Here is a 144,179-nt window from a genome sequence, read left to right on the forward strand (position 1 = left end):
AGCGCGTTCGCCAAAAGAAGGCGAAACAAGACCGTGTGGAAGGCACAATGCGTCTACACGGAAGGCAGTCAAGTACGCAGCCGAAGGCGGCGAACGACTACCTTCTTCACTAGAAGGCAAAGATAGAAGGTTCTAGTCGGAAGGCGTCCCAACGGAAGGCGCGTTTACGCTTTTAAATTTGTATGGAGAAGGCGTCATTACGCCGTGTGCGTATTCGAGCCTTAATAGTTGTTTATTGCAAATGCTTTTAGTCGGCGTGCAGCCAAACCGAACTAAGCGTCGAAAAACATTTACCGCCGCGATTGCTGTGTAGTCAAGCTGCTACATAGAATTTTTGTTATAATATAGTTATCAAATGCTCAAACGATTTCGTTACTTCATAATAGATAAATTATTACTTCTCATATCCACTGGGTGTCAACAATTCAATCTGAGAAAACGGCGCTTAGTTCAGTCTAATTGCACGCCGACCATATATCAATATCATACAAATCAATTGAAGAAAAATCATTGATTCTATGTTTGCTATCCTCATAACATCATGCTGTCAAAATGAACTTGGTTTTTCTGCTGGTTCAATCTCAGTACAGCCATACCCGAATGATGGAGAAAGATAGCAAGAAAAAAATGGGAGTGAGAGTTGACGCTAACAGAATCATCGAAACATCGCAAACTCTTTTGTAATGAACCATGCATCGTAGTTGGCTGATTCTGGTGTTGCATCATTTTGGCGTAATGTCAGTAGTATGATATTGACTTTCCGCAGCTCTGGCCGTAGCTTTTGAAGGATTGCCACGCTAGTGTTCCGTATGTCTTAAGTATGTGGTGCTGTTCATATATGTGCGGTTTCAGCCTAATGAACTTATGTCACTTTCGTTGTTTTTGATCCTGTGGTGGATCAAAAACAACGAAAGTGACATAAGTTCGTAAGGCTGAAACCGCACATATACACTGTAAAAAAATTCATGTCGAAGTGAAGTTTGCTGTTTGCTGTTTGATTTGCTGTTGAATTCGCACTACTTGCTTAACATTGCAAAGTGAAAAGAAAATCTTTCGAAACATGTTAATGCAAAGAACGATGAAATCAACACAAATCACTTGATTTTCTGTTGTTATGTTCATCTTTTCTGATATGCTTATGTTTGAGATACGGAATGTTGGTCATCTGGATATTATCAGCTACTCGCAATAAATTCAAAAGGTTTCTGTTTACTTTAGATTTTTCAATTTTATTTTATTCTAGGTTTCCAATTTGATTACAAAATGACCTTTGTCAATATGTCGGTGCAATCGTTTTAAGAATCTGTAAAAGAGTTGTTTTATTATTATTTTAATATCAAAGATTCAATAAAACTTACTTTCAAACAAATTTTTAATCTCTGGGAAAATGTGCTGCTTGCGCCTTTCGCCACCGTCACTAGTTTTGTTTCGTTTTATGTTTTTGACGTTTGTCAATTAGATTTGCAGCTGTAATTCAATTGATTTAAACAGTGGTGCAAATACAAGAGATATTCATTATAATATGATGGTGATTTCCATTGAACATTTTTCAACGCAAGATCATTTCATTGGAATGTTTCAATCATTGTGAAATCAACAATAAATCACTTTAATTTGCAGTGTGACGTGACGAATCGAGTCAAGTGCAGAAACACTCGAAGTAATCGTGGCATTGATTTACAGTGTATGAACTGCGATTCGTTCTCTGCGTGCTACCTGTTTTAATTATTTATTATCCCCTCACATGAGCGTTACTAACGTTATAAAACTAAATCTGCCTTACTGTCAGTTTATGTGTTTCCTCCTCACATTTTCCTTCATTTCTTGTCCGTTTTGTTCCTGTTTTTTTTTGCTACTCGTCATTTGCTCGCTGCCTGCACTCTTCGCACTATGCGATCGACATTGAGTGACTTCGTTCGAAACGGTTCCGTGTGTGGCGTAGTATTATAATTCCCCAATCAAAGTTAAAAACGAGGAGAATCCAATTTTTTATCTTTCCTTGCCTGTGACGGGTTGTGTTCTACAGATTTAGACTGGATTTAGTGAAAAAATGGAAATCGCAGCCCAACCAGGCTGAACTTTCGACTCTACGATTGAATAATTTCACGGAGTGGTGATTTGTTTTTGTTCCTGCAGTGCGATAAATCGAACAGAATAACACACAATGGCGACTTGAGTTGCTGCTACGGGCACGGAGTGTATTGACAATTATTTATTTTGCGCAACGATAGCAGTCCGCAGCACGGGCTAATTAATTTCTGTCAGCGATATTCGGAAGGAGGAAAATTTTCAGTAGTGATTCGAAGTGCAGTGGATTTCGACGGAGCCGTATAGTAATTGGATTAGCAGCTTTAAGTGATTGTGTTTTTTTTTACTTCACCATTTGCAAACGCTCAGCTGGTTTTCCACAGCAGCAGAAACTATTGCACATAGGATTCTTTATTCCACGAACGCTAGAATCGGCACTCGTTTGAGTGAAGCATTGTAGCTGTCGAGCTTAGCACGGTTCCAGAAAAGGTAAGAGAAATGGGGATAAATGTAAGCGATATAGAATTACCTACAGGCTGAATCACGGCAAACCATTCAGCTGATAGCATGATGTTACGAGGTAAATGTTTTCAAGGACATTTGGCATTGATTAAAAAAAGGCTCTAATCTCAATTGAAGTGTTGTTTTCATTTTTACAGTACAAATCGAACATGCAACAGAGTTTTCAATGTTGACCTTAATAGTAAAAATACGGTAATGACTAACCTTCTAGTTTATGGATTTCAGAGTTGAAATACTCATTTTCACTGTTTTTATTACTAAAGCCTGTATTACACTCTGACCAATGGTCAAATATTTGACCTGACATAATGGTCAAATTTATTTGACATCATGGTTGTTGTTTGCCCCATGCTAAAATTGGAGACTGACAAACAATTATCTGTGACCAAATTTTTATCTGTCAAAAAGTGGTTCCCATCAGAATGTCATTATCTTTTTGTTTAGTATATATATCTAGATTGTTCGCGCAGAAGTCAATTTTAGAGTTGCAAAACAAATACAAAAATAAAAGCGAGAAATACTGTATAAGAAAAATCATTACCTTATAAATTATTGATTACACAAACAAGACATTTATAATAAAATAGTGTAGGAACATGACAAAAAATGTCTTAAACCCATCCATTTATAGTGTTCATGGAAGTTAATTCAGTGTTTTTGCATTGTGGTCGGCAAAATCGGTTTAATTATCAAACTACCTTAACTTTTGATTCCAGACTAGAACGAAAACCCCGAAAACCTGGAATTTTAAGGGATGCCAGGGAATTTATTCTTTGATCAGAGAGAATCAAGTAAACTGAAAAATAAGCAGGGTAAATGTTTGACCAGAACTTTTTTAAACAGTCCATTTACGGGTTTATTGCAGCATGAAGGCTACTACTTTCTGGTTTCATATCTGATCGAATGTTATTTTGTTTCATTGGGAGTTCAAAGTTTCCTTCCTCTATATTGCGCATTTTGCGTAAGTGCTAATTTAAAATGCTTACAAATATCAGGGAATTTAATCTCTTATTTCAAGAAATGGCAGGAAGAATAAGGAATTTAATTTGGAAAACTTTTTCGCCACCCTGAGAACGAACTTTACCGCCACCCTGAGAACGAACTTTACCGCCCTGTATCGTCCATTTGACCGGAACAGACTGGACCTGAAACCAAACGAAACGTTCCAACGTCGATCATAGAACTTTGAAAAGTCGAGCAAAAAGCTCAATTTTAGGAGGTAGAAACATTCCCGCTTTATTGATGAGAAATTTAATTCTTTTTTATTTCTCACGTTAATTCACAAAATAAAAATGCGTATGCTTGAACAGTTTGACTACTAGACATAGTTTATTTTGATGTAAAATTAAATTTGATGCATTCGAATTATTCAATACTGGCTTTTATAAATCGTAAACTAATTTTGTTAACATCATAATTAAAAAAAGCACTCGAAATCGCCCCAATTAGTGTTGACGATTAGCCTTAAAAACCATCTCGATAGATTTATTCATTTCACCGACACGATAGTTATACACACAGAGACCTCAACCTGTAGCCATGTGTTTGTAGATCGGCGTCGTGAGAACGAATTAAGAACGAAGCTCAATCCATCCGTCCAAATAGGATTGATTAAAACAATGTCTTGAATCAACAAATCTTATTGGAGAGGGTAGATTACGTTTGTATTAATGAAAAAAACGAGAAAACTTGGCTTGTTTACAGAAATATGGAGTAAGAGGTGTCTTCGTATGTTGCAATACTTTTTTTGTTTTTCTTGCTTTCCACACTGCAATTGATGAGCAATTTTCAGTAGAGTACTCAGTTCCTTTTGCAAAAATTGGAAGTAAATAGCTTGTTTGTGAAGAAAAGCTGAATTTTACGCACAAATGTATAAAACATCAAAATCCACAAAAGTATACACAAAACTTCCATCTCTTGACAAAAAAAAATCACTCATTAAAAAGGACAGATAATTGACATAACTCTCTGATTATATTATTTTTCGGTCGTTGAAAGCAAATTTGCACGACTTTCCGCAAAATCCGCGCCATGGAGCAGTAAAAACGGGCCAAATCCTCGAGAAACGCAAAATCTGCAACAAGGTTAAAAACCCTGCTATTTTTAACAGCTGTTTATTAAGTAGACATATCTTTGGTTTCAAGTAAATCCTCGAAGTTTCCCCTGAAGATGTCACTGCTTCGTGACGATACGTAGGATAATACAAAATGTCGTCTCTGCAAACTCTACCCTATCCTGTTAATCAGCTGTAAAATTGCAATGGATTCGAGAGTGAATAAAGATCTTGTATCTTACTGGAACGAGCAACATACAGATCAGAAAAAAGCTGTCAAATCCGAATTTGAGCAGATTATTTGTGTATAGGACCAGCAAACGATTACACAGTGGGTTCCAAACAGAAACCGGGTAGAACAGAGTTTGCACCCGGCAGCGATGATCAAAGCAGTTAACGAACGTTTTCAGCAATATCCAGCCCGGTCGGCAAGAAGAATTACTCGTGAAATAACCATGAGTCATGACACTATGCATAAAATCATCAAAAAGCTAATCAAGACGCACGCTGCTCACAACATGTTTTTTTTTTTCAGATGAAAAATTATTTCGGCGGCTGTTTTGAACAAGCAAAATAATCGTGTATAAGAAGCATGTCTTCGTGATATTCCAGCCGATAAAACAGGAATGGAACAATTCCAGAATGCTTCAGCTGTGCCGGTTTAGGGTGCAATATCCGACAGAGAATGATTGCCGCTGCTATTTATCGACATAGTCGTTAAAATCAACAAGGAATACTATCTGCAACACGTCATCAATGGGCGTTTGCTGTCTTGTGTAAAAGATTATTTGAAAAAAAAAGTTTCTGCTTTCAACAGGATCCAACGCCAGCGCATAACACTTTTCGACCGGCCCATATAATTGCGTAGGTAGAAGGTGTAAATCCACCGAATTTACAAATTCTTCTGGCGTACCACAGGGTGGTAACCTAGGCCCATTATTGTTCGCAATATTTTTCAACGATGCGGCAATTGTTCTCAATCGCGGCGGTAAATTGTTTTTTGTCGATGATTTAAAAATATTTTTGGTTATCCGCCGACTCAAGGACTGCAGAAAATTGCAGAACCTGTTAAATCTGTTTTACGATTGGTGTATGAAAAATCGATTGATGCTAAGTATTGATAAATGCCTCGTTATTAGTTACCACCGCACTCAGAACGTAGTCCTATATGACTATTATATAGCTGGAACTAAGTTAACCAGAGTCAATCAAATTAAGGATTTGAGAGTGATACTGGATGAGAAGCTATCGTTTGAGCCTCATTTATTTTTGACAATTGATAATACAAGCCGACAGCTGGAATTCATTTTTAAAATTGCTCGTGAGTTCGATGATCCGTTATGCTTTTAAGCATTATATTGTTCGCTAGTCCGCTTGAAGTTAGAATTTGCCAGTGTCGTCTGGAATCCTTATCAGGCTAGTTGGATTGATATACTGGAAAGCATTCAGCGAAAGTTCGTCCGCTATGCGCTACGACATCTCCCATGGAACGATCCGCAAAATCTGCCGCCTTATGAAGATTGCTGTCGCCTACTAGGAATTAAAACGCTAGCCCAACGTAGATGTAAAACACAAGCTGTATTTATTGCGAAGTTGATTACTGCTAAAGCCGATGCGCCCGAATTATTATCGCAAATTCAATTCTCTGCACCTTCAAGAGTCCTGCCATCGAGAACTATGCTGCAAATTGAATATCAGTCAACGCAATATGCCGCTCATGCTCCAGCTTCATCTATGGCACGTCAGTTTTATCAATACAGTGATCTAGTTGATTTTAGTATACCTTCCTCTGTGTTTCGCCGTAGAATCTTAGTAAGTGATATGATACTGACTGTTATTATTGTACTTGCCAAAAGTTAATGGAGTTTTTACGCGCATTTGAGGAAGGCTAACTTGTGACCACCTCCAATGAGCTTTTCCCCATCCACGTCACATTTCATGTAACCTCTGATGGGGACCGCATCAGAGGTCCCCGTGGCTCTGTGGTTAGCGGTCAGAATGGATGTTCTATTAGTGATCAGAATCACAAGTGTGTTGCGAAATGCCTAAACGATTCGGACAGGAATGTGGCCCAAAAATTGAATCTGTTCAAGTCTTTCGTTCAGCGAGCCAAGGTCCGGGAGGGGCTGTTGTACGAAGCCAACGGGGTCACTTTCGAACTAAAGGACATGAAACCCCCCAACGCATCGGAACTGAAGCCCATCGAAAAATACTGGGCTATTAGGAAGCAGGGCAGTACGAAAGCATCTCAAGGAGGTCGAATTTGAGGAAGACGGGAGCCAGATGTTATACAAAACCTTATGAGTGGAGTTAAGCGTAAGGTGCGAGCGTACGGTTATGGCATTGAAGTTAAATGGAATAAATATGCCAAAAGCTTACTAATGGGTTATATTTAATTGTCTGAAAATTTGAAAGGATCGGACAACTAGGTAATTTGCTGCAGCGTTTTTTTCGTGACGCAACATACTTCTGCCATCTCAGTATGTTGTTACTGTTTATTATAAACTTATCAACCTCTCTGAAATTTTTTAGCATACCTTTGTTGGTTGGAGTCTTTGTATCTTTGTTTTTTAGTGTTCTGCCTCCTTTTCAAACAAATCACAAGCTGTTCTCACGTGATAATAGCTCTGATATCTAAAAGGCAATTGCATGAAAAGTTCAGATTCGGATGACTTAGAGAATCTAACATTTTTTTATTGTTAGTATTGTTCTATCTGTATCAACCTGTGTATCTATCTGATTTTCTAGGGTTAAAAAATCACAACTTTGAGCGCTCTGAGGCACCCCTAAATCATGACCGATTAAACTAAAATTTCGCACAGGTTTTTTTTGGGCCAATAATTAAAATGTACTTGGTCGGTTCATGTCCGTAGAGCGTCACCGGGAGGATCCTATAGAGCGCAAATTTCGTACGGATCTGAAGGCTACGGGACCTAGGCTGGCTACGCAATCCGTAATAAGCTCTATACGCCGCCGCAATCCGCCTCTTCACCTCGTTGTCACATGTCACGAGAGTACCAAGATAAACAAATTCGTCGACCACTTCGAAAGTATCCCCATCCATCTCCACCGCAGCACCAACACCCGCAGAACTACCACGCTCTCTGCCAGCCACCATGTACTTCGCTTAGGCAGTGTTAATGGTGAGTCTAATTCTCGCAGCTTCCCTTCTGAGAGCCATTAATTCAATGAGCCAATTATACCAATGTCGTCCGCGAAGCCCAGAAGCATGTGAGACATAGTGATGATGGTGCCGCTCCTCTGCGCACCTGCCCTTCGTATTGCACCTTCCAAAGCTATGTTGAACCGCAAGTTCGAGAGCCCGTCACCTTGCTTCAGACCATCTAACGTCACAAACGCGTCCGAAAATTCGCCCGCTGTTCTGATGCATGATGTGAAACCGTCAAGCGTCGCACGTAACAGTTTAACTAGTTTTGTTGGGAAACCATGTTCTAGCATTATTTGCCAAAGCTCGTTGCGTTTCACTGTGTCGCACGCCGCCTTAAAGTCAACAAACAGATGATGCGTCTGCAAGTTGTGTTCTCGAAACTTGTCGAGAATCTGTCTCAAGGTAAACATCTGGTCCGCTGTAGATCGCCCCACTCGAAAACCGCATTGGTATTCTCCAACAAAGGCTTCCTGCAACGGCCTCAGTCGCTGGAACAGGATACGGAAGAGAATTTTGTAAGCAGAATTGAGGAGGGTTATGCCTCGATAATTACTACAGTCGAGCCTATGTCCCTTTTTGTAGATAGGGCATATGAGTCCTTTCAACCAGTCCGTAGGTAGTTGTTCCTCAGACCATACTCTTAGGATAATCTGGTGAATTGCACAACACAGCCGCTCGCTTCCGACTTTGAAAAGTTCGGCCGGTAAGCCGTCCTTCCCAGCGGCTTTGTGGTTCTTTAGCTGTTTGCAAGCATTCTTCACCTCGTCCAATGTTGGTGGCTCCACAGCTTGTCCGTCTCTCCCACCTTCCTCACCGTTCAACACCACTTCAAAATGTTGCTTCCAACTCCTGGCCATCTGCGATTCATCGGTAATCAGGTTCCCCTCCCTGTCATTGCACATGGCAGGTACTGGCATGGTCCGGTTCCTTTGATCGTTCTAACGTATGAGGAAAAAAAATCCGAACAAACTTTCAATTCCAAATTAAAACCTTGCGCAACTTATTTTTCTATACTTGTTTGTTTATTCAAGTAATGTAACTCATTAACAAACCTCATAAGAAAAACTCAGCTCCACATCGCGCTGATTTCCTGATCCTCTGGGGTACTTGCTTTATAGCTTCCTGAATTCCGGATGTTTCAATTGTTTTGAGCTCTTCTTGATTTTTCTTTCAAACAATAGACGTTTTTTGCTCTGTAACCTTTATGGTAGACCATTCGCTTAAAATTTGCTCAGAAAGTTTCAACAGACTGTTGCTGTGGCACATTTTAAGAATTGTATCCTTTCGGAATAAACCCGATATTGCCTTGCCGCAAATCCGCTAAAGTTGCATTAGCATAGTTTGACAATACAAGGTCTGGCCAAAACACTACTTTATCATTTTTATGGTACTTATATTTAAAGTTTTTAACCCATTTCATGCAGATACTTGTTCACCGTTTTTGAATCAATCGGATATTTATTGCCCAGCTCACGATATGATTACGCCGACGGACCAGGCGTTTCCGACCTCAACTTCGCTCGAACTTTACTCTCTTGCAAAGTGCATTTTTGTCCACAACCAGATTTTCTTTTGAAGGTGTTTCCATTCTCGAAGAGTTTGTCAATAATGTATATAAATGTTTTTTTCTATATCCAAGATCTTTAGAATAGTGGAACACTTCACTCTTAGATTTTTCTTTATTTCGCTCACAAAAATTGCAAATAAATTTACGACAATCTTCTTCCGACCACGCTTTTTTCCCAACTAAGCGTCACTTGACAGAATCGACTAGTCGTGTTACCAGTTATATAAAAGTGGATTTTCATTTTGTGGAAAAGGATTTTTCGCACTTCGGAATCGTAGACCAATTTAAAAGTTGTTCGGACGTTATAGAAACTCCTCGTGTCGTGCCTGGTGAAGCAACTCTCCGCCTCCGCGAGGACGCGATCGTAGTGCTCACGTTTCTTACGGCGATGAAGTCTCTTTTCGGCAGCTCTTGCCTCCCGGTATTTCTCCCGCATGTGACGCGGGAACCCCGTGCACTTGTTCCAAATTTCCGAGGTATTGCTCCACTTGGATTACACTGGTCGACAAAACGAAAAAAAAACTGCACTCCAAAAGCTCAAACCGGAAAAAGTGAAAGATTACAGCTCTTCAACCATTCCCATGAATTTTGGTACCAAAGCGCGTCAATTTACGTGAGAGTTCGCATAGTAATTGCTCGCCGGGTTCGTCGCTGTAACGGTGTGTTTACGAGAAAACTCATATAAGTCTCTGAAAAAAATTAGTGGTTAGGGACACCAATATTCACAGGAATGGTTGAACAGCTAATTTCTTTCATTTTTTCTCGGTTCGAGCTTTTGGAGTGCACCTGTGTTGAACATTGTTACATGCTATGGTCCTTTTCGAACCGACCGAGTTTGACCGGGGACATCATTTTTGTGGAGATGTTTTCCTGCAATTGTACCCTTCCAGCTTCAGCGGCCATCTGGAAATTCTGGAAATTTCCTGAAGCCTCCTGACCTTCAGGAATAGGTTTTGAACTTTTGTAGGATCCAGTTGAAACGAGGTGAATAAATTCAAACTGAACTTCGTCGATTACTACGCTTTTGCCTAAGCGAACTCTATCCTTCCGGTTTCTACAGTAAGCAGGTAAATGGTGCTCGATGCATTTTCACACGTTCCTTCAAGCGCAATATTGAACAGGACGCAGAAAAGAACGTCGCTTTGTCGAAGCCCCATATGTGTTTTAAGTCAATCCGATAACGCACTCAATACCTTCACACAACATTGTGCATAGAGTAGATAACCTCCCTTTAGCTTAATACGGCTCAAAATCGATGGGCTAGGTACTTAAAACTCATGATACTTCTGGAGGAACTGTCGTAACGTTGCGTAAAGATTCCGTCTGATGTCGATCGTTTACAAAACCGGTTTAATAACTTATCTGCCGTACTACGCATATTTGTCCCATGTTCCAAATCATGCAAACGAGAAAAACGATGTTAAAGTTTGACATTGCTTTTACGCAGTGCGCCAATGTGACGAATGCAGTCATGGGTTTTTAAGCAGTTTTACCTTGCAAAAGACTGTTTTCAATAAATCTAGTTGAATGTTTTGCGGTTTAACACTCTTTTCCATAAAAATACCCACTGAGACAATAATGCCGAGAAATTTGCCGCATATCAGTCCCGCCTCGTGCATTCGATGTTTCCCAATACAAAGCTCGTTTTGGGGATACAAGGCTGTTTTATTCTTTCACGAAAATGATCACGCTAATCGTGTTGTCGAGAAGGAAGTTTAGTTAATTGAATAAGTATTAGATGACTTACAATTACAAAGAGGAATTGTTTTTTCAGATTGCCCATATTTGAACGTTGTTAGGCTTTCACCATTTTAGCTACGCACAAAAGACAGTTCTTATAACTTTCAATTAGCATGAATCTCATGCGTTTATCTTCTGATGCTCGAAAAGGAAAGGCATTCAGATTACAAACCAGCACACAAGGTTTAGGTATTCCGAACAAAGATATGAACGTACCGCATTTAAAAAATCAAGCAAAGTGATTTTCGGCACCGAATTTCTGACACCCGTAATATAGCCAAACGTTGTAAGGAGAAGTTTTTATTGCTCTGTAGCACTTCTCAAGTTGTAAATATGGGAATAAGTGATTAGTGGGATCGATTAGAATAGAAAAAATCTAGTGGGACAAATATGTGTAGAAAATCATCGATGGGACAAACTGATTTGGTATGGTTTTTCAAGACTCTCGGAACAAACAATGTTATTTTTGAAAGTTTTCCAAAAATATACATAAAAATAGACTCATTGGTGATAAAAAACGAAAATCGACCAAAAGTAACATGGGACAACTATGCGTAGAACGGCAGTTATCACAAATCCATTATTTGCTAGCTATGATAAATGGCGGTAGATAATCTGGGAAAGCACTTTGCAGGTCCCATTGATGATTGAGTTGTCGGTATCGCGCGCTACGAATCGCTACATGAAGTAGCTAAGTTGATAAGTTTCACTCCGATATCATTCTTCGAAGCTGCCTTGTTGTTCTTAAGCTGTTTGATGTCATCTTTAACTTCGCATACCCTAGGAGTTGCCCAGTTCCCCTCGAACGTCGTATAAATGTAACCAAGCATGCTGCCGTCTCTATTTTATATTTCTGTGCTAATCAAATGGTCATCGTAGTGGTGCATCCACCTTTTTTTATTAATTACGAATTTTATATTGATCGAGCGTGTAGCTCAAAATTTACAAATAAAACCATCCAATAAATTTATTGCTGAACATTGATGAATAATTGGACTAAATATGATACCGATTAGAGGTGGTAAATAGCAGTTGGTCTGTGCCTTGCCAACAGAAAATTACCGAGTGCATAAATCAACACATTCTGTCAATCGATTCAGAATTTTCATTCTCTCTTTCGGTGAATAAACCATACTTAATTTTTCGAACAATCTGAGATGCATCCTTTTTTCATTCGTAACTACACCTAGTATGATCATGATTTCAAAAAGTGCACCGAGCGTATATACTGATGAAATTGCCTCCCCAGAACGCGTCAAAACATTCATCTATCTGGCTGTTGTTGTTTGTGGAACATGAAAACTACATTCACCCCTTGCCGAGCCGAATAATGACGTCGATTATGGTATCGGTCGAGGCCCCGCAGAAAAGAAAACAGCGAACAATTCTCCGCTCTCCAGTTTGTGCTAGGGTGGAGCAATTTTTTTTTTGTCGAAAAGATAGGCACCGAAAAAATATGGTTCCCAATAAAATAATTCATCAACATGTAAAATTCTGTTATAGTGTTGAAGCAGCTACCCTGCGGGTAGCATCTCCGTATGCTTCCCCCCACCCATACCGGAAGCTGCGTGAAACAATAAATATTTACACCCCATTGTAGTAAAGCAGTTAGCAAGTGGTTGTATACTACGCGAAGGAGAGCGCTACACTGCCTCAAGGCTGAACTATATGACGCGAAGAAGCTGGCAAATGATAGGAGGCTGCTGCTGATAGAGTTACCCCTCAGGTTTAACTCAGTAGGGCTTTCGAGCGGTCGGGTCGTAACAATCGTACAACGCAACACGCTGTGATTGATCTCGAGCTGATGCCGGCTGAGGGTCGTTAAATGTGCTGACTCGCAAACTTCACAACTTGCTTGTTCGGCAAAATTGTGTGCCTGAAAATGCTGTTGCCGCTAACATGTTTCCACTAATACAGCCGCCCGATACAGCCGAAAATGATGCCGGTGCGAATAAATGAAATTCGTTTTACGGATTATCGACCGGACCGCTACGGCGTTATTTGGTTAGCCTTATGCGAGAAGGATTGCTGTTGAGTTTCGAAAGTATGCTGTCAGTAGATGTTTGATTAAAAGATGGGGGCGCCCGATACATTAGATGGTGACATTGCGAAGCAATGGGATCGTTGACCTTTCCGTGCGGGCGATACCGGAAAGGAAAAATTTTTTTCTTCATCTAAGGAAGGCATACTTTTGTCTTTGCCTATTACTATCATAACAATCGGTAACTTTAGGAGAAAAATCAAACTCATCAAGTTTATTTTGAAAGCATGCGTATATTTCAAAATAATTACAAAATTTTATGGCTGCCAGAATCGAGAATAATTTAAGGTATTTAAGGTTTTGTACGCATTTGTGTCGCAGCATAACTCTTGAATGCCTAAACTGATTTCCACCAAACTTGATATACGAGTTTCTTTTACGAAGGTCATAGAAGTATTGGAAAAGAGTCATAATTTTTCGTGCACTATGGTAATATACTGTTGAATCCGTTGACTTTCAGGTTCTCGGTTGTTTCTGGAGGCCGGATGTTGATATCCAAAACATGATGTTCGACATCATTTATAAATCCAATATAGCGAAAGCTGGTAACCCTGGAACCAGGCCGTGGTTTGAAACCAAAAACTGGTGTCCAATAGCATTTTGAAACTCAATATGGAGACTTCCGGTATCTAGAACCCTGCGAAAACCGGATTGAACGCAATATGGGTATTTTTGAAGTTGAGACATTTTAAGACCGGATTGCAATGTTCGATGCCATTTTCAAATTCAGGATGACGATTTCCATTTTCCCAGTTGCCGATTTTCATTTGGAAACCTAAGTAAAACCTAAAACTTGTGAAGGGATGTCCATCGCTATTGAAATCCAAGATGGACTTTTCCGGAATTGAGATGACGTCCAGGAACCAAATATCGATGTCGGGTGCCATTTTGGATCCAGTATAACTTTTTAATTCGTGAGTCCATTTCCACCAAGTTTGGCATACTATTCCTTGCACAAAAGAGGTGGTCGTAGGAATATTTTAAAAAGGGAGGGATAGTTTTTTTTCCTTATTGGGGACATTATACCACTGCGACTTAGATCTATTGTGGTGTGTCCTCTTTTGCTTTAAGCCTTCTCTTGTATAGATATAGACAACTATTATATGTTTTAATAGTCATTATCGTGATTGAAGGCATTGTCCCAATGTGGTATTATGTAACGAATAAAATTTAAAACATTGTTCGGAGAGCTAGCCCATATTTCCCAAGGTTCTAGAAGTCCCTAATCAAGAAATTTGCGCCGTTTGGCGAATATTGCTGGGCATTCACACAGCAAATGATGAGCACTTTCACTCTCTGTGCAACAGAAGCGACAATTGTCGTTTTCAAGCCTTGCTATTAGCTTGAGATGATATTTACTTGGACAGTGATCAGTCCAGTATAAGTACTAAGATCCTTCTTTGAAAGGTTCAACAATTTTTGTGCAATCGAAGCGTTGGTCTTGATGTATCGTTTTGCGTGACGAGCTATTGTAGTGCTATCCCAGTTCAGCAGCACCTGACCTTTTTCCCATTCTGATAGCTCCATCTTTATTGTGCTAAAGGAAACCCCACAGAATCATTTCCTTCGATGCCACAGTGTCCAGGAACCCAGTGAAGGTTTACCTTGTTACGTGTAGCTAGTTGCTGAAGCATTTTAATACATTCCCAAACTAATTTGAAAGTGCAAGTAACAGATTTCAAAACATTCAAGGCTGCTTGACTACCAGCAAATATATTAAATACCAATATACTGCCCATAATCGCATATTTGTAACATTTGCAAAATTGGTTGTTCGAGCAATTCGCACTTTTATATTTTGACCTTAAATGCATTGTTACTAATATATTCTCGCAAATAGACACTTTAACTAAACTTAGTATCATGAAGAAAGCACTACTTTACACTATGTATACATTGAATATTACTTTTGAAGTCAAATTGGTTGAAATTTTTGCAATGATACATTTATGCCGTCACTTTCAAGCTACTTTTGGAATATATCACATGGAAAAAGAAGTTTTGCATGTATTCAACAAGCATGAGCTGAACATCAGAAACGGATCACCGGTGGTTGGTTACCGGACCAGAATAACTTCCGAGTTCCAAAGGATGCAGATGTGGATTTGGATGGAAACTTTTTCGACAAAAAAGTTGAAAAAGTTAAGTAGTGTGACAATTATGCGGTTATTTACGCTATGTGACAAAACAACTTGGTATTTTTTACGACTTTTTTCACACAAACATAAGCATATTTTTCCAGATGTAAAAAGTACATACTATTCTAAGCATTTCCCAATAAAAAGCACGAAATCCATAAAATGTCGAATGTTACAATTATGCGATCACAGGCAGTATAGTTCACATACGTGAAATTATGAAGACAAATTGAAAATGACAGAAGCGTTAGTCACCTTTTCGACCGCTAGGTGCGCCACTTCTGATTTTGTTCTACACGACATGCGAAATAGAGTAACTTTTGACAATAATATTACCCTAATGGGTACACTGAAAAAAATTCACATTTTATTGTGAAGTGAACTCGGCCGAATATTTTATAATAATAAAGTTCACCTATGCATAAGGCAATCCATGGGTGGTGTTCCACGGTTTGTACGTTTGTCGACCTCCGACAATATTTTGAGTTGTAAAATGGCGACTTCCGGTGACTGGGAAACTGCCAAAAATGACCAAATACCACCTAATATGGGTGTTTTTTTTAACCAGAATGACGCTCAGAGGCCAGAAATTGTCTCGAAATGCCAGTTTGAAATCCAAGATGGCGACTTCCGGTTTTTGAAAAATCAGACAAAATTTTGAATTGTAAGATGGCGACTTCCAGTGATTGGAAAAAAGAGGAAAATGACCAAATACCACCAATATGGATGTTTCTTTAACTAGAATGACGCTCAGAGGCCAGAAATTGTCTCTGAATACCATTTTGAAATCCAAGATGGCGACTTCCGGTTTCAGAGAAACAGCGAGATATGACCAAATACCATCCAATATGGGTATTTCCGAAATCGTGATGATGCACTGAAACCACAAATCGACCTCAGACAACATTTTCAGTAGTAAAATGGCGACTTTTGGTGACTGGAAAACTGCCGAAAATGACCCAAATACAACCAAATATGGGTGTTTCTTTAACCAGAATGATGCTCAGAGGCCAGAAATTGTCTCCAAATACCATTTTGAAATCCAATATGGCGACTTCCGGTTCCTAAACAACAGTGGCAAAAGACCAAATAACACTCATTATGGGTATTTCCGGGATTGTTATGATGCACTGAAGCTACAAATCGACCTCAGATAACATTATGAATTGTAAAATGACGACTTCCGGTGAATGGGAAACTGCCGAAAATAACCAAATAACACCCAATATGGGTATTTCTTCAACCGGCCGATTTCCATCCAATTGAGATGTTTCGATACCAGAATGATACACAGGAGCTAGAATCGACCACAGACAACATTTTGAATTCTAAGATGGTGACTTCCGGTTTCTGTAGAACAGCCGAAAATGACTAAATAACACCTATTATTGGTGTTTCTTTAACCAGAATGACGCTCAGGGGCCAGAAATTGTCTCCAAAAAAAAAATAGCCTAAAGGGACCAAATACCACCCAATATGAGTGTTTCTTTAACCAGAATGATGCATGGAGCTAAAAATTGACCTCAGACACCATTTTGAATTGTAGGATGGCAACTTCTGGGAAACAGCCGAATACTACTGCATATGAATATTTCCGTAATCGAAATAATGTAAACAAGCCAAGCATTGACCCTGGACACCATATTGAATTCGAAGATGACCACTTTCAGTTTCTGGAAAACAACGAAAATAACTGAATACCACCCAATATGAGTGTTTTCGGAATAGAGTTGATGTACTAAAAGCAAAAGTCGAGGAAGTTGTCATTCCGATAAAACCAATAATTTCAAACGATATAAACAAATCGCAAGAAATCAATGAATTTGGAATGTTGAAAATTATTGAATTAAACACAAAAATAGGCGGGACGAAGTTTGCCGGGTCAGCTAGTAAATACATAAATATGCTGTTAAAGCAAAGCTGCAAGTGATGAATACGAAGATTAGAACTCGAGAGCAAAAAATTCGGAGGGATAAAAAAACAAAAAAATACTTTCAAAACGAAGAAAACTAAACATTAAATAATAGTTTTTGCATAACAGTTGTTATCACTAATTATGTTTGTTTTGTTGAATATCATTTATATATAATATAATAAAGCTTTTAAATCAATTACAACATGATATGTATCCATACTTAAATTGTTAAATTGATAGAACATTCAAGTGTTATCTAAGCTAAAAGTTGCACAACAACCATATACGACTATTGACAACCATTGTGCGGTTTCTCCTTTTATCTCTTTCACGAGGTAATTGAAATATTCATTTAATTGTACACTTTGTGGCCTGATTATTGAGCTTGAGCTTGACGGCCGCACATTTCGTAGTTGCTTCCCGTGATGGATCTGAGCTAGTGAAGTTACACAGGGAACCACGTATATAGTAACTTGGGATTAGTTTACCATTTACACGTCGTGGCCTGATTATTTGAATATTTCTTCTTCGTGCCTCGATAAGCTACATCTATTATATTATCAATATTTAACTCCCGGAATGGCGTTAGTTTTACATACAAACAATATACGCACGAAATCTGCAACATATTTTTTTCTGTGAAAGTATGAAATTGAGTCAACTAAATCTAAAATTGAGTAAATTCAGTTTCGTGTGTGAGAATGTCACACGCTCACAGAAATTCAACAACAATGCACAGTGGTACAGTAAGGCAATGTAGGCGGACACGAGTTTTTCGATGCGATTTTGTGGTTTTAGAGTAAAATTTTTTTCTAAGTACTTGTTTCTTATATTTAGTCTATTTTTTATGTGCAAATGAAAATTAGGGTGGTCCTGAAATCGACTAAATGAAAAAACTAACTTTTTATTTGCATAAATAAATGTATACATTCATCGGCACAATTGTAGATCAACTAATTTTAAGCAACTTTCGGTATTTCTTCACAATATTTATACAATATTTGTTCTATCAAATGATACCAAAAAATATTATTTATGATTGCCCTAAACGGAGACATCAATATATCAAAAGGGCCTATTTTTAAAATAGAAATAGTGAAAACTCTTCATCTGTATAATATATCGACAATGTTTTTTCGACTTTGTTTTTAAATTTGAATTGAAAAAATAGAGCGAAAAGACTGTTTTTGGAAACCAAATTTCATGTCTACAAAGAAGTTTTTTTACAAAGTTACTTAGAATTAGTTGGTCTACAAGTTTGCCAAAGAATGTTTTATTTCGTTGATTTTAGGACCACCCGAATTTTCAATCGCACATGAATAGAGGACTATGTATAAGAAACAACTTTTTACAAAAACTATGGCTTTAAACCGCAAACCAAAACCGCAACGAAAAGCCTATGTCCGCCTAAATTGCCTTACTGTACCACTGTGCAATGATTTTAGTTACCTTTTTCACCACAAGAGAGGGTGTTCCCTGTCTGTCTTCACGGGAATATATGGGAAATTCGAGAGTGAACTATATTGTTATTTTAAGATATTTGCTACCAGAAAAAATGCATATATTAGCATATCTATATTTCGTTTTTAGGCAGATCGAAGCACATTCCAAAATAGCAAAGATTTCAGCTTGGAAAACCGTAGGCCATTTGCCCATCGCCACTGAACAACTTACTCCAAGGCCTGATATGCCAGCCCCTACTTGATTTCCCATTTTCAGCCGTCAGTGTAAAAAATTATAGAGCCATCTCGAGTGTTGGGCCCTCAGCATTCCCATTCATTACGACTTGGTTCGAAAACATTAAATAAATGGATGAAATCATACTTGTTTCCATCAAATCTTCATTTTTTAGTATTAGAGGATTTATATAAAACTCCTTTAAAATGCGTAGGTGACCATTTAGGTCTCCTTCAAAAAGATCTTTTGTGCGACAGAGTCTAATTGCACTTTCAACCGCATCTAGTTGAATGATTTGGGATAAGGGCAAAAGGTTGAGAAGAGCATCCAGGGCTTTGGAAGGAGTGGTACTCATTGCCCCTGTAATAACAGTAGTAGCAAATCTATGCAGTTTTTCGAACTTGAGTTGAGTTGTTTTTTCTTTGGTTTTTGGCCACCATATCAATGCTGCATATGTTATTCTCGATTTTACTATAGCCGACTGAATCCAATTTATAATTCTAGGCTTAAGCCCCCATTTTTTCCTTAATGTCCTTTTGCAAGCCCAAAAAGCACAAGTAGCCTTGTTAAGGAGTTGTGTTACGTGTGCATTCCAGAGAAGCTTACTATCCAGGATAACTCCAAGATAGTTAACTTCCATGGAGACTATCTACGGAACACTGTTTAAATAAACAATGTTGAGATTAGTTTTTCTTCTTTTTGTAAATGGTACAAGTGTAGTCTTGGAAGGATTTATGCTTAGATAATGTCATCGAATTTACCACGGACTATGATAACCACGTCATCTGCAAAACCGATCACTTCAAACCCAAGTGACTCTAAGTTTTCCAAAAGATCGTTTACTACTAAGGACCATAGTAGTGGGGAAAGAACTCCCCCTTGCGGACAGCCTTTTACAGCTCCTACTTTGAGCGACGAATCTCCAAGATGCGCAGATATTTCCCGTTTTGAAAGCATTTCTACAATCCATTCAATAAGACAACTTTCAAAACTGTGTGCTTTCATTGCATTTATCATAGACATATAACTTGCATTGTCAAAAGCTCCTTCTATGTTCAGAAACACTGCCAATAACATTTCTTTAGCCTCGAAAGATTTTCCAATTTTTGTTACAACTGAGTGAAGAGCATTCACTGTTGATTTTCCACTTTGAGACGCAAATTGCATTTTACTCAGCGGGTGTCTGCAAAGTAGTGTGTCCTTAATGTGTTCATCAATAAGTTTTTCCATTATTTTTAGAAAGATAGAGACCAAACTTATTGGTCTGAAAGATTTTGATGACGACTTGTCTTTTTTATTTGCCTTAGCAATAAACACCACTCTAGTTTGCCGCCAAGCTATAGGAATATACCCTAGCAAAAGGCTTGCTATATATATATATATATATATATATATATATATATATATATATATATATATATATATATATATATATATATATATATATATATATATATATATGTATATATATATATATATATATATATATATATATATATATATATATATATATATATATATATATATATATATATATATATATATATATATATATATATATATATATATATATATATATATATATATATATATATATATTTATATATATATATATATATATATATATATATATATATATATATATATATTCTTGTTAAAGCAGGTACTAATTTACCTTTGCATTTTTGCAGAAGTATTGGATAAATTCCGTCAACTCCTGGAGACTTAAATGGTGCAAATGAGTCAATGGCTCAGGCTACTCTAGAAACTGTGAAAATTTTGTTGCTTAGACTTTCAGCCTCATTTTTGGATAATTTTGGTCCAATAAGTGTGCCATTTAGTCTAGTTTCAGCAATTTTTGATACTAGAATTGCAATCCAATATTGAAGTGTTTGTTATTGCGTTGGAAATAGGAAAAGAACCAGGAAAGTGAACTTGCATCATCACGTTCAAAGTTTCCTCTGTCTCTGAAGTAAAAGTTCCATCATTTTTCTTGAGGGATCCGAGGCCATTAGAATGAGTTTTGGAGAGAACTTTCTGGAGCCTACTGATGACTGGTATGCTATCGATTTGTTCGCAATTGAACCTCCTGTCTTTCCGTTTGGATCTTCTTATCTCTTTATTATATTCAGTTAAGACCTCTCTGTATTCAGACCAGTTTGATGTTGCTTTAGCACGCTTAAACAGTTTCCTTCGAAGATGTTGATGGACCTTGCCTATTATGTTTCCAGATGTCATTTCAAGCTCATGACGACTATTAATAAAACTCGGAATTATATCACTCTCACCAACAAGGGCCGAGCTGTAAGACTCCCAATTTCACGAGGATTCCTATAGGTTTCGTTCAGTAAACTATTTGCTGCGTACTCGAATAAAATATGTCTGTGATCATATAGAGAAATTTCCTCTGAGACATGCCAATTTTCAATATTTTCAGAGTTTGCAGAACTGCAAAATGTGAGGTCAAGAACTTCTTCTCTTATTGAGTTAATGAAAGTTGGAGAATTTTCCCGGTTGCAGATATCAATATCATGTTGTGCAGTAAATTCAAGAAGTGACTCACCTCTCCTGTTCACATCAGAACTGCTCCAAACTGTGTGATGGGCATTTGCATCACATCCGATAAGAAAATTCCTGTTATGATTTTTGCAATACGAGATGAAGGCTGCAACCTTCAACGGTAAGGGAGTGAAGAAAGAAGTGATGTGGTAGCTAAGACTTTTTGTGAATCAATTCGATGATTGTCAGGTTCTTGGTCTCTGGAACATGATGTTCAACACTATATTTATTCAGAATGAGGAAAAGCTGACACATCATTTGTAAATATTTTTTTTTTTTTAATTGTTTTTATTCAAGTGAATCGACATTTTTCGATTGGAGGCCGAAAGTTGATATTTAGAGACTGGAACATGATGTTCAGCACTACATTTATTCAAGATGAAGAAAAGCTAACACATATTTGTAAATTTTTGTAATTTTTTTTGCGAAAAGTTTTTCTTAAGTGAATCGACATTTTCCGATTTTCTGCATCAAACATTATTGACCGTTGTTTCTATCGATGGCTATTGACTGTTTTGCTATTAGATATTTTGTTAATATCATTGGTGAGTGATTTGCTTTTTCAGCGATTTTTAGTCTTTCATGGGCGATTCTCGCTGAAACCAGGCCACTAGTGACACGAGGTCTTTGAAAATTGATTTTTTTATTTTAGTTCGATTAAACGCAGTGAAAAATTAATAACTGCACATAAATTTGTTCCATTTGGTGGACCCCTTGTTCGCCAAGGGGTGAACAAATTTTTAGAAAAGTGAAAATCGAATATTTTTATCGAGCTATAATTCAAATATTTGTCCCAAAACCCTCTACAAACAGCATTTCATTATACAGAAAACATCTAGGGCTTTCATGTGGAGTATTCAAAAGTTTGACCACCATCTTGGATTCGCCGCCATTTTGAATTTTATCATGAAAACGCATTTTTGAACAGGTTGGCAACCACCGATTTCAATTCTGAGACAACCATTGGAAAGCTGAGAAATGATGGAAAGCTGAGAACAGATGAAGATGAAATAGATAATTAACAATAAACATTGCTGTCATGCGTTCATTTTACTCACGTCGAATTACTGATGGATGCACCTATCAACAACTAAATATACCTGAGAAGTCTCACTAGTTTTGAAAGTATTGCGAGTTATCTGTTTCATAAATTCCCAAATCATCGTTCAAATTGGTGCGTTTTTGTATAGAAAACCCTAGAAACATACATACATAAAACATCACTCTACTCATTCATTTATGAATTGTCAGGTATCAAAGTTTAACTAGCTTAAATTACAAGGTCTAAGCTTTAAAAAAAGTATTTGATGATGTGTACCGGTTTGCCTCTTTCTCCCCTATATGCAATTGAATATGCGAAAAAGTTTAACGAAAAAACGCTCTAACCTAGTATAGAACGATTGTAGCTTCATGCTGTCTTCGAAAGAAACCTGTATTTTTATGTTGATCATATTTGCCTAGAACATCATGTGCATGGAAAAAAAATATTTCAAAAGTTATACTAGAAAAACTAAATTTGAGGGGGTTGGCAGAGGAAATGCTTCGTATCTAAATAAATAGACGTCATAGAAATTGGATGTCCTCTGCAAAGTTTCATATTTTGAAGAGTTCTACAACTTTGCTGAAGAAACTATTTATGTATCTTCGCTGTATCAAAAGTTAGATTTTTTATTTTTATGATAGTAGGCCATGATCAAAAAATTTTCTTATCAACATTTCCGTTATATTTTTGTGAACAATTCAATAGAACATTGTCTTTGGCTTACATCAACCGTTTAAGCACAAATGAATTAAGTTCGCCTTTTCCGACCACTGTGCGTTGATCAACGTTCACCCTTTTTATAGTTAGGGCATACAACTCCTTCCTTCTTTAGTAGCCTTTTTCCCTCACAAATCCTAGAAATTGTCCGGTGGAGTGCTGTTGCTAGTGCCTTTTTGCTATGTTTATAGAGCTGTAGTTTGTCCTCACCTGCGGCTCGATTGTACTTTAGTGATCCAATTTTTCGTTTGATCTCCAGGATATTGGGAAGTAGGGCTTAATTGAGGTGGCCCGGAATACGCTTCACAAGCAAAAAGAACTCACGGAATAAAGTCAAAGCCTAGTTGAGGCCAGTAACAGGCCAAACTAATACTATATATTTTTTATAACTAAAAAACCAAAGGGACGCGGAAGGCAAGGAAATGCCACAATTTAAAAATTTGTCAGTGAAGGTTAACAAAAATATAATGATTTGCAAGAAAAAGTTGATTGGCCCAACCTCAACACAAACAGTAACTCCGTGCCAAACGGCCGCATAATGCATGCTCCAAAGCAACCTTTCCGTATTGTCAAAACGATAACGAAGCACCATATAGACGTGTAATCATCATATTCACAATCTATACAAGACAAACTTATTTATACTTTATAACGACAAACGAACGTCTTATCACCTGCTTGCTTCCATAATATTTGAACAAAATTTTGGTACATCTGCAGATTATTTCTGCTTGATCAATCGTCAAAAACGTCAACCGGTTAACTAACGTTTTCCACTGTTTACAGATTTCTGCGCGATCGTGGCCGAGCAAATCAACGAATGTTTGGAAACCAACCGACCCGAGGATCATCATCATCATCGGCTTCAGCTGGCACACCGACGAAGATATCGCCGCAGTCGCTGAAATGCTAAGCTCGTATTTGCTCCTATTAGTTAGTTGTGATAAGCAATGAGGAATAGTGACTCACAGTGGCGGCAAGAAGAAATCGGACGCTAAAATTGTTTCGCTTCACCGTAGCTGGTGATTGAACTTCAATGAAAATTTATCAACTGAGTGAAATTAATGGTTCGCGTTTAACACCACTATAGAAGTGCTTGCGTTTGCGGGCGTGTATGTGCATAAATTGTATGCACCTTGAAACTAGTGTTGCCAAAGTTAGGTTTTTAAAAGGAGGTCCAAAATCACACTCGCGCACGATGGCTCCTTCTGTTCTAGCTTGGCTGCTGACTAGGACCATAACAACAAACTACTATCTAGTCATACTGATATCATCGGTTTTCCTGCTGGAAATTTGCGATGCGGATATTTTGGTGTATCAAAATGATCAGGTATTGAACTGCGTTTCTATTGTCAAAATGTTCGTAACTCGTGCTATTATTTTTTCAAGCTTTTGGAAGAGTTTCGTGACTTTCCGGCCACCTTCGGTGGTGAAATTCCAGAGAGTGGACTCAAGGTGAGGGCCGTCCAGGCGGAACCTGTGGACGGATGTACCCCGCTAGCAGGGCCACCGGAAAATGTCAGCTCGATGATTGCTAGCGGTGCTGGGTCGAGCCGCTTTGCCGTTATCATTGCGAGGTGACAAACTCTAATCAAGTTTTGTGTGGAACTTTCACTATAACTCTCGCGGCTTGTGTTTTAGATATAATTGCTCGTTCGAGGATAAAATTCGCAATGCACAGATTGCCGGCTTCGCCGCAGTCATCGTTCACAATGTCGGCAGTAACGATCTTGGTGAGTAGCTGATTATTGCTGTATTTTATTACTAGTTCATGTGTATTTACTTTTTTATTCACTGTGGGTTCACTTCCACTACAAAGTAGGTACATAAAGTCGTTTAAATGGTCCGCGAGTGTACAGTTAGTCAGTTTAATTTGGTGTTAAATAAAAAATACGTTCGTCGTAGTGGTTTTGTTTCATCAAGTGCCGTGTTCAAAGATCCATTGAAAATCTTGTAAATTTGTGTAAGAACTACGTATCAATAATCACTTAATCAAAAAGCTACAGATTCACGTTGACCAATGCTTGTTTGTAAGGCAGTACATGACATAATAAAATTATTGTATAACAATAATTCGCGACTAGGTTTTTTCTGTGAAGTTATTCTGTACAAACCAATCAGCGATAAAGCGGCATATGCTTATCTCCTTTCCGTAGTAGGGTGTGTGTCACCTATAATAAGCGATATATTTTTTCTGATACTACTCCCACAGAACGTATGTCGGCTAACCATGCCGAAGATATTGTCATTCCATCGGTTTTCATCGGCGAAAGCAACGGTTTGTTCATCGTCGAAAACTTCATGTACCCACTGAACTACGCTCTCATCATAACCGACGACGTTCCGTTTAACATCAACAACAATCTGATAATTCCGTTCGCCATCGTTGTAGGAATGTGTTTCATTATTATGGTAAGAACAACGTAGAATACTTTTAAACTTTTTTCTCTTTACTAATAATTTCTCACTTTCGATGGTGCAGATTTGCTTCATGATCATACGGTGCATACGAGAACGTCGCAGAATGCTGCGTCATCGCTTGCCAAGCAGCGTGCTGAAGAAAATTCCGATCGTAAAGTTTGCCAAGGGAATGCAATACGAGACGTGCGCTATTTGCTTGGATGATTATATCGATAACGAACGGTTACGAGTGTTACCGTGCCATCATGGTAAGTTATTTTTCCGTCCTTGCTTTTGAAGCATATATTTTGACACCGCATTCATTCCAGCATATCACGTCAAATGTATCGATCCATGGCTAACTAAAAATCGTCGGGTATGTCCAATCTGCAAGAGAAAGGTTTTTGCTCGCGGAGAACGTCGACCTCCTCGTCGGCGCTCCTCCTCCGATAGCATGTCCTCGTCAGATGCCGATGAGAATACTCCGCTACTGAATGCAACTGACGCTAATCAGGCTAACAATACGACATCACCTGCTTCACCGTCAGTGGCTGATGGCGAACCCAACGCAAATGTCAGACCAGTGAGGTCAGAACGACGCTCGAATGATGCTCACGTGGTCAACATGACTTCCGATGACGATGAATTATTAGACGATAGCAATGTCCATGCAGTAACCAGCTCGACACCCAGACAGCTGTTGGGAACTCCTCAACGACGATTCAATTTCTTTGACCGAGTCGTGCAATCTCAGATGTCTGCAGCCAGCCAAGGACGGGATGCCACTACCAGCGGTGTTGAAGGAGCCGATTCACCATACAGTCCAATCGGAGAGGAAAATATGCCCAGTAGTACCTGGAATCGGTTTGTTAGGTCAGTAAGGTAATCTTTTACTTCAGAAATGTATCTTCCATGTTGTTTATTTATGTCTAGGAAATTGCGTTTCTTCCACCGCAACGAACCGTCTCCTGAGCTGCAATCGGACGACGACATCGAACCAGCCACTGGGGAAACTAGCATCGCCAACGGTACTGTCAGTGGTCGAATTTCCATCAACTCGGCAGTCGCCGCCAGCAATAACATCCTAAATGGTAATCTCAGCGGTTCGTTCCACGGAGAAGAAACGACCGACGATGAGATCGTGGGTGCTAGCTACCGCGACGAGGCCAAGCGGCGGCAAATCCGTTCAGCTCCGAATCTACCCTCAACGAGCGGAATGGCGACCGGCGCATCCGCTAGCGGTGGTCGGCTTGGCGTGGCCGCCCTGCCGAATGTTAATTTCAATCCTAGCCAGTCCGGTCGGGCCGATCCAGGAAGAAGAACGGGTGGCCCGACGGGAGGACACTACCCGGTGTAAATAGAGCCCCCTTAGAATACTGTATGTAGTTTATGACAGGTAAGTCAAATCCATAATCGTGGTTTTTTGCAAAGAAGAAAAAAAAGAGTTTGATAATAAAAACGCAGCGAATAAAAGTGATACAATATAGCGCGAAACACATGAGGGAAAATAGCTTCCATACACCACCGTTTTCCCTATTATTTCGCTAGATACATTGAGGCGATAGTGATATTTTCATCCGAGAGAGGTTTTATCTTTTTTTTATCAGTAACTTGTGGTTAGGTTTTGGTTATTACATACAATATTCAAAAAAGCTGAAATTTGAACAAAAATTCTATCCTCGTAGAAAATATTGGTTGAATGAAAGAGCTGATAGGATTGAAACTTCTATTTTATCCCGTATGAGTAACAAAAATGTGATTGGATTTTAAGAAGTCTTATTTATAAGTAAAAAGGTATTTAACCATCCGCAATTATCAGTTTTCGAAAGAAGTAATTATGAGTTAAAATAATCTTCGACAGGTTGAACTTTACCTGTCGCAAGGTGAACTACTGAACATTATGCATAAGTGAACCATATTATATATTCATCTTGTCAAAAATTAATAAAAAATGTCTTGCAAGTGGTTTAGTACACGTTGTGTGTAAACATTTATTGGTTTTAAAAGCTACATCTAATAGAATTACTCGTGTTTATACGTTCACAAAGTGACATTCTAGAGAACAGTTTCAGTTCCGCCTATCGACTTGAGTATACTTACCTGCGTAAAAATTTAGTTTTGTTATTATTTTTGTTTACCTGCATCATTGGAGCTAAACTAATTAATCGTATGTAGAAGCTGTAACATATTCGCCATCTAACCATAACAAAATAGTTTACAGATAATAATGCAAATATATAACTGTAATTTGAAACATCAAACACTGATTCCCACAGACATAGCGTGAAGGAGAACACACGAAAAAAACAAGAGAAGCAACTACTGCCATCTGCAATGCTGGTGTTGTTTGTTAATTATACATAGGTTCTGCATTGAGCTGTTGTGTAGGCAGTGGAACAACAGAGAAGGGGTGTAACCCGGACAAAAGTAGTGAGTTTTTTTTTGCTCTATTAGAGGCGCATCATAGAAATTTACGCAAAATTGCATATTTAGTAGGAGAATAAAAATTTGAAATTGATCGAAAAATATATATATTGCTGCCGATCGGTTAGCGTGTCTAATTGATATCACCGTCAAAAACTTTTTTATTATCTGAGGTATTTTGTTGTTCGAATTAAGAACCAAGCTTCTGAAACTCTGTTCAATTACTGCAATAAAATTCACCTGATAACAAAATTCTGGCTATCGAAGCAAGTAAAGCAATTCAATCGAACACATAAAACTGTTATGTTTTTGTTTCCCAATTCAATTAGTGATTCGTTTTTTTGGAAATTATTTGATAAGATTTTCGTTTTTTTTTTTCAAAAGAAAGAAAAATCATGATTAAATCGTACAATGTAAAAGTTTCTCAAACAATTCTCACTCAGATGCTTGAAAAATGCAATGATATTTAGCAAAGAGTTACTTACAATAGAGAACAATTCAAGTTTAATTTTTTTGTTTGAAATTCTGAAACAGTTTTTTTTTTTTTCAATATAAAGTGAAACTGTACAAAGTCAATTTCTGTGAGTTTCGCAGCCAATCGCTTAGGCAGAGGACATGTAGTAATTGGCATCTATGTCCAGCATCGTATCATCGACGGCTTCAGTCCTTTAAAGTTCTTATTATACACATTTTCAAACTCATTCGGTATTTCGCAGAAAATATCAGTGATTTTTCAAAGGCTCGCAAACCAGAGGTCTGCTTCTCGATAAAATTTTAATACGTTTCGGGAAACAGAGAAGAAATAGATTCTAAAACGACGCACGATTCAGTTGCGTACTTTAATTTTTGATGGATCTACAAAGTGTTGACGATTTCAATTTCTTTTCACGAGTGGTAATCGAGAAGCTTCGGATGAGCTATAGTCGGATTAGTTTTGATTAAAAAACCGGGGTTTTCGGAACAAAAAAAGTAAAATTTATGCTTTGTATGCGCGCTTATTATGAGTTACGTCAACTTGCGATATATTAACTGAACACTTATGACAACCGTTAACATCGAATCACCCACAGAGGTTAGAAATGACGAAGGTGTATATGATTCGAGTGATAAACATCTTTCCACATTTAACATCGTACGTAAAATTACTGATATGCAAAGTTATTAGAAAAGACAACATACTTTCACTGCTGTTCGCCAACCTAAACCGCTGTTCCGTTGACATAGTCGTAATGGTGTTGCGGCGGCGGTGGTATTTTGCTGGGACTGTTGAGGAACAGCTGCGAGTGTGACTTGCGTCGTTCACTTTCGATTTTATCCAAATCGAAAACTGGTGACATTTTTCCCGTAAATGGTGTAAACGAGGGTCCTTTCGGTGGTGGTACACAATTAAATACCGGATGTTGAATGCGAACGTACTGATGCGCCGGAAGTTGATGATGATGATGATGATGGTGTGTACTGGACAAATCTCCGAAGCTCCGATGAATTTGCACCGGAGATCTACCGACATAATCTACGTACGATGGCGATGATGGAACGTGAAGATATTTTTGCTGCATGGCAATAAAGTCGGTGGTTGATTTCGGTATTGCTTTTGGCCACTTCGCTCCATTGTGGCAAGGGGAACTCGAATCGATATCGTTTTGTGATGAATTTAATCTGCAGTAATTAGAAATAAAATACTGATTATAAAAAAGACACACGCAAACTTACCTAACAGGCTCCAAAATTCCACTAGCCGAAATTCTACGATTCCATGCCGCGTGATCTACCAGATCATCCAAACTGTTGAACCCCCCGCGGTCACTATCCAGCTCACCATCCGCGGAAGCATGGTAATTCTTTTTCAAAAAATTCCTCGGCAGCGTCTGCCTCATATCGTAATTGTTTCTTAACAACCCATCGAGCGAGCCACGAAGACCATGCGCCTGATCCAGTGAATTATCTGATCTGATTCTCTGACGACGTTCCGCTGAATCCGCCCGTACGCTGCCTTCCATCATCGAATTTCGTCTCCTCCGTTTGAACTTATCGTCGTCACTGTTATTTCCCTCAATTACGAACACATTCTGAAAGCCATCAGAGCTCTTACCGTCATCCTCAATGAAGTAGATATTTTTCGGCTTCGGTCGAGGTCCTACTTTCTTGCAGAACTCGTTGAACATTTTCTCCTTAGACAGTTCTTTGGTAAAATATTGTTTCGAAATGCCACAAATATTCTTCAAGTTCTCGTCGCTTCTTCCGCCATCATCACTTCTCTCATCCTCTCTCTGCCCTATATCAGTACAGGTCGAAATACTTCGCGTAAGCTTCCCATTCTCATTCAGAATCTCATGTGGTGAAGTAGCAGAAATATCCTCCATCACTTCCGCCGGTGGCGAGGTAGCAGTGGCCATACTTCTCATCTCCGGTGCCGGTTCCGTGTACAATTCGTTAAGGCTTTTTACAAGGTTCTGTCGCGCTCGATAACGATGGACGGCACAGTCGTCGATTTTGTCAAAGTAAAACCTCGGTCGAATTCCATCGTACAGTGGACAGTCGGTTCTCTGTACCAGCTTGTGCGGCTCCCCTTTCGGTGCAACAGTGTAGAAGCTCTGATAGCTGGGATACGTTTGCGATCGGTTGAACTCCCGGTGGTGCAGGTTGGAGTAAATGAGTACATTCAGGATTCCGGAAAGTTCCGTTATGATGAATCCGAAAACGTACAGTAGGAAGCTCTGACCGTACCGGAAGGTGAACAGTGGTGCTTGGAGGGATGATCTTGGTCGCAACTTGGAGCCGATTTCGGCTTTCAGGATCGAAATGAACATTATCAGGCCGATTAGCATCAGTAGACCTGGGGAATAGAATGGATGGTTTGTGCATGAATTTGTTAGCAGTACAAGGCTGTATATGAATTACTGGCATTTAGCAAATTTATCTTAAATTTAAATAAATAAAAATCTGTGTTCGTAAAAAATAGAATCACTCGAGATCAAAACAACGGATTGGAATGATTCATTTCAATTTTGTTTTGTTTTGTTCTGTGTCAAGCCACAGCTATGGTAATCCATAAAAATAACGAAATCGATTGAAAAATTTGAATAATTTTTAAAAATTAATTTTTATCTTTTCCCATCATTCACTGCAAGAACAATGCCATCATGCTACTATGCTTTTAGAATACGTACACTGCCGTGAAATGCATATCAGTCCCACCTGCGAAATCATCGAACGGAGAAAACTGCGATAAAAGATCTTGAATGTCTAATTCAATAAAATACGATGCGCTTGGAATATTAATGTTTTTTTCTTCTCAGATTGTTGGATTTTAGTGTTTTTCTTACTTTCGTTTCATAAAAAGTCAATTTATAACAATTACAATGGAATAAATTATAGTATTTTTCGTGCAAAATATCCTCGTCAGATCTGATCCGTGCTTGTTACGCATATGAAGATAGCTCTGTTGAAGATTGTCTTAGTTTTGATCTGGCTCTTTTTGATGACTTTTTATTAATTTTTTCGTGTGGTTTTACTCAACACTAACAAGAAAGAATAGAATGCTGTGGAAAAAACCATTTGAACTTTGAATATAAGCGCTATTCTTTATAATATTCATTGTGGGACTGGTATGCAATTACACTAAAGTCGCTTTTTACGCGGGGGATACGTGCCGCGTAAAAAGAAACCGCGTAAAAAAACGCGTAAATTCCGGAATCCGCGTTAAAAAAAACCGCGTAAATTCCGGAATCCGCGTAAAAAAACGCGTAAATACCGGAATCCGCGTAAAAAAAGCTGCGTAAAAAACCCGCGTAAAAAAACGCGTACAAAGCGACCTTAGTGTACTTGTAAGATGGGATAAACTGACCTGATATTTTTTGAAAATTTTTCAGAACAAACTATATTATCTTCCACATTTATTTTGTAAAGCATTACCAAATCTAGCCTCTGGTGATCATAACTCAAAAACGACAAAAATTCAGATGGGACTGATATTAGTTTCACGGCAGTACAGTAGATAACAAATTCAAGCTGTTGTAAGGATGTTGTCAAGGGAACAAACACTTGCTTATGACTTACAGATGATCGACGTGCAATCAGACCGAACCATGTGAAAATTGATAATCTATCTTTCATAAAAAAATGAAATCATTTGGAAGGTTCATAATGATTATAACAAAATTTTCCAACAGAAATAAATTGCCAACAGTATTCCAGGTGGAAATATACACGATAATAGAATGGGCGAGTACGTATCTGGAAATAAATTTCTGACACGCAAATATCTGCATTTTCTGCCATAGTCAGGCAGCTGTTAAAGCCCTGAATTCTTTTCTTTGCCACTTTAAACTTGCGTGGGAATGCAATCTTTCGTTCCGACAGCTGAATAAAAAACCAGGTTAGTTTGTACTGGGTCCTTGGTCACTGTGAAATCGAAGGAAATGAGAAGACTTACTCACTAGCCAGACAAGAGTCATCCACTAACTTTGTTGGTCCAGAACCTTTTTGTGGAGTCTCATCGAGCGCTTTATCGGGCAGCTAGAGCCACTGAACAGAGACTCCTCTTCTGGAAGAAACGTCTGCATTGGTTGCTTCTCCAGGCATAGTGCGAGGAGATTCTATAAAAAAAATAGCGGAATCAGGAACCGAAATGTGACTGCTCCTGTCGAGTGCAGCGTTAGGGAGGGGAACATGATTACCGATAAATCAGAACGTGGCCAGGTGTTGGAAACGTAGTGTGCTGTTGGCCGGCGAGTAAGAAAAGGGCGGAGAGGAGCAGGATGAATATTGAGAATGGTGGACAAGCTGTGAACCCACCATCCATAGACGAGGTAAAGAAAGCAGTTAAAAAGTTGGGAAGGACGGCAAGTCCGGGGGCGGACAGCTGTCTCGTGCCATCCATAAGATCATGCGGAATTTGTGGTCTGATGAAGAATCGCCATAGGACTGGTTTGAGGGCCTCATGTGCCTCCACCTAGATTGTAGTAATTATCGAGGCATAACTCATCTCAATACCGTGTACAAAATTCTTTTCCGCATCCTGTTCCACAGACTGAGGGCGTTGCACGAAACCTTTAATGGCGAGTACCAACAAAGGGGACGCTCCACTACGAACTGAACGTTCACCTTGCGACACATCCTCGATAAGTTTCGAGTGTTCAACGTGCAGACGCTCATAGACTTCAGTGCTGCGTACGACTCAGTTAAGAGAAATGTGTGACACCATCATTGCGAAGACTCACATGCTCCCAGGTTTTGTGAGTGATATTTACATCTACATCATCTACATTAGAGTGCCAATGAGATGTATGAAAAAAATTGAACCTTCGAATATTGTTAGGTGGTAGGGCTCAAAAATTGCGTCTTCTCGAAAAAAGTCCCCTTGCAAAATGTCAGCTCGGTCGGACATCGGGAGCACGTGCCTCAATGCGGTCAAAGTTTCACGAGAAATATCGATGAAAAAAACACATGTGATACATGAAATTGTCAATATCAAATTTTTTTTTGATGCCATATGTCTTGGAAATGCATAAAACGTCGATATTTGGTGTGAACTCGAAAAAAAATTTTTTTCTAAAAAATCAACTTTCTGGGTCTTAGAAAGTATTCAAGCTTGAGGCCAATGGCATATATATAAAAAAAATTAACTTTCGAATTTTGTTTAGCGATGGGGCTCAAAGGTTTCGTCTTCTCGAATAGTCCCCATGCCAAATTTCAGCTCGATCGGACATTGGGAACACGTGCCTCAAAGCGGTCAAAGTTTCAAGTCTCCCAGCTTGAAAATTTTCTTGTTTTTAAGTCCCAGGGACTCGATTCGATATGTGCTGTCGACGAGGATGTCCCCGTAATAGGGGTTAGTGGCGACTAGACGATAGCAGCCCAAGACCGAGTGATATGGTGACGTATTCTAGATTCGGCATTAAGTAGAGAATCGATGGGGGGGGGGGGATAACGCTCCCATGAATTATCAAAACAGGTTGAAACCACTGTTGTAGCAGATGGCATCTCTCCCATTCCATATCTTATATTCGAATACAAGTTTTTGAGAGTTTCTGTCTCTTCCGTTTCTTACGTCTATAACAGTGGTTCACAACCTGGGGTACGCATACCTCTAGAGATACGCGAAAGCCTACATGGGGTACGCTTAAGAAAAATCAGTAATGGTGGACAAAGCTATTTTTTTATAATATTTCATTTGTTTTTCAAACTTACTCTTATAACAAGATTGTAGCAATCAAACAAACCATAGTTCAAATTGAAGCCAGAACTAGACTACCACAGCATGATCTACCACTACTCTCTCCCACTTTGCAAGAACATTCCAAGCCAGGTGGTACAACCCATTTGGAAAATATTGTCAAGGGGTACGCGGATAAAAAAAGGTTGAGAACCGTTGGTATATTAAATGAAAGTACACTAAGGTCGCTTTTTACGCGGTTTTTTTTACGCGGCTTTTTTACGCGGATTCCAGAATTTACGCGTTTTTTTTACGCGGATTGCGGAATTTACGCGGTTTTTTTCACGCGGATTCCGGAATTTACGCGTTTTTTTTACGCGGCACGTATCCCCCGCGTAAAAAGCGACTTTAGTGTACTAATGTATGCATGAACTAACAAATACGCATGGGGTTGTTGTCTATCAGTTGTGTTTTGTTTTTGTTGTGCTACGAAGTAATTTTAGGAAGTCGTAGTAATGTGAATTTTGGCCGGTGACCGCCTTTGCACAATATTTAAACGACTGAAGTCGTGTGGGGTTAAGCAAGATTTCGTCTATGAAACCATCAACAGGTACAAGAAGACATTCTCTTTGAAGGACCACAGGAGATTCGGTCGGCCACGATCTGCAAAGAAACCGCAAGTTGTTGAAATTGTGAGAGAGCGTATCCGGCGAAAAAGACAACATGCAGTTCTATCCATAATATTTTGGCAAATGATCACGGGCATAGGCCTACAAGGAGCGTAAAGTTCACGGTGTTTCTGAATCCTTTCAGAAAAATATGCTCTCGCTAGAACGGAAATGATCCTTTAACGGCACAGGGGTCACAAGTTCATTTATTGTGGTGAGGAACTATTTGTCTGTTGTGGACCAGCCACACAATGCTCAAAATGATTTTTCGGAGTCCCAAATGAGTGTTCCTCTATTCCAGAGTGCAGTTTCAATGATGGTTTAGGAGCAGTTTGCAATGGACAATATGACGGATTTTATGGATGAAAATGAATGGTTCTACATGACGTCGAAGCAGTTAAAAGCAAAGCGGTTATCTGGGATGGAATACGTACGTGCCGCCTGTAACAGCTGAGAAAAACCTTTGAGGTTATTGCAAAACATAGGGGGGCTTCGTAACCGCAAGGTTACAGAATCTGCTTTGGTAAGCGGGTGGTTGTGGGTTCGAATCTTAGTAGAATCAGGCCACTTGGTTGTCAAAGGACTTTTAGCACGGGTTTATTCTCAGGCTCTCCAACACGTACCCTTGAAATTGCAATCCAATTTCTCCTCTTTATGACCTTCTAAAAAATTGTGCGATTTTTATGGGTTTTTTTCATATTACTGCTAAAGATTGTAAAACTCTATTTATAGAAATAACAAATTTATTTAAAAAAAAATACGAATTTTCACGAAAAAAAATTTTTTCGTTAAAACAATCGAAAAGACTCTATTAGATAAATGATTTTATATTATTTCAGAAGTAAAATAGACGTGCCTCCAAAATATCAAATAGCTATCTGCATATTTTTGCGTATGAAGTTAAACTATCCGTTGAAAACCCGTTAATGGTTGAATAACTTTTATATTTTAAACTGTAGCTAGATCAAATGTTCAGTTGTATTTTTGTTTGGTTAATAATTTTGTAGAAAATATAAAATATGTAGAGAATCCAAGAAAAAAGTAATATCAAAAATTACAACATTTTAAAAGAAGCGCAATAAAATACATAGAAACTTTTCCTCAAGAAGTGTATGTCTTAATTCAAATTTGAGGACGCTATTAATTTAGAGCACGAAATCAGCAAAATAAAACACTGTGCAAGGCTGTGCTTTGTATGTGATGGTGTCATAACTCGTACTCATGCCCATACTGGTACACCTACTATGATGTGAACTTCATCGTATATTTAACCGTTATGTACTCGGCAATTTTAACACACGTAAAAAGTCAAAAGATTGGAAAACTTGTCTATTTTTAGTATACAGGACCTAAATAGCCGTCGATCCCCATATGGTTCCAGCAAATCCGGATCTCCGAGGCAAAAAGATCCGAGGCAAATTTTAACAATTGGCAATAAAACCAAACAATATATCGGAATCCATGAAATCACTCCAGAAGTTTACTTTTATAAATTCTGAGTTCATTTGCCGAGTTATCCTTGAAATGACCACTCTGGAGCAGATTCCTGTGGGGCCCTATATGGCCACCAACATGATTGGATAGAAACCCTAGCAATATGCATATCAAAATTCTTGAAATCACTCCAGGAATCGATTTACATCTATTTAGAGTCCAGCTGATGAGTTGTCCTCGAAATGGACGTACCGGAGCAGATTCCCGTGGGGCCCTAAATGGCCCTAACATGATTGGATAGAAACCCTAGCAATATGTATATCAAAATTCCTAAAATCACTCCAGGAATCTTTTTTGAGTTCATCTGTCACTTTGTCTCCAGAAGGCTACTTCAAAAACTTATTCGGAGCTTTTTCGGTTCAGAATGTAAATCGATTCCTGGAGTGATTTCAAGAATTGCTGCTAGGGTTTCTATCCACTCATGTTGGTGGCCATATAGGGCCCCACGGGAATCTGCTCCGGTACGACCATTTCGAGAACAACTCACCAGTTGGACTCGAAATGGATGTAGATCGATTCCTGGAGTGATTTCAAGAATTTTGATACCAATGTTGTTCGGTTTTATTGACAATTGTACTTATTTGTCTCATCGGAACATGCTCCCGTAGATCCGGATTTACAGGAACCAGATATGGTACAGGTTTATGTCGATTCTGAAAGTAGACAGTTTATGTCAGATTCTGAAAGTAGACAAATTTTCCAATCTTTTGATATGCCAAGATCGAAAATCGGTCAAGAAATCAAAAAGCAAGAAGCATTTCATTTTGTGGGTACCCGGGTATCCTGCCGAGTACTTACGTGATAAAAAATTTTGAAGCCCCCCCCCTTCGACCCCCCTTGTTTCTACAAACAGACTAATGATGGAAAATGGTTTATTTCCACTAGTTAGGAGTATTCCATAAGTTTCAGCTGTCTAAGTTGACGTTATTCTTGTTTTTTGAAGCAATAAAGTCTGAAAAGGTACCCAGGTACCCTGCCGAGTACATAACGGTTAAGGTGCCGATGAAAATTTACTTTTCAATTTCGTTTAGCGGTAGGACGCACAAATTTCGTCTTCTCGGAAAAAATTTTCATGCAAAATTTGAAAAGATGCGTGAATCGAAATCGATTTTTCTATACCAAAATAAATTATTTGTTGAAAAAATAGTTGGGACTTGGGACTGGCAGTTCGATTATTTTTTTCGAGAGAATACCAGATCTCGTATAGGTAAAAAACATTTTTAGATAAACATTTCAAAAGGTCCTATCAGCTTTCATCGTTTTCCGGAGCGTCTTTTCACTTTGATAAAGGTTCAGCTTTAGTGGCTCTCCCAAGCGTGGATTTCGTTCAGAAGGCTAGAGTGATCCTTCCGCTATCAACTTATGCAAATAACGTGTCATAAAAGGGGTTTAATAAGTTGTGGTGATTGAATGAAAGTGATCGTTAAAAAAAATCGATCAGATAGCAGATAGGACCTTTTGAAATGTTTCTCTAGATTTAACCCTTTATAAGGCAGTGGCAACTAAATTGCCACCAACAAAATATATTTATTTCGCTGCACTAAGAATATTGCCTTCATATTTGGCTTAACCAAAGAGTTCTCAAGGTGTCTTAGAATATTTCAGTTTTTTCTAGGGCTGCTAAAAGTGTACAATATTCATTTTGAGTTCATTTTTATGTAAACAAACCGCGATAATAAAACGTCTTCAGGAAACTAATTTTCAATTTGGTGAAATTCCAACAAACTTGTGAAATCTCGGGAATCGGGAAATTCCGAGAAATTAAATTTTCCCGGAATTTCCATCCCGGGACGGTCCGGGTTTGACGCTTTAGTCGTAATTACATAAAGCGATATAAAAACGATGAAACACTCGTTCTAAAGCACGTTTTCAACCACCATTTCATGAACAAAACTTTCAAATCGTTTCTACTGTTTTTTTTTTTGAAAATCTGAAGGGCGCAATTTTTTTCAATTTATAATTTATCTGACATGCTAAACTATAAAGCTGTCTACTGTAAAGATGTCTACCATCGAACTATCATTAATGCTACTGTTCGTTTATTACTATCCGTCATCGCACCCGCTTTTTAACATCCAATTCCGGTGGAGAGAAATCAGTTTTTTTCCTTAAAAAGCTAACTTTAAACTTTTATTACTCATCAATTATATGCACAATTTACACAAACTTGCATTGCACACTGGGCCAGAAATGGAATCTAGCGGAACGAAATTAATAGCGCTCTTAGGGTTTGACCAATCGGTTTCCGATCTTCTACAAAGTTTCTTGGTATAGTTAGGGCGTCATTTTAGATGTTTAAATTGGTTCGGAATTCAGCCGCAAAGGTGGCGTTGCGATGCCATCTTCTTTCCCTTACACGCTAGAGCTTTGCGGTGTTCGACAAGGTTGTAGATCTTTAAATTCCATGAAACTTTACAGAATATACAAAATTTCTAACTCTCCAAGTTTCAGAGATCTACGAGTTTTTATAAATTTCGTCTGAATTTCACGTTTTATTGTGATAATTTTATGAATTCACTCGAAATAATTCCTTACAAATTTTTTTCTCGATAGAAATTGAATAATTACGTCGTTTGCATCCGAGAACAGAAGTTTCTTAAGCACTTAAGTGAAAATAATACACAAAATTTGAAAAAAATACATAATTTTGTGAAGTAGATATCTCAGCGGGTAGCAAGTAGTAGCAAACCAAATTTTTTTCTAAAAATTGTCCATCAAAAAATCTTCATTTTCTGAAAATTTGGAAGAGGTGTTTTTTGGTGTTTTTGTGATATTTCAGTTTGAATATAACCATAGTAATAGATTCATTAAATTTTCGTTTTTGTTTCTCGGTGCGCGGTTTTGATTTTGTTTCTCGCACACAGAGAAAGAAACAAACTTGTCACTATCGTGAAAAATAACAAAACAATTAGAAATGCTCTAAATCACAATTGAAGAAGTTAAGATATTTTGCTGTCACTCGCCAAAACCTTGATAACAACTACCGAAAAACGTGTAATTGAGCTCTTGCTATATTAAGTTAGGGGCCATCCTCATACCACGTGGACAGATTTTTAACGATTTTGATCCCCCCCCCCCCTTTCCCCCTCCGTGGACAACTGCTCATATAAATTCTTAAAAAAATGTATGGACCGTGGACATTCGCCAAACCACCCCTAATCTAGCATGAGTTTTATCGATTAAATGTCAAACAATTTTTAATTTTAAAATTTTCGTTTGAATCGTTCTGGGCTCCAATTTCAACTATTTTCGTTAGGTTTGCTTTTTGCTTAGACAGGAAAATTTTATCAATTCGCTAAATTAAATGATTGTCTTGGTAGTGCAGCTACGAACAAGGGTTTGATTCGAATATGTACGAAATGACAGCGATTAAATAAGAGAGATCCATTTTTTTAGTATATATTATTATTTATAACGTTTTAACGTCTCAGCATTCAGAAATGCACTGTTAGATAAAATTGCAGCAAATACTAGAGTTGCAATTCTCTCTATTATTTGTTTTAACGGAATATAAGAATACCGTAGTCCTACGTCATGCGGTCGTGTCTTGAATACCACCCTCCTACTTTTGCGATGAGCAATTGGTCGATTATTCATTCTCACATCTACTGGAGGTAATAACTGAATTTTTAACAAAATTGCTTTTGGTTCTCACCCGAAACAGAATATATGACATTGCAACGGTAGCCTTTATGAACCAAAACATATAAATTATATTTTCAAAAGACAGATGAAATATTGCTCGATAATGGAAACTAGATTTGCAATATTTTCTACGCAGTTTATTTTTTGAAAATAATTCGCATCGTGTAATAACACAACAAATATATTTGCTATAGAATGCGCGAGGAGCTTTCGGTATTGTTCGAGCAAATAGATTTTTAACCAAATATTTGTTAAAGTGTAATAGTGTAACAAATCTATTTGCGCGAAGAAAAAAATTCTGCAAATAAATCAGGTACCGAATATTGCGAATATTTGTCTCGTTTAATGTCTGCTTCACACTGCGAGAGGAACCGTTAAGACAACCGGCTAATGGAAATAGCAGCAGTTTTAAAACGAATCACGAAGCTCGTGTTGTTTGTACCTAGGATATGAATCATCGTCTTAACTCTATCATCCAGCCACACGCACTCGCACTCGCACTCGCGAGTGCTAGCGTTCAGGAATCCAATGTGCACAAGCGAGAACGTGTAAAGATGTGTGCACTCGCGCACGGCGCAAGCATCAGCCACTCGCGAAATATTTCTTTTCTTTGTGAACTGTTCGTAGCGGCCGGCAGAAGAGTGAGAGTAAGCCCAAGTAACAATATCAGTTTTACGATGCACTTGAAGAAGCTTTAATTGCTTGTCCTTTAAAACAGTGTATAAATCTTATTATTCCCACAAACTGCTACAAATCAGCCGTAAAATCCTCATATGATCGAGGAGGCCCATACTAGAGAAGGTGCTCGAGAATAGTTCCTAAAGTTCGCATAAAACTCTATATTTTTATCGATATGTACTCATAATAGCATTTAGGAGTTACTCAGAGCCATGAAAAAACTATAACAAATTTCGAGAGTTTTATAAATTAGGTTTGCGATCCTTTTTTTGGCTAATTTCGCTTGGAACAGAATTTATTTTGAAGCAATTGCAGCAAATTGGAGCAATTAATGAAACAAAAAAATTTCTGAATTTTCGTTAAGTTAAGGTTTACTAGACTATTGAACATTTTACTAAACTTTGTGTTTCACTGCTAAACTACCAAAATTATTAGTAGCATTGAGAATTACGGTCTTTTATTACCGTTTAATTACAAATGGCTATTATTTTGACGGAGTCAATCACAGTCAGTTCGCCATATTTGTCGATGGTTTTATATTAATCCCTCATGAGACGGCTTCCAACTAAAACTTCTTGTGCAAGACTAATAATATTTTTTTAGTATCTCGATAAGCTGCTATTTACTTATTGCATTATCGGAGAAGAATACTTGCGCTTGAATAAAACACGTTTGAACTTTTCAAGACAAACAAATTTTATCTGGGATAGCTTCCTTTCCCATTTGACAGCTGTTTGTTTACAGTCAAGCATCAAGCTGATTATGAGCTCGAACGGATGGAGATATGACCTGATACTGAAGTGAAAGACAATCCAGTGCCACCTTCAAAGAAACGCAAGCTATCAATGCTCACAAGCAATAATAATTTAGTGAAGGATTTCAACAACGTTTACAAGCAAATGGTGGTGACACCGGAAGAATTACTCATAGGAATGATTGCTGCATCCAAGCCCATGGTTAATTGCTTAAATTTCTTGTTCCTTTTACATGTTTTTAATTTATCAAATCGGTTATAGGCTAGGGCCTTTAAACACGAATGGACAAAATGAAGAAATGCAACATAATGCACGAAGCAGGGGCATAAATATCATTTTTTGATGCTTATTTTCAACAAAAGTATACACGCTTAAATGATTTGATTTAAAATGATGTAGGTTGATTTGACTTAAGGAGTTAGTTGCTTGAATGAGCTGAAGAATGTTTGTTTATTTTAGATTCTTTTCTTTCGTGAAGGTTTTCTCTTTCATGAGACAAAATGGGCTTAAGAAAAAATTTTGGGCAGATTTTCAAGATAGATTCATCTTAAAAATAAGTACCATAAAACTATCGTAAAACTCTCATGAAGTTTTACGGAAGTTTCTCATAGGTATTTTAAAAGGGATATTAAGTAGGTTTCAAAACCGCTCCTCAGGTTCATTGGACTTATTGATGAAAAAGTTTTATGGAGGACTCTTCAAGTGATCTTTAATTACTGTTGGAAACTGTTGATAAATAAAAACCACAAGTTCTTAAAAAACCTTGTGTTAAAACTCGATATATTCAGTAATGTTTTGATAAAACTACCATAAAGTATAAATAAAACTAAATCGCATCAGGATTCTTACTTGAGAGGGGACATACTTCTCATATTCACATGGGAATGAATAGGACACAGCTGCTCCTCACTTTCTTAGCAACACTGGTTGTATCATGCACTGCAACCCGATACATTTTGTAACGCGACACCATCGCTAAATTTCGCTTTTTCAACCTTCGATACGATACGTTCAGATATCTGCTCTGCTGTAAGTTCTTGAACCCTGGTTTCTTCTAGACATTTGTTTCGGAGACAAAATCTAACAAAATGACATATTACAAAATAGAATACACTGATTTTTTAGCAAAATCTTCCCAAAATCATTTCGGTGTGTCAATGGTGTCGCGTGAAGCAAAACAGTCTCCTGCAAATGGTGTCGCGTTACGAAAATGCGAGCTTTCTAAATGTGGGCATCATGATAAGTTTTTAGTCATACTATCTTCGGCAAAGTTGTTGTTTAGGTTAACACCAATAAATTTATGCTATCACAGTTACATTTAGTTCAAAGTTACGTCGATGGGGCGTTTCAGATTTATATTATTTCACCGCTAATCGTACTGAGAATTATTTCCTTCATAAAAAAGTTATATCTCATTCAGATTTTAACCTTTTTTGATACAGTTTTTCTTGAAGTCAAGGGGAAACAAGTAGTTTATGCAAAGATATCCCTCCATTATTCGACTGTCAAACAAAAATAGCTGTATCTTTATGAAACATTGGGCCCTTTTACTGAAGCCTCGGAGAGCAACTCGTCTCGTTTTTGTTTTTCTGCTACAATCTTACTCAAAATTCCACTAAAATTGCAAATCTGTTGAGGTTTTCAAGAATAAAAAATATAAAAATATACTTGAAGTAAGAAAAAATATGTGAAAACACGAATAAATCCGTTTTTTAGGGTTTTTTGTGGCTTGTGTGTTGGAATATTAGATAGTGTCGTAACCATCAATAACTGAGTTTGATAGGAATATTGTTAATTTATAATGTACCTAGAGTTTGATTTGTTTTAATGAATGTTGAAAATTTTTTTTTTATTGCTTTATTAAGGGGTTATATACCTTTTTAGTTTTCAAAAAACCGAAAAATTTTTTATTGTATTATCTTCAAATACAACATCTTGAGAACATTTTCACAAATTTTCATAAAGATCTGAGCAATAGGAAGAAAGTTAGAGCGATTTGCAGCGCGCCTCGCCTCGGCCGCATAAGCTAAGCTTGAAACTTTACACGCGATTATCTCGGAATTATTTTTTTCCGAAAAATGACTTTGCCGTGATCCTAATTGCGGGAAAACTACTGAACCGATTTCCTTCATCTTTGTCTATTAAATTTTCGTTAATAAATTCGCCGGTCCTTGAACGATCGCTTTTCAAAACATACAGTTACATTTTGCCGCAAAAAAATTTTTAATGCAATTTTTAGCGCTCAAAACGTGCATTTTTTGGGAAAAACGTTCCCATTTGTACTGAAAACAAAATACTCATAAAAGCGATCGTTCAAGGACCCAGCACACTTCTAAACTAATGAAATAATATGAGTTTTTAATTTCGGTTGACCCGCTGAGTCTCTATCAGGATCACCGCAAGCCTCTGCAAAAAAATAGCGTTTCGGAGAAACGGCCATTACTCCAGTAATAATTGGTATATCTCAAAATCAAACGTATTATTTGTTGTTGATAAACTGTACTTTCAGAAAAATACCTCTTTGATGCAATGAAAATGGTGCTATGCACTTAAAAATAGATTCAAACTTCCCTCATTTTTCTCGACCAAAAAGGTATATAACCCCTTAAGGCGGTCGTTGGTGTTGGTGTGTTGAAAAGGTATTATTCAGCAACTCCCCAAGGAACGAAGTGAAGTGTAATTGACCTAGTTGTTTTCGTGTTTCGGAGATTTGAGCATTGAAGACCAACGAGTTTCCATCGTTTGATATTTAGGTATATCGTTTAGGTATAATACGTTTTCAATTTTTGACTAGAAGTAAAAACATTACCAGAGTATATGTAGTGTACGTAAGGTTTCTGTTTTATTCTCTGTCCTGTGGCAATGATTATTGTTGATGTGTTTTTCGTAAATAATATGGTTGCCAAAAAGCAAAGAAAAACTAGACACTAAACCTAGCAATTGAATCAATTGCTCAAGAAACAGCATAAGTCTATTTGGGGTTAAAATAGTCAAATACACTGTTTTACGCTTCATTTGAAATTATAATATATTCGCGTTCCCATAATTTATTTTAGTTTTCAAGCCCAAAGATATTTTTACATTTTTAATGTTATCTGTTAACCATTTTAGTAATTTCATGGGTTTCCATTGCCATTTAATATGTAATGATCTAATTCCGGTGAAAAGCAAACTTCTCACTTCTAGGTGGATATAATTCGATGCAGATGAATATATGAATATATATGATTTCATGTTGTATTATCAATATACCTTGACAAAAGCTCAAAAACTCGTTTTTGGTAATTTTATAAAATCACATAAAATTTTCGTAACGCGACACCATAACTTTGACCCTATTGTAACTTTGAGTAGAATGCACCAATTTCACATACCAGCATATGCTAAGAAAGGTCTCATCGAGTACTAAGAAAATCCTGAATACTACTTTTCTACAGTTTGTAACATTTGCACAATACGAAAAAAACTACTATTTTTGTAACGCGACACCATAATGAAGGACCTGTTTTTCAATTACCCACCAATTGAATCTACAAAATAGCAGCAACAACTACGTTTAGGCCATGAATACGTCCATACAAACCCTTTACTTCCTGATGTATCACATCCCCATAGCTTCAAAATAGTATCATTTAAGCATATTTTTTAAAAATAATGTCAAAACTATGATTTTATTATTTTTTTTGCATGTAAATTCAAATGAAACAAACGTTTTCCGTGAATTTCAATTTATCCTCTTTCACATACACAAATATTCTGGGTCAAATATGCAGTTTGAAAGTTTTGATGTCTTGGCGTAGAAGAGCTAGGAATGTGTCTAATGCGTTTTTATTTATTCGAATCATTGCATCATGTTTTCAATCGTTTCTTCTATATGACTAAAAAAATCCAAATTAAATAAATCGACGCTTGTTTACTTTTCTCTACATGTTCTCTTATTTTTCGGGATACCGTGATTTCCCGAAAAATCAAATTTTTATTTCCCGAATTCCGGGAAGCTGGAAACCGTTGAAAAATGGACGTTCTACGTACGACCATCCAAAAAACTTTACTCAATAATGTACCGTACGACGATTTTGAAATTTTTACAAGATCTCATTCTGTGTATTTTCCTATCCGATCCTATGAAGAATTTTGTTCGAGAACGCTTTAAAATCAAAAAATAAATAGTTAATGATAAAAACCTTTGTTCAACTCAAGTAGAAGTTTGCAACATAACGCTGCACTTTTTAGCATTTAAGCATTGCTCTATCATAATTTGAACTCCATAAAATCGTGAAAGAAAAAACATACATGACACCCATATGCGTCCACCTGGAAGCTCAGTCCCTTAATACCCAGTAAGTCACATATAATCTGCCCCATTACTTGGGTCAAAATGCGAGCCCTAAGCCCTACGTTCTCTAAACCACGTGTTACTCTGCAAAACAGGTACCTGAAATTATAAATAGCACTCCGGATACGAAGTAACAGATTTTTCGCCTCGTCGAACACATGGCCATCAGGAACAGTACATAGCTGATCACCAGCACCAGATTGGAGGTGAGAAAAAACGGTGACGAATGGGTTACTGTATCTAGAATTAAAAAAAAAAAAACAAGGTAAGATAAAAAGTGTCCAATCGAATCGGTTGTTGATTTTGCTGGTTGAAAAAAAAAATAGAGTAACAAAAAGCACACTATTGAACACCACCGATGCGGAAAATCTATCTTTATCGAGTATGGAAATTCTAGAATAACCCGTACCTATTTATGAGTGGATACGCTTCCGTTTTTAGTTGGTGACACGATGGCCCTTTCTCACTTCGCCTTGTTGCTCGGCGAGTTGTTTATTTTGTGCATGCAATTATGGAGGATGTAGGAACGAGAAGGTTTCAACAGCACCGCAAGCAAGCACTGTGAGTCCTAATGACCCAAAATGCATGCCTCACTTATAATAGGATCAATTTTCGTTTTCCCTGTTTGTTATCACAGCAATGCACCGGTTAGGCGCCCTCCCCCACCTCCCGGTTTCTTTTCTTTCCGCCTGCGATGCACAAAAGAGAACCTTTAATCCTTCCGGTGCTGCTGGCTGTACAATATCGGTTGAGTTCGTGTGTAGAACAGCAAAGTGTGATATATTACCACACAAAAAAAACGAGAATAAAGTGACATAGAGAGAACACAATCACATCGCATGAACATCAAAGCCAGACTATTGGAGCTGATGTTACACGATGGGAAAGTTGACTCCAGCCAATCTGAGGGCTCTAATAACTGTATTACAACCTGTTTATCACAAGAAGAGAGCGATGGAGCAGGATATCATCGAGTGGTAAACCGCTATATAGACCAATTTGTACGGTCGCTCTGCCGTCAATGGACCAACAAACGGTCGAATAAAGTGGAAATTGATTCTAAGACCGCTCGAAGATAGCCGGAGAGAGAACGTTTCCCTCGCGGGAAAAGTGGGTCACTTAATTCTTTTTCACTTATCGATGGTGTTCTTGTTCGCACGCTTGCCATACTCACAGGGAATAGCGTTTGTCGAGTCGTGCGGATCCGGATTGTAGTCCTCCTGGGGGAAGTAGTCGATCGTAGTGCAGTGAAACTCGGATACGGCCGGGCCCGGTGTGCCGCCTCCTCCTGTGGAGGGCGGGAGTAAAAGAAATAAATATAAGTGGAAGAAAAGTAAAGCTCTAAATCGATTGGATTTACTAACAGAAAGGGATCTTGTTTGTCTCTCGATAGCGGTGGGGTTTGACGTACTACCATCGATTAGATTAAGCTCTCCAACATTACATAATACTATTATTAGGGCCGGCTCATTCCACGTAAACAACATAGGGGATTGTAGGTGGTACGAAGATGTCCACTATTGTCCACGGGAGAAGGTATTGTTTTCGGCTCAACCAACTTTAGAAAATATGGTTATAATTTGAATTTTTGGTTGTTTTTCACTGCATTTGAAATCAATTTGTTTGTTGGCCTCTGAAAGCATTCTTCCTTTTTTTTCCACCAAATTTGGATTATTTATTGTCCGTTTTTTCTGACGCCTGAAGCAATTTCAAACCATTTCGAAATAAATTCATGATTGCCTCATTTTTTTGATGTTTTATTGCTTTCAAAGGTGTTTTTAGCCAGCCTGAACTAAATTTAGATTTTCTATATTCTAAAAACGTTTTTGGAGGATACAAGCCGTCTTTTGCCGTTTTGGTGGGAGATTCAAGAGACGATTCGTTTGATGAAATGTCATGTTTTGACAAAGGTATATTCTTGTTTTGTTTTGAATACAACATTTTTTAAGTCTCCAATGTCGCTAAATATATAGATGCGCAGTAACCCTTTAATGGAGACGGATGGTGATTTTGTTGAATAGCATTAACTGTTTTTTCCGCTACAAATGTTGTAATTTTCAACGATTTTGCACATATTAAAACCATACCAGAAAAAAAATTCTACGTAATATTAAATTTGCTAATACACATTTTAGTAACCCAGAGTATGGAAAGTGCAATCAAATTCAAACTGCATATTCAATAACGAATATTCATAACAAGACATGATAATGGCTGGGCTTATGATAAAGTATGTGTATACAAATCTCTCGGAAACTATGGAAACAGTTTTATTCTGATAATTTTCGGAGAAAATATCTGACGCTTTTTAAAAATAATATAATATGGGAATTCTGACCTTGCAAAAATCTGATATGTCAGGTTCTGCTGATTTTTTTAAATCATGTTAGTTTTCTTAATACAGGAAATATATATAAAAATCGAAAAGACCAATTTTGAGGAAATCAATATTAAATATTTTTATCATAATTTATTAGAAATAACTTGTTAAAAACAAATATCTTTTGGTTTTGTGTACAGAACAAGTATAAATTCATATATTTTTTGTCAGGCTGTATATTTTATTCCTTTTTCTAAAAACATTGAATTATATGAAACTTGCAACCTAAACCAAAAAGAAAGAAATAAACTAAACACAATAATGATGTAAGTGATCTCAGCTGTGAATTACGGGTTGTGTTCAGAGCTACAAAACGAGCGATATACAAAGGTTCACAAATCTCAATACATATTTTGGTGATAATGATGATCAGATATTGCGAATGCCTGAACTGTTAGGGATAATTTGGTTTCTCTCGATGATTGCTGAGATTGCTACAAGGTGAATAAAAGAAACTCTTTCTTTCGCCTCTTAAGTAAAACTGTTTCTCTCCTTTAACGTATACGAACCCACCGACGGAAAACCTCGTCAAACGGTGTGAAACATTGCGTCGTTTCCGTCAGTGGTAATTTCCTTTTCTTATTATCGGCCTCTCCTTATTGAATTGGCTACTGCTCTGGTTTACGGAACGCTCGATTGGATTTGCTCAAATGTTGCAATTTAACCGATAAAAATGAATGGGTGGAATGGCTCTACATTCTGAAAGAAAAAAAAAACAACGCTCACCGATTTTACTGCACAGCATCCAGAGAGATGATTTGGTGTATTTAGTCAGGTAGACACCCTCATCCTTTTGATTGTAGTTCATCGTACCGTTGTAGTTTCCATTCGGAATTTTCTCCTCCGTTAATAGCCATTGTGGTCCAGCCACTGCCGCTATGACTAGCGCGACGGAAAAGCTGCGGGGAAAGTGGAGGTTTATTGCAACGTCTACGACTTTTAATTGATATCTTTAGAGTTAGCCCCGACAGGATCAATACATGGAGATAAATTGCTTTTAAATAGGTCGCTTGTGTGGATCAACAATTGTTCGTATCAACCCTTCGGAATATGCATTAAGTGCCTGTTCAATCTTCTCGAGCCACTAGTTTGTTTGTTACCGTTCACGTTTCATCCCCTCTATGCGTACCTAATATGGATTCAATTCAGTCCACAATAACTGGATGGAGGAGTAATGGGTTTGTTTACTGCATCCTTCATGTATGCGAAATAGTTTCTGATAAGACTTATTAACCTTGATGCATACTACATGGCCTAACACAAAGATGGCGTTGCAAATCAAAAATCTTGGGGATTGTCTGATTGTAATGCTGTTTGAATTTCATTTCATTTATTGACTCCTTTTTAAGTTTTGAAGAGACGATACTTCTATTATTTTGGATACAAAGGAAAACATAATGTTTTATGGAAAATAATACTCTGTATCGTACAAGCCACAGGAACATTTAAAATAACAAACACGAGATGATCTAGAATATTGTTTTGATAAAGGTGAATATGATATGAAGAGAAAATGGATTTCCATACAAAAAACAGTGGGTCTAAACGTTGTACAAGAGTTATGAGTAGTGTTGAGAGGAAATTTCGTGCATTTGGATGTGGGGATGAAATGGAATAAAACGAACAGTGAAAAAACTAAATAACATTTTTTTATTTTACTACCTGAAAGTTAGAAGGCAATTGGTTGGATAAGTGAAATTTACCAAATCTTTTTATGTGGGGCAATTTAATTCCGTACACGCTTTAGTAGATGAGAGCGTATTCACTTGTAGCGTGAGTGTGGAGTCTAAAGACAATCACAATCACTTTTCCGCTACTGAATGGGGTATGACTGAGCTTCAGCAATGAAACCAAATACCTAGTGACAGTGGTGGGCACCATTTCGCAAATTTGCTAATCGCTGATTAGCGACGCAAATATTCAGTTAGCGGTTTAGCGATTTCGCTAATTTTTGAGCAGGTTAGCGGACTGTTAGCGTCGCTGAAATTTTGGCCTCCGAAACGCTAATCGCTAAATCGCTAATTTTGTCGAGAAGCGACAAAAAATTCAAAAACTGTGAGTCACTGATGGCGTACATAAAAAAATTGCTTCGAGTGATGAACATACCCTACTGCGAGAGTTCTTTTTGGAACATGAGTTTCATTCAAACAACGTTTAATTGCCTCAATTGTCTAGAATTTCTCTTTTTACGACACAAGTGCAAGTAAGTCTTTTACTAGAATGGGGTTCCAGTTAACGTGTAAGACGGATTTCATCCCAAATCGTCTCAAGGATTGGCAGCACCCTCTCCGAATTGGTTGAAACTTTTTGGGTGTGAAGACATCACCTAATTAAGCATCTCTGCATACTTACTTTTTCCAAAATTAGTCTAGACTGTCTTCTGAAAAGGGCGACTCAACATAATTCAAAAATAAATCAACATAATTCAAAAAAGGTAAAATCTACAAAAAAATGTTGTATAAGTAACTTTTAGGAAATTGTCTGAATTTTCATAAAAAAATATGGAAAAAATTATATATCAAGTCCTACACTGGAAAAAAATGCAATTTAAACACAAAACATCGACTTAAAAAAAATGGTCTGATGATCTTATACGCAAACGAAAGCTATGGTGGTTAGGGTGGGACAAAAAATAAATATTAGCTCCCATGCACTTTTCGTGTTCCTTATGGGTCCTGTAACAACTGTGTAACTTTTCAGATCGATCGGTGGAACGCCTGATTTGCGCCCGATTTTTAAAGTAAAGTAAGTAAGTAAGTAAGTTTATATGGGAAAATCCACTTTTTCAAAACTTATCCTCTAGAAATTTCCAGTTGGCTCCTAAAAATATACCAATACATGATATTTGTAGGAAATTTTCCTGAGAATTTTTCTTCTGAAAACTGTAAGGCGCTACAAAATTTGTAGAAAAAGTTATTCACCTTAAACTGATCGAATGTCTGACGAACGGCTCAACATTGATTTTTTCCAGCAACACTGCTGCAGCATGCTGCTGTTGCAAGCTCAACAACGTGATGAAAAAATGTTTCGCGTAGAATTAAGCTTGAAAGCGTAATTTTTTGCTCATAGTATCTTCGGAGAAAATGCTTAGAATATCAATCCCTATATTTTGATAGTATTCGTTGTGTGATTTATACCCCTAAAAGTGATCCCATCCCAACGTAGTGAAAAACATTTTCGTGTAGGATAAAGCTTGAAGATATGATATTTTGCTCACGTTATCTTCATTATCGGAGGGCTTGCTTAAAATATTAACTATCAAGTTTTAATGTAGATTGATTTTTTTTTCCGTGTTGGGTATTTTCGTCACTGCGACCAATTTTTTGATATTTTGTGACATATTCCCCCTTTTTAATTTTGCTTAGTCAGGATAACGTATCACTATTGGAAGTGGTCGTTATAGTCTGGCCAATAGCATTAGTCCAGTCCGGTATTATACTTCGTATGAAGCGCACAACCGTACTGGGATTTGTTCTCCAGATTTCAGAGGGTTCCAGAAGACCTCTCTCGAAAAACTTATATCTTTTGATAAAAATTGCCGGACATCGGCATAACAGATGTTCCGAGTCTTCTTTTTCCATGCCACATACTCGACATGTATCATCTTGAAGTTTTTTCATAACCTTCAAATGATAACGGCTCGGACAATGCCCTGTTATCAAACCAGTATACGTGCTTAGATCTTTTTTTGAAAGATCCAGTATTTTACGAGTCATAGAAACGTTCGGAGTGATGAACCGTTTCGACTGCCTACCGATGAAGGTGTTTGTCCAGTTGGATTCCACTTTCAGAGTTTCCCATGCTTTTAGTTCCATTCTAAGGGAACAAGCGGATAGACCACAGAAGGGTTCTTTTCCTATGAACTGATGAGACGATCCAAGTCTTGCCAATTCATCGGCTCTTTCGTTCCCATCTATTCCACAGTGACCAGGAACCCAGTATAAGTCTACTTGATTATTACAACCCAGTGTTTGGAGTGATTGAACACACTCCCAAACTAGTTTTGATGTGCATGTCGCAGACTTCAAAGCCTTCAACGCTGCTTGACTGTCGGACATCATGCAAATGTTTGAGTGTCTGTATTTCCTGCGTAGGCATATTTCAGAACATTCTAGTATTGCTTGGACTTCAGCTTGGAAGACAGTTGGCCATTGGCCCATTGGAACTGACAGGTCTATTCCTGGGCCAGTTACTCCTGCTCCCACTCGATTGTTCATTTTTGAACCATCTGTGTAGAAAATGATTGATCCTGGGCGGAGATCAGGACCACCGCGTTCCCAAACATCACGCTCAGGTTCAAACATTCGAAATCGTCTTTCAAAATTGTATCTTTTCTCCATCCGGTCTTCATTGTTTATCACTAGGGGATTGATACGAATAGTTTTTAGAATACCTAGATGACCCGTTAAATCACCCTCAAAGAGCCTTAATGATCTTTTGATCCGTAAGGCACTCTTTTCGGCTTCTAATTGTATGAATTGATGCAGTGGAAGCATAAACAGTAGAGCTTCCAATGCCTTGGTGGGTGTGCTTCTCATTGCACCCGTTATTGAGAGAGTGGCTAGCCGTTGAAGTTTTTCCAACTTATCTTGAGCACCTTTCTCCCTTGTTTTTGTCCACCAGACTAGTGAAGCATAGATAATTCTGGGTCTCACTATAGCCGAATATATCCAATGGATCATTTTCGGTTTGAGTCCCCATTGTTTACCAAAAGTTTTATTACATATCCATAGAGTATTTGTAGCTTTTTTTATTGCCTGCTCTAGATGTGTATTCCAGTTAAGTTTTTTGTCAAGAGTTACTCCAAGGTATTTGACGTTATCTGAGAGTTTAAGAAGCTCACCTTTTAGCATAATATCATTAAGCCTAGTCTTTTTTCTACGTGTAAATGGGACGATAGTGGTTTTTAAAGGATTTACATTTAAGCCTTCCCTATCGCACCACGAGGAAATAATGTTTAAGGCAGTTTGCATTCGGTCTGTGATGATATCATCATACTTGCCACGAACAATAATGACAATATCATCAGCAAATCCAACTACTTCAAAGCCTTCTTCCATCAATTTTTTTAGAAGATCATCAACTATTAATGACCACAGCAGAGGAGATATCACCCCTCCTTGTGGGCACCCTTTTATAGCTGTACACTTATATTAGAGCTACCAAGGCTTGCTGCTATTTCTCTTTTTGATAACATCTCGCTTATCCAATGAATAATGCAATTGTCAAAACCACGTTTCTCCATTGCAGCAGCCATTGAGTCATGAGACGAGTTATCAAATGCCCCTTCAATATCAAGGAACGCCGTAAGGGAAATTTCTTTTGCAGCAAAAGATTTTTCTAGTTTTGTAACTATAGTATGGAGTGCAGTTACCGACGATTTCCCCTCCTGGTAAGCAAATTGAGGAGTTTTAGAAAGATATGATGATTTGATGTGCTCACCGATTATTTTTTCCATTGTTTTGAGAACGACTGACGATAAGCTAATTGGCCTAAAGGATTTTGGCAGAGATTTGTTCCTTTTGTTGGCCTTAGGGATAAAAATAACCCGTACTTGTCGCCACGCTTCCGGAATATAGCCTAGAATTAAGCTGGATTGAAAGAGTTGTGTTAGAATGGGCATCAGAACTGTTTTACCTTTCTGTAGTAGTACCGGATAGATTCCGTCTCTACCAGGTGACTTGAAGGGTTCAAAGGAGTCTATTGCCCATTCAACTCTACTTTCGGTAAAAATTTGGTTGGCCAAAGTAATTGCATCATCCCTAGTTCTTACTAGCCCAGTCATCGTATTCACTGTTTCGTGAATTTCTGTCCTGGTTATAAGATTTCCAGTACTTGATACAGATGTACTTTGGTCTTCACTTGAGTTAATGATCGACCCAGGAAAGTGTGTTTTCATCATTAACTCTAATATTTCTCTAGCAGAGCTAGTACAAGAACCATCTTCTTTTCTTAGAGTACCCAACTCATTTGAGTGATCTTTCGCAAGGATTTTTTGCAGCCTGGCGGCTGTTGGAGTATTTTCAATGTTTTCACATGTATGCCTCCAGTGAATCCTTTTAGATCTTCTTATTTCTTTATTATAGGCGGTGAGGGATTGCTTGTATTCGTCCCACTGTTGGGTTCGTTTAGCCCGGGTGAAGAGTTTCCGAGTTTTTTTCCGAAGTTTTTGTAGAGATTGATTCCACCAAGGTGCTTCTCTATTTGTAGAGCGTATCTTTGCAGGGCAGCAATCATGTAGATTGATTACTCCCCCGTATACGATGTCGTATACGAATACGTCTGAATAACTCCATTGAGAAAAGAAAGCCATTTGCATGCCCATTCGCAAGTTTTCAATTGGGTAAGCAACAGTACAGGGGGGTGTTTATATTTTTTTTACATACTGTATGTGTAAATATATTGTTTATATGTGTAGTATATCAGAATCGACCTAAAAAAGAAAAATAACAAAAAAAAACACTTTTTTTCAGAACGCTTGTTCCGATTTTGATGTTCGCATGCTCAAATAATAGCCCCAGAGCTCTTTGAAAATCATACTGAGTGCGATCTTTTATTGGTTGCTTGAACTGTACCAAATGACCAAAGTATTAGACATGGGATATTTTACTTTTGGATAATTTTTCTCTCTCACTGCTCTTTCTTCTTCTCTATCCCTCTTTTTTTCGTATCGCTATTTATTTCTTGAAGGAAATCAACAATCATCGACAACTTTTCATAATCTTTACACTCTTCGTAGTGTGTCTTAACTAGTTCAAATAAATTACACTTTAGCTTTTTCTTGAAAATTTGAAGCAGATTTTAGAAGAAACTGTAATACTTGAAGGGGGTCCACGATGAAATTGCCACACACAATATTGATTCGCAAAAATTCGAGTTTTCATCCGATTGCTATCAAATTTTCAGGGATTGAAAAATAACTAATAAACTTCATTTTACCATTTTATTTACAGTCCATACGCAAATGCCCGCACCTTGGCCTTAACCCCGGCCATAAGATTGTGCACAACCTGTAAATCAACCGTTTTTTGCATGTAAACCCATACTTTCTTCAGTTTCTCGACTGTCTTCACTACCTTAGGTTGTTTAAGAAGGTGCTGCTTCATAATCGCCTAGTACTTTTCGATGGGGCGGAGCTCCGGAGTGTTGGGAGGGATGAACATTTTCGGCACGAAACTGACCTTATTGTCCGCATACCACTTCAGCACGTCCTTGGAGTAGTGGCATGAGGCCAAATCCGGCCAGAAGATTGTTAGGACGTTGTGGGCCTTCAGGAGAGGAAGCAGCCGCTTCTGGAGGCACTCTTTCACGTACACCTGTCCGTTCATCGTGTCCTGGGTCACGAAAGGTGCACTCCGCTTCCCGCACGTGCAGATGGCTTGCCAAACCAGGAATTTCTTCGCAAATTTGGACATCTTCTGAGTGCGGACATGCTCCGGAACGCTGAGCTTATCCTTGGCCGTGAAAAACAGGTTGCCGGGGATCTGTTTGAAGTCGGCCTTCACATATGTTTCGTCGTTCATGATGCAGCATTCAACTTTCGTCAGCATGTTGAGATACAACTTCCTGCAGGGTGGTCACTCAATCGGGAAAACAGGAAATGCGGGAAAAAGTCGGGAATTTTTTTATTTGATCGGGATTTTGTTACCAAGATTTTTTCAAGGTATTGTGTATGATGCAATTACAAATGATGGAGAAGTTGTAAGTGCAGGACTGCAAGTTGGTCCCTTAAAAGTTACATTTTTCTTTAGCAGTCAATTTTTTGACCAATACTACAAGGTATACAGCCCTAGGGTAGTATGAAGTGGTGACGTGGGACTAAACACTGTAATTATGGAATTTTTTGTTACAAAATATACAGAGTCTTCAGACAGAATCAATGTGTTTGCTCAGCGACTGTACGTATTTTTATTTTCAGCCTTCCCTGGAAATCAGTTCTTAGAAATACATCCAACAAAACGCGAAAGAATATCGTTTATTTGGCGAAATTATTCCTCTAGTATTTTTTGTGTAAACAACATGTTTTTGACAAGGTACGAGCATATTGTGCTTGTTGAAGAAGCACCAAGAATTTCTCGTGATGCGTCAAAGTCAGAATTAACTCTATATCCTCAAAAACCAAATTCAATTATACTTACGTTACCATAATGAATGGTTTTATCTTACTTAACTCTGATTAAATCAAATCTATCATATGGAAGCCCTTACAAAGGTTCATTAATAGGCAAACATAAGAAGATATGTTAAACAAAATTATTAACAAGTTCCAGCAAAAAATCGTGGCAACCAACAATTCTATTTTCGTTTTTTGCTTGACAATTTTTTCATTTGCCTTCAACTACATTCGCTGCATTACGAAGACAGCTAATATACGTTTATTATGGAATAATAATAAATCATATAAAAATTTTGAAATGTAAATAGAGATTCTGAATAAATCTTAGTAAATAAACCAAAAATTCACAAGCACTATTCTATAAATGTGTATATTTGGGAATTTACTCTTTCGATACTATCCGGTGCCGTTCACGGTTATTCAGTGAGTATCGAAGATAAAATTGAATAAGTATCCGTTGCAAAATCTCGCAATTTTTGTTGAGTAATTTATGGTAATCATATTTTTGAGATAAACTTTCAATCACCATCAACAGCAGCATTGCAGTTTTTCCTCGATTGCACACGAATAGAAATATTCGAACAAAAGTGTACCACTGCAATACGAATAGTACCGCTGCAGTACGAAAAGAAGTGTACCGCTGAAATGTACGATCAGAAGAGTACCGCTGCAATCATAGACGACGAGAGACTCCACTGGACTGTTGCTTTTACCGGCATGTTTTCTTTCAAGATATCAGTTTTTATTAGGTTCTGAAATCAGGTTTAGAAATTGTTCAAGAATGGGGATTGTTTCAAACTTTTCGGAAAACTTTTACCTTCGAGACATCATATTAGACTAAGCTCATGGAAGCAAAAACAAATTGACCTGTTGGAACGGGGAGACTCTGTCAATTTTTATTTCGATATAGATACAGAGAATACCACAGGGAACGGATGGTGTCCATTCACGTCGTCTGTACTAGGAATGCTCGCATGTAATTGGTTCATTATTCGCGTAAATTTGTCATTGAAAGTTTTTGTCAATCTGACCGCTCAGCAATGAAATTAGAGTGATAACTAGCATATTACAAAATTGTTATACATTTTATCTATCCAACAACATATTGATTATTGTTATCCATCATGTGGTTATGCTGTTATTAACGTTTGAAATCTGACGCAACATTTGCCAGTTTCATTTCCAATTTTACAGAATGCATCCCAGTATAGTAAACAAAGACGTAGTCCCACGTCAAAAAGTCACTAAACTTCTTATTTTGACCCGCTGACCAGTTGACTACTTTTAGCAGTCTTGCCTTTCAAATGAAATAAATGTTGACACCAAATGTCTTAGAATAGCATTAAATGGAAATCTGGTGTTAACCAAAAAAATTGAATGGACTCTGTGGGACTTATCAAGATGGTAAAACGAATTGGAACCGGGGTCGAAAATCGGTCCGGAGCCTTAGAATGAACGTTGCCAGTTTGTCGAAAAACGTTTTCAGTGAGAGAATTAATCACAAATTTTCATATGTATAATGGAAACTGTTTCAATTTCTAAGGGCAATGCAAAATAAGTTTCACTGTACAGTCTTACTAACATTACCAGTTATTAGTAGTTGTTTGAATGAACGAATTGAGGATAAAATGAGTGGCACACAGTTCTGATTCTCCAGTTTTTCATATAGATTTTTATTTCAGCTAGTCTTTTAGAAGAAATATTTGGCGAACTCTAGTGAAACTAGCTACCATTCCCGCTTAGAAACTCAATGCTGGTGAAAATTTGGGTTTGGGACGAACTTGCTATGCGGAGCAGTTAATTGAAAAAACATTTAAAACTTGCCACAAAATAAAGCAAACATTATTTAGAAATTTTTGAAAAACTAATTTTGTACATATTTCAAACTCGTATTTTTTCTGTAAATTATACAATTTGATTGTAAAAAAACTATTTTTGATGTAAATACTCTTAGAAAACAATATGATCGTTTTCGAGATTTTTCAAGAAAACATTTTATTTATTTTATTTGTTTCTTCCTACGACTTTTTACATGCTTTTCGCATTGTAACTGGCCTTAGAGTACGATGCTGGTCTGACTAGTCAGTCGTCGTAGGTTCGTGTCTCGGCTCGAGAGAGACTGTTAGTGTCTGCAGGATCGTAGCGCTAGTCCTGCAATCGCCCTGTGCACCGCTGCTAAATCTGTGGCCAATAAACAAAAATACTTTAAACGTTTTAAAAGCCAAAATAATTAGCTTGATTGGTGTGATGTTTCCGGCAAAGCTTCAGATAGTAGTTCTATTGGAAAGAATTATTGAATATCTCAAAAAGCCTTGAATTCTAAGTTGCCAAATGTAACAACGTTGATTACTTGAACACGGAAGAAGTTAAAATTTCTGAAAGTTTTTTTTTTCGAAGCCAGAACGATTTGTTTGATTGGTGCGATGTTTTCGGCAAAGTTGTTGGCAGTAGTTGAGTATTAAAAATATTTTAAATTAAACATTTCAAAGATTTGATTTTGAAAAATATTTTATTGATAATGGAGAAACAAAAACTAAAAATTCTTCAGAAAAAATCTTAATAAGGATTTAGGAAAATTTCGGGAAACATTTTTTTCTTGAAAAGTCTAAAAGAAGTTAAAAATTAATTTGTTCCCTTTTCAACGGTTCCTGCAAGACAGTTCGTGCAGCCTTTTAATTTGAAAAATAATAATTTAAGATCAATTTTCTGATTTCCAGTTTATTTTTCAAGTTTCGAAATCACTTATTTTCAAATGTTGGCTCCTAATATCATTTTTTTTATCAGCTTGGCCATTTTGAGCGCTGGATGCAAACAAGTTGGAGATGTTGGCAGATGACCAGAGAGATGCAACTTTGATGAACTAGCAAATCAAAATACTGAAAACGTTGTGAATGCACTTCTGAAGTTTTCATACAGTTAAATAATACAGTAATACAGTTAAATCGCAGTATTTTTCCTGAATGTAGAATAATATCTTTAATTTGAGAAAAAAAAAACGCAAATCCATGTCACAAGTTTTGTTCCCTAAATAATCAATTCAATCAAATGATTCATTACTCTTAGGTTCAGTAGTTTCATGTTCACCCTTAACTTCCCACGACTTTTCCCGATGATTTGAACAACGATAAAAAAGTTTGTACGAAAAGTGCTGTTTGGTTTGTTGTTGTTCCCCTCATAGGTTGTTATGCGTTGAAAAAAGGGTGCTTATATCATATTTTTTAGGAGACAGATAGACAAACATAATGACTATAATAAACGAAATAGCTTACACGATTATTGACTGCTTAATGGAAGATTTGCGAATTTGAAAAAACCGCGAATATTGTATTTAGCCTGTCTACCATGGGAAGGTAAAGGTTGCATTTTATGTAACTAATCAACTGGTTGTGTAGAATGTCCCGAGCAAATTCGGTAGAAATGATATGAGCTATTACTTCCGATTTAGGGTCCAAAAATTGACGTTCAGCTGTCGATAGAACATAACCTAGTTACCGTCTCTGACAATCGGGAATTTCTTGCAATCCTGCGGGAAAAAGTCGGGAAAAATGCGGGAACTCGAAAATGTCAAATGAGTGGCCACCCTGTTCCTGGCACGGGTTTTGGTGGACTTGTTCTGCTTCTCGTCGCGATTAGGGCCTTTTGTACCTTGAACGTTCGAAGCCCAGCCTTAGTTTTGGCCTTCTGGACAAAACTTCGGCTTAGGTGCAGCTTCTCAGCCATATCCCGAACGGAAGCGTTCGGGTTTCGGTAGAAGGCCCCAACTACGCGGTTGTGTTAGTGCCACCCGTTAAGAAAAACACAAATGAATCGCTGTTTTGTTTAAAATGCTAAGTTTTGAACAGCTGGAAAATTTTTCAGGTGAACACTTATTTTATGTTTTAAATTTGTGACCAGGAATCTGAAATAGCTGGTGAACGTAATCGGCAAAATAAGGAAAAAGTGTTGAAGCAACTCTACATGGCTATACACGTTTACTAGTGTGCGCAGGTGAAAAGTCACTTATCTCTATGAATGATACAATATGCTCATGTAAGATATAAATATTGCATATTGTATCATTCATTAATTTAAGACTAAGCAAGATTCAAAAAGACTTTTTTTCGGATTTTTTCATACAGCCTAGGCCTTCGAAAAGAATAATGTTCTCGCTTACACTCTGGAAATCCAAAAATCTCAAAGATCGTGGAGAACCTTCATTTTCAGATAATGCATTTTCATCAATAGCTTTATTTTTTTCTGTATAACCCTGAACTATATTTCGAGAGCAGGTTAGTAGAAGTTTGCTTCAATTCGTAATAAAAACTTGATGCTGATTCATAAATCTAGGTCCTACGATTTCTGAAAATAAAGCGAATAAGTAGAACCGCATTAAACTAACATACATGTTTGCTGTTCTAGTGTGAAATCAGCATCATTGTTATCTATCACTGTTGCCCTATGTTCGATTATTTGAAAAAAAAAATTAATTGCTTCTAGCCAGCATTTAAAAATTGGTTTGTGATCGAAAAAATGAAACTCATGTACTCCAGTGATAACATTCATATTATTTGCGAAAACCACGTCAAGCTTTAATTCAATGATCTTCTCTGGTTAACTCTCTGAAAACTATCTTTTAAATTCATTTCATTCATTATTGAAATTGGACTTATGTTGGTATACGATTTGTAATTGACTGGCCTAATATGTCTAAAGTAATAGTTAGTATAACAAAGGTTTCTGCACCACTAGGTGGATTAATTCAGGTTTTTCCTTAAATATGCTCAAGTTGCAATGTATGACCGAAATGTAGCCAACAATGTTGTCTTTCACCAAAATTTTTTTTAGCCAATTCGGAGATGATCAATGTATTGTATTAAAATTGCATTTTTTTTCAGTGTAGGACTTGATTTATTTTTTTTCCATATTTTTTTATAAAAATTCAGACAATTTCCCAAAAGTTACTTATAGAACATCTTTTTTGTAGAATTTACCGTTTTTGAATTATATTGATTTACAAAAAGTCGGCAAAACAAGTTTCGCCCTTTTCAGAAGACAGTCTAGACTAATTTTGGAAAAAGTAAGTATGCAGAGCTGCTTAATTAGGTGATGTCTTCACACCCAAAAAGTTTCAACCAATTCGGAGAGGGTGCTGCCAATCCTTGAGACGATTTGGGATGAAATCCGTTATGTAACAAAATTTTGTACACTTATCTATTTATAAAAAAGAGAAGTTTTGTATGTATGTATGTATGTATGTTCCAGCATAACTCTCGACGGCCTGAACCGATTTCTACCAAACTTGGCATACGTGTTCTTTGTACAAAGGAAGTGGTCATAGAAGTTTTGGATAGGGGGAGGGGTCACTCTTGAAGAAGGAGGAGGTCAAAAGTAATAAATTTTCATACATAATGGAAACCTTTCATTGAAATTTTATGATTTTCGGGTGCTTGGTCATTTTTGGAGGCCGAAAGTTGATGTCCAGAGACCGAAACATGATGCTCGATGCCAATCCAAGATGGCGACTTACGGTTTCTGGGAAGCCATTTAAAACTGTGGAAAACGCTCACAAACCCCCCAATGTTGGTATTTTCGGAGCAAAAATGACTCTTTTTTTTTTAAGGGGGGGTTTTGTTAGTAGCTTAAGTATTTATGATAAATATTAGTAAATAATGAGTATGTGTGTCCAATCACAAATGGTGACTTCTCAACACTGTTAGAAATTTGTAATTTTAATTGTTAGGATTTGTTTGCTTTCGCAATTAGGACTTATCATTCGTAGGGATTTAAACCTACTTGTCAGAAAAGGGGAAGTAAACTTACAACTAACTTTATTGCTAACTTATTGGCTATAAAGAGAGCTTATCGTAGCAATTGAGGATTGCAACGATTTTTGTCGAAAATTGTTAATAATTTTATTTGACATAGCTTCTAATGGTTCAACACCAATAAGTCTATGTAATTCGAGTGTACCAAACCAAGGAGGACGCTTCAAAATCATTTTCAGAATTTTATTCTGAATCCTTTGGAGCGTTTTCTTCCTTGTTGAACAGCAACTTGACCAGATCGGTACAGCATAAAGCATTGCTGGTCTAAAAATTTGTTTGTAAATCAAAAGTTTGTTCTTTAAACAAAGTTTAGAATTCCTGTTAATGAGAGGTTATAAGCATCTCGTATATTTGATGCACTTGGCTTGTATACTCTCAATGTGCTCTTTGAAAATAAGTTTTTTATCATAAATTAGTCCCAAGTACTTAACCTTGTCAGACCAACTTAAAATAACCCCATTCATCTTGACAACGTGATTATTGTTTGGCTGGAGGAAAGAAGCCCTAGGCTTATGCGGAAAAATTATCATTTGAGTTTTAGAAGCATTGGGAGAGATTTTCCACTTTTGAAAGTAGGAAGAAAAAATATCTAAACTTTTCTGCAATCGACTGCATATGACACGAAGAGTTTTTCCTTTTGCGGAAATGCTTGTGTCATCGCAGAACAATGACTTTGTGCATCCTGGAGGCAAATCAGGAAGATCTGAAGTGAATATGTTGTACAGGACTGGACTCAAGACTGAACCTTGAGGTACACCTGCTCTGACAGGAAATCTATCAGATTTTGAATTCTGATAGACAACCTGCAGAGTTCGATCAGTAAGATAATTTTTTAAAATTTTGATTAGGAAAATTGGAAAATTAAAAGTTTGCAATTTCGCAATCAAACCTTTATGCCAAACACTGTCGAATGCTTTTTCTATGTCTAAAAAAGCAGCTCCAGTGGAATAACCTTCAGATTTGTTAGCTCGTATCATATTAGTAACTCTGAGCAATTGATGAGTTGTGGAATGCCCATGGCGAAATCCAAACTGTTCATTTGCAAAAATTGAATTTTCGTTGATGTGTGACATCATTCTGTTAAGAATAATTCTCTCAAACAGTTTACTTATTGAAGAAAGCAAACTGATTGGTCGATAACTTGAAACTTCAGCTGGGTTCTTATCCGGTTTTAAAATTGGAGTAATTTTTGCATTTTTTCATAATTTGGGAAAATATGCAATTTTGAAGCAGCAATTGAAAATTTTCACTACAAATTCCATTGTGCTATCAGGGAGATGTTTGATTAGTATATTAAAGATTCCATCGTCACCAGGTGCTTTCAAATTTTTGAAATTTTGAATAATTGATTTAATCTCATTCAAGTTAGTTTCAATTATTTCTGCAGGTAAAAAATTCTGGGAAGAAATTAAATCAAATTGACGTGTGACTTCATTTTCAATTGGACTCACAAAATTCAAATTTGAGTTATGAACACTCTCAAACTGCTGAGCAAGTCTTTGAGCCTTTTGTTCATTGGATACAAGAAAACGTTCACCATCTTTCAAAACTGGAATAGGCTTTGAAGGTTTCTTAAGAATCTTCGACAGCTTCCAAAAAGGTTTTGAATATGGTTTCAATTTTTCAACTTTAGTCTCAAAATTCTGATTCCTCAGAAGAGTAAATCTATGTTTAATCTCTTTCTGTAAATCTTTATAAATAGTTTTAAAAACAGGGTCACGAGAACGTTGATAATGACGTCTGCGGACATTTTTCAAACGAATTAGAAGTTGAAGATTTTCGTCAATTATTGGTGAATCAAATTTCACTTGAGCCTTTGGAACAGAATAATTCCTGGCATCAACAATTGCACATTTTAATGCTTCCAAAGCGGAATCAATATTCACTTCGTTTTGCAAATCAAGCTCGTTATTGGAATTTCTCTCAATATGAGTTTTGTATCTTTCCCAATTAGCCTTGTTATAATTAAAAACAGAGCTCATAGGGTTTAAAACTGATTCATGAGATAAAGCAAAAGTTATTGGAAGATGGTCAGAATCAGAGTCAGCATGTGTGATCAAATCACTACATACATGACTTTGATCTGTTAGCACCAAATCAATTGTTGAAGGGTTTTTACAGAAGAAAAGCATGTAGGACTATTCGGAGACAAAATAGAATAGTATCCTGAAGAACAATCATTGAATAAAATTTTGCCATTGGAATTACTTTGAGAATTATTCCATGAACGATGTTTAGCGTTAAAATCGCCGATTATAAAAAACTTCGAACGATTTCTGGTGAGTTTTTGTAAATCACCTTTAAAATAATTTTTGTGCTCGCGTGTGCATTGAAATGGTAAATATGCTGCGGCAATAAATATAATCCCAAGTTCAGTTTGAACTTCAATTCCCAAAGTTTTAATAACTTTCGTCTCAAGATGGGGAAGAGCACGATGTTTGATTCGGCGATAAATAACAATTGCAACTCCACCGCCGGAACCCTGAATCCTATCATATCTATGAACCACGTAATTGGGATCATATTTTAATTTTATGTAAGGTTTCAAAAATGTTTCAGTAATAATTGCAATATGCACATTATTTACTGTTAAAAAATTAAAAAGCTCATTCTCATTGGCCTTCAATGAGCGAGCATTCCAATTTAATATATTAATTGTTTTATTTAAAATCATTGCTAAATTTTAAATTAGAATCAATTTTAATAGTAAAATTTGTGCCTATTTGAATGGCTTCAAACATTGATTTTGCCTGCAACATGGCGTTCATAAGATCGAACATTGCCTGTTGCAAAAAAGAAAGTTTACCTGCCGTAATAGGCCCCAGGCAGTTGACATTAGAAAAAATATTTTCGGCAGCAATATTAGCTGGAGTAATAGGTGTACAATTATTTTCTAGCGTGTTTTGCTTACCCATATTAACGGTCATTTTTAAACTACCAACACTAGGCGGTATAATGTTCGAACTACCTGTAACCTGTGCATAAGTTAAACGGGTATGCAAAGGACTAGGTAAACTATGCGTCACTGGTACGCTTGGAGAATTTTGTTTTGAAGTTTATTTTGAATTTTTTTTTTTTAAGGTGGCGGGGAAATCTGCAAACAGACACCTGAGAAGAGAACTCAGGGTGTGGGGATGAGACTGGGGGAGAGATGCTGGAGTAGTTACACTCGCCCAGGCACCTACTGATCCCTGTCCCGACCCACTAAAACCCCTCCAGTCTCCAGCCCTGGTCTTCCCGGAACGACGGTTAAGTATTACGTCGGGGAGTGGCTTTTGTGCGTGATGCACCCTCTTTACTCTTATAACCTTCTAGCTAACTACCTGGAGACTGGTAATTAGCTACCACTGGCGTGTTGGTGGTTGACCCGCCACACACGTTGCAGCTCCAGAACAATCTGAGAGGCGGCCGCGTTCCAGATGTCCGGGTCGTCGCACATCCTCCGGACTAGATTGTCCGGAGTAGTGCAAGGCCCGCTCACAGCCATCATGTTGCTCCTCGCTCTTACGAAACGGGGGCATACGAAGAAGACATGCTCAGCAGTCTCCTCCTCCTCCACGCACTCGAGACACATGGGGGACACCGCGTGTCCGAACCTGTGCAGATATTGCCTGAAACAACCATGGCCTGACAGGATTTGTGTCAGGTGGAAGTTCACTTCACCATGTCGTCTCCCGACCCAGCCGGATATCTCCGGTATCAGTCGGTGCGTCCATCTGCCCTTTGTGGAGTTGGACCATTCCCGCTGCCAGCGGAGCATCGAGAATGACCTTCTGGTACCTCGTATGCCCCTTGTGTCACGTTGGTCGAAACACTCTCTGTCCTCCTTGATGGCGATGCTGATAGGCATCATGCCGGACAAGACACAGATTGCATCGTATGACACCGTACGATACGCACTCGCAACTCTCAGGCACATGAGCCTGTAGGTACTTTCCAGTTTACCACGGTAACTGTTAGTACCTAGCGCTCTGGACCACACTGGCCCACCATACCTAAGTATGGACGAAACCACGCTGGCAAGAAGTCTTCGCTTGCTGCCATAAACCGCTGAGCTATTGGACATCATACGAGATAGTGCTGCAATAGCCGATGAGGCCCTCTTACAGGCATAGTCGACGTGACTCCCGAACGTGAGCTTGTCGTCCACCTTAACCCCCAAGAGCTTCAGGGATCGCTTCGAGGTGATGGTGCAGTCTCCGACTCTGACCACCGCCTGTTGCTCCGATTTACGGTTGTTCACAACCGTGACCTCCGTCTTATGATGCGCGAGCTCCAGTTTCCTGGAGCGCAACCAGTCCTCGACCTTGCGTATACAGTGCGCGGCCGTCAACTCGACCTCCTCGATAGACTCGCCGTAAACCTCCAGCGTTATGTCGTCTGCAAAGCCGACGATCACAACCCCTACAGGGAACTTGAGTTTCAACACTCCGTCATACATGACATTCCACAACACCGGGCCCAGGATAGAACCTTGCGGAACTCCTGCGGTAATTGGGACGCACTTCTGACCCTCCTCCGTGTCGTAAACAAGTACTCGATTCTGGAAATAATTTTAAAGAATCTTGTACAGCGACACCGGTACATGGATGCTCCTGAGCGCGAGCGCTATGGAGTCCCAACTGGCACTATTGAACGCATTCTTCACGTCGAGCGTGACGATTGCGCAGTAGCGTATTCCCCTTCTCTTGCGCTGGATTGCTACCTCCGCCGTCTTGATGACGGAAGAGATTGCGTTCAGCGTGGACCTGCCCTTCCGGAAGCCGAACTGGTTACTTGCCAGACCGTGTACACCCTCCGTGTACCTCACCAGTCTGTTGAGGATGATCCTCTCAAGCACCTTGCCCGCGGTGTCCAGCAGGCAGATAGGCCTATATGCCGATGGGTCCCCTGGCGGTTTGCCAGCCTTCGGCAATAAGACCAGTCTCTGCCGCTTCCACCTGTCCGGAAAGAGACAGTCATCCAGGCACCTCTGCATGACTGCCCTGAACAGCCCGAGGGCCGTTTTTATCGCCAGCCTGATCGCCAGGTTAGGGATACCATCCGGTCCCGGTGCCTTGCTCACCTTTAGGGATTTGGCGATCACGATGAGTTCCTCATTCGTAACCCTTGCCTCCTCCCCTGCCTCGACACGGCTGTCGTCGCTCACGGATTGGATGCTCGGCAGGTTGGCCGACCATCTCTGGTCTATGTCTGAGATACTGGAACGTCGGACGTGAGACACGACCGCCGGAGGCCAAGGACTTGGCTCGTGGCGTGGAAAGAGTCCCTCGATACGGTCCAGCATCGCTGGTGATCGCTCTGCAGGCGCCAGCGCGCCTTTAGTCTTGGCCATTACGATCCTGTAGGCGTCACCCCACGGATTTGTATTGGCACTCGCACATACCCTATCGAAGCAGGCCCTCTTGCTGGCCTTTATCGCACTCTTTAGCATCGATCTTGCCGAACTGAATGCTGCGCGGCGCTCTGTCCTCTCTTCTTCGTTTCGCGCACGCTGCATCCTCCGTCTTGCACGGAGGCACGCACTGCGAAGGTCGGCTATCGCGTCCGTCCACCAGTAAACCGGTGGCTTTCCATTCCTAGGTTGGCGAGTCCCAGGCATGGTGGCGTCGCACGCTCGCGATAGCATAGCAACTAGTTGGTCAGCAGTCGGGCGGAGCCAACTGCCCCCCTCGCGCTCCCGTCTCATTGCCTCTTCGAATACCTCGGCATCAAAGTGTGATGTCTTCCACCCGCGAACGGTCGGAGTGTTGGCTCTACCCGTCGCTTGCCGCCTCTCGTTGTTGTCTACACTATAACAGACCGCCTGGTGGTCGCTATTAGTGTAGCCATCGTCTACCCTCCAGTTCTTGATCAGTCCTGGGCTGGAGAACGTCACGTCGATGATCGACTCCGCACCATTTCTGCTAAATGTACTTTTGTTCCCAACGTTGGCCAGATCAAGGTTGAGCTTTGCAAAAGCCCCCAACAGGATCTGGCCCCTCTGGTTCGTGGAGCGACTTCCCCACTCAACAGCCCAAGCGTTGAAGTCGCCCGCCACCACCAACGGCGTTAGGCCCGTTAGCTCCATGGATAGCAACTGCAGTAGAACACTCCGTTCACCTTAGCAACTACGTACCCTTCTTCTGAGGTTGAGACAACCTCCTGAACCGGGAACTTGCTCGTCGTCCATATGGCCGCCAAACTGGACCTATCCGCAACCCAGTTACCGTTTCCGGGAGGGATGCGGTAGGGATCCGATATGACGGCGATGTCCGACAACGACTCAGTGGCTGCTTGAGGTAGCAGCTGCTGAGCCGCGAAGCAATGGTTCAGGTTCAGTTGCGTCACCCTAACGCCCGTGGTTTCGCAGCCGGCTTACCGGCTGGGCACCTGGGGCCTCCCATAAAGTGTTTGGCGTCCCGTTTCCCGGAACATACCATGCACTTGGGAGACTCCCCACAGTCCTTTGCTTTATGGCCTGCACCTCCACATCGCCTGCACAGCTGGCTCCTATCGGGCCCCTTGCAGGTCCAGGACTTATGTCCGCCCTCGAAGCACCGGAAGCAAATGTCTGGTTGCTGAAGTATGCCCAGAGGACATACAGACCAGCCGACCTTCAACTTGCCCTCTTTCAGGGCAAGGTTAGCGTCCGCCGACGGTAGTCGGAAGGTAGCTATCTGGATCCCCGCCGGACCTTTGCGGAGGCGGATTGACTCCTTAGCCACCTCCACCCCGCACTTCGCTTTTAGGGCTTGTGCAATGTCGCACCCCTCAGTGATTTCGTCCAGGTTTTTAAGCTGGAGAGTCACTTCTGAGGTGAGTGCCCGCACTTGCACCTCCTTCCCTAGGACCTTTTCAGCTACCGTTTTGTAGGTAGCCCCCTTGTTCTTGGCGTCCTTCCGGAGCTCAAGTATCATCTCGCCAGTGCGAGATCGGCGAATACTCCGCACATCCGCCCCCAGATCCTTGAGCTGGGTTTCCCCCCTCATCTTCTTCAAGACTTCTGAGTACTTCGACCCATCCGTCTTGAGTATGAGGGCATCACCCCTACTCCGCGCCTTTTTGACCTTTTTTGGTCCTCTGGCCGCTCCGCCATCATGTCGCGTCGCACCTTCCCGACGCTTCCTACCCTCTACGGTAGTCCAAGGGTTGCCCGTAGCCTCCACCTGTGCCTTTTCCGCGGTGGACCTTGAACCGGTTGGCGTGTGTTCCCGTGGGAGTAGCACGACCAATCGTTTCTTGGTGTTCCCGGGGTTCCCGGGGGCTGATGTCCGATGTTTTCCTAAAACAAAGATGGCGACTTTTGGTTTCTGGAAAGCTGTATACAACTATAAAAAACGTTTACAAACCTCCAAACATTGGTTTTTCCGGAACCAGGATGACCTTTAGAAACCAGAAATAAAAGTCCAACGACATTTGTTAAATTCAATATGGCGACTTCCGGTTTCAGAATTTCACGAAAAACGATATGTGCTCTGCAATATGTATATTTTCGATATCAAGATGACGTCCAGAATCAAAGTATTTATTTCGGGCGCAAATTTTTGAATCGTACATGGCGGATTACATGTTTCGGAAAGGTTACTAGAATACAGAAGAAGGCTTGGACGTAATATTGAAACGTTGTTTTGAAATCAATTCCGCAATTTCTGCTTTCTGTCAAGCTGTGTAAAACTAACTAAAATGGTTAAATAATGTCAATATTTCTAGGAAGAGAACTATGTTCAGAAAATGATAACGGGCGTCCAACGCTATTTTCAAATTTAAGAAGAAAAATATTCAAATACTCCCTGATTGGTCATAGCAGACTCCCCAAAACCGAAAATTGGTGTCCGAACGTTTGGTATAGTGAGTGTTGTTTGTCTGCATTGGAAATTATTCAAAACTTGAGGAAAATGTATCTCCAAATTGTTAATTAATTCGTTAATACTGATATTCAACTTTAAGGATGATATTGATATTGTTTACACAAAAAAAGTAAAACGAGAAGACATAGTAAGGAATAATTTTAACTATCAGAGGTGAGCTTAGGCTATTGATTATGTAATTTCAGTGTAATTTAAGTTTATTGTAAGTTAATCAATACCGTCGAAGATGCTGATAAGGCAATGCATTTTCCAACGGAATTTTTGAACTCACCCAGTTGGAATGCCTCCGCATCGATTGTTAATCAACGAAAATGGTGGTATATAAGCAAGTTTATAGCTAAAATAGAAATATTATTTGAAATGATGGGTTGGAAAAAATATATGGAAATATAGAAAATTATAGAAAAAGCAGAAATTTTTACACGAGCAAGGCCAGGTACATTCAGCTAGTTCTATATAAACTGATGACTTTTAAAGCAAGGAAGGAGGGTTGTGGGTACGTTTCCAGCAGTTTTGAGATCTCCAATGAAATATACAGTGGTCAATGACACATAATAATTGAAACGAAAAGTCTTCTCAGGCTGTTGTATGTTTGTTTTTCGAAACGGTTTTCAAAAACTTCCTAATTTAATTTTACAGTAGTTTCGTTATTTTGTGACACAGTTTCAGTGTTTTATTGTAATGACCATTGGTGTACTTAAGAGTAGTTATTCTCAATAAATAGTAGGAGGGTGGTATCCAAGACACGACCGCATAGTTGACGTAGGACTACAATATTTTTATATTTTTATTTTGAAGCTATGTTTGATTTGAGCTCGTTTTACTTTTGTAGTTTGCTTGATTTATTTTAACCAATTTAAGCTCAACATCTTCCAAAGGGAAGTTATTTTGGTTCGGGTGGTAATATCAATTATCTAGGTCGTCAGCCCAAATTTATCAAGCGACACCTCAAACGACTTGAAACTAAAACTAGTTCATTGGGGGCCATTTCTACTGTTAAGGTCGTCTTTGACCATTTAAAAAGTCATGAAAAAAGAACCGTTCATTGTTGGCATGGTTCGATTTTGGCAACAGAAAAAATTCTGGCGTTTTGCCAAAATCGAACGGGGTCTGTATTTTGATTATTTCTTTGCAGCACTCTATCTTAGAAAAAAAAAAATTCTCTCTAACATTCACAATGGTGCAGAAACCAAATTTAGGGGGAAATTTGGGTCTAGAGCTCTATACAATGTTTTAGAAAAAAACTTTTTTTTACAAAGTTACTTAAATTATTGGACCTATAAAATTGTAGAACAAGGTATTCTATCTTTGATGATGATGATGATGATGATGGTCCCATCTCATACCCCTACATCGGTTTGAGCTGGTCGATTTATCTAAGTAAGATATTATATAGAGTCATACAATGTAACCAGTTGACAAACAAATAACGGACTGGTTATTAATACAGACATAGTAACCCTTCAAAAGAATACCAATAATTTGAAAATAAATAAAAAATAAACGATTTTTCAATAACATTGATCCAAGGCTCATCCAGAACGTTTCCAACCCGAAAATTATCTGGACTTGGTTAGGAATTGAACCTAACATTTAGGAGCGTTAACTAATCAGAATTGGTTCTGGATAACGATCCAGAACTACGAGAGAGATCCTATGACACTATAATTCCCGATAACGAGCTCTACAGTCCACAGGCAAACCCAAGCCTTTTCAGTTTTTTTCTCCGAACCCTTTTTTTAAATCGTAAAAGCAAATAAATTAAGAAAATAAAGGTGACAGCAACCCAAAAAGCAACTTATCAACCCGTTATGCTTTTTGTTTCAATTTCAGGGGTTTAAACCTGATGTACTCAATATCCAGATTGTCTATGTCAGTCTACGCGCGCGTGGCTCAAACATGTGTAGCCGACTCATTTTTTTTTTAACTCTAATATTAATTATTATATAACTATATTCAAACAAAAATTCATCATCATCAATGAACATAATAACTTGATGTACCCAATAAATTAGAAAAAAAGTTTAAATTTTACAATCTTCGTCATTAATTTACAAAAAATTCTATATAATCTGTCTACAAGACAGACTTTATGTGTGAAATACAAAGCCTTTTAAACTCCGCCATTGTTGCTGAACGTTTTACTTGTCTTGGCATCGAATTGAAAAAGTTTATTCCTTTGTACAACAGAGAGTTATGTGATCTTCCGAATAAAAAATGTGGTGTTCTAGCATCATCCGCGTTTCTAGTGTTGTACCTATGAAAATCACTTCCTCTATCAATTCGATCACACAAATAGCGAGGCAGCATATTATTCAAAATCTTATATAGAAACACCATTGTCAAAAAATATACTCTTTGCTTCACAGAAAGCCATTGCAATGCGTCCAGCATAAAACTCGAGGAAGTGTATCTATTACATCTTAATATTAATCGCATTACTTTATTTTGTAAGCGCTGCAGTCTCAACATTTGTGTATTGTTTGCAAGAAATATTATGGATGAACAAAAATCTATATGTGGTGAAATGATTGACTTATAAAGACTAATTTTACTACTAACAGTCAATTCATTTTTCAAACGGCACAAAATACCGTATTTTTTCGCCATTTTCTTGATGACATTATCCATGTGAGACTTGAAAGTTAATTTGTCATCAATAATAACTCCAAGATACTTTAATTCATTTACGCGATCAATCGTCTCACCATCAATTACAATGTTTACGTCTGGTCTGGAGTTGGCAGAAGAAATAGTCAAGTACTGTGTTTTACTAATATTCAATTTAAGCTGTTTAAACTTTAACCAATTCGCCAGATAATGTAAATCTTGATTCAAAAGTGCAACAATATCGTTTGGATTTTTCGCTGCAATGAACAAAACAGTGTCATCGGCAAATAAATTTATATCGCAAAATCGTAAAACTCGCTTCATGTCATTAATATAAATTATGAACAAAATGGGCCCCAAAACACTTCCTTGCGGTACACCAAGTGTATTAGCAATGGAATCCGATTCAAAGTCATTGAAACGAGTCTTCTGAGTTCTAGCACACAAATAGCTTTCAAACCATTCATATGCTGTCCCTACGATACCAAAGCGCTCCAATGTTTGCAACAATAAGGGCCTAGAAATTGTTTCAAAAGCGCGTTTTAGATCCAAAAATACAGCAAGAATAGTTTCTTTAGCCTCGATTTTTTCTTTCCATTTTGCTAACACCAGATTCAATGCAGACTCACAAGAGTGCCCCTCTCGATAACCTGATTGCTCTGGAATTAGCAAATCATTACGATTTAAATAATCCATCAGCTGGCCTTTTACAACAAGTTCTAATATTTTCTCTAATGTGTGCAACATGTTAATGGGACGGAACTCTTCGGCTTTATCCGTCCCAGTAATCTTGGGGATAGGAACCACAAGTGATTCCTTCCAAACTTTAGGCACGTGCCCTGTTTGCAGTGATTCATCAATAAGGTCCAGCAGATCGTGTCCAATGACATGAAAGCCATCTTGTATAACTTTTGCGTTGACATTGTCGATACCAGCCGATCTCTCCAAAGAAAAACAAATATCTTTCAACTCTGCAAAAGTAATAGGATAAAAACCATCAAAGCTACAGTTATTATTGATCGGCTGTATTATCTCGTCCGGCTCATTGACCAAATCAATGCTATGATTTATCGATTGAACACTGTTAACGAAATAATTGTTAAATTTATTTACTATTACTCGCGCCGATTGTTCTTCTAAGCCATTAAAAGTTATGGATTGCGGGCTACAATCTTTACTTTTCATTAGTTTCTTCAAAATTTTCCATAACTGTTTGCTGTTATTTTGATGTTGATCAATCTTCCGCTGTATATATTCACACCGAGCCTTTTTCAAGGCACGTGAATACATGTTACGCGCCGCGGTGTACCTATACCAATCATCGTTACTGTTACTTCTGTAAAACTGCTTGTACCTTTTATCTCTTTTTCGTTTTAAACGCAGAAGATCTAAAGTGTACCAGCTGTTTGCATTATGCAAGTTTACATGTTTTTCTAAAACTAAACTATTGGTACATTCTTTCAGCGTGTTGGTAAGAACAGCTGCTTTATTGTCCAAATCACCAGTTACTGGTTGAAAATCCAAGCTTCTCGAAACAAGTTGAGACACTGCTTGTTTCGAATATCTGTTCCAGCACTTTATCTTTACTTTATCATCACGGTTTTGGTCATTCTCAATAAAAACAAAAATTGTCTCATGATCTGTAATTTTGTAATCGGCCTCTGTAAAGGAATGAACATTATCAAAATTTGAAAACACGTGATCTATTAATGTACGAGATTGTCTGGAAATTCTTGTATATTGACAAACAGTTTGTCGCAAATTGAAAAAATCTGCTAATTGCTTTAATTGATTCGAATTTGGTTCATTAAGCCAATTAATATTAAAGTCACCAGCGATAACGTTTAATTTATTTAAATCTACAAAACTCTCCCACCAGTTATCTAAAATTTCCAAAAAACGCTGGTCACTTGAACTATCTACAAAAATTAAAAAGTTAGATACTTGATAGCATCGAAAATTTTGGTCACCCTAATTTTTGATACTTTTTCAATAAGCGCTTTATCATATGTAACAACTTTGTAGAAGAAAGTTTTTCTCTAAAATATTGCTATAGAGCTTTAGACCCAAATTTCCCCCAAAAGTTTCTGGACCATTAATGAATACCTTTCATTCTAATACAGCGAGTTTTCTTTGATACGCAGAAAGGCAACCCTCTATAAAATATTTAATTGAGTACGATTTAGTAGAAATTAAACTTCCTTCTATATCTATTTGTCGTGTTGAAGTTGGCTCACTCACCGATCACAAAGCGGTTAAGATGTCACATAGATTTTTTTCCTGCAGTTACAAGCTCGTGGAAAAAATATCGATAACGAATTACACTTTTAGTAGAAAATGTATATTCACAGAAAATTTGAAATTGAAATAGAAGTTTATGAACATGTTAACATTTAATTTAGGCCAATTTAAATATTTCAATAGTATACAGAATTAATCAGAAAAAAATTGATCAGTTTCAAGATACCAAAGAACAACCATATTAACCATATAAAAATACCATATTCGAAAGTTATATGTCCGTTATCTTCGAAAATAAAGTGGGCTAGAATGATGAACAACATTAGCCTCAGCAATTAATGTTTGTATAGCGTTGTTCAATTACAAGTAAGGTTATGGAATGTAATATTTTCTTGCAAATGCTAATTCAAAAGAATTTCCAATTGGAAAATACAAATACTAATGTCGGAACTCTAGATCAAGATGAAATGAATTTGGTTTTCCTCTTGCAACTAGTATCGTCATATTAGACTAAATTCATCTAGTTAGTAAAATATAATCATCAGTACAGCTTGTTTAACTACCTATTCAAAGATCTGTACGGAGCATTTTGGTTTTCTATTGTCTTTTCAATACCCTATATTCAGTTATTTGAATAAATCTGAAAAAAGCAGAGTGTAGAGTTCAGAAAAATCATATTGAATTCTGATATTTGCTGCTATACGAAACAAGAAGAAGAAGAAAACACTTCAAACGACAATTCGATTGTGTTCCACGCCCCACTGTTCGTCAATAGCGGCAATGTAGTTTTCACTTGGCTTGACTGCACGAAAATGAATATTGAGTTTTTCTGCACTGATAGACGACGAGTAACCAGCGCATGCATTGCTCGGTGCAGTACTGTTGCCTGTGCCATCATATTTTCCTTCAATACATCAGTTTTATTAACATTAACATATATATTAACAACAGAACGTAATACTGTCTGATAGTGGAGGTGGATACGAACTTTCCGAAAAAGTTTCACCTTCAAGACATCAAAATAGTCTAGGCTCATGGAAGCTAACATTAGTTGACCTATTGGGACGGGGAGATTCTGTCAATTTTTTTTTTGCCACTGCTGTACAGGATATCACAGCAGGCATTTGGTGTGTCTATTCATGAAGTCTGTGCCAGGCGTGCTCGCATATGATTGGTACATTGTTGGTGAGAATTCGACCTTGAAACTATTATTCAATTTTCACTGTTTAACAATGAAGTGATAATGAAAATTTAAGAATTACAAAATTGTCCATCATATCATCAATCCAACGACATATTGATTATTGTGATCCATCATGTGGTTACATCAGTATAACCGTTTGAAATCTTTCATTCCGACGTTACATCTTGGTTTTAGTTTCCACGGAATGTATCTGGATATAGTGCGGTTAGACGTAGTCCTACGTCAAAAAAAATCCGAACGCTTAACAAACAAATTAACTTACAAGTTCGGTGTTTCTACATAAGGTTCAATGAGCTTACAAGTACATAAACACGAAAACTTGATCATTGTCGATAAATTCAGATGTCTACAATCACCTATACAGTGTTTAATCGTAATTAATATCACAATCAAATCCACAATTCAATGCACTCAATTGTCACCGTGTAAATAAATCTCACCTGCTCACAACCGGTGTTATCATCAGCATCCAGTAGTTTACTGAGCCCGTGCTCCCGCTGGAACCGGAAGACGTCGAAGCGGTCGACAGGATACCCTCCGAGCAGAACCTTTTCACTATTCCTAGCGGTCCGCCAACTGCGTCAGCCTTGACCCCTTCATTATCCTCACCAAGGTTAACATTGTGATTTGGATTATTCACCAAATCACCATCTGTAGAGCGTCGCACTCCTGATCCACCGTTTTGTAGTAGAACCGCACGGTCGTACGGGACACCACCAGCGACACGCGGTGGATAGCCATTGAGATGAACCGAAATCGACGGCACATGAACGGAAGGTGACGGTAGATTACCACTGCCGCAGGATTGCCGCCGTAAACCCGGGGCCAAATTGGAGTCCTCCGAAAATACAGACGGTAACCGCAGAACTCGCGAGGCCATACTAGATGTACTTTCAAGTTTTCCGAAACATTTTCCCTCGCGGTGTACACGCCAATAGTCGAATTTGGTTTGGGAAAAAATGATCCTATCGCGTCAGAAGTTGATTCATAACTGTCGTCCTTGTCAAACCGAGCTGGTGATAATAATCGAGAATGGCACGGTTGAAGTGCAGCCGGCGACAAACCACCTCTGGTGAAGCTGTTGCCGCCGCCACCGCCGCGAGAGTGAGAGTTTGGTCCTTCTCATGTTAATGGTAACGCAAAGCATCGTGTGTGTATCCCACTAGAAAGACAAGGGCAGGAAAATGCTGGCTAATAATTTATGCGAGCCTTGAGTAGCATTCAGAACATCGGTCACCCTTAATCAGTTTGATGAGAGTTCGACCTGTTGCATCGGTAATTACAAACCTGCTGATCTGTAACGTGAGACCAGTTCTTTTGTTATGTAACGACTCTTATTATAGCTGTAATTAATAGTATTGATTCATTACCGCTTTCGGGATAGGAATTTCGAGGAAAAACAACGCAAATCTTTGCGCTATAACCAAAGATAGTCCCGAAAGACTTCGAATGAGAAGCAGAGAAGCAATCATACATAATGGATGCAGAGTTCAGAACTTATCAACCACCCCACTCTCTGTTAAACGAACGCTTTTCTTATTATTGCCGGTGACTGCACTCAATACAGAATATTCTAAACAGCCGTTCCGATTGCGTCCATTGCGTGTCATACCTCTATACTTGCGAGAAATCACTTTGCCGTGCATACACATATCCACCAGTAATCTCTTTCCGGTGTGGAAGGTCAGTCGCACGTCAACCCCTTTAGGAAACAAATGGGAGGCCGTTGTTTGTACTGCTAATAACGGCACAATACGCAAAACACCCTCTCACGGACTGCACCGGCATCGGCACCTGTTCCACACCGATTCGACTCGATACAGCGACTTATCCGGTGGGATACAGGCAGCCGACACGGGTTGACCTCGATTCAGTCGCAGCCACATCCAGTCTAGAGGTGTTCATTAGTCGCGCCAAGTGAGTGGAAACTGCTCCAGTACAGAGCGTCACTAAGTTTTCAACCATCAAAGTACCTGTTTCTCCACTTTTTTCCAAACTGATGGAGACGGTGGTGTTTTACTGGAAATTGATTGCTCAGTTCGTTTTTTTTTTGTGTATGTTCAACGTTGAGTCTTGGGTTGTTTTTGTATGTTGAGAGTATGAAATATCGAGATAAAATATTATAATAAAAATTTGCTCCAGATGGAGGTTTACCAAAAGATAAAACCCCTTGTTCTAGTTGACAAGTTGACTGCCTCCTATTGTTTACTTTCGCTCTCGTTTATTAAAAATGTGAACAATGTCAATGACCCTATCGCGCCAGAAGTTGTGGCCAACAAATTTGAAACCTCAAAGTTCGTCCTCCAGCATGTTAGTGAATTAAAATTAAATATGAATAAATTTGTGTGGATAATTTTTATGAACTGTTAATTGTCAATACCAAAACACAATAGTGTGCATTAATACTGATATTAATATTGAAAAAAAAACCGAGTTTTACTTAGTTGAATCGATGTTAACATATTTGTCGATGGATAACCGGCCCAAGGAAAGGAGAAAAATTATTTGATTTGCTGCACTCACTTTCTGTGAGGTGGCGTAACGTTTTCCACGATAAAAACCCGCGTGGTTTTCCAGAAGTAGAATAATTATTTCCACTAAAAGCAGCAATTACTTCGAAAAATATTTTTATGATGAGCATTCATGTAAAACCCTTAGTGTTTCTGGAAATGGGCAACAAGTGTCTTTGACGCCTGAGTGTCCTAACAATCCTGAGTGAGAACCCAAGTGACCAAAAGTTCGGATAAAAGTAGATTTCACAGCCTAATCAGCCAAACTAACGATCATGAATAGAATTCTATTCAGCTCGATTTTTAAGTAACTAACCGAACTTTCAAGTTCGCATTTGATGAATAAACTTCGAGTAGCATGCAAAGCAGCTTCTAAACCGAACTAGAAAGTTCACATTTAGTTCGGTTAGGGCGCTGCATAGAACGCTATTCAGCTTGAAAACAAAACTTCAAAAAATTCAAAATATTTTTTTTTTCAATTTCTTGTTTCCCTAACCTCACCTAACGTATCATTATTAATGTTGATATTATCCCATGATAAGCATATGTACTGGAAAAATTCTACATCAGAAGAATAATGCCTGGTTTATTTATTATTAAATTTTAAGATATTTTTGCAACTTACCACTCACAACACAAGCTTCGAACTCAAGTCCTCCCCCTTTGAAGCCTAGATCCATACCACTGCTTCGTTCCCGCTATATGACGTCAGCATCGATTTTACTCGATGTGCTGATTTCTCGTCATTACCTACATGGTCATTGCTAGGAACACACCGGGTCTCTCTTTCAGCTTGGAAGTTCAGATAAAGTACACGCGGAACTTTATGTGAACTCGGAAGTTCAGAAAAGGCTGACGCGGAACTTTTTTCGAACTTTCAAGTTCAGCAAAAGTACACGCGCAGCGCGATGTGAACTTACGTCTGACAGTTCTCTAGTTTGTTCTGATTTCGCTGCAGTTCGCTTGTAATGTGATTGAAAAAGGTTGTGAACGTTGTTGTGAACAAAAAGGTTGTGTACGCATTATTTTCGTTCCAAAAGTGAATTGAAAATTATTCTGGTAAGCACTTGTACAAAATATGATAAATGTTGAAAATCGATTAAAACTTCTTCGGTCAATAGATATGCCGTTTGCCGTAGTCGAAACGACCAACGCTTTGGGACGTAGAGAACTCTCAGTGGTGCCTGAAAAATGGATACGGACCTCCAAAACCGGCAGCATCATGCTGTGGCCTAACGTTAGGAGAACCCAGGATTTGAACAAAATGCTCAGGGATGAGAGTATCTCGCCCAAAAAGTGTGGCTCAAGTATAAATGTACGGTGAAGCGAAGTAACCTAGCGTCTTATGATGTGGCGATGGGATTGTCGGCTGAATTGTCTGGTGAATCCTCGTCAGACATTCAGTGTGTAACCCAACGGAAGAAAAAGGCTAGTAGCAAGGGACTAAATAGCTTCCAAAACTTGTTGGTACTAGACAACGGCAGTGGAAAACACATGCCTTCGTCTCCACCGTCTCAAAATCCAGATTCTTTTTCTTCTCTGCTACAACTATCACTCAGAACAAAACAACCACCAGCAGCACCCTTACAAGTAAAACCGACTGAATCAAAATACCACGCGGCGGTAGCTCACTGTGTCACACCATCAGGAGGCATCAATGAGCCACCCGAAGAATGCGTATATGTGACTTACGAAGCTATGCCGGACCCGAATGTGCTGACAGATACCACAACACAGGCATTATTAAGAGAATTTTTCAGCCAAATAAATCATCGGTTGGATCTTTTGGAGAAGCGGACAGCAGACATCGCTACGCAGAACGAATACATTCTTGATGCCTTACGGAACCTAAACTCCAGGACAGCGAGTTTTGAAGAACCTCCAGCATTCTACTTCAATCCTATTGAACGAGAGAAAGAACTCACTGATCTGGAGCTTCAGTTGGCGGATAACAACTACAGATCGAAGATGGTAGGAGATAACTACCAGTATCGTTGTTTGTGGTTGTTTGCAATCTGCCACCGCGTTTATTCATTGTTTTTTTTTTGAGTAGGGTAGCGAGCGGCTACGGTAGTGTTTTTTTTCGGCAAGTTTCTGCATAAAATTGCTGCAGAAAACCTGCCGAAGAAAACCACTACCGTAGCCGTTCGCTACCCCAGTTTGTTCTTGTTTATGATCATGGCCTGTCTTAAAAACTTCCTAACAAAAACAGTTATGTTGATAGCAAAACAGTCAAGTAATAGTTACAGTTGGGCAGAGCTTCCCACCATAAACAACGATATTTCTCTTAATCTAAACCATTATAAAATAAACAAAACAAAAAATCTGTACCTTCATTATATTTTATCCGATAGGTTAAATGGTTGCGAGTGAATTGTACCGGCGACTGTGCGGAAAATCGCATGTTAGGCGTTCTTGACATGCTGATCAGCAAAAAAATGCAAACGCAATGCACCTGGACTGGAGCCAGCCGTTTAGGACCAAAACTGGCAATCATGCCAAATCGTAACATTTTGCAGCTGTTCCAAGAGACAGGAAGTGACGATTTGGAAGTAGTCACCCAACAGAAGTTGGCCAGCTTTTTCATGAAAAAGCTGAAGAACTCCCTTAAACGTCTGGTCGCTACAGGGGACCGCAGAGGAACCAGACATGTTAGAAGAAAAACGACTAACAATCAAGTGGTGGATCGAGAATCAGTTCTTGCGCCAAACGATGCTATTTCAAGCCAGCAAGGAAAACTTGATTAACCAGACAACCAAGTTTTGGAGATAGAATCAGCTCCGGGGCCAAACGATGCTGCAACAAGCGGGCTGCAAGTATGGGCTGATAAATCGGCCCAGCGTTGCAGTGAGTCCGAGACTGAAACAAGTGCCGGTTCGGTCGTCGATTCATCAGATTCCTTAGACCATACTGACTTGGTATCTGAATTTGCTGAATAATAATAATTGCTTATTCATTCAATTATATTTGTTTTTTAAAATACAGACAAATTTAAGTTTTGCAAACTCCTTTAATTAATTATTGTATGAATTAATGGGACGAACACGTAACTATTATTCAACTCCATTGCAACTAATTTACATTTAATTTCTTGGCAGTTAATCTTCGAATTTGTCTTAGATAAACTATTCTTAAGACTTATATAAATATTTAAAAATGATGAATCAAATGGATAGGTAAAGAAATCTTGTTTCGAAGACACAATTTTTCCATAAATTTCCAGCTGAGAGGATTCCAAAACATGATCGAAACGTACAATTTGGTTTCTGTGGGTAAGAAACCATCCGTTTCTATCGGAATTATCTAAAAAAAAGGTTTCATTTACATCTACTACATTTCTTCGGCAGGCTCTCACAGAAGGATAGCTTCGCTGTTGTTTCTTGGCTCTCTCAGAGGTGTAATATTCTGTAGAATTAATTTCGGATAACCTATTCACGACCTGTTCGAGGCTTTTCCATCCGCTTCGAAGAAGGTGTTTTATTTGCTGTAAAGCATTTTTAAACGGATATGCTGAAAATGTTTTCAACGGTCCAAAACGCTCAACTTCATCTACAATATGTAGCAGATTGTGTACGTTGCTAGTCAAATACTATTCTCCATAGAGTTCCATGAACTCAATGACAAATTCCTTCAACATCTTTCTAGCAACATGCCAGTTGGATTTGTAAATATTTGAAGATAGCATAGTAACCGAGCAAAAGAATGGTAGAAAGTGTTTATAGGCATCGGATGGTAGAAAGTCTTTAAGTGTCACAATACTTGCGTAATGTAAAAAACTACTAAACTCTGAGCCTTTCCAATACGACAAGTATTTCATTCCACGTAGTTTACGATGGATTTCAGAGGGCAATCGAATACTAATATCTTTGAAATTTCATCAGTTTGTTGCGAAGATAACTTTGTTGCAAAACCTAATGTTCCATCTCTCCACCCAAGTAGTAAACGTTTCATGACGCCAAGATCAATTAGGTGCAACCGATCTCCAACGACAATGTCTTCAGTTAGATTTAGGTTCGGTAGTTTTACCAAAGGTGTGGTGGCTTTTTGATGGTGGTTGTAAGCATTTTGCCTAAACTTTTCATCTGTCCGTTTAGCACTATTTGTAAACGTAAGAACAACAGTCCGTGAATCATGTGAGTACTCCCCTTCACCCTCACACTTCAGACAACCATTTTTGGACTTAAAATTAGCAACACCTGGAATAATATTATTTTAAAGTTTATTTCAACTATCGAAAAACATTCAACGAGAATATACCTTTGAGAAACGCGCGTGCGGGACTATCACAGATGAAACATTTTAACGTAACGATAATCTTGTAAGTGTTAATTGAAAAACCATTATTCAGCACATCAATCAGTTCTTCGATTGGTTGTTTTAGAAATTCATCAAGGCTGGTTGGTTTGGTTTTACCATAAAATATAGCAACTGGCATCGGTGCAACTTCAGGCATTTCAACAATATTAAACAAGATAGGCCAAAATTGTAGTTTACTGCTTTTGAAAATCGGAATCCCATCAATGTTAATGCGAATTGAAATATTTAATGACCGATCTGTGAATCTGTGAATGAAAAATATGAAGGCTTGTTAAATAAAGCAAAAAAAAAAGGATCTTACCGAAAAAAATCGCCCAAACACCATTTTATACCTCTAAACCAATACTGTCCACCAGCAGTTTCAATAATTTCGGAAGTTGCTTGACGAGATGTTTTCATTAAAGTTCTTGCTGAGCGAGGCAATCTTTTTCCATCAGTTTTTCTTCTTATTATTTCTATAATAAGATTTATAGATTCATGAGACTGGTTAGTTCTGAGAGCCCAATATCTGCAGCATTCACTCAAATCCATGCGATCCAGTACATCACTGTTCTTTTTATTTTCGAATGATGAGTTTAAATCATCGAATGATTCATCATCACTGCCCCAACATTCATCGACATCACTGTCGTGGTTTTGAAGTATATCTTCTTCTACCAGAAATTCACGGCTTGCACCCGGTTCAAATTTTCTTTTGACCTGCACATTTCTGGGTATCTGAGTGCATGATTGATTTTCTGTAAGGTAACAATATGTTTACATAGCGAAAGAATTTAAGCACCCTAATATTACCTATTGGAGTTATAGCTTTGTTTTCTATTTCCCATTTCGACAAAAGTTTTTTCCGATGATAATAAAATAATCCACTTTTTTTTATTGTTTTTGAAAAACTCATTTTTGTCACTAGTCCTGAAGCACGAATTTAAATTTCACACCTGAAAACTTCATTTGCGTCAAAGCCGAGCAAAGTATCAGTCAGAACTAAACATGAACTTTAAAGTGGAAATGAAGTACGACATAGACTTCTCCTGAACTTCCATGCTGATTAAAAGTACGGATAAAATGCGAACCGAACTTCAATTCTGGTGGTTTTGAGGTTCACGTGTGAACTTTATGTGAACTTCAAAGTTCCAATTGAGAGAAGCACGCAGCTTCTCATGAACTTTAGTGCTGATTAAAGGTACGGATAAAATTCTAACCGAACTTCAATTCTAGTGGTTTTGAAGTTCACGTGTGAACTTTGTGTGAACTTTAAGGTTCCAATGAAGAAGAGCAAGCAGCTTCTCATGAACTTCAAAGTTGCTTTCTAGTACTGACGGTACTTTATTTAGAATGAAGTTCGGTTTGTAAGTAGTGGGTCCTGTTGTTCAGCAAGAAAGTTCCGCGGAACTAAATCCGAGCTTTATGTGAACTTCTAAGTTCGTTTGTTAAGTGAAATTCGTACTTCTGGTTGCTTGGGAATTCACAGGATACCTATAAATCGGCGACAAAATCATGAGAGAAATCGTTTCCGCGATACAGACAAATTCTGTGTAACCATTAAACTGTTCTGAGAGTTCACGCTCAGAATTATATGTGTATTGATTAGTGTAGTGTCTACGAACAAGCTAAAGCGAATCTGATCGTTTTCATTTCTGCGAGTCCTTCAAAGTGAAAGGTTTCCAATACGATGGATTTTGTGAGCAACCCTAGAAATTCTATGCGAATCCTAAGTGTTCGTCCGGGTTGATCAAATTTTTTTTTTTTGTTTTTTTTATTTATTTTGATGCAATCTCTAATATCGTGTAAAAATATATATTCACATCACAACTATTCGTGCATTGCTCACTAATTATTGAATGTTTTCATGGTAATATTGTAACGTTTGCGGTAAAAAATGGACTTTTTTCAAATGGTAATGAAAAAAAACTAAGATAGATAATTGAGTTGCATAAATTTCCCATGGAAGGTAATCATGTTAGCTTCCTCGCAAAAAAATTCTACGTCCTTGCGTGCGGCCTTACGGCAGTCAACCGGAACATTCGCCATGGCGGAAGAAAACATGCGTGTATGCATGTTTTTAAGCTCTTTCTTCGTTTTTTATATCAATTCCTCCTCCGTTTTCGCGACAAAATTGTTGGAAAAGATCTTGCGCTTCAAGTTTGCCCAGAAATTCTCGATGAGACGCAGCTGGGGGACCTTGGGCGGGTTCGCCGACTTCTGTGCCACATCGATATTTAGCCGCTCCATCTCCTCCAACGATCGCTTCGTGTAGTGAGCCGACGCCAAATCTGGCCAGAACACCGTGTCTTCGCCCTAATGGTATTTCTTGATGAACGACGCAACTTCTGGAAGGCACTTCGTATGATGAATTTCCCCGTTTACGGCCAGCTCGGAGCGAAAGAAGGGCAGCTTTGACATCCCCTTCTCGCTGATTTTCAACCACAGCAGCATCTTCTTGGGGAACTTAGTGTGTGAAATAAATTTCACTTCAGAGCTCACTTCCCTCGTGGGAGAAGTGAAATACGAAGTATCCTGCCAGTCGTTGCCATCCAGGGTGTGATAGGTCTCGTCGTCCATCACCACTGCCACGTCGCGATTCGCCGGGAAAATCGACTTGACCATCTTATTCAACCGCTGTCGCTGCGTCATTGCCTGCAGCTCCGAGATCAGTGAACGGGACCGCCGCTTCCTGACATGTATGTCCATGGTCTCCAGATATTTTTTCACTGTTTTACCGCACGCACCAACTTCCCGGCCAAGTGCACGCAGCGATTTAGCCACTTTTCCCTCGGTCTTCCTCTTCAGCATCCTTTGAAGCTTCTTGTCGCTCAGGGTCGTTTGCCGTCCGGAACCGGGCTTTCTTTCGATGCTCTTATCGTTGTCTAATAGTGTCAAGATGTTGTAGATGCCGGAACGGGCATACCCGGCGTCCACAAAGTGTCGCACGATGTCCGTTTTTGACGCGGCAGGGTACCGTTTTTTGAACGCGCACACTTCTGAACGGAGTAGCTTCACTTTTTTCGCCATCACAGTTAGAGTTTGACTGATAGAACTGTCAAATTTTTTTTTGCTAACTCATGGGTTACCATGATTGATGATGCCTGAGTAGTTTCGTCAGTACGATTAAAGATAAACCCATGAAACATCGGCAATCTTTGTCCATTTTTTCATTATGATTTTCATTATTGTGTTTGAAATTTTTCTCAAAGATAATGTTAAACCCCAATAGGCCCAACAGCGTATTATATGCTTTTTTTTTGAATATAAGTCACAACATCATTTGCTTTGCAACTTTGGACTATTGGACAAGTCACATTCCACGTGGACATGTTTCGGTAATTTAAGATTTTTTTCTTTGTTGGACAATCTTGCAAAGACGTATTTCGCGCCAACTAGATCAGATGTTGACAGCACCATCTCAGAATTCAATATAACTTTGTGGGTGTGTTAAGAAGTACACAACCTGCTAAACCAAGCAACTTTCTTCTCCAACACAGCCGACACTACAGTATACAAACAAATTAACTACTAGTAAACAATTTTGCGACAAGCAGTCTACGAGGCTCCTCTTCCACTGCGAGTTTTCCTCGAAAGCTTGTACTTACTTGCTTCCTCCAGCAGCCTGAAGTCGAAGGGGCTCGTGCCGTATCAAGAATTTTCCTCCATTCTACTCGGTCTTGGGCTACTCGTCGCCAATTTCCTAGACGTCTCGATACTCACAGATCTGCTTCAACCTGGTCAAGCCATCTAGCACGTTGGACCCCTCTATTCCTGGTGCCGGTGGGGTCCTTGAAGAGAACCCATTTTACCGCACTGTCGTCCGGCATCCTCGCGACTTGCCCGGCCTATCGCAGCCTCCCGACCTTCGTCAGGTGTACAATGGCAATTTCTCCAAGTAGCGCCTGCAGCTCGTGGTTCATACGCCTACGCCACTCGCCGCTTTCGGTTTGTACTTCACCAAATATTGTCCGCAACACTTTTCGTTCAAATACGGCCAGTGCGCGTATGTCCTCCGTGAGCAGCTTGTAGCAAACAAAACTTTTCACCTTAATTTCCATTCCTAAAACGGTACAACACGGACGGTAAGATCTGGTTGTGGCAAAAAAAAAGAAAATCCCGTTTAACTCGTGCCGGGCATTCGACCAATTCATTTGGCAGGTTGAATTTATCGTTTGCAGCGCAAAGAAAACGCGTAAACGAGTTGGTGCAGTTGCATCCGTCTATTTAGCGACTGTTACTTAGCAGTTGCTTTGATATCAAGAGAATGAGAACAATCCCACGTCAAAGGCAAATGGCAATCTTCCCTGACGAGAAATTAAACAAGCTTGTCGAGTGTTACTTGCCCTACTACTTTAACAACGCTTCTCTTTGAGGTTACCAATAATTAAAAATAAGAAAGTCAAACTAGAGTGACTGCTGAAATTTACCGGTTCACACTATCATTTCAATTAACCCCAATCGAGTGTTTCCAAATTTATTGCAATAAATTCGTTGTCTTAAGAAATACTGTAGGAATTTCATGGTAACCTTACGGTCGTGTCTCATGCACAACCTAATTAACTATTTTTTATTACTCGATAAGATCGTAGCGCTAGCCTCGCAATTTTTCTGTACACTAAACAGGCGGCTGCGAAGTCTGTGTATAAATAAACAGAAGGTCAAGTTCCGAAACGAAATGTAGCACCAAGGCTTTGCTTTGCTTATTACTCGATATATCTGAATGAGGACAGGAATAAAGAAAAAATAATAATGAATGACTTGAAGGAAATTGTCTGAAATTATGGTGCTTATTAAGGGAGTCACTTCACGGTGAAATATATTTCACTCTCACGCTCACTTCACTTTTTTAGACCTATTCCCGATTCCACCTCAAGTGAGGTGACAAAAATCACCTCCGTGGAGTGAGATTGACAGTGAAGTGAAATTGAGAATAGGACAAGTGAAATGAGATTGTTTCCCAGCTCAAAAATGTCTAAGTCCCAGAAAGTCGTTTTTTTCCCGTTTTTTTTTAGATAACACCAGATCTTGACATGTTCTGCATTTCTAAGACATTCGGCATCAAAAAAAAAAAAAAAATGTTTTTTCGGTATCGAAAATTTCCTGAACTAGTTTGCATTTTTTTCATCGGTCAAAAAAATGAAAAATTGACCGCTTTTAGGCACGGATCAAACTCTGATTCGCTTCGTTACTGAAGAATAAATCCAATATTTACCATTAGATCACAAATCAATCAACTTTAAGACTTATGGCAGCTGGAATCATTTCACCGTTCAAAATGGTCGTGAAATAATTCCACGCGAAACGTCGCTTTTTCCGTTCTCACTTCACTGATATGACACTCATAATAACCCAGATTCCGCGGCAGATGTCACTTTGCGACGTTTTTCTCACTTACGTGAGTCCCGTAATAGGACTTTATTCACTTCACTTTGATTTCACCGTGAAGTGACTCCCGTAATAAGCACCGATATTTTAAAATATTGAAAAAAATGTGAATGAGTGTAGGATACACTGAAAAAAAATTATTTAAAAACGAAAAGTGATTTTTGAAAAATTCGTTATATTAAGTTTTTTCAAATGAGTTTTTTCAACAAAAACATTTTCATGTTCTGCTTTTCTATCGCTTTTCTATGCCCATGCCTCTCATGGGTGTACAGTAATGATAAGAGTTACTATAATTGTCTCAAACTTGTTTTGAAAAAAGTCTGAGATGGCCGGAAATTACTTGTTGTTTAGAAATAATTTTTTTTTCATTGTAGCATCTGGTACCTAGCATTTCAAACAATATCCAAGGAGTTATTCGTTGACAATTTTTCTTCTATCTCTCGTCAGTATTCGATTTATAAAAAAAACCGTTAGCCCTTTTAAATTGTTAGTCCAGATAAATTTTAGAAGAAAAAAGTACAAAGTTGCTTAGGGCCGACAAAGATTATTTCATTGAATTCCGAGAAAATGCTGCCGGCCCTCGAGCCAGTTGACGCGAAACAAAGGTGCTCATTACGGGAGTCACTTCACGGTGAAATATATTTCACTCTCACGCTCACTTCACTTTTTTAGACCTATTCCCGATTCCACCTCAAGTGAGGTGACAAAAATCACCTCCGTGAGATTGACAGTGAAGTGAAATTGAGAATAGGACAAGTGAAATGAGTTTGTTTCCCAGCTCAAAAAGCTCTAAGTCCCAGAAAGTCGTTTTTTCTCGTTTTTTTTAGATAACACCAGATCTTGACGTGTTCTGCATTTCTAAGACATTCGGCATAAAAAAAATGTTTTTTTTCGGTATCGAAAATTTCCTGAACTAGTTTGCATTTTTTTCGTCAGGCAAAAAAATTAAAATTTTACCGCTTTAAGGCACGGATCAAATTCTGATTCGTTTCGTTACTGAAGAAAAAATCCAACATTTACCATTAGATCACAAATCAATCAATTTTAAAACTTATGGCATCTTCGTGGAATCATTTCACCGTTCAAAATGGTGGTGAAATAATTCCACGCGAAACGTCGCTTTTTCCGTTCTTACTTCACTGATATGACACTCATAATGGTGCTTATTACGGGAGTCACTTCACGGTGAAATCAGAGTGAAATGAACAAAATCCTATTACGGGACTCACGTTAGTGAGAAAAACGTCGCAAAGTTTTTTGTCACCTCACTTGAGGTGGAATCGGGAATAGGTCTAAAAAAGTGAAGTGAGCGTGAGAGTGAAATATATTTCACCGTGAAGTGACTCTCGTAATAAGTACCTAAGTCCCAGAAAGTCGTTTTTTCCCGTTTTTTTAGATAACACCAGATCTTGACGTGTTCTGCATTTCTAAGACATTCGGCATCAAAAAAATGTTTTTTTTCGGTGTCGAAAATTTCCTGAACTAGTTTGCATTTTTTTAATCGGGCAAAAAAATGAAAAATTGACCGCTTAAAGGCACGGATCAAACTCTGATTCGCTTCGTTACTGAAGAATAAATCCAATATTCACCATTAGATCAAATCAAATCAATCAACTTTAAGACTTATGACAGCTTCGTGGAAACATTTCACCGTTCAAAATGGTCGTGAAATAATTCCACGCGAAACGTCGCTTTTTCCGTTCTCACTTCACTGATATGACACTCATAATAACCCAGATTCCGCGGCAGATTTCACTTCGCGACGTTTTTCTCACTTATGTGAGTCCCGTAATAGGATTTTGTTCACTTCACTCTGATTTCACCGTGAAGTGACTCCCGTAATAAGCACCTTAGAGATTTTTGAGCTGGGAAACAATCTCATTTCACTTGTCCTATTCTCAATTTCACTTCACTGTCAATCTCACTCCACGGAGGTGATTTTTGTCACCTCACTTGAGGTGGAATCGGGAATAGGTCTAAAAAAGTGAAGTGAGCGTGAGAGTGAAATATATTTCACCGGAAGTGACTTCCGTAATAAGCACCAATAACCCAGATTCCGCAGCAGATGTCACTTTGCGACGTTTTTCTCACTTACGTGAGTCCCGTAATAGGATTTTGTTCACTTCACTCTGATTTCACCGTGAAGTGACTCCCGTAATAAGCACCAAAAATTATTGTGAAAATATAATTTTAAAAACGACAGAACTTTAACCAAACTTCTGACGCAGTGAGTGAATACATGCCATTTTTCCATTTTAAAATTGAACGAATTTTTTCGTTCAGTATATTCCTAAAACATTCAAGAAACTCAATACAGATTGGACTCGATTATCCGAAGATTCGATTATCCCTAACTTAAACTCGATTATCCGGATAGTTTTTTACTGTTTGTTTTAAATTTTTATTTTGAAATTTTACCTTCGCTATCTCTTCTGGTATGTTTATAACCATTTCTCTCCTTTTCCGCATGTTTGGAACCTGTCCAAGTTAAGTGAAACCAATCAATGTTGCTTATTACGGGAGTCATTTCACAGTAAATAATGGTGCTTATTACGAGAGTCACTTCACGGTGAAATATATTTCACTCTCACGCTCACTTCACTTTTTTAGACTTATTTCCGATTCCACCTCGAGTGAGGTGACAAAAATCACCTCCGTGGAGTGAGATTGACAGTGAAGTGAAATTGAGAATAGGACAAGTGAAATGAGATTGTTTCCCAGCTCAAAAATCTCCAAGTCCCAGAAAGTCGTTTTTCCCGTTTTTTTAGATAACACCAGATCTTGACGTGTTCTGCATTTCTAAGACATTCGGCATCAAAAAAAATGTTTTTTTACGGTATCGAAAATTTCCTGAGCTAGTTTGCATTTTTTTCATCGGGCAAAAAATGAAAAATTGATCGCTTTAAGGCACGGATCAAACTCTGATTCGCTTCGTTACTGAAGAATAAATCCAATATTTACCATTAGATCACAAATCAATCAACTTTAAGAATTATGGCAGCTTCGTGGAATCATTTCACCGTTAAAAATGGTCGTGAAATAATTCCACGCGAAACGTCGCTTTTTCCATTCTCACTTCACCGATATGACACTCATAATAACCCAGATCCACGGCAGATGTCACTTCGCGACGATTTTCTCACTTACGTGAGTCCCTTAATAGGATTTTGTTCACTTCACTCTGATTTCACCGTGAAGTGACTCCCGTAATAAGCACCAATGTTTCACTCTCACGCTCACTTCACTTTTTGAGACCTATTCCCGATTACACCTCAAGTTAGATGACAAAAATTACCTCCGTGAAGTGATATTGACTTCACTGTCAACTTGAGAATAGGACAAGTGAAATGAGAATGTTTTCCAGCTCAAAAATTTCTATGTCCTAACTTAGAACTCCTAAGAAAGTAGATTTTTTCTGTTTTTTTAGTTAACATCAGATCTTGATATATACCGTTGATTAGAACGTGGTCGATTTGGTTCTCCACTTGTAAGTCAAGTGATCTCCAGGTTTTTATCTAAGGCCATTCTTGGTAGTTAGCTTTACGCGGATTTTTTAATTAGGCAATTTGCTTTACGCGGTTTTTTTTTAAACCGTTTTTACGCGGTTTTTTACGATGTATGTATCCCCCGCGTGATGATAAATGTCGCCTGTGTGGCATCGAAAGCTAAACTTCAGAACATCTACTCTGCGAATGCCGAGTATTAATACAACGTAGATTGCGTATCTTCGGTAAGGGACACATAGAACCTACCGAAAATTGGAAGGAAAGTCCTGGTGAGGTAATAAACTTCATACGAAGTGCGTTGCACAACTGGGATAAATGTGCAATGTAGCAAGAACATCAACTCGCCAAATAGTGATGTACCTGCTCGTACGCACTTAGAGTAAGGTGAAGCATACCCCAATAGATCAAACGATGGTCGCAGTGGTCCAGTCTTCTACAAGGGAAAAAAAATCCCCCGCGTAAAAAAACTTGATTGTATATGATCCTTTCACAGCCGTGGAAGCATAACGGTCTGCAGTTCCATGTACCGAGTTTCCAGTCGTAGTCCTTATTTCATCGCCTAAGTCTGTGCCGATTGTTCTGATCCGTATTTACTTGGTGTTTGGTTTGGTATTCTGCGGAGCCTGTCTCACCGGGGGACCATCGTGTCAGCTCTAGAGTCTCACGCTGACACCAGGACGTTAAACAGTCACTCCTAACATGGAGATCAGATGCTGTTTTGAGCCGCGTCATCTTGGTGAACAGACGCTTCATATGATAGTTATCATACTTATTTCATCGCACAGTAGTGGACATGAATGCTTCCCTGGCACATAGATGAGATACACGATAAGATCCAATATTTCCTTTCTCTTCCGACCGCTCCGCCTTTTCAATTTTTTGTTCGTCATGTCATAAAAGTAAAAAGATGAACAAATTTTGTCGCCGTAACTGTTCCGGTCACGGTTAGGAAAAAAAAAGGCCAAAGAAATCATTTAAACGAATCATGGTCACAGACTTCAGATCTAAATTAGCCATCGTGTAACATTTACAAGACCCCACGTAAAAGCAAAGCCTTGGTGCTACATTCCGTATCGGAACTCGACCTTCTGTTTATTATACACAGACTTCGCAGCCAACTGTTGAGTGTACAGGACAATTGCTGGGCTAGGCGCTACGATCCTACTGACACTAACAGTCTCTCCCGAGCCGAGACTCGAACATACGACGACTGGCTTGTTAAACCAGCATCGTACCTCGAGACCAGCTGGGAGAGTACATCCCCACGTTCGAATGTCACAATATTTGGTTGAAAAAGCTTACCTGTAAAACTTTCTGCTTGCCATCATCTAATTCCATACCTCAATAAGTCTTGATAATCAGTCCCTGCGGCAAATGAAGTGATATTATTCTACATACGGCCTAGTGAGGCTGTTTCTTGTTCAGAAATTCTCTAATATTGCATTGTGGTTTATTCTTACTCCTCTGCAGTATCGCAACGTACAGGATGGTTTACTAATTCTGTTTATCTTGTATCGCTATTAGTTGAACTCATTCACTTTAATTTCTATTTAGTAGTGTGTGAACCACTGCAGGATTTATCCTTGCCTACGTGTAGGTATGTGTGTGTATGTGAAAGAGTGTCTGTTTTGCATCTATAACAAAAATGTTTTATCTACCAATAACCGTACCTGTTTGTTGGTTGTATCGTTCTTATTTTCTTTTTTTCTTTTTTGACGTATGGCATGACATTATCGAAAGACCTTCGTCCATTTAGCTTTAGAATAGTTTCTTCTTTGCCTAAGATTAAAATTTCTTCTGTATTTAGTAGTTTCTTTGTTTAACCTGTTGACTCTAGTAGTGTAGTAATCTATAGTATTTCATAGTCGTATGTGTGTGTGTGTGTTTTTCTTGCATTTCTTCCTATTTTAGTACTGGTGATAAACTCATTGAGAAACGAGCTTTCGGTTCTTAAGCTCAGGAAGAAGTAAGTTAAAGGCTCTGCTTGCTAAAATAAGAAGAGGATGCGCTGATATTACTATATGGCTACTGTTTTTTACGATAGTCAGTGAGATCATAGGATCTGATTTGAACTGACGAACAACGAATAAAGCGAATTGAACATATAGTTGCTTGTGTGAGACGAGAACGCCGCCATAACCGATGTTTAGTATGCGGTGAAAGAATCACAGAACTCCCATTGAAAAAATTAAAATACAACAGTGCACATCACCTGTTACTCTTCAGCGCTGGTAAAAATATAAAAAGCTGCTACAAGTGACGATTATTTAATGGGGTTGTAAATCTCAAGAAGTTTACTTCAAGCAGGTATTTTAGGTATTTTAGCGTGTTATTGTAGCAGACTAACGTATTGTTTTCTGATTTAATCAACTTTTCCGTTAGAACCACCTCTCTTCTAAAAAGCGACTATTTTTAGCGTTCAAAATCAATTGATTTATTTAACAACTAACAACAACTAGGTTTTTCTTGTTTCCTTGTCTCTGCTATTTCATCAGCTAACTCTGGGTTTTAGTTTGTATCCATACATACCTTCATATTTATTTATTTTATATACTTTATTTAAAAATTATTAAATCTCTACTGTTCACATTTTGCTTCACAATCACGCATCTCACAACCATTCACTCGTGACAAAGTTCCACAAAAGCTTCTCCCAGTATTTCCTTAAAAACAAACAAAAGTGTACAACGAAATAAATTGGGAGACAATTTATTGTCCTCGTCACACCTTTCTCCCCCTTTCACCTAACCGTCCCGGTTTAGAGAATTTTAGTTTTAAGAAACAATAGACCCAGAACTTCTTTTCATCCAATCAATCATCACACCAAAACAAACTCAGCTATCACATTGAAAGACAAACACACGAGGCAATAAATCCCGACATGTGCAAGCTTTTCCATCTTATATCTCGTATGATCAATAACTCACCCGGCCTAGACGCCTTCTGTGCAGCGTGGCTTTGCTGCGGGTAGCTAACTCGAATCTTACACTGAAGTGAAACAATACGTACGGAAGCGTATTGCGGCGAGTTCGTGTTCTAGTTGAAGCTTTCATTCCAACGCTCCGCCGGTAGATTCGTAGTGAACGGGGTGATACCATTGTTGGCCATCGACTCTAGAATCTGACTCACGTATGCCGCTACATCTGTGTGGATCTGTTGGGCCCGCTGAATGAACGTGTGCTGCAGCAGTTTACTGTACTTCGGCCGGTCCTTTTCGTCTTTGATTAAGCTGTTAAGAAGAAATGTTTGTTTAGTTTGCGTAATGAGAAAAAAAAAACTTGCCAATGCTCACTTACCAAGTATTTACAAAATTTACAAAGTCTAAAGAAAACTCCATGCCATTGTACGACGGTGACAGTCTAGGGGGATCTCCTTCGACAACCTGGAATCGATATTAATTGTAAGACTGTTATTCAGGATGTGATTTAAACTAATGCTGTTATTAGGGATAAATAATATGGGTATTCATGTCGAGCTCGTATACCAATACGCAGCCGTAAAAACTCACTTCCATTGACGAGTAATGGAAGATACACAGTTTGTGGCTGGGTATTTGTATAGGAGCTCGATGGGAAGACCCCTTATATTATTTTTGACACAAAAGTTTCGACTAATTCCAAACTTAGCTTTGGGTCATTCACTTCAGGAGAATGAATCATGATTTCACCTACCATAGAGTACAAAATAGATTTGGAATAGCATAAGATGAGAATCGTTCAAGCTTGGATTAGAACAGTACTTTTTTGTACGATTTGAACCATTGCGACCATTATTTTGATCTTTTGTGGTATAGAACAGTACTTGCAAATAGTTTTAATAATTTAACACACCTGTGACAGTTGCTCGAACACGGAGCCCCATTTAGGATAAGGAAACTTTCCAGTGCCCACCTCCATCAGCGTAATTCCAAGTGACCAGACGTCACTGCGTACATCGTACCCTTTGGCGCGCTGTGGATCGATCCGCTCAGGCTAAAACGTAATAGCACAATCAATCGATAAAACACAGTAGGCGAAACAATAATCCAAAACACAAACAACAACTTACCGCCATGTATGGCCGACAACCAGCGTCCTTGGTTCGCGCAATTGAGTCCACCAGCTGTCCAGAGATGCCGAAGTCGCACAACTTGATATCACCGTTCGCCTTCAGCAAAATGTTGCTCGGTTTAACGTCCCGATGAATGATTCTCAGTTCCTCCTTCAAGTAATTCAAAGCTCGCACAGTCGCTAGCGTGATCTGACCGAGAATCGGCTCCGGAATTCGGTCGTGCTGAATATCACAGATAAATTTGTAGAACTTGTCCAGTGACGTATCCATCAGCTCCATGCAAATCCAACAGTCGCCCTCCTTGAACAGCGCCCCATAGAACGTCACGATTGTGTTGCAGTCGTTCGACTTCATTACCACTTCCAGATCCATTAGCAGCTGTTTTTGCTCCTTCTCATCGACCGTCGACCGGATCCGTTTGACGGCCATCGTCGTGTCCGTTCGATTGAACGTCATCCGATTGACAGCACCAAATGCTCCCCGACCAATTTCACCCTCATCTGTCAGGTCGTCCGCTGTGAAGTCGTATATCTGGTTCGGTGCAATCTGAAGCTTCCCTGTAGCCTGCATTTTGATCCGATCTCGCGTTTTGTCCGACAACGGAGGCGTTCTCACTGGAAAACTTACGCCTGAACTCTGCTGGAAGCTGAGCTTTTTGGACGGTCGTTTCCGGTCAATATTTGCATTGTTCATATCCAACGGCAGAAATCTGGTTATTACTGGTTCTACAAAACAATCATCAGATCTGAAGTACTATTTTTATGTGAGAAAAATGCAACTTACCCTGCGTCGAATTTTGATTTGTTTGATCCGCCATGTTTGCGTGACAAAATTTGCAAAAATCTAACTTCTTGCTCCAAGGAACCTTGTTTTGTTTCGATTTATTCAACAAACAGAAATCACCAGGACGCAGAAACGTCTGGTCGGAAACTAAGGACGGCTTAGTGACACGGGTCTGTTTGCAGTCTGAGTTTTTCTTCTTGTAGTTAACAAAAGCACTCGGTGCCACCGCAGCAAAACAGTTCGCTTCCACACAACTATTTAGCACTGACTGAAACTACAGAAAAAATTTCTTCCACATTGACAACTGTAACTCGTAGAACGTAGCTTTGCGAAAAACTGGCTCTGGTTAAGAAACGAAAAAGCACAACCTAGGTGACGAGTTCTTCGGTTTTTCCTTATCTTTCTCGCAATGAATTCTTCTTTCACTTTTTCTGATTCTTCCCTGTCTTCTCAGCCTTTCGCGTTCGATGGTTCGATCGCTAGATGCACCAGCTGACAGCTGGGTGCATTTTTTGAATGCACTTTTTTGACAGGATAATGTCGACCAAAACATTACGAGGGATTGGCTGATGGTGGTAACCGACAAACAGCAATTTTCGCGTATATTTTTCAAATCGGCGTAGGTTGTAAATTTTAAGCAAACGGGATTTTTATGTTGTGTTATTATGTATTTGTAATGACAGATTTAATTTGATGAAATTGGCGAAATGGCCACTTTTAAACAATTTTAACAAATCAACCGAACTACCCTACTTACATTTTTATATTTACTTATTACATCCTTTGCTAGCAAACCGACAAATTAAAATCGGCGAATGTTCATGTTCTACTCGACTTGAGTAAATTTTTAAGACAAACTACGTAAACATGTTGACGTATATAACAACGATTTTCAATCTGATCAATCTCACACAAGATTTTGCCGTAAACAATGCACCAGCTGATAACATTCCGTCTCACTCAGACGTATGTAAAACACAAGCCGATATTATGACTTATAAAAAGAACGTTTTACATTCTGACTGAAGTAAAGCGTTGTAAACTATATTTCTGCTAGGTGTTTTTTTAGAAGAATAATTAAAATCTTCAACACAGCAATGTAAAACATTAGTTGGAAGTATCGCTTATCAGAATCTATTTGAATAATTCAGAATCCATTTGAATAATTTTTGTGTTCCCTTTTTCAAATAGGATTGTTAAATAAGAAATGTTGAGCGCAAACTTAATATCTCAGATTGATGCAAATATTAGATTGGTCGATTCGAAAAAAAAAAACTGGGCAAGAATTCTAGCTTCAAGCTTTGGAACGCTTTGGCTTACGGACGGTAACAGCTGCGGTGGAGAAATCATCTACTGATTTCGGTTAGATTTAAGCCGGTTTTGATGCCAAAAACCCTTGAATTGGGCCTTGCGGAATCACAACTTTTAAATGCAGATGAATCCGCTGTATTTATCAAGCTTATAGCATTGAAAACAGTAGTCTTGCGGGATGAGAAAGCGGCTTCTGGCCGGATACTTCCATGCTTCGTGCCCCGAAAAAAAATAACATTAACAAAACATTTAAAAAACCTTAAAAATTGCTGTAATTGTACATAGTTATACCATAATTTAACTATGTTTTTCATTGTAGATATATCAATTTTACATTTAATATCATTGTCCAGAACAAAAAAAAAACATCGTTTTTGCCATTTTTACAATGAAAAAGGGGGGTCGTTATGTATCTTTACAGCAATTTTTCAGGCATTTTTCCCATACATTTAGGAATCACTGACATTGTTTTTCATGGTAAAATTATTGTCGGTGGTAGATTCAACAACAAAAAACGTTGTTAAAACATGGTAATGACAACAATCGTTTACAAGCTTACAGTAAAAATACCGTGTTTTTTATGGTTCATAAAAACACGGTATTTTTACTGTATAAGCATTATCAGTGACTTCTAAATGTATGGGAAAAATGCCTGAAAAAATGCTGTTAAGATACATAACGATCCCCCTTTTTCATTGTAAAAATGGCAAAAATGATGTTTTTTATTGTTCTGGACAATGATATTTAATGACAGTTAGTCCATACATTTTCTGTCAAATTAACGTCAACGCAACACAAACGCACCATTGTGTTTGGGCCTAGAGTCATAAAAAAATACAAAAAACGAAACACAACACCCATCAGCGATCATTTATTATTGTTCGAGTTACACGAAACGATATGCGCAATGTCACCCCAATGATAATGCGTCATCCTGGCCGCCAGACTGGTAATAGACTTTTCTATCCGCGCTAGCGGTCGATTTCACTGATACATGTTTTTGCTGGTTGCAAACAATCTACATGCTGGTGGGTGACAAAAAATTTCTCCCTGCCCCGAACTTTTATTCTAGTTGTAAGTCAATTTTTAGTGTTATTTGATCTGTTTTTCCATTGAAATCCAGCTTTCCACGAGCGGTAATGGCGATCAGTGCACGCAGCTCTTCTTGACGTTTTCTGTAGGTCAGGGAATTTTCAATCGCAGTAACGGAGTAGAAAATATAAAAACATCATAACGTAGCGTAGCAACTTCAACAAACAACTGGCGTTTTGTTATTCAGATTTCATCGTGCACATGCGCGGATCATAATAAACAAAACTGTTTATTAAAGTTGCTATGCTACGTTGCAAAAATTTTATGTTTTTCACTCCGTTACTGCGATTGAAAATTAGCCGACCTACAGAAAACGTCAAAATGGGCAGCGTGCACTGTCCGCCATTACCGCTCGTGGAAAGCTGGATAAAGTTTGTTCACTGACTAACAGACGGAACACTCGAATCAAGCTCCATCGCAGCAAAAACGATCATTTTAAAATTCCAATCAAATAACAGTCATCGCGCGACACACTGGCGTAGCGTGGTGGGGGCGGCGGGGGCGGTCGGCCCCGGGTGTCACCCTCTAAGTGGTGACACCCATGAGGAAAATTTTAATATGTGTCACCTTCATAAGGGTGATATCCTTGAGATTAACTATCAATTAGGTGGAGGTCGCGGTGAAACCCTCGAAAATTATATAAATTTGCTTTCAAGAGTATAATCTCAACCAATTTTTCAAAAATAGGTAGATTTAGTGCAATTGAAAACAACTCTCACAAATTTTTGATAACAAAACGATTTCATTGCAACCTGGTGAAGGTGACACCTAGGAAAAGAGGGGTGACACCCAAATTTTTCGCCCCGGGTATCACCCGGTCACGCTACGCCACTGGCGCGACAACACCGTTTGGGGCGCTGTTATACAATCTCATACATATTTTGTGGTTCCTAATTTGACACATGCACATACACTAGCACTGGCTTCGCAATATCATAACAGCGCGAACACCGCAGCAGATGGTGCTGGTGTTACCCAACGTAAAGTACTGGTATCATCCAAACGATTATTTTATTGAAAATTTGTTTTGAGAGTTATGTCTGTTAGTCTGTGGTTTGTTAAATCAGGTAACACTAATGAACTAGGATTCATAAGTGAAATATTTTTCGAAACCGAGTATCAGCAGATTTTTTGGTTGAAAACAAAACAATTTTATGGTTACATGACCAAGCTTATACTGTACTGTAATAAGAAAGGTCCTATCTGATTTCTTCGTTTTTCCGGAGCGTCTTTTCATTTAGGTAATGGTTCAGCTGTAGTAACTCTTCCAAGTGTGGTTTTAGTTCAGAAGACTAGAGTGATCCCTCCGCTATCAACCTGAACAAAGAACATATCATAAAAAGGTTCTAAATAAGTTATGGTGATTGCTCGAAATTGATCGATTAAATAATGTTTCTCCGAAGCGCCTTTCGATGTTGGCAGGGCTGGATTTAGATGATGGGGGGCTCGGGACAAATTTGTTTGTGAGACCCGCTATTCTTAAAACATTTAGAGGTAACCTTCTGGAAGGTGACGAGAAAAAAAAAGGTCGCACCAGGACTAGGATGAATCGGGAGGCCCGGGGCATTTGCCCCCTTTGCCCCCCCTCAAATCCGGGCCTGGATTTTGGTAGTGGTCCAGCTTTAGTAACTATCCCAAACGTGGTTCCCTTTCAGAAGGCTAGAGTGATCCCTCTGCTATAAATTTATGCAAATAACGTGTTATAAAAGGTGTTTAACTAGTTGTGGTGGTTGATTGAAATCAGGGGGGATCTATCTGTCAAACATCGTGTAACCAACATATTCGGCAACATGGCTTTTTTTGGTTTTTGTTCTTTTTGGTCATGAAATTGATCGATGTGAAATATTATAGAATTGGAACGTTTTTTTTTTATCAAAACTCGAGAAACCGCGGAAAACTTTAATGAATGTTTATTCACTTCTGTTCGAGCGTCTTGATAGAAAAACTTCACTACACTTTCACTTTTTTTATTCACTTTCACTATTTAATTCTATCACTTTTCACTTGCATATACGTATTTCAACACTTACATAGTGCCGTCGTCAGTGCTTAATTGGACTGTGTTTGGACAGTCCAAATAAGCACTGACGACGGCACTATGTGAGTGTTGAAATACGTATATGCAAATAAAAAGTGATAGAATTAAATAGTGAAAGTGAATAAAAAAGTGAAAGTGTAGTTTAATGAATGTGTTGTGTAGTGATTTTTCCCCCATTATTGTTCATAATTACAAACATCATGGACCAACAAACTTCATGGACCAGAGTTGATCTGCGATAACGCACACAAATATGAAATTTGACAGCAGTGAAGCCCCTCTGAATGAAAGTGATCGATCAAAAAATCGATCGAAGCAGATAGGACCTTTTGAAATGTTTCTTCAGATTTGTCACCCTGTGCCTGTTTCGTCGACTGGTGTCAAACTGACATTCAAATTCCGAAAACTCCTATCGTTTTGCTTTGCTCAAGCGATTTAGGATTCTGGAGACTGGGAAAACGTTGATACTAATTCACGAAAAAAACATTAGATATGAGACTGTCTCTGTTGCGAACGGCCCGACTGAATCCTGCGGTCAAGGAGCTGCGCTTGCACCTATGCCAGACCGGTGAAACATCCAAGGGAGTCCGGTAAGTGCATTGTTTTTATCCAACTTGATTACACAATCATCTTGCTAGGGAGTTTTTATTTTCTGATGCTCTTTCTTACCTCTGAATTGTTGCAGCGAGTTCATTAGTACTCAGTATGCGGGCTTGAAACGTGAAAATCCCAAATTACCGATCCTGATTCGCGAATGCAGTGGTGTTCAACCACGACTGTGGGCCCGTTACGGTAAGTTTGTTCCGTTCATCCAAACGCAAACGTCTAACCTTTTTTACCATAATTTCAGAAATGGGAAAGGAAAAATCGGTTTCCTTAACTAATGCTGCCGCGACGGACGTTGCAAAACACATTGCAGACCTTGGAAAGTAGAGAAGATGTAAATGATAGAATTTATGAAATAAACCTAATACGTTGGAGTTAGCGAGGCGTCTTGTTATTTCAAATGATTTTTTTTTTGGGTTCCGATGGGGTTGTCCAAACCTTGAGCACAAAAACAAGTTTTGTTATGATATTTTTATTTGCTGCTTGTTTACAATAATACGACGGAGTCCTAGAAAAGTTAAATCAAAATACAATGCTAAAATGTATTAATACTAAAGGCTTCCGCAACATGTCGTATGTTCTCTGCTTCGTTCCATCGCGTAGTAGCGTATTCCCTTTTTAATTTTTGTTGCTTTTATAATGCACATTGAAATATTAATGTATAAATGAAAGAGATATTTGAATCGACCTACATACGGAAGCTCACCTGTCGAAAGTATTCTCTCTAACAGGTTGACTTGGTTTTTCTTTAAATATCAAGACCGATCTGGTTTTGAGATCGATTATTCTCTAGTTAAGCCGCTGCGAAATTGGAACTTTCTTACGGCGACGATTCAGTTGTGATCGTTCCCACAACTCGTAATAGCGTTCTTGTTTAAGCCATTCTTGATATTTGTACCACCATTCTTCCCATTTGATGTAGTCCTGTGTCGAAGGTACAAACAAAAGATTAAAACTCTCAGATTTACCTAGAACTGCTAGACCCAACCTGTAGATCCAGATCTCTGAGATAACCGCGACCCTTATAGTACTCGTACCGAACACGAACATCATCCCAAGAGGATAAACCACTCGGTCCGGTGGTCATAAGTTCCTCCGGGAAGTGTCCAGCCGGTGCTGGAGAGTACGTATACCTAACAGGAGGTGGAGCTTCCATTTCTTCCTCGATCATCACTTTCAAATCTCCACCGGAACTGTTCTTCGTGATGCGCATATTTTCCATGTTACTTCGGTCGACGCTCCACTGAGCCATTTTACCGAACCGCTCCGACAGTGTCAGCCGTGTTGTGGCCGTAAATCGAGGCAGTGAGTTTCCACTGCTTGATGAATCCTCCGAGCCAGAAGATGGCGAACGCGGTCGACGTTGTTTCGGTTCACCTTCGATTTTAACTCGGGCGCGCATCTTAAGAAATAAAAGTCACTTTAAAAATTTAACTAAGTTATCCAATCTGTTTATGCTACCTTCTCTACATTTTTATCCTTGTGCTTTTTGCTAGATGTTGAAGGAACCTGTGCTGATGTCTTCGATGAGCGAACTTTAACCGGACGAGGCTCTGCCGGAATGGGTTTCGGTTTTGGAACTCGCATCTTCGGTGAAGGAGCTTTATCCGATTCGGGTGTTTGTGGATGGCGAACTCGTTCCGCTGGTGGTGGAGGAGGTATCGGTCGTGACGGCCGATCTCTAGGATCCTTTATAGATATAAAATAGAAACAAATTACAACGGGTACTGTTGATGGACACAATTATGTGATACTACAAATTGCCAACAGCAATGTTACCTTATCGACGCGATGCACCTTCGGCATCGGTTCCTTGCGGCGCGGATCCGTCGGCGGCGGACTCATCATACGAGTTACCGGAACGTCGCGGCGACTTTTCGAGATGTGAGCACCGTGCGGCGAAACAACGCGATGGCGCGGACGCGGACCGGATATCGAACGAGAACGACTAGCATAACAACAGGCAAACAGACGTACGCCCGATCGAAGGGAACAAACAGAGATTAGTTACCAACTTTCAGCTACCATCTGGCATACGGCGTCCACTACAGAGGACCATACTTACCGAATTGGGCGACGATGTCGCTCCTCAACGGAGCAAGCCGAACAAGACTCATCGGAACAGCTGGACACCGAGAGAGATCGACTCATCTGCAAAGACGATAGCATTGAATCATTTTACGAAAAAACGTTTTGCAGCTTAGGGACATTTTAGAAGTTATTCTAAGGCGAAAGTGGGAGGTGTGGGTAATATCTTCTAAAATATTTTATGGTTCGAGTACTTTCTCATATTACTTTAATACATTACCATACCTTAGGTGGCGGCGACGGGGGACGTTTGGGCTTTGGCCTTGGCTGTGGAACAGGAGACATTCGTCGAACTGGCATGCGGCGTGGTGAACCTGAAACGGAAATCGGCGATCGTCGATGAAATTCCGGCGGCGAAAGACGCCGCATCATTCTGGGCGGGGGCGAGCGAGGTCTCCGCTTCATTTCTGGTTCCGGCGGCGGTGGCGTCAAAGACGCCGGTCTTCGTCGCATCGGTGGCGGTGGCGAAGGTGACACCGGTAACGGGCGACGTTTTCTCAACGGAGGCGGCGAAGGGCTGCGACGGTGCCGCGGTGGAGGAGAACGCGGAGATCGACTGCGGCTACGACGCGCAAGCGGTGGACCATTACCGAAACGGTTCGGTGCTCGCTCGCTGTCCGAGCTGCTTGGATCATCTTCAATGTACATTTTCTTAAAACCGGTGTGCCGCCAACGGTTCGGGTCTTTCTCCTCTACCTCGAGGAGCTTCTTGTCCCAAGTTTCGTTGGGAAAAGCCCGAGCCTTGCGCATAACGTTATCAAGTTCCTTGCGCTTACCAGCCGGATGACTGGGATCTGAAATTTAAAAACAAAATTATAGAACTGTACGAAACAAAAATTAAGCAACATACCATTAATCCGAACGTGATTAGGTTTGCGGTCCATGCGTAACTTGCTAGAACCAAGCGGTCCGCCACGAGACGGCGACGGACTACGCCGGGTTAGACGACCGGATAAATTGCGGTCCATTCGCACGACACACGCACAAAATGCTACGCTCGGGTTTTCCGGTCAACTTTTGTATTTGAGGAAAGTTCAGCAAAATAAACGTTTTGATATAACAATCTACTCTCACGGATTTTAAACAGATCCGAGGTTTACTCTGCAAAAGCGGTAGGATGAGAAAACGGAATACAAGATCATCAGAATGAATGGTCATTTTGGGGAAACATGTAAGTGCTGATCCAACAGCAAAAAGTTCAGTTTGTGTTCGCAGTGAACGAACCGGTGGAAGCTTCTTATGCGATAAACAACCGGCGAAGACGAAATCGAAGCGACGACGACTGCGACCGCATTCTTACGCGCTTTGGACTTCCAACCGGGAATTCCTAATTCGACCGTTCCGATATTTCGTCACCGGATGATTTAACGTCGCGATCAAATTACGCCGATCCCGCATGAGGAAAAGTCGACAACGAATAGCACCGTTAACCGTGAAGCTTCCAGCCATCGCGTTCCGACAACTTCACGCGAACTCTTACGTCGTTTCAACCGAACGGTATCAACGAAATAACACCTTCAACATAGCACAGAGAAAGAAACTCCATCTTTAGCCACATCATCTCACTCCAAACATTTTTTGTTGTTTCCTTTCTCTCGTCTACTTCACCCAAAACTTCCGAGGGGAAATGATCGGTCACCATTATCATCACCAACCATCAATATCAGCCAAAGCTGAAATTCTTCATCGTAGTTAAGCTCAACCTTTTTTTTTTCTTTGCTTCGTTCTCGCGTACGGTAGCAGTAGCACCCACGAATCGATTGCACGACCGCTTTTCGCACTCGCGACACATTTTACCAAATACATCCATCCCGGAGAGCGAATATTTTCGTACCTTTTTGCAACGCGATAAGCCACCAAACGATGGGGCTTTGCAAGAAAAACTTTAATAGCAAACTGCAACGAACAAGAGTCTGCTTCAATCCGTCGCCATTTTCAGAAAAGTTTTGATTTCGTTGGCCGTCGTCTTTTTGTCGACTACTTGCGTCGATTAGGGCAATACACTCTAAAATCTAGCGTCGAACTGCAATTAGCGACTACGAAGTTAAAAGAGATTTTGAGGACTGTTCGCTCTTACGCGAACTATATATCATATGCGATTGTCAAAATGTGTGTGATGATAAAAGCAAAGATATTTCCTTACTTCTTTTTCGCATGCAAAAACCAAACATATATCAGCACCTTCGTAGTCTCTAATAAATCATTTTACTAGATGTTTATGAACTTAATTCATGAATGAAATTTTGACAGAAAGCACGAAACCGCTGATATCACGCACGTCAAAGTATCATCAACATCAGCAGAATCCATCAAACCTGTCAGTTCGTAAAATGGTCTACACGTTCGTAAATAATAACTTATGAACTGAGCAACTTTGATTCAGTTCCCGATAAAAAAAATTGACAGATGATGTTATACGCATGTATCACCGCACCGCCACTTTTCATACACCTTTTCCTGACAGCTGACAGTGGGCACAAATGAGTTTGAGCCCAGGACATGAGTTCACTGTCATTCACTGTTACTTGATATAGGAATGCCAATTTAAATTAGAGTTACTCCCAAGCATAAGACTAACTTAGATAAAAGGGCAACCTCGATTCATCCTTATTAGGGAATCCTTAACGGTGAGCTTCTATACCCCGTTTGGCAGCGCTCTACTATTCATACCGTACCGGTCACTGCTAAACGCGCTAGAGAAATAGTAGCCGGGCTTCCGGGAAGCATCGCGCTCTTAAATTTGGCAACCCGATAACAGCGCTGCTAAAGGTTTATGCTGGATGGAACGTCAAACTGAGACGATAGCAACGACCGGTGTGAAAACCGGTGAGTGAGCAAAATAGCCGCGCTGTACACAGCCGCCATAACAACTCAAATAGTAGCGCAATGTTAAGGATGCCCTTACGAAGTATTCCGGATATGGCCCGAAAAAAAAATACGGTGTATTTTGTGGTGAGAACAGTAAATAGACAATATTTTTTGTTGTAACCATAAAACACAATGTATTTTTACTGTAAGCTTGCGAACGTTTTTGTTATATTTTAACAATGTTTTTTGTTGTTGAATCTACCACCGACAATAATTTTACCACGAAAAACATTGTCAGTGACTTCTAGATGTATGGTAAAACTATGTACAATTACAGTAACTTTTAAGGTTTTTTTGGTGTTTTTCTTTTTCGGGGGCCAATGCCCTTGTATAAAAAAGTACCGATCACTGTGATTCGCGACTACGAAGATGCTGATATTTGTTTGGTTTTTGCATGAGAAAAAGAAGGAGGGAAATATTTTTGCTATTTTTGTCATCACACACATTTTGACAATTGCATATGAGAGTTCGCCCTGGTGCGAACAGCCTTTAAAATCTCTTTCAACTTCGTAGTCGCGAATAAAAAATGAGTGTGTAGTTTCATCGATTATGCCGATGATTAGCAATTCGTCGACTGTGGATTAGCAATGGGCGATCTTTGAACAAAAATCGATTCTCCTGCATCGATTAATCAAAATCAATAAAATCGATTCATAAGAAAATCGAGCCTGAAAAATCGATTTACAAAAAATCGATTTTTGTTCGGTATAAGCTTTTTGAGACTTTTTTTGGCTATATTTATGAAGGTTTTGTTTTGTTTGCGTTTTCTGGTTAATTAATCATGTTCATCGAGTTTTCGTACACAACATCTACGATACGGCTTTTTTAGTTTATTGCCATCTTCTTTAACCGCGTGTACTCTTAGGGTTTTTTTTTTTTACTAAAAGTTTTCGTTGTCGCTCATCCCATAGACCATTTCACGAGACGTTTGGGAACTTGATTCATGAACGAAATTTTGACAGAAAGTTTGGAACCGCTAACATAATGCACTTGAAAGCATCAAGAACATCAGCAGGATCCGTGACACCTGTCAGTTCGTGAAATGGTCTATTGTTTCGGATGCACTAAAAGCAATCCAAACCTGTATACAGTCAGGTTTTTTTTTTACTCGGGGATACGTACCTCGTAAAAAAACGCATAAAAACCGCGGTAATTCGAAAATCCGCGTAAAAAAACGCGCTCATTCAAAAATCCGCGTAAAAAAAACCTCGGTTATTTAAAAATCCGCGTAAAAAACACGTTTTTTTATAAATCCGCGTAAAGTAGTCCAGCATGAAGGGCTTCAGAAAAACCCGAGACGCTCTAGAACCAGTATTTAAAATTGTCCTCTTTGACGGTCATTCCGGATCTTTCGGTGGGCGGAGGGTATTTTTTGGACTAAGTCTTTTACTAGATAAACACTTAAACGTTTCTGGTTCCAAACCCACGTTAATTCGGAAATTCGCAAAAATTGTTTTGAATTAGCGCGGTGTCGCTTAAAAAAACGCGTTAATTGAAAAATCCGCGTAAAAAACCGCGTAATTCAAAAATCCGCGTGAAAAAAACGCGTTAACTCAAAAATCCGCGTAAAAAAACTCGTAAAAAATCCGCGTATAAAAAAACCGCTTAAAAAAACAGACTCTAATTGGGTTGTTTAGTTATTCACGGATTTCCGATTTTTATATATCTTACAAAGGAGTGTAATTTTTTTAAGCAAAACGTGATTTTTTTAAACTTTATATCATTTTCCTTCGGTTTTTAAATGAAAAATAAAAATTCGCTCTAAATCGTTACAATGACAGTTCGTAGGTGGGCGAACTGTCATTGTAGCGGTTTCGAGCAGATTTCAAGAAGTTTTAAATCGTGATTTAAAAAGCGAAGGACAATGATAGAATTTTTTTTAAATCACGTTTTATTTTGAAAATTCAGATCATTCAGATGATATGAAAAACTGATATAGCTGAACAACCCAATTCATAAAAAAATCGGAACATCCGCAGAACAAACTCAAATAAACAAAAATGGCGAGCGCGACACCATGCAGAACAGAATACAGCACGGCATATACACGACCATTCAATTCAACTTTTGCAATATTTGAGTTAACGAGTACCCCGCTACTTATAGTTGAAAAATAAGCGCATATGCCTTTTCTATCTAAATCAAAAAATTGGTGCTTGATACTGCCGTGAGATGACAAAGTGACGTAAGTGCCACTTTCTCGAATATGAGTTTTTCATGCCAATTTGTTCATTATTCGAAGACCTATCTTTTGGTATCTTCCTTTTCGTTGTTACTTATTCGTACGTTACATAAAATCAAAAAAACAAAGTGACGTTGGCACACATTTCCATACAAAAGTGACGAAGAATTCTTTCGTTTTTGGGCCGTACTGAAAAACTGATCACTTGGATCTACGTCACAATGTCATCTCACGGCAGGATAGTAAACACCCACAACGATAGTAAACAACGTCCCTACGGAAGCCAATTTTCAAAAAGTGCACTTGCAGAGGTAGCAAATATGAAATAATGTTGGCTAATATCCAAAATGGTAAATTCAATATCCAATGCAATGCAAAATTTCAGCTAAATCGGAATTCAGGAGTATTTGGTCTAAATTTCACTTTCTCGACTTATGAAGAAAAGCACAGTTTGTAATAGTTTTTTTTTGTGCCAAATGTCTTATGCCTTGTTCACACTATAGCAGATATCACATGATATCGCGTATCTTGAAACATACATACATCTAGTTTTCACGGAAAATTTGGAGTATGGGATTTGAAATCAAGATGGGCGATATTACATCATGTGAACTGGTTATTAGAAATGTATAAAACGTCGAGGTCGGGTGTTATCCAAAAAATCGAAATTTTGCTAACTGTTCGTGAAGGCGAAATTTTGAACACTACTTCTAAATAAAACTGTCAAAGTCAATTTCCATTGCCACCCCAATGTACACCAATCAGATAGTAATGATTGTATACAATATATGTCAAACTTTCGAGACGGTCTTGTGGTCTGGTAATTTATATTCAGTTCGAGGTGCAAACTTGTCTCGTCGTTCTTTTCATCCTCGCTAGGGATGGGCGAACGGCTCACTAGCCGTTCATATGAACCGGTTCTTAGGAAAGAGCGAAAGAACGAACGGCTCACGAAAAAGAACCACGGTCCTTTGGGCGCACCAGAACTGCTTGGTTCGCGCGAACCCGAAGTTTACTGAGACAACACGAACTGTCAACGCTCGTGAATCATTGTAAACCATGAGTCGGTTTAGAGCCGCTCTTGCAAAAGAGCCGTTTCATCCACCCCTAATCCTTGATATATTTCACAACGCATGCGTATTAGCCAAATTTCATACGGGTTTGTCTATTGATGTCGCGTTTACAAAGGCAAAAAATGGTTACTGCGTTAAAAATACTGGAGGGACTTAATTTGGCTGCGGATTGTTCTTTTTCAACTCGACGACAAGGTTATCCAGCTTCCCTGACCTACAGAAAACGTCAAAATGGGCTGCGTGCACTATACGCCATTACCGTTCGTGAAAAGATGGATATGCTGGATATGGGGGTGGAGACATACTCATGAAAAAAGTTGTCATGGACGTAGACAATTGTTTGAACCAACAAAAACATTTGAAATGCGTTTTTCTCGGTTTCATGTCTATTGAATTTTAGCCCATTCTTCAACTATGGACATCCCGGTAAAAAATTGACACATTTTTCAGATCAGTGTCCGGATTCCGAGCACACACTTCTTCGGAGAGAAGAAAAAAAATTTCGTATACTATCAATAAAGAATTTTTTTTCTCTTCAAAGAAAAGTGTTCTCGGAATTCGGCCGCAGATTACGTTAGCAACAATAAATGCAATCACTATTGTTTTCAATCCGTTTTGCACACATTTATTTTTCAGGCGGAAAAAAACGATCTTGCCATCCAAACGATCGATTCAGCAAAAGATCGCGCGCAGAGAAATCGATTCAAAAAATCGATAAATCGACTAGTAAAGATCGATTTTGCAAAAATCGGATCGATCTTGCCCATTGCTACTGTGGATTGACCGATTGACAGCTTGACAACTGAACGCACCTCCCCGTTGGCAGCCATTTTGAACGGAAAAATTCGTGTGCGTGTGTGAACGCAAAAACTGCGAGAAAGCCGTACAGGAAAAATTATAAATTGCAATTATAATATGCCATTTAATGGTGTAGTGGCATCAAAATTGTTATATTGAAGTAATTTACCACCAGTGCATGATGGAAACAGTGCGAGTTTTCAATCAGGAGGTGAGAAAAAGTGCAAATCTGAAATCGGCCGATGATGCAGCCTGACCCCGAAAGGAAAAAAAAAATGGGTGCTGCGTGAATTCGAGTCGGGTGCAGTGTGTTTGCGAAATTATGTTACATAAAATCAAAATCGGGCTGTAAGCATCGACTAATGCTTGGGATGTGGTGTTTTGTGTTTTGTTTTAGCTTTCGGGGCTGTACGAGTCGAAGCCGCCGATCTCCAAGGCCAAAATGGCCTCGATCACACGCAGTGCGATGAAGGCCATAAAGTTCTACAAGCACGTCGTCCAGAGTGTGGAAAAGTTTATCTCCAAGTGCAAGGCAGAGTACAAAATTCCGGGCTTGTACGTGATAGATTCAATCGTGCGCCAATCGCGGCATCAGTTCGGTCCGGAGAAAGACGTGTTTGCGCCCCGCTTTGCTCGGAACATGGAGCAAACGTTTGCGCACCTGTTTCGATGTCCACCGGAAGATAAGGTAAGCTACTTGGATTCTTTTAACAGTGATGATATTGATTGTGGTGGTGTCGATTGCGGTACCGTTAACTTGGCCGGTACCGGAAGGGTTGCCAGTTTAATGTGATGAATTAGAATGTGATGCTAATCGAGATTGAATAGATTATTAAAGGGAGTTGAATAAACTTAAAATAATTTAATCCTATTACGAGACATTAAAGATCGTACAGTAAATTTTAGCGTTCATCGCTTCGATGCGCTTAAAAGTTTTAAACGTTCAAATTTGATTTGAACGGTTTTGTTTACAAAATGTATGATTCATCGGGTTCATCAGACTAAAAAAGAGAACTTTACAAAACCAGAAAGAACAACAAGGTGAAATATTCTAAAAATTTTTGAAGATCAAACTACCAGAAAAATCAAATTAAGCTTTCGGTTGAAGGAAGATTTCTAAAGACGGGAGAAGAAAAAAAACCACGTATTCCCATCAGGGCACAAATCAGAGAAAAACGTCTCTGCATGGAGAAAAAAATTCCAATTGTTGAAATACTGGAAATGCTACTTATTATCACGTTTAATTTTTTTCCAGAGCAAAATCATTCGGGTGCTAAATCTATGGCAGAAGAATATGGTGTTTGCACCGGAAGTGATCCAGCCGATGTTTGATTTAGCAAATCCAGAACATCCACTCCATCTGCAGTACAATGCGGCAATGGCGGCTGCTGGTGCAAGCGGTGGCGGTAGTGTCGACCAGTCTGCTGCATCGAACGGCATGAACACCTCGGTGCTGTCCCACGATTCGCCCGGTCCAATGGGCCACGATGATCACGGCAACTCGACGCAGGCTTCCGATACCGTAAGTTGTTGGTTTTGTTAGCTTGTTTGGTGGTGTTTAGTAACAACATTTTAACTTCTTATCAGAAGCCACTGGATCAAAACACCATTCGACAGCTGCAGCAGTTCCAGCAGATCTTGATGCGCCAGACAAGCGGCGGAGACAGTGCACTAGGTGGTGGCAAGGATCAGGTTAAGTTCAACAAGAAATTGTTGGACTTTGACTACGGCAGCGAGGAGGATGAGGACAAAAACTCACCGTCGCTTCCGTCCACGACACTGCCCGATGGAAGTAATATTGCGGCGATTTTGTCGGATCCGAACGTGCTGAAACAACTGCAGAATCTGCAGAAACTCAAGCAGCACGAAATGGAGGAGAAGCAAAGCAAGCTGACCGAGATGCGCCTGCAAGAGGAAAAATTCGAGAAGCATTTGGCCAGTGTACTCAAGGTGGCTAGCACAATTAATACCCAACAGCAGCTTATCGATGTAAGCTTTTCGTTGTGTGACTGTGTGTTCTAATGTTCGTTTTTCTTTTTCTTGTTTTTCTTGTTGCGTTTCCTTCTATTCTGTTCCTTCTGTTTTTTTCTTATTTCATTCCTCCAGAAGCTACCCTTTGCTAATGAATGCGATCTAAGTCGACAGCCGCCGATCGACCTGACTCCGGGTGAGTGTGTTGTCTAGCAGTTGCTTAGTAATATTAAGTAATCGTTTGTAATGGGATATTTTTGTTTTGTTTCAGCTACTCCCACTGGAAAGGAGGCTCCTGGCAACGATGATTTCGACGTGGTCACAGAGGTAATTGTCTCACCCGTTACTTGTTTTTGTTCTTGCTTGGTGAAGCTACTGATGCGGATTGTGTTTGTGTCACTGGAACTAGTTTCAATTTAGGTTGCAGTTAGTAAATGCTTGATAATGGTATGAGGAATAATTCGGATGTCAATATGAATTCGTTTTCCAATTTGCAAGTATATAATTATGTTTAACAGTCGATTGTGTAATCTGTTACAAAAGTATAGGGCTGGTAGTAGGTCTTTTTTTAGAGGTTGGACTCTATTTTAGGTTAATCTGTAGTCTCTTTTTCCAACAGAAGTTTTGAGGTTTTTTTTAGCAAGTGGTTTGGAATTTATGATGTAATTCTGAAACCCGAACCCGACATTTTTTTTTTGAGGTCGATTTCTTATACCAATTTGAGACTGCCCTACAGCTTTGAACCTCGAAAGATATTGAAATGTTAGCGATTTTTACAGTTGCATGATATTAGACATCATTATCTAATAATTGTGCTTATTTGAACCCAAACCCGACATTTTCAAACCCAAACCTGAAAGTTTTTTTTTCACCAAACCCGAACCCGACCCGTACCCGACACTGAAAAATTTTCAAACCCGAAACCCGATCATCTCTAGAATACAGTAGCAATTGTGCTACAGAAGTTATACGTTTATATTGCCTTTTACAGTACAATCCTTTCAAAACCTGAAATTTATAAGCCTTTCACAAAGCAACAAATTATTTTTGCTTTTTAATTTAAATTTCTTCTTAAATTTACTTCATTGTTTCTTTTTTATCCCTTTCTGGTTCCTTTTCGAGACACTCAGTTGTTACAAGCTCTGTAGATGAATACATAAGGGTCGTAGACAATTTGCCTAAAATCTATCATAATCAGAGTTGCGAAAACCTGGAAAATCAGGGAATTCAGTTTTTGATCAGGGAAATCAGGAAATATAAGCGAAAACTGAAAATTAGGGAATTTTTTTTTAATCTAGATGCGTTTTTTTTTTCAAACAGCTTTTTAGCGCTAAAACGGATTTTTTTTTCATCAGAATAAAAGATTGATGCGGGACCTCTACTGTTCGGATTCATACCCGATCGAATTGGGATTTCCGAGTTGCCATTCATCTACGTTGCACTTTTGTGTGCTGAATACTGAAAAATGTCAGGAAAATTAATGTTATATTTCCGGGAAAGTCAGGGAATTTACTTTGGAAAACTCTTTCGCCACCGTGAGATAACAGGACAGGGAAAGTTATTCTCTCTGTTAGGCACACTTTCCATTTCCACTATTGTGGCGGACCCCGGGAGCATACCTAAATGACGTAGTATTTTTTCATGATTTTCAAACGCCGCCTCCCTTCCTCTCCCCCCTCGTTGCACTTGGTCACAAAATCTCAACGCTCCGGTCTTATCAGCGGCCTGTAGATGTTTAATTTTGTGCACTGGTGAATTTTACTCATTCGGAGCGGTGTTGCAGCATTTTCACCCGTGCTGCGTTCTCCTCGACTAACCATTTGCATTCTTCGTCGAACCAGTCAATTCTATGATTTGAAACTCTTGTATCTAGTGCTTCAGCAGTGCTAACTATGGCGGATCGGATGCTCCTCCAGCCATCTTCAAAAGTAGCTGCGCCAAGCTGCTCTTTCGTGGGTGAAGCTGCTGCGCGTATTTCTGTGTAACTTACTTTATCTTACCCGCTTATCTTAGAGCCGTGGTGGCTCGCGCTGTATTAAAAAGTTGTCGCCATGTCGCTTGGTTTGGGCTGTGTTTCGCCAGTTCCCCAGGCGTTTCATAACCCGCAAGCCTCCTTCGATCTGGTCGAGCCATCGTGCACGCTGCGCCCCTCTATTTCTGGTGTCAGTAGGGTTGCTGAAGAGAAATGATTTTGCAGTGTTGTCGTCCGGCATTCTTATGACGAGAACGGCCCATTGCAACCTATTGACTATCGCTAGATGTGCAATAAGGTTCTTTCCAAGCAGTGCGTGCAGCTCATAATTCATGCGCCGTCGCCTTTCTCCGTCGTCCGTCTGTACTCTTCCGTAGATAGTCCGCAGCACCTTCCGTTCGAAAACTCCAAGAGCGTTAAAGTCCTCCGCGAGAAGCGTTGTTGTCTGCATTCCGTAGAGGACTACGCGGTTTTATCAGGGTTTTGTACAGCGTCAACTTCGTGCGTCGTCGCACTCGACTTGATGAAACTGAACGTGCGTCGTCGCACTCCACTTGATGATGTCAAATAGCAAATAGTAAAGTCCATCACTCGCGCCATGGTGGCATTAATCAGTCGAGACAGTTTGTCCAGAAATCCGTTGTTGCAATGATCTGCCTGTTCTTGATAAACTGTATCATAGGCCGCCGCGAAGTCGATGAAGATCTGTAGGTTTGAGAAGATCTGGTTCGTAGGTGCCCCGGGTTTCCATGAAGCCCGCTTGGTACTGGCCCACGAACCTCCTGGCTGAAGGTGATAGACGGCGGAACAGGATCTGTGAGAGTATTTTGTAGACGGCATTGATAAGCGAGATACCGCGGCAGTTGCAGCACTCCAGCTTGTCACGCTTCTTATAGATAGCGCAGACAACTTCCTCCATCCACTCGTCTAGTGGTCATCTGCTGCTAGTGCTCCCAGGTCAATTTCTATTTTGCTTTTGTCAGCGTCGCGTCGTTGCACATGTCGGCTTACTGCACATAGCCTCTGCAAGATTGGTTTACCTTCTCATAGAACTTTCGCGTATCACTGGCACGTTTCCAATGTCCGAGAAGAACCGGCCATCGATGAGAACAAGGTCAATCTGGTTTGCTGAAACGTTGGCCAGATGATCTCCAGATGGTTTTTTGGATGTTCTTCCGGGGAAAGAAGGTACTTCAGACTGCCAGTCTGTTGTTCGTCACGGTGTGCAGGCTGTGCGGGATTACCGGCTTGTATATGTCTTCCCTACCGATTTGAGCGTTCATGTCTCCGATGACGATTTTGATGTCTCTAGGCGAGCAGCTATCGTAGAGCTTCTCCAGCTGTGCGTAGAACGCTTCTTTTTCTACATCGGGTCTTCCTTCGCGAAGGCAGTGCACATTGAGGACCGGTCTTTTATTCTCAACAAACACAACTTGTCGCTGATCACCTGCCACTTGATCACACGTCTCTGCGTCCTGCCCAGCACTATAAAACTATTGGTTGTTGTGTTGTGTGTTGTGTACTCCGTGGGTCGATTCGGCATTATTCGAAGGATGTCTACGAGATTGCGAATGTAGAAAAGAGAAGGAGTTGTTGTTTATACAGACGTTCGTGTCCGCACTACACAAACAGCGCGTTTCTGTAACAGCCAGAATCCACCGGAGACATTTTCCCTCTTTTTTTTTATGTCTATGATGAATGCCTTGTGACGGCTGGTAAAAAGGCTGTGGGAAGAAGAAGCGTAAGGACTGCTCGGCACCTCACCGACAGCCTTCGTGCAAAGAAAAGCAAACTCGGCAATAGAGCGGCTGTGCACTGAAGGATGTGTGTATCGCATACCGAATGTTATTTACAACAACCAGCGCTGCAAACCTTCACTGAAAGGACTTTCAGTAGAAATTGAAATTCAATTCCCTCTTTTTTTATGCCTATGATGAATGCCTTGTGACGGCTGGTAAAAAGGCTGTGGGAAGAAGAAGCGTAAGGACTGCTCGGCACCTTACCGACAGCCTTCGTGCAAAGAAAAGCAAACTCGGCAATAGAGCGGCTGTGCACTGAAGGATGTGTGTATCGCATACCGAATGTTATTTACAACAACCAGCGCTGCAAACCTTCACTGAAAGGACTTTCAGTAGAAATTGAAATCTTTGAATTTCAATTTTCAACGAACGAGCTGAGAATGAAAGAGACTTCCTGCTCCAGTCAGTTGACGATGATAGCCGCATTTCTGTGATTTCGCACACGCTGTGTTGCTTTAGCGATGTTTATGCTGTTGAGAATATAGATGCTTATATAGCTCATCGACTTCATGCATTGAATTGGCTCAAATCAAATAATTTCCATATTAAATCAGACATCTCATTTCTTTCAATGACCGGACTTTCATTGAAAATTGAAACCGCTGCCGCTGAAGGTCGTTTCGACTTGATACAGTGAAAATGCGGTTTTCGTCATTTTCGTTTGCAGAGTCGAAGATTTGCAGCACTACAACCACACATGATTTCGTTGACATGGTAATAAGGTGAACAGCAAGAAAAAAAAACATGCGTGTATGGGGAACTAGACCGCAACCACATCTGTTTGACTAAAGATCCAAAAATCTCTTTATTTTAAGTATCGACATCTAGCGGTGGAGAGAACGCATTTTACACTCAAAATTTTATTACCCTTATACCATTCATACCTGCTCGTGGTGAAAAATTATTTCGGTCTCTCTTGTCCTCATACAAAACTGAAAAGCAAAAAAACTGTGCGACCTCTCGCCACTCCTTCGTAGAGATAATTCTTTGTTCTCTCCGGTACTGGTATAGCGAGAGTGCCTTTTCATGATAATCGTACATTACCACCCGCATACGTGCAACGGTTTTTATGTACATATTTTTTTTAAGGAATTTCATTGTTGCCCGAGTTGAAAACTGAATATCTCGACCAACGACAATCATTTTTACTACATTGTACCTAATGTCGTAAACAGTGCTGTGTATAGCGCGTCTGATATGCATTGTTTGCAATGTTAGGTATAAAATAAAAACGGTACGAGAAAAAAATACTGTCGCTAGTCGAAAAATCTGGTTTTCAACTCCAACTAAAATATTCAAGTAAATCAACTAACAGGTTAAAATAGTTTCAACAGTCGCGAAGTGTACGATTCAAGAAAATTTGTAAAACAATGTTTGAATGGTTAAAAGATGATCAGCTTAATTTGTTCTATTGACGTTGATTGTGAATTGTTACTGAATTTCCGCTTTGAAGATCTCTTGAATGCGGTTTTATCTTATTCGATTTTAATAGATTCAAGATCACCTTTTTTCCTGGTCATTGAAGCAAAAAAAAATAATAATAGTTTTTTGGTGTATGTTCAAACTATTGGAGCGAACTGTTCGGACGATGCACTGTAAAACCAATGTAGGATAGAACAGCGAAAAATGAATGCGTATGCTTGGGCACCGATTTGCTGCAGAGTTTTGTTCGAAGTTGCATATCTGTTCTGTGCCGCAACGTTATAATATATTTTATCTGTCGGCTGTCTTTATTTTGTTAATACACTATTGTCATAGAGGGACGCTCTCGGATCTCATCATAAAACTCATCGCTTAGTACATTTTTCCCCTGGTACCCTCCCGTATCCCACCGTACCTTCTCTCCCGGCAACACTCCTGGCGCAACGATGTCGAAGTGGCGGGGTTCTAGCTGATCCGACAGGATCCGGTCGCCACTCGGAGCGTTTAGCGATCTACAGCCCCATGTACCGAGCTTCCATTCGCCGTGCTTAGAAGTGCCGTCCTAGCCGTCCTATGAAGTTTTGAGTGCATGCACACAGCTACTAGGTAGAGGTCCGAATCTATTTGCACTGCGGTATCGAAGAGGAACCTGCCGTCGATAACAACGTGATCGGTTTGATCGAAAACATCATATCCATCTTGGCAGCATAGTCTACTGAATAAAGGTGGAACTAACGCATGCTAGTGTTTGTGCTGGCGATGCGAATGCAATCCGAACGCACAGGCAGGATAATCGCATACGCACACAACATCTTTGTTGCGATGTGAATACCACCACTTTCATAACAAATTTCCACCTTTTGTAGACCTTTCCGACCGAGCCCACACAATTGTGTAGGTAAAAAATGACGGATAACAAAACCTAAATCGAAACAATTTCTATATAAAAACACTTGCTTGCCCCGGTTTTTTATTTTTCGTAGCTGCTGCGATGTTGACACAAGCGCTGTGAGCAATAAAACAATGAATAGGACGTTCAAAAAGCGAGAGTGAAGGTTTTGTTTAAGTCATTTAGTGCGCTGTTTGATATGACGCTTGTCGCTTTTGGTTCGATTCTCTGTTTGTTGGCCGGGTGATCTTCAGGTGGTTTTGTGAATATTTTGCGGGAGAAGAAGGTACTTTGGACTACCATAACACGGGAGGCTGCAAAGTTCACACATCGATGGCCGTATTCATTAGAAACGGTGTGCAGGCTATCGTGCCTTGTTACCGATCTGTACATTGCCTCCCATCCTACCTGAGCATTCATGTTCCCATTGACGTCTTTTACGTCCCATCGCGGGCAGCTATCCCATGCTTGCTCAGTTGCGCGATGAAGGCTTTCTTATTGCTGATGCTGTAGTCAAACATGGAAATTTTCACTCGCTCGCAATATTTGATGCAAATGTGTTCTTTGATTCAACACGTATCATTTTCACTCGCGTACAAGTTTTCCATAGAAACGCAACTGATTGTGATTCCTTCTGATTGTTTCAAAAACTATGAAAGGAGACTGAATGATTGAAAAAACGATAATATTTATTGTATTCAAGTTTGCTTGCATTCAAAAGTATCGTGAGAATTTGCGAAAAATTATCGCTGATGATACAAAATTATGAATTCTAGTGAACGTGAACGTTTTACCGAAGTAAATAGCTATCGTCAATGCTCACGGTAATTGAATATCAATACACACTAGCGTAGCGTGATGGGGGCGGTCCGCCCCGGGTGTCACCCTCTATGGGGTGTCACCCATGAGGAAATTTTTCCTTGCGTTGATCAGCTGTCAACACATCACGCGTTGGCGTATTTTGCCCGGTACTTCATAGTATGAAGCCGGTTCCCAGCTCGCTAATGCTGCCACAGCTCTGCTAGAAAGTAGGTGTCCGATATTCCATATCTTTCGCTCTATTCTCGTTAGGCCTTACAACACCCTGTCACACCAAGGGACCATCATGTGAGCAGATGCTCGAATTGGCATAGCATTTCCTCTACCGCCTAAGTATGGTTTGCGCACCAATGATCGCGTCGCACCTTTTCACTTAGCTATTGTCGGATGACAACATGGCAAAGGCTACACCAACCAGTTGTGTCCGTGATTCAACTGGCAATCTATTGTAATCATATGACACGTGGAGGAGTGAGATAGGAATTTGTGCGGGCCGGAGCTAAGTTTGACGCTTCTTTCAGGTTGTCAACTCACCATTTGAATCCCAGCTTTAAAGATTAATGTTTCCAAGAGAGGCGTATAAACACTGTGATAGCAAAACAAATCGAAGAGCACGCACGACTGATTGTTAACTTTACAGTAAAAAAAACCCTGACAGAATTTGAAATGACCCTTGAACGTTTAAACATTTCTGATCAAAAACAAAAAAGAGATAGGTGGAATAGTAGATCATTTTTTCTGGAAATAAATATTTCTATAATGTGTTTTCCAAAGTTAAATTTGCTTTTTTATCGAAAACTTTGATTCTACTGAGTTAGATTTGTGATTTTCTTATGTTGTTATTTTCGTGAAAAATGGAATTAAAATTTACACGAAGTGCTGATCGTGATTTCTTCTTTTCTGCTTTGATCACAGTTCTGATAAATCTGATAATATTTTTTCATGACTAGAAAAACAATCATGCAATTTACCTTACCTTGACCGGAACAGTTTTTGTGGAAATCTTGATTGCCAGTTCTACAGTTTGCCGTTTCAACATGAAAGATAAAAATGAAATTGGAGTAGCTGACAAAATCGTGCGTTTCTACATTAAAACCGTTTTTTTAAATGAAAACTCAAGTTTGGAAAAGAACGATAAAATCATTACTTGTGAAGTTAAGCATATTTTTCAGCTTGTGAATTTCCATCTGTAAAACGTTGGTAAATTAAATCGTGCTCTTGTTGTATTTATTCTTTTCAACCATTCCGTTTCTCAATTATTTTCTTTTTTTTTTCAATCCTATCTTTGTTGCTTTCTTAAAACCATACTATGATTTTATATTCGTGATTAGAGCATTCAATCTAATAATTGTCCCCTCTCAATATTTTGATCATTTGAGTAATAATCAAAAAACTTACAAACTTGGAAAACATTTTCTGTTTTTTAATTTCATAGTTGTATTTAATGAAAAATACTGTTACATGTGAACGTTTGTACCAAGAATTATGTTCGAAAAATGGTTAAAGAAGTCATGACTATTCCATATGCCATTATTAATTTCCAATTTCCATATAAAAGAATGTTCCAATTTTTACCCTTGAATTAGGGTGTAAAACAAACAATGAACATTCTAAACATTAGTAGAAGCAATACATTTTATTCTGATTATAATGCGTAAAATTGCTTTAAAAAACACAACTCCAGATTGCAAATCTAAGTAAGTAGATCAACACATTTGCAATTCGTCGAGAGCCGGACTCACAAAATTTTCGTTCGCTTGCGTCCAAGAACAGCTTACGAGTTGTAAGTGGTTCTTCAACACCGGTAAGTCGATTCTTTTCCCACCTTTGTTGACAATTCGAACCCCCATTTACCGCCACGGTTCGTCCCATGCAAACATAATTCGCCACGCCGCAAGGAAATTAGTTTACAAGCGCTCAAAGAAACACGTTGCAAGCATTTCGTCTTCAGCAAGCAGAAGAACAAACAAAAAACTACTCTTTTCGATCAAGATCTGATAAAGTTTAAAAATATTTCTTTTCTCTGTTTCGAATCGTGCGCTTCCACACCGTACGGTTCGGATCTATTTCTTCCAACTTTCTTTTCTCTCAATGTTCTCAACTTAGGTCATCAGTGACACGCGCAGCTCATCGCCCCGTAGCACGGCACCGGATCAGTACCAGAAGTCAACCACTACTTCTCGACGCAGGAAAAGCCGATCCCGCTCACCCAGGGACCGTCGGGATAGAGACCGCGGAGGCCGTAGACGATCCCGCTCCAGATCACGTTCCCGCAGTCGATCACATTCACCCAGGCGTGGCCGTGGAGGACGAGGGTCATCTCGGGACCGTGATCGTGCAAGCCAGAAAGACAAGGAACGCGATAAGGAACGGGAGCGGGAACGCAAGAAACGTGGACTACCGGAAATCAAGAAAGAACATCTCAGTGGTAAGATATGCATCCGAAAGGAATGAAGAACGCGATCCGCGCTTCCGGAAGTCGTAAGACGGCTGGAAGAACGTGGATCGGTTGGACTTGAAAGAAAAGAGTAGTGATTTGTATGATTTGCGCTTTGCAACGTGTTTCTGCGCGAATCGAGAGAGAGCAATGCGATTAACGTGTTTTTTTTTATCTCTACACTTGCTTCTTTGATGAACGATTACATAACTCCGTTGTGGCAACACAGTGTGCAGTACAACGCTGTGGGTTGGTCACCTTTCCAAGTTGGTCCAGCAGGAAGAATTATCGGACACGTTTGGAAAATATGGCGATATTGTCAGCATAGATTTAATTCCACCGCGTGGATGTGCTTTCATTGTAATGAACCGCCGCCAGGATGCGCACAAAAGCATGCAAAGTTTGAAAAGCCACAAGATGCACGGTCGCGCGATTACCATCTCTTGGGCTACTGGCAAAGGGGTCAAGAGTAAAGAGTGGAAGGATTACTGGGACATCGATTTGGGTTAGTTTAGACTGTGGTGGCGATAAAAAGTGCTTTACTGATTCTCTGTGGTATTCATACAGGTTGCAGCTACATTCCTTGGAACAAATTGAAACCCAATACGGACCTGGAGAGTTTAGAAGAGGGGGGTATGTTCGATGAAGACACTATGCCCCAGTGGATGAAAGACAAGGTGCATAGCAATAGTAAACAGCAAAAGGACGTGGACACTCCGCCGGCGAGTATCGTGACTCCCTTGTACGGGGTCGATACCAGTCAACCACCACCGGCGGCTCCAATGATGGGCATTCCTGGTATACCGGCTCAATTCCAGATGGGTGGTGTGCCAAGGTGGGTAATCTCTTTGGTGTGCTTTTAGGGTTAAACTGTTTGTGGTAGAAATGATTACTTTTCAACCTTTTACATTGTTTGTATCTGCCTATAGACTACCACCAATGATGGGTCTTCCGATGGTACCGGGGCTAGGAATTAACGTTCCCCCACCGAACCTAATGATGGGTCCCGCAGGCGGAATGAGCAACCCTCCGCCACTACCTATGGGTGCGGGATTTGGCGTTTTACCTCCGCCACCTCCGTCGCACATTGGTATGGCTACTATTAGTGACGAAATGGACATCGAAATGGAGGAGGAACCCCCGCATCAGGGAGGACCTGGAGGAAACATACCGCCAATTATACCACCGGTTGGAATTCCACCTGCTGGCATGCCACCAGCTGGTATTCCACCAGCTGGTATTCCTCCAACTGGTATTCCACCACCGGCTGGTATGCCACCGGCAAATGTGGCTTTCTTCAATCAGCCACCGCCTCCATTGTTGCCACCGAATCCGCCAGCAGGACTTCTTTTCGGCGCTTTGAACGATGAGGATCGTGAACAGAACAGACATCGACAGCCGCCCGCTGGACGAAATCGTGAGGAGTTCGAACGTCGTGGTAGTCGAGATCGTGAACGGGATCGTGATCGGGACCGGGATCGCGATCGTGACCGCGGAGGACGCGGGGGAGATAGACGTGATTTCGGCAATGATCGCGACGGAGGGCGTGGTAGAAGAAACTTCCGCGAAGGAAGTGACGGAGAATCGCGCAATGATCGGCCCAGTCGTTGGGGAAGTAATGATAGAAACAGGGGTCAACCGTCGGCACCTGGTGGTCCAGGAGGTCCGGGTGGTTCTGGCGGTGATGGTGCACGTGATGATAGGCCACTATCAGAGCGACTGCGCGAGTTGGCCGAAAGGAGCGCGGGAGAGGCAAGCGAGGGTCAGCAACCGTTTGGAGGAGGAAGGAACTTCAGAGGCGGACGTAACATGAATAATGATAGCGATGGTACGATTATATAGATTATAGATTATAAAAAATCGGAGTAAACAAGTTGTTCTTCCAATCGACAGACTTCAACCGAGGCGGTGATGATTTTGGACGTCGCGGTAATTTCCAGCAGGGTGGACGCTTCAATAATAATAATAATCAGCGTGGTGGCGGTCGGTTCAACAATCGCGGTGGTCCTCCAGGATTTATGCAAAATCGACGTGGTGGTGGTCCAGGTTAGTTATTTAATTTTTTTTTAGTTATTGAAGAGTTATTTATTTTATTATTTCTTACATGCTCTTTTACACTTCATCGTTTTTCTGTTTTTCGAAGAAGGCGACATGCCACCGATGAACATCATGGAACTGCTGAATATGAATTTGTTCCCAAATAATGACCAACAACAAGGATGTGACGATGATGATCAGCCACAGCAGTTCTTTGACCGTGGTGGTGGTGGTGGAGGGGACTTCAATAACCGTCGTTCAAACAATTGGAATGATGGAGGAGGCCGTGGTGGTGGTAATCGTGGTGGACGTGGCAACTGGAGAGATAATAACGATGGCAGTGGTAATGATGAAAGATCTGGAGGTGGTCGATTTGGACGCCGCAATGATCAGAGGAACCAAAATCGACGTGGCGGCGGCGGTGAACAGCAAGACGAACAACCTCAACAGAATTGGGATCAGCCGCAGCAGCAATCTGGTGGTGTTGGTGGTGGTAATTCAGGAAAAAAATGGGATGACATCGATGACTCGTGGGACAACGAAGCGAACTCGGCTCCGATTTCAGTTCATCAACCCCAACCACGGTCACAGCAGTCGGATACCACGTTCGATGGCGGACAACAAGAACAGTTAGAGCGTCAGGATCATGAATCACAGTTCCGTGAACAAGAACAACAAGAAAGACAAAATGTTGACAGCGAAAGCATGCCTCAGTCAGAAGCTCAAGAAAGAACAGAAGAATCGCAACCCGAGATGCCTAGAAAGCGAGGGGGGACCCCACTGTTCGACGAAAGCCGTTGCATGCAAAGAAATCCTAGCCCACCCAGGCAAGAACCTGAACCAGAATTGAGACAACCGTCTCCAGTTCAAGAGCAACAGCAGCAACAACTTAGACCTCAACTATACTCGCCATCACCGCCTCCTGCGTCCGATCGGTTCGAAGCAGAACCTGCCCCAGCTGCCGAACCAGTTGTATTTACCAACTCAGAACCATCAATGGATCAGCAACAGGAAACATCAGCACCTATTCAAGATGTAGAACCTTCACCGCCAGTTGTTGAGCCGCAAGATATCGCTCCACCAGGAACGGAGGATGCTTAAAGCTTACTATGAATACACGTAGCAGGTATTCAATATGAAATTTAAAATAGAAAAGTTTTTTCAACTAGATGTCTAGATATAGTTGCAATAGCTACTCCTCTCTTGAAAACGGTACGTTTCATCGAAAGAAGCCGAGGCTTTTCGTTTAAATTGAAATTTTTATTACAATGTTTTCTAGGGAGGAACTGAAAATTAATCAATTTAATTACTTTCGGTTTTGCAAATTGGTTTAAATCTCGAATAGGTTTCGGATATATTTATTATAGTGAACTGCAATGATTTTTGCTGGTGAAGAGAAACTATCGATGAAAACACCTTTTTGATTGATGATAAGACAGGGAGAGAAATATTAGTTAAAATTTACTAGCTTTACTCACCCAAAACAAGAAGTGGATGTTCAAATAAAGCACTTCGACTACCAACTACATATTGCTATGTGCTAATCTTTGAAGTAACGTTTTTAATAACCGGAATCAAGGAATTCAATCTGTGATATTTTGTGCAAGTGGAAAGGTTCAGTGGTTGCATTTTATCATCATTTTCTTTCGGGTTGTGAAAAAATCAGAATACGTTCTTATTATGATTCTAGATAAGGCCTGCGAAAAAAAAATGAACAAGAAATAAATCATTGAAGAGATTATAACGAAAACTTTGCTTGTTTGCCGTTGAAAGTAAAGAGCAGAAAGAACAGGATTAGAATTTTAAGTTTACAAATCGGTGTTTGGAAATATACGTTTGAAACGATGTGTAAGGTAGGTGAGTCACATCTCCTCGTGGGAAACTCGCGCCGAGGGACAAAAACCACGAGACGTCGTATCTGCAATCAGCTGGACAGGAGTTGGAAAAAATAGACTAGCGCTTGCACTCGAGTTGAGTGACTTGTGCAAGGTACTGTGAACAAAGCTTTTGCTCTATATGGTATCATTAGATGTTTTTTTTACGTTTGTTAGGTTTTTATTATATTATAATGAAAAAATGTATAATAGCGATACACAAATGCTATAGATTTTTCCACCAGATTCTGTTTTTAATTACGTCAGGCAAGCCGTACTAGACACGAAATGATGAAAATGCGCTACCGAAACGACACGAGTTTACAAAATATCACAGTGATTACAATTTTTGGCTACATTATTTGATCGCACTGATAATTATGTATCTACCCTGCAAGGGTACATGTATGGATAATCTTCTGATAAAAATAAGTAACATATTTCTATAATAAATACACATCTTTACGTTGCTCTAGCGAGTGTTTGAAAAAAAAAATGGTGAACCGAATCTTTCATTACTCTTTCAGTCCTTTTCTCCAACTCAAATTACGTTACGTATTTTATCGTCCATTGATATTGCGAGCTGTTTATTATTTTTCATCGAATAATTTTTTGATAACTAATAAAAACTTTTTTTCTATATTGCATAACACATATGTGCAGTTGAAATTTACATTATTATGCAGAGCGCTTTATTAAACTTTGCAGCCGTTTATTATTGGTTTGTTTCATAACTTTTCGTTGTACGTATTCTTAGGAGCAATGTTTGTATGTTGTTTTCTTGCGGTGCTCCAAAAACGCAAAATGCTTAAACATGAATTTTTGAATTTTACTAATGATAGTTTATTACTTCTTAACATATTTCAAGCAGTAAATGTGGAGCTGACGATTGAAAAATGTACTCGTAAATTCGTCAACGCAACGCAAACGTATCCATTGTGTTTGGGCCTTAAAAGCGTTTACATGTGCGTATGTTTTATTCATTTAAACCGTAACCGTAATCAAGTCCTAAGTTCAGAATAACGGGATACGTTTAAAAACTGTTATGGGTGCAAATGACCAAAGAAATGGGAAAACAAATTTGAACGCAATCCCCCGAGTTCTGATAAATTAGAAAATAATTCGAACGTTCAAAGGTCCCTTTATTTTGTATTAAAATAGCATTTTTTATATTATTCGAATCGTCCTTTTAGCACGGAAATCGGATAAGGTCATTCACACGAATAAGGGCAAAATTTAGGAAAAAAATCTGTTCCGAAAAGGCGTTTGTCAGTCTGACGGCTGCGTTCTTCATAAATGTCATTTATCCCGCACTGTCAACGTGTATGGGGGAAGGAAGATAAAAAAAAAACAAATGTTAAAGTGCTAATCAGTAGGGTGGAAAGTGCTTATCAGTTTTCCGCTCAACGCTGCCGGCTTACCTTGCAGAAAATATTTCTGCATTGTTAACTACGCTGCCACTATTCTCATCCATCCAAGAAAGGTAGTTATTGCTTTTTATAATATTTACTAAGGAATTCAAAGATTCTGATTATGTAAGCAATTGGTCTCTTGCAAGCTGCAATGTACTGATCCACCCTCAGCTTCAGAGGTTCTAATTTGGGAAGAATGTTATTGTTTACAATTGCTTGTTTCGGCGTCACTTCTATTAGGTTTTCATTCACTTATTCCAGAACTACTCTACGATTAGTTATGCTATTCGAATGAGGCTAAAATAAGAATGGTTAAGCATCGATAATGTCAACTGATTGTTTATTGTCTTGAGCTGAGAGATAACATCGAATAAAAGTTGGCTTCAAGCATCTCCATTCTGTGGAAAATGCAAAGTTAAACTAGGTTGGTTGCATCTTGAATTCCCCAGCGCTGGGAACATATTATTGCGCAATTATATTTTATGCAATTCCCAAACTTTTGGGATCTGTGGCCTCTTTTGCTAAACACAAAGAGCTCTGCGACCCCCTTTGCAAAGAGACACAAAGAGCTTCGCGGCCCCCAAAAGTATATCAGATACAACTTTTGCAATACGAGGCTGCGTTTTTCAGTTTCATATCGTCCTGCATTTCTAATTCGTTTCGTGACTTCATAAAGATATCTAGAACGAAATATAAATAACCTGGCAAATTTACCAAGAAATTCGCGGCCCTCTTGCCGGCCGTGGACTTTTGGTTGGGAACCATTGTGTAAGTGTATTGCTGTGCTGTGCAGCCGTATCTTCCTAAGGTTATGTTTGTGGTCTTGAGATATGGAGGGCCTCCAAACGCGGAAATTTGCGATAATTAGGCATAATTTTGAAGTAGTTGGTGAACATATTTGTACTAGCACAGTAGAAGAAATATATATGTGGGAAGGTAAACAGGCTTTCTAACACTTCTCTTTATTGATTTTATAGCTGGATAATACAATATATTGTAGCTTGGCGATTCACACAAGGCTCGCGCTATAAAAAAGCTTCCCATTTTTGTTCAAATCAATTCCAACGTTCAAAAGCGTCTTCATTTTTTTTATGAGCCTCGTTCTTGTTTTCGTTAGATTCATACTCGTATGATTATTGTTTGAATCAGTTTTAACGTTCAGATGTCTTTTTAGCCTAACCGAAATTGGAAATAATTTTTTCTAATTCTTTCGAATCGATATTTTCGTATGAATGCAAGGAGCAACCGTAAAAAATAAGGATAACTATTTTTTAATTTGCTCGGATTGGTATGTTTTACCAGTAGTGTTAAATACGACCGCAAACAAGAATTTAGGTTAAATCTACCATTCATTTCAGATCTGTGTGTTTTGAATATTCGGTATTCGAACAAAATTTTGTACAACATACACTAGAGACAGTGTTAATTCGCGGCAAAAAAATTGAAAATTTGCGGGTGACAAATTTGGAAATGTTCAAAAGGATACAGAAATACCAATATTGGGTGGTATTTGGTCACTTTCAACTATTTTTCAGAAACAGGAAGTCGTCCTTAAATGGCATGTGGAGTTGTTTTCTGGCCTCTGAGCGTTATTCGGGTTCCGAAAACACTCATATTGGGTGATAATCGGTCATTTTTGGCTGTTTTCCAGAAACCGGAGGTCGTCATCTTAGAACTCAAAAATGTGTCTAAGGTTGATTACAGAAATACCCATATTTGGTGGTATTTGGTCACTTTCGGCTGTTTTTCAGCCCCCCCATCATTTCAAGTAGGGAGGGGTTTTAAACCATCATAGAAACTTTTTTCACCTTCAAAAATCTTCATATGCCAAATTTGGTTTAATTTGCTCCATTAGTTCTCGAGTTGCGCAAAAAATTGTGTTTCATATGTATGGTACCCCTCCTTTTCTGAAGAGGGAGGAGTGTCGTACCATTATGAAAGTATTTTTTGCCCTCAAGCATCTTTTCATGCCAAATTTGGTTCTATTTGCCAGATAAGTTCTTGAGTTGTGCAGAAATTTGTGTTTAATTTGTTTGGGACCCATCTCTTCCGGAAGAGAAAGGGGCGTCGAACCGCCATAGAAATATTTATTGCCTCGGAAAATTTTCACATGCAAAATTTGATTCCATTTACTTAATTAGTTGTGAAGTCATGCAAAAATTTCTGTTTCATTCGTATGGAAGCCCCCCTTTCCAGCAAAGGGAGGGGTGTCAAACCACCATAGAAACATTTTTTACCTTCGAAAACCTCCACTGGTTTTATTTGCTAGATTAGTTTATGAGTTACGCAGAAAGTTGTGTTTCATTTGTATGAAAGCCCCGTTTTTAGGAAAAAATCTACCACAGAAATATTGTTTGCTTTTGTGAACCACCCACGTCAAATTTGGTTCTATTTTCTTGTATAAATCGCGAGTTATACAGATATTTGTGTTTCGTTTGTATGAGAGCCCTCCCTTCCAAAGCAGGGAGAGGTGGTGAACTACCACTGAAATATTTCTTGCTTCTAAGTACAATAACTTGCCAAGTTTAGCTTCATTGACTTGATTAGTTCTCGAGTTATGCAGTTCAGTTGTCTTTCATTTGTATGGGGGTAGACAGAACTCCATTTTCATATGTATAGAAGATTGAAAACACTAATCAATGTCACCCCAGTTTATGGTAATTGTAAAAACTATCCCCCCTTCCCTATATGTAACAACAAGTAACCGCAGACTCTAACACTCCCCCTCTCCCTTCATGCGTTACGTAATTTGTATACGATGTCCAAGCAGCCGAAAGCTATAAAAATGGAGAATAAGATTGTAATTGATTCAAAGTGAACGATTCTATACTCAACTTTTCATCAGTTTATTATTGAAAATATATGAGCAAAACCACGCTAAACAACCCATCATAAAATATCAACCAATTTGAATTTCTGAATAAACGCAAAATTTCAATTTATAAAAAACTGTTCAATTTTTTTTTAAAGAAACTTGAAGTTATAACAAAACTTTTGATGAAAAATCCAGTATGAAAAAGAGAAGAACCAATCTTTTTTTGGAGGGTTAGTATCAGCAGTATCCGTAAATGCATCCGTTTTCAAGTTATTTTGAATACAAGTTAAGAAAATGAACACAAATATACCTTTGTTGAAAAATTCACTATTGAATCAATTGAAAAAATTGGTGGCAATATAGTTGCCACTGCCCGTTTACCCCAAAAACGATGGAAGCAATTCTTTTGCAGCTTGATTTATGTGATTATAAGAAATGAAAAGTCATAGTAATTAGAATGTAACTGTAGGACCTCATTTATTTTGCATGGAAAAGATCGAAGTAAAGGATTTTTCAAGTGGTGTCCACAACAAATTTTTAGGAAGAAATTTGAAATTTGTCGTCCAATACACCATGTATCTTAACGAGAAAACTGCATAGTCTAACACAGCAGGTCCTGAATAGAAAGTTCCTGGTCCAAAACTTACCAATTTGTTGGAGTTTCACCAATATAAAAATTAATTTCCTAAAGACGGTCTAAAATCGCGGTTTGTTCACATTAAAATGATGCCAAAATCAATATTGTACACTTCTAGCAGTCCTAGAAAAAAACTGAAGTGTTCTAAAACACCTTTAGAAGTCTTTGGTTAAGCCAAATTCAAAAACAATATTCTTAGTGCAGCGAAAGAAAATAAAATTTTGTTGATGGCAGTTGCCACTGCCTCATAAAGGGTTTATCAAAAATGGGTTAAATTTTTTATTCAAAAACGTCGTTCGAAAACGGCAGGTGCTTGCAAGCTCTCCTAGAGCATTGTCCATGTCGTGTGCCCTTAGAGGACAACCAGTCTTATGAGCGTCTAGTACATGGTGCACTTGGTATGGAGGCGGAGTTTGCCAGAACGTCCTTCTGACGAGGTCCACGTCGTCAGCGAACCAGATAAACTGGCTGGATTTATTAAAGATCGTGCCTCGCTTTTAAAGGCCACATGTCTCAAAACACCTTCAAGCGCAATGTTAAACAGGAGGCAGAAAAGATCATCGCCTTGTCGAAGTTCCTTGCGTGTTTCAAACGAACTTGATACCACACTCGAAATCTTCAAAAGGCACTGTACACCATCGTGGCCTTAGCCAGTCTTGTTAGTTTCACATGGAAGCCATTTTCGTCCAGAACTTTCCACAGCTCTAAACGGTCGATCGTCTCGTAGGCGGTCTTAAAATCGATTAACAGGAGGTGTGTGGTGACTTAGTTTTCGCAACACTTTTGGAGGATCTGCCGCAGCCTAGATTTGGTTCGTTGTCGATTGTTCATCCACGAAACCGGCTTGATAGCTTCCCACAAATCTTCGTGCTAGTGGCGAGAGACAGCGAAAGATGATCTTAGAGAGCACTTTGTGGGTTACGTTGAGCATCGTGATCGATCGGTAGTTCTTCACATTCCAAGTTGTCGCCCTTTTTGTATATTGGGCATATTACTCCCTCCTTCCACACCTCCGGTTGCTGTTATGCATCCCAGATCTTTATTATCAGCTGATGCAGACAGGAAGCTAGCCTATCCTGGCCCAGCATGATAAGTTCCGCTACCGATCACTTCACGTTCATCCATCAAGATTCCTCAATCTTTATTCCGACACTTTTCAGGTCGCGATACAAAGCTTGTGCAAGATGCGTTTAGCTTGTTGTAGAATCTACGTGCTTCTTGGAAACGATATAGCTGCTCCATTTCCTCACACTCCAGCTCTTCCAGGCGGCTCTTTTTATCCAGGAAAAGATGCATCAATGCCCACACTGCATTCTTCTCGTCTAGAATCGTTTAACCCTTCCTGATCCGGCAACGCTGCCTCAAAGCTTTGCGCGTACTCATATGAGGGGAGTTGTTGACAGTCGAAAGTCTTTGGCGTATTTTGAACACCAGGAGATAGTGGTCAGAATCGACGTTTGCGACACGATAGGTTCGGACGTCAAAAATGTCCGAGAAGTGCCGCCCGTCAATAAAAACGTGGTCGATTTGTGTTTCAGTCTGTTGTGGTGATCTACAGGTGTACCATGCTGGAAATAGGCACTACGAATGACCATTAGGGTGGCAGCGAAAACGGTCGTGTCAAATTTCAAAAACCGACCATGTACATTTTGTTCATTGGCCCAAAAAATGATCCTGGCAAAATTTCAGCTCAATCGGAAATGATTTAGTGGTACCTCAAAGCGCTCAACGTTGTGATTTTTCGACCCTCGAAAGTCTACCATGGGGAGAGCGCATGAAATTGAGAAAATATTCCAATGCCAAATAACTTAAAAATACATAAAACGTCGAGATCTAGTATTATCTCCCGTTTTTCGGGGGAACCGAAGGCTTAACATGGAATATTTTAAAACTGGCTTCTGTAATGACTCACAACTCGTTCCAAACCAGATGTAAATTTATTTTAATGTTCATTACGTATCCTTAACTTAATTTTCATTACTTATTAAGTAGAAATAGAAAACTCATCTCAAATAACCCTTTTTTATAAAAATTCGCTCTGAAAAGATATTAGCCGGAGGAAAACAAAGTATTCAAGTTGAAAGAACATGAGAACAAATCGCTACTTTGCTTAATAGACAATAGACATTTTCAAAGCGGTTCAGATGAAAGTTACAAAAAATCTTTATATATTTTTTGGTTTTACAATCTGCGACTGTATTCTATCCGAGTACAAATTTTACGATGATATTCACAACTTCGATAAGTGTATTAGTGTATGTTTAGGGGACAGTGGTAAATCGCGATTTCGCGAAAGCCGCGAATTCCGCGAAATCCAGCATCGGCCGAGAAATTTACGAAAATTCGCGAAATGCCGCGAAAGTAATGATAAACAGCAACAATTTATGTCCATCATGAATCATACCAATTTGAAACCTGCGAAATTCATGGCAACCAGCAATACACACAAAGCTGAAGAGCTGTTTCTACCAAAAAAATCACTTTCGTAGTATCCGCTGAAAAAAGGTTATCGCGAAATTAGCGCGAATTTTAAATATTTCCAATTTTGTCTCCCGCGAATTTTCATTTTTTTTGCCCCGAATTACCACTGTCTCTAATGATGATATACAGAAGCCAACAATTGACCTCAGCCACCATAAATTCTAAGATGGCGACTTCCGGTTTTCGGAAAACAGCTAGAAATTGCCAGAAATTGACTCCACATACCATTTCGAAATCGAAAATGACGACTTCTGGTTGCTATAAAACAGCCAAAAATGATCGAATTCCACCCAATATGGGTATTTTCGTAGTCGAGATGATGTATAGAAGCCAAGAATCGATTCTGGGCACCATTTTGAATTCTAAAATGGAGACTTCCATTTACTGGAAAACAGTCCCAAATGATTGAATACCACCCACATTCGAGTTTGAACGTATCCAATAACTGATTCGTCATGCATTTCAATCATGTTTTCCGTTTTAGGCTAAAGGTAATCTTATATCCGTTTTCAAAAAAAAAAAATAAAAAAATAAAATACAATTTTTGGTGTTGGTGTTGAATTTTGGTCTCTAGATTGACCACTACCATATTTAAATGAGGTTCAAACATTTTAGAACGGTTTTCTTCGTTATATTCGCAACTCACAAAAGTCTTTTTTTACGCGATCCCATACAAATTTGGAACGCATCCTTCGTGTAAAAAAATACTCTACTGTATATATAAGCGATCATCCTCGGAGAGGTAAAGTGGTCTAAAATCATCAAAATTAGTCCACGTGGAATTTGTTTTTTTTCCAATTGTTCAAAGTTGCATGTCTTGGTTGTTAAGAAGAAAATATATAAAACGCTGTTGAAATTATTTGGACTCAACATTGCCTTTGAATAAATTGCCAAAATAATAATACAAACCGTTGTTTTAATATCCGTTTATCTTAAGAATTAATCTGGAAACGACATAATAAAAATTGGTATTGCAGCTTATTGTTATGAATCTGCTTGAACCTACTGTTTGTATGCAACAACAATCGCTAAAAATACACTTTATTTTCGATTAATATTTTGATAAACGTTATAGGGCGTTATTCGTATAGCAGAAAATGCAAAAATAGCAGTAATCCAGGCATATTTTAATACAACCATCGAATCTCGGACACATCTCTAGTATATACTAGGAGTGCTTTTTTATCACAAATTCAAAAAAGATCAAAGTCATTCCGGTTTACGGCACGTAACTTATTTTATTGTAATTTACTTTTCAATGGAGGGAGGGGTCAGGTTGTTTAGCATTACGTAATTCCAGGGGGGAGCCTTACTTTACTGTTGGAGACAACAGAAAGAAAAAATGCTCTCTACAGACCCTTGAACAGCTTTTAGTTACCTTGGGATTAAAGCTGCCACATTGATATTTGTATTTTTCATTTAAAAAATTTGCATTTTTGTAAAAAAAAGTATACGATTAACACAATTTTACATATTTTTACTAGAAACTGATGAAAACACCACGCAAACATCAATTGCTGAATCTAATGCTGTTTTATTCAAGATTGATTTATTTTTGAAGTTCACATCTGTTTAAAATTGTGATTCTTCATCGTTACTTTTGCCAATTGTGATGCCTCGAATAAGCTCCCTACAAAAGGTCATATTTTCGAGTATTGAAAAAAAAAATGACTGTATTATGATGAGGATAACCAAAATGTGCTCCATTTAGGTCTCAACATAACATTCTCCTCAGATGTAATATTGATATTTCATGAATGTACAAAATGTATGTATTAAAAGCGAGCAGTTGGCTGTATTCTTTTATTAAAATAACAAAAAGTTTCTCTTGTGTTCAGAATTGAAATGAATGATGCATCCGCCGAAACACTAGGACGATGTATCGCATCCGTTGACGTCTGTCTTTCCGGTGTTTCTTTGATTGAGCAATGCACAATGGAATTTTGTTGTTGTGCATTGGGCTCTACATTGAATGATATTCGAAAATATATTATACATAGTTATACAGGTCGGACCGGAACATAAAAAAAAATTCATTCCGGATAATCGAGTTTTCCGGATAATCGAATCACAGAAAAAATATTTAAATTTGCTATTAACGAACATAAAATGAATATTTCCTTTTTAATTTTACTTGTATGATGCAGTGGCGTAACTAGAAATTATTTCTGAGGCGATAAGGGGTAAAATCTTGAAAAGCAATTAAACATAAATTGGACATTGACTTTTTTCACTTAATTCGAACATGTCTTAAACATGTCGGAAGTGACATAAATGGTCACAAATATGCCAAAAGGGATTGTAAAGGTGAAATTTCGGAATAAAAATGAAAAACAAACTCCAAAAAAATAAAATTCCGGATAATCGAGTCTAAAATTCCGGATAATCGAGTTTCCGGATAATTGAGTCTCCGGATAATCGAGTCTCTGGATAATCGAGTCTCCGGATAATCGAGTCCGACCTGTATTGGGTTATTGAAAACCCTATACTCTTCTCATTTTGTATGATAGTTTTGCTGAATTTTATTTTTGGACAAACCATGATATTTAAATGAGGGTTGAGGGTGAACTTGAAAAATTTTCGTAATCGTGGGTAGGAATTAGACCGACTTTGTTTTGCTTACTTTCACGATTAACAACCATGGATGGGTGGCAAGGTAACCGGGACGACGACCGAGAAAGTTTTTTTCTCTTTTACGTTTGTTTACCACGATCTCATTTCTCTAGCTAGTTAGTATGCATTATTTATATCGTGGTTCTGGTGTTGTCCACACGACAACAAGCTGATAGAACGAGTGCCTAACACGTGGCCGCTGCCGGAACAGAACATTCGTACCGTGCGTGCTCGAGACTGGTCAGATCGTGATCAGTTCGTTCAATCCGCGTGGGAAAATCACGACCTATGTTCGAAATTATTGCCCCACTCGGGGCCCCGTTTTGTTTGTGACAAATTCGCGCGACTCTCAAAATGAAACTGGGGCATGGTTGACGTTATGTGTGTAAGATAATAAATTTAAAATAAAATTCAGCGTGGAATGTTTTGAAGTCTTTTCCAATTAAGCCAAAACTGTACGAAATAATTATGCCAAACCATTCAAATTTTCAAAAAATATTTTTATATTATTGAAAAACTAGCTGAAAACCACAATCTGAAATTGTTATTTATTTAGAAGTCAAATTTGGTTCGCAGGAGAAAATTTAAATATTTACCATAGACCCTTCAAAGCCCAACTGTTCTGCGTTCAATCATTGCCAGTACCTGTGGAGTTTTCTAAGGAAAATACCTTATGGCATAGCTTGAAAAAGTACACCCGACGACACCGAAACGTTATTATTTTTTTATATTGAAAAGAAGTTGAAAAAAACTTAGCTCAATTCTAAAAAGAACTTGATTTTTTGAGATTTACAGTAAGCAATGTTACTTACTGTTGGCGTGAAATTGTTCTCCATAAAAATAATTAGGCACGTTTACCCCAATGCACCCTGCGCGGAAGCGTACGTTCGGCGCCGCTCGCTGACGGCGACCTCGGCGTCGTATCTACATATATGGAAAATCCGCCACGTTTGACAAAACTGCGAATTCATTGTTGATATGGTCAGCGTTGTTGCTATTGGCGCAAGCGAATTTTCCCAGAAAATTAACTCTCCCTGCTTCGGCCTCTTTGTGCTCCATTCATTGATCAATCTTTTTCTTCCTGTCTCGTATAGCTTTCCTAACAACGCTGCGAAAAATGAGCCGTCTGTTCAGTACTAGTTCGGCCCTCGGCGCGACTGCAAGCAAAATGGCTAGTAATTTTCGGAAAGTAACCCATTGCATCTTCGACATGGATGGATTACTGCTGGGTGAGTTTATTGAATATTTTCACTAGTTTTATTTTACGAATCAACATCGAAACTGATCTGGATTATTGTTTGGCGCTAAATTCGAAATGATTGCTTCATTCATACCATTATCATTTAATAACGTATCGCAGGCTTCGGTTTGTAGAAACTCGTTATCAGTGTGATGTAATATTAAAGTAACAGTAATAATTAAACGGAGTGCATACAAACGAAGAAGTACCCGCCTACTCGTCAGCAGTTTACGATTTTCCAAAAGGGTGAAATGAAGCAAGCAGTGGAAATTTTTCCTTGCACGTAGTTGCACTTGACCTTGACACGCGGCGCGGCTGCATCATGAATGCATAGGTACCTGTAGACCAATCGCACAACGGGTTCGATGCAGTGTGTGAAAATGTTGCATTGCACCACGCTTTTCCATCCACTAGAGACCGACTAGAGACTGTTCGGCTTGGTGTCGTGATCGGCTCGGCGTTTGTCGTGTGCTATGCAGAAAGGGGAAGCTGGAATGACGAAAGTACGTTATCGGTGATAAGGTGCGCAAATAGAGAGTGGCACTCGAGAAGTGTATTCGCGGATGACGATAATGCAGTCGGTACTGTCGCTTTTAATTACTAACGCACTAGTGTAGTAGAGACGTTATCACGAAATGTTTTTTTTTTCTCTCCTAGTAACTAACTGTTTGAAGAGCAAACTGAAAACAAGAATTCACCACACTCTTTAGCAATGCTAGAGTGCATACGAATTTGACGCGGAAAAGAATGTTATTTTGTTCTTTTGAAAATCAGCCAAGAACTACTACTGTATAAAATTTGCAATAATTTAAAGTTATGAGGATCCAGTTGGAGATAGACGTGTTTTCTTCGTTCTTCAAAGGATTTTGTTTCTAATTTTAATATATATTAACTTAATGTTTAATAATCATATTGACAAGTTATGAAGCATATAAGGCTATCAAAGTTTAAGTTTTCCATTCTCGACTGTTTATCAGTCGAAGGTTTACCATGCGCTTCCATCACATCGTTCGCTAAGGAAACGCATGGCAGGACATGAAGATAAATGTACCATTCACGTGCGTGAACGCCGCCCGTTAACGTCTCTTCGGAATCGTACAAACTATTCACCATTCCCATCATCACTCATCCCTTCCATCGCAGACACCGAGATCCTGTACACGGAGCTTACGCAGAGTGTTGCCGACCCGTACGGTAAAACGTACACCTGGGACGTGAAGCAGTCCATAATGGGATTGCAGCGAGAGGCGGCCGCCGTTGCAATCATAGAGGCCCTGGACCTGCCACTGACACCGGAGGAGTACATTGAGATCACGACGAAAAAAATCAACGAAATAATGCCCAACTGCAGCCTGATGCCAGGTACGAACTTGTCGGGGAACTCACGCGGCTAATCGTTTCTCCCTTCTTCTTCTATTCACAGATACAGAGAAAATCTACGAGAAAATTTTTCGAGAAATAATCAAATCGTACAACTCGACCTACCCGTGGGCCACCCGGCTTAAGATCCTTGGTACGACCGAACAGAGAACCGTCTCGATCATAGTGAACGATCTGAAGCTGTCCTGTACAGTGGATGAGTTTTTGAAAACGTTCCGCGAGAAACAGCTAGTGGATCTCGAAGGCGCTTCTCTCATGGGAGGTACTGCTATAATGCTAGGATGCGAACGGAACCGGCGGTGCAGCCAAAGCATCACCGTGCGGGTTGAAGTTTGGGTCTCAGCGAATAATTGGCTTCCTAACACACTCATAACCAAGCACAAACTTCAGCCCTAGTACTTTTTTGTTGGCCGCCCCGTCGATAAAAAATAATCTCCCTAGAATAGATTTTCTCTGTGTTTTGTGTTAAACTCACCGTTTGCTGCACGAGTGATAGCTTGTAAATACAAAACCACTTATTAATCGTATTGTTATCGTCCTCAAAGGTGCCGCGCGTCTAGTACGCCATCTGCATCAGAACAACATTCCTATTGCGGTGGCAACTAGCTCGAGTGCGGAGTCGTACGAGGTAAAAACACGGAAGCACCTAGAACTATTCGATCTCTTCCACCACAAAGTAACCGGTTCATCCGATCCAGAAGTCAAACAGGGTAAGCCAGCTCCAGATATATTCCTGATAGCTGCCTCGCGTTTTCCTACGAAACCCAATCCAGAAGAGGTAATATAGCTCCAAACTGACACCGATTTTTCGCTCATGGTTACCGTAAATTTTAGTGCCTTGTTTTCGAAGACGCCCCCAACGGAGTGACGGCCGGTCGGGCCGCCGGAATGCAGGTGGTGATGGTTCCCGATCCTCACATAGAGGAAGAACAGCGAAAGCATGCAACGTTGGTGCTAAATTCCCTAGAGGAGTTTCAACCGGAATTGTTTGGACTGCCCGCCTTCAAGTAATAGGATAGGATCGCATCGAAGCGAGTTCTCCTAGCGAGAAGGGTAAGAGTTTCGGAACGGCGACGGATTTGTGCACTTTGGCACCGAGACGATGTCGGCGTTTGTTAGTTCGTACAAAGTCATGATACCCACCTTCGAAGTTGGTATGCATCGGCAATAGGTGTAACAGAATTATTTTAAATGTGAGTAGAGTAACACTATTAAAATGGTTGGCTTTTTCCATGGGGTTTGAAAGAAATCCGCCTATATTTGGCTGAAATGCGATTTCGTTGTTTATGTTGTAGAACTAAAAAAAAATAGTTCTGCAAAAAAGCGGTAATGGTTCTACCTTATATTTTTGTTTTGAAGTGTATTACAGCCACTAATTTAAAGTTTGATACACAATTCCGTGTATCTAGAGGAAAATCAAAATCACGAGTCAGAAAAACTATCCACAAAATATTGATAATAAAGCAATTACATTAAAATATTACTGAAAACCATCGGGGTAATTTTCCAATCCTAAACTAGATAAAAGTAATAACTTTTCAGAACTTATCAGCGTGTGCATTCTTCAATCCACCAAAATCAAATATTTAAAACTTAAAATATTTTGGATTCTATAAAATTAAAAAAAAATAGTAAGAGGGTGGTATTTAAGACACGACCGCATGACGTTGACTACCGTATTCTTATATTCCATTAAGGGGTTCTATACCTTTCTCGTTTTCAAAGAACCGAAAAATTTTTTATTGTATTATCTTCAAATACAACATCTTGAGAACATTTTCACAAATAATCATCAAGATCTGAGCAATAGGAAGAAAGTTAAAGCGATTCGCAGCGCGCCTCGCCACGGCCGCATAAGCTAAACTTGAAACTTTACCCGCGATTATCTCGGAATAGTGTTTTCCGAAAAATGACTTTGCCGTGATCCTGATTGCGGGAAAACTACTGAACCGATTTCCTTCATCTTTTTTTTTAATTTTTGAAACTTCTTGAAACATACAGTTACATTTTGCCGCAAAAATATTTTTAATGCAATTTTTAGCGCTCAAAACGTGCATTTTTGGGAAAAACGTTCCCGTTTGCACTGAAAACAAAATACTCATAAAAGCGATCGTTCAAGGACCCGGCACACTTCTAAACTAATGAAATAATATAAGTTTTTTGATTTCGGTTGACCCGCTGAGTCTCTATCAGGATCACCGCAAACTTCTGCAAAAAAATAGCGTTTCGGGGAAACGGCCATTACTCCAGTAATAATTGGTATATCTCAAAATCAAACGTATTTTGTTGTTGTTGATAAACTGTACTTCCAGAAAAATACCCCTTTGATGCAATGAAAATGGTGCTATGCACTTAAAAATAGATTCAAACTTCCCTCATTTTTCTCGACCAAAAAGGTATATAACCCCTTAAAACAAATAGTAGGAAATTGCAACGCTACTTTTACAAAACTTCGAGGCACCAAAAGGTGCCAGTTGCCGATTATTCTTGTGGTTAGTCCGTCGAGAATTCCAGCCATTTTAGTATTTTGCAGTAGCCATGTACTACTAACAGCCACCAGCATTACGGGTGAAACCGGCACGAGATGACCGGTACTATTTTGTCTTTCCTCCTTTCAGCTGCTACCACCTAGCGTCCGTATGTACCCGGTACGGCTTAGTAATGAAACTGATGGGGTGAAATGTTCGAACGGTACCTTTCATATCAAGGCTTCGTCAGTTAGTTAGAAAGAAGGAGTGGCTAAGTAGATAATGAAATGACAAGGAACGTAAATCAGCATCGGAAACAGAAAGTGACAACAACAATAACAACAAAGTCAGATCGGTTGTATCCGTTAGTGTCGACTGTGCTTGGGAAGAGAGGTAGTGATTGGCTGCGCGGTATGATTTAGACAATCGATATTAATTACCAATTTTTCAATAGTGTATCTCAAACAATAGTTTGTTTTTGTTACATAAATTTAACCGTAAAATTCTGAATTTCTGATCGATTGATGCCAAAACCTCGAAAACCTGATTATAAATGACTGAAAAATAAGCGCTCAAAACCTGACCACTTTTCCCTGGTTGAGTTACTAGATTTTCAAATTCAGGTGCCTAACTTCGAAGAAACGCCGATGGGAAATCTAAAAAATGGTTTTAATATTATAATGTCCTTCCCGGTGCTAGCAGTCCGAAATGAAAAAAAAAAAAACAAGTTGAACCCAAAATTCATGAATCTGCGATGAAAAGTTGTTTATACAAGAAAAGTACGCGCGGACTCTGATTTTGCTTGAGTTATGCTCAAAATCGTAATATTTCAATGATTTTGGAAATCTTAACAAATTACATAGGTTGTAGGGAGCTGTTTGACTACCTCGGCAGGGGTTTTCTTCATCAGGTTTTTTGGTTTATTCATAATGCGATTCACCTGGTTAGGTTTTGCATTAGAATGAAGTGAAAAACCTAACGAAGAAAATTCCTTTCGAGTTAGTCTTACATCCAAGTACTAAAAATATCCAGCATGAAATTTTTTCTCGCATAAACCAATTTAAGCAGATTTAACTTTTGTGTTACTTGAAGATTGTGTTGAATTATGTATTTCTTTCTTGAAAACTAGAAATCCTAAACAGGTACTTATGCTGATATTCTGGTTATCGGAGCGTGTAAGGATGTTTTTCCTAGGCTTTTCGACATCGCGAATGAATTGTCAGTCGTCACTCAGGTGAATGCTAAACAATCAAAACGAAACTCACAAATACTACATCAAATTTCACACATTCTATAAGTTTTTGTGCAAATTTTAACAAATAATAAAGTTTGAATTAGAATTGGTTTTAGTTTGTAACTTGCAAATTCGACTGAACAAATAGCGATGGGACGATGATCAAAAATGCTACCTGTATGATGAAAACAACTTGAAATTGTTTCAAATAGAATGAGGGAGTTCGATAAAGAGAATGAACTGCGCTGCATATTGTTCGTAGGTATTTTTTTGAATGCCTGAGCAAAAGTGCCATTGCGACAGGAATGTTTGTCTTTTTTGGCTGGCCCCGATTGCTTTACACAGATTACAAGATGCTCGAATTAATAAATGGAGTTGAGCTAGATGGTTGTTAGCCTGTGCCCCAATTTGGAACTACATGGTTGATGAAACCAGCGACCGTTTTGGGATTGGTACTCCATACCTGGTATGGAGTTGAGAGGTAACTTCTGAAGAAATTGAACCTCGATGAAGCAAGAGCCCCGCAAAAGCAAATCAGATGCGTTGAGCTTTCATGCCGCCGTTGCAAAAGCGGCAATTGTCGGTTGAATATTGAGAATAGGTTATGTTTCCATTTAATTCTACTACAAAGTATAAGTAGAAGTTGTAGTAGAATTAAATGGAAACATAACCTATTCTCAATATTCAATTCCATTCTACTAAGACGCTCAAAAAGAAATTTATTTGAATTGTCGGTTGGGAATTTGCCGATTTTCTCTAAATTATAAAGAGCAGGACAGTGTCCAGTGAGGAGTCCCGTGATGATGCGTGATGATTGCTAGGCTGTCGACATGTCCATTTCCTACGATTCCGCAGTTACCGGGTACCCAAAGTAGCATAACTTTGTTGAGGCGGAAAAGTTCTCTGAGTGTTTGAATGCACTCCCAGACTTAATGCCTATTCAATGCAAGTAGTGCAGCCTGACTGCCTGAAAAAAATTCGATTTTGGCTTGTCTTTAATCACGTTTTAGACATATCGTAGCACAGATGTATATTGCGTATACATCTGCTTGAAAGACGGCTGGTCGCTTAGGATATAGTGGCCTTTATACCTTGTCCGTAGATCCCGTCTGGGGTTAATGTTCAGCCCATCTTCTGAGCACCACTGAGAGGTGGTGTTAAAAGCCTTCTGCATACGACTAGATAGAGTTGCATCACATTTTCCCCTAACAATAAGGACTATGTCAACAGCATAACCAATGACTTCGTAGCATAGCTGCGATAGCTTGGTTAGGAGAACGTCTACAACCAGTGGCCATAACGGTGGAGAGAGAACTCCTTCATGAGGACACCCTTTCACTGCCTTTACTGTGACAGACGTATCTTCCAATGCGGCTGTGGTTTTCATGTTCGAAAGCATTGTTTGGATCCAGCTCACTCCTTTATCGAATCCTTTATTGACTTCTTTATTTTGTAGAACCGTGCAATTTGATGCAAACGACGTGTTATCGAAAGCGCTCTCAATATCAAGAAAAGCGCAGACCGCTGTCTCTTTATGTTCCAGTGACTTCTCGATCTTCGTCACTAGGCAATGCAAAGCGGTTTCAGTAGATTCACCTTGTTGATAAGCATATTGATGCTTATGCAAGGGTATTTAGAAGCGCTAGCCCCGCAATTGTCCTGTAAATTAAACAGTTGCCTGCGAAGTCTGTGTAAAATATACAGAAGGTCAAGCTCCGATAAGGGATGTAGCACCAAGGCTTTGCTTTGCTTTGCAAGGGTATTTCCTCCAGAAACTCGCTACGAATATAGTTATCCGTGATTTTTCCTATCAACTTGAGAAGAGTTGAAGTCAAACTCATAGGTTAATAAGGCTTTGGGGCATGTTTTGTCTTTTCTAGTCGGCTTGAGTATAAACACCACCTTATCGTTCCGTCAGCTGATCGGGATATGTCCCATAGTAAAGCTGACTCGAAAAATGTCTTCAAAGAATCGAATTCTGGGCCTCCTTTTGGCTTTGCGTAGCTCAGCGTTATATTTTGTGAGCAATGCTCCAATGATGGCTTCCCAGTTGGACGTGATTTTAGCCCTGTTGAACAAGCGTACAGCTTCCTGACGAAGGATGCTGAGAATTCCGTTCCACCAGGGCTGAGCATGTCACATGAGCGACATGATGGTAGT

At 39.2% G+C, this 144,179-nt stretch overlaps 7 protein-coding genes and 1 pseudogene across 12 annotated transcripts; 5 read left to right on the forward strand and 3 right to left on the reverse strand.

The window, feature by feature from the left end:
- Positions 1-1,862: 1,862 nt before the first annotated feature.
- LOC129730020 (E3 ubiquitin-protein ligase RNF13) lies at positions 1,863-28,112 on the forward strand. Its single transcript, XM_055688970.1, has 8 exons — positions 1,863-2,517; positions 23,955-24,498; positions 24,558-24,745; positions 24,810-24,901; positions 25,381-25,580; positions 25,651-25,837; positions 25,898-26,441; positions 26,502-28,112. Exons 2-8 carry the CDS (start codon positions 24,283-24,285, stop codon positions 26,923-26,925), a joined length of 1,851 nt encoding a protein of 616 aa, XP_055544945.1. The 5' UTR covers positions 1,863-2,517; positions 23,955-24,282; the 3' UTR covers positions 26,926-28,112.
- Positions 28,113-28,955: 843 nt separating this feature from the next.
- Positions 28,956-76,992, reverse strand: LOC129730017 (uncharacterized). The gene is made up of 6 exons (XM_055688965.1): positions 76,371-76,992; positions 48,832-49,004; positions 46,900-47,013; positions 45,825-45,965; positions 29,706-30,828; positions 28,956-29,651 (listed from the first exon to the last, which is right to left on the reverse strand). The coding sequence occupies exons 1-6, from the start codon at positions 76,808-76,810 to the stop codon at positions 29,192-29,194; spliced, it is 2,451 nt and encodes an 816-aa protein (XP_055544940.1). The 5' UTR covers positions 76,811-76,992; the 3' UTR covers positions 28,956-29,191.
- A 2,571-nt stretch (positions 76,993-79,563) lies between these two features.
- On the forward strand, positions 79,564-81,187 carry LOC129729153 (uncharacterized; annotated as a pseudogene).
- Positions 81,188-93,043: 11,856 nt separating this feature from the next.
- On the reverse strand, positions 93,044-96,959 carry LOC129730025 (dual specificity mitogen-activated protein kinase kinase 4-like). The gene is made up of 5 exons (XM_055688982.1): positions 96,464-96,959; positions 95,678-96,405; positions 95,461-95,601; positions 94,927-95,012; positions 93,044-94,859 (listed from the first exon to the last, which is right to left on the reverse strand). The coding sequence occupies exons 1-5, from the start codon at positions 96,495-96,497 to the stop codon at positions 94,667-94,669; spliced, it is 1,182 nt and encodes a 393-aa protein (XP_055544957.1). The 5' UTR covers positions 96,498-96,959; the 3' UTR covers positions 93,044-94,666.
- Positions 96,960-101,278: 4,319 nt separating this feature from the next.
- Positions 101,279-101,889, forward strand: LOC129730027 (NADH dehydrogenase [ubiquinone] 1 alpha subcomplex subunit 2). Its single transcript, XM_055688985.1, has 3 exons — positions 101,279-101,494; positions 101,590-101,696; positions 101,755-101,889. The coding sequence occupies exons 1-3, from the start codon at positions 101,397-101,399 to the stop codon at positions 101,835-101,837; spliced, it is 288 nt and encodes a 95-aa protein (XP_055544960.1). The 5' UTR covers positions 101,279-101,396; the 3' UTR covers positions 101,838-101,889.
- Positions 101,890-101,966: 77 nt separating this feature from the next.
- Positions 101,967-105,592, reverse strand: LOC129730026 (serine/arginine repetitive matrix protein 1). The gene is made up of 8 exons (XM_055688984.1): positions 105,433-105,592; positions 104,449-104,699; positions 103,824-104,392; positions 103,576-103,661; positions 103,290-103,458; positions 102,972-103,199; positions 102,499-102,912; positions 101,967-102,434 (listed from the first exon to the last, which is right to left on the reverse strand). The coding sequence occupies exons 2-8, from the start codon at positions 104,564-104,566 to the stop codon at positions 102,300-102,302; spliced, it is 1,719 nt and encodes a 572-aa protein (XP_055544959.1). The 5' UTR covers positions 104,567-104,699; positions 105,433-105,592; the 3' UTR covers positions 101,967-102,299.
- A 4,946-nt stretch (positions 105,593-110,538) lies between these two features.
- LOC129730028 (SR-related and CTD-associated factor 8) lies at positions 110,539-126,214 on the forward strand. 4 transcript variants are annotated; one of them, XM_055688988.1, is made up of 12 exons: positions 110,539-110,730; positions 110,917-111,207; positions 111,775-112,041; positions 112,110-112,508; positions 112,626-112,686; positions 112,762-112,817; positions 121,498-121,819; positions 122,058-122,333; positions 122,396-122,663; positions 122,758-123,656; positions 123,722-123,874; positions 123,972-126,214. In XM_055688988.1, exons 1-12 carry the CDS (start codon positions 110,698-110,700, stop codon positions 124,964-124,966), a joined length of 4,020 nt encoding a protein of 1,339 aa, XP_055544963.1. In that variant the 5' UTR covers positions 110,539-110,697; the 3' UTR covers positions 124,967-126,214. The 4 variants fall into 4 exon arrangements, with proteins under 4 accessions (XP_055544963.1, XP_055544961.1, XP_055544962.1 ...); XM_055688986.1 differs by having other exon boundaries at positions 110,540-110,730; positions 112,107-112,508; XM_055688987.1 differs by having other exon boundaries at positions 110,540-110,730; positions 112,107-112,508; positions 123,975-126,214.
- Positions 126,215-127,062: 848 nt separating this feature from the next.
- LOC129730029 (probable pseudouridine-5'-phosphatase) lies at positions 127,063-139,534 on the forward strand. Of its 3 annotated transcripts, XM_055688992.1 has the most exons (6): positions 127,063-127,222; positions 136,792-136,926; positions 138,081-138,299; positions 138,361-138,579; positions 138,863-139,095; positions 139,152-139,534. In XM_055688992.1, the coding sequence occupies exons 2-6, from the start codon at positions 136,815-136,817 to the stop codon at positions 139,326-139,328; spliced, it is 960 nt and encodes a 319-aa protein (XP_055544967.1). In that variant the 5' UTR covers positions 127,063-127,222; positions 136,792-136,814; the 3' UTR covers positions 139,329-139,534. The 3 variants fall into 3 exon arrangements, with proteins under 3 accessions (XP_055544967.1, XP_055544966.1, XP_055544965.1); XM_055688991.1 differs by lacking the exon at positions 138,361-138,579; XM_055688990.1 differs by lacking the exon at positions 138,081-138,299.
- The last annotated feature ends 4,645 nt before the right edge of the window (positions 139,535-144,179 follow it).

Source organism: Wyeomyia smithii, chromosome 3, assembly GCF_029784165.1.
Source record: "Wyeomyia smithii strain HCP4-BCI-WySm-NY-G18 chromosome 3, ASM2978416v1, whole genome shotgun sequence".
NCBI lineage: Eukaryota > Metazoa > Arthropoda > Insecta > Diptera > Culicidae > Wyeomyia > Wyeomyia smithii.

Coding starts and splice junctions, on each gene's coding strand:
- LOC129730020 (XM_055688970.1), top strand. CDS start 24,283: ATGTGCATAAATTGTATGCACCTTGAAACTAGTGTTGCCAAAGTTAGG. Junction 24,902..25,380: donor TGTCGGCAGTAACGATCTTG/GTGAGTAGCTGA, acceptor CTACTCCCACAG/AACGTATGTCGGCTAACCAT. Junction 25,581..25,650: donor GAATGTGTTTCATTATTATG/GTAAGAACAACG, acceptor TCGATGGTGCAG/ATTTGCTTCATGATCATACG.
- LOC129730017 (XM_055688965.1), bottom strand. CDS start 76,810: ATGGCCTCGCGAGTTCTGCGGTTACCGTCTGTATTTTCGGAGGACTCC. Junction 49,005..76,370: donor ATAACACCGGTTGTGAGCAG/GTGAGATTTATT, acceptor CTTTCCCCGCAG/CTTTTCCGTCGCGCTAGTCA. Junction 45,966..46,899: donor CTCGACAAACGCTATTCCCT/GTGAGTATGGCA, acceptor TTTTAATTCTAG/ATACAGTAACCCATTCGTCA.
- LOC129730025 (XM_055688982.1), bottom strand. CDS start 96,497: ATGGCGGATCAAACAAATCAAAATTCGACGCAGG. Junction 96,406..96,463: donor AAATCAAAATTCGACGCAGG/GTAAGTTGCATT, acceptor ATTGTTTTGTAG/AACCAGTAATAACCAGATTT. Junction 94,860..94,926: donor GTAAATTTTGTAAATACTTG/GTAAGTGAGCAT, acceptor TCTTCTTAACAG/CTTAATCAAAGACGAAAAGG.
- LOC129730027 (XM_055688985.1), top strand. CDS start 101,397: ATGAGACTGTCTCTGTTGCGAACGGCCCGACTGAATCCTGCGGTCAAG. Junction 101,495..101,589: donor GAAACATCCAAGGGAGTCCG/GTAAGTGCATTG, acceptor GAATTGTTGCAG/CGAGTTCATTAGTACTCAGT. Junction 101,697..101,754: donor ACGACTGTGGGCCCGTTACG/GTAAGTTTGTTC, acceptor CCATAATTTCAG/AAATGGGAAAGGAAAAATCG.
- LOC129730026 (XM_055688984.1), bottom strand. CDS start 104,566: ATGGACCGCAATTTATCCGGTCGTCTAACCCGGCGTAGTCCGTCGCCG. Junction 104,393..104,448: donor TAATCACGTTCGGATTAATG/GTATGTTGCTTA, acceptor TTTAAATTTCAG/ATCCCAGTCATCCGGCTGGT. Junction 103,459..103,575: donor CGACATCGTCGCCCAATTCG/GTAAGTATGGTC, acceptor TTGTTATGCTAG/TCGTTCTCGTTCGATATCCG.
- LOC129730028 (XM_055688986.1), top strand. CDS start 110,698: ATGATGGAAACAGTGCGAGTTTTCAATCAGGAG. Junction 112,687..112,761: donor GCCGATCGACCTGACTCCGG/GTGAGTGTGTTG, acceptor GTTTTGTTTCAG/CTACTCCCACTGGAAAGGAG. Junction 121,820..122,057: donor CAAGAAAGAACATCTCAGTG/GTAAGATATGCA, acceptor GTGGCAACACAG/TGTGCAGTACAACGCTGTGG.
- LOC129730029 (XM_055688992.1), top strand. CDS start 136,815: ATGAGCCGTCTGTTCAGTACTAGTTCGGCCCTCGGCGCGACTGCAAGC. Junction 136,927..138,080: donor CATGGATGGATTACTGCTGG/GTGAGTTTATTG, acceptor CTTCCATCGCAG/ACACCGAGATCCTGTACACG. Junction 138,580..138,862: donor AGGCGCTTCTCTCATGGGAG/GTACTGCTATAA, acceptor TCGTCCTCAAAG/GTGCCGCGCGTCTAGTACGC.